The following is a 144,179-nucleotide window of genomic DNA, read 5'->3' on the forward strand; positions in this document are numbered from 1 at the left end:
CTTGTTGGTAATCACAACTGGCCATTTTTAGAATAGTACATTAGGAAGAGCAATCTTTTTTTCTTTTGAGATGCTCCTTGCTGGATGATCCACATCTATTCTATAATGACATTAACAACATACATGATGAACATGTTTAATGAGCAAGACTCAGATTATCAGTGGACAAGAGCCTTGACTTCCTCTAAACATTTTTTCTTGGCTGCAGCAGATGACCAAAATAATTTGATTACATTTTTTTTCAGAGCTTAGAAAGGCTAACCCCAGTCATGCCACAGCTCAACAAACCAGCATTAATAATCACCAAAAAAGGCACTTTAAAATACATTTGACAAGGAGTGACACTAATGCAATGAGGACTGGTCTAAGCCCTGCACTAAACTTTGCTATAGTTCATATATCAGTGCATTCTCTCTGTCTCCATGTGCATGTATGTGTACATAAATATATATATGTGCATATACCAACATTCACATATATGTATCTATCTATCTCCATAAGTCTCTGGGGAGAGAAAAAACCATTTGCTTCCTTTAATAGTACATAAAAATTCTAGTCACTTTATTTTGAACAAAAGAATGAGAGGTTTGGCAAATTAATGCAAAGAAGTACCCTACTACACCTACTCACAAAAACAGCAATAAAATAAATACTCAAGAGTTTTTCCAGGTCATCAACTATTAAAATAGTAAAATATTTTTTAAAAGTTTATTCCATTGAAAGGAAAAGGATGGACATTTTTGGTACTGTAAATCTCACACACATTCATATTGCTTAGGTTGAAGAGAACGTAATGAAGAGAGGAAATTTCTTGCACAAACTCCTTCTTTATAGTACCCAAGTTTCACTGATGGTGTGTTATTCCACTTAGCTTAACCTATAAACAAAATTTTGTATAAATATATTTCTTTTATCTCTAAATTCTCAAGAAATTTGCACAGAGTACTGAAAGTACTTAAAGGATTTTTGTGAAATAAACAGAATTGGCCATATACCAGACCACTGCTTACCCCAGGTTTAGGTATTTTGGCTCAAGGTTTTGACAGTCCAAACCTAGCTATGTCAGAGGTGGACAAAAGGCTTACTTGTCCTTCCTGGGAACAGGTGTATAAACACGTTCTTATTCTTAGGATATGAAAACACAATTAGTAATGGCATTTAAGGTTTACTTACTAACTGTATAATGTCTGAGAACAAAAATCAAAGCAATTTTTAAAAGGTTAAGAGTCAGATTCTGGGCATTTCCGTTTTTTAGCTGCTGGCTCTTCAGTCTTGTGAGATTCTAAAGTGCTGGTGCTAGATTTGAGACTGGGGTCTGCTTTAAGGTTGTCCATGGCAACAGTGAAGCCTGAGAGAAGGTACCCTCCACCTCCGCTCATCAGTAGTTTGGGATGACTTCGATCTGGCAAAACCTAATCAAGACAGAAAGACATTCATGTTTCTCTAAGCAGATAAGGCCATGCTAACAATACACATGCCAGAAATCAGAATTTAAATGACATAGATTCTCTTGAAGAGAGAACAATTTAATTAGACCTATGCCTAAGGAGGTCCTTCTTTCACATAATAATGCAGATAAAAGTACAGAAATTGATTTGAGTGATTTTCTTTGAAAAATATAAGTGAAATAATTTCTCTTAAACCTGAAGCAAGTTTCTGGAGGTAAAAGGGCAACTGGTTTGTGTAGTGCTCTGGGCCTGGCTTTCTCCCTCTTGGCTCCAGAAAGCTTCATGGTCAACAGCAGAGCTGGGTCCTTGGAGAAGTAGCTATAGACATATAGCCAGAGCCTTCCTTCTCCAACACCCTGTTAACTCTTGTCAAAAATTCTTTTCTCCTGTTTCTAGAACTAAATAAGATGACTACTATGACGTGCAGGGTTTTCCATGTCTGCAGAGTATCCTGGATTAAGGAAGATGTCCAGGAAGCGAAGCAGAGCCTACGACAGTCATGGAGGTGTCCCCCTCCCTCACCCCAGATCTCTAAGAGGGAACTGGCTGTGAGGTGAAGCAACAGAAAGCTTCTAGCTGCTGCTCCTTTAAGATGTGTGCATTTGAGAGTCACACATATGGAGGCTATGGGTTATTCCAAGTTGATAGTTGAGCACGGGTACTACAACTGTCCAATACTGCACTCCTCTAGTGGGCAATCTCTGCTCTGGGGTTCCTCATCATCCTGAGACTTTCTCAGAGCAGCACGCAAGCCCTTCCTCCCCCTTTGTCCTCCAACTCTGTTATAGGCATCAGACCTGCATGATGGTCTAGCAACGCTCCCTGCCTAATCCTGCTCCCTCTCTCTTTATCTTTCAAAGGTGTTTCTCCAATAATTCTCTTACACTTCTACCTTTCAGAGAACCTGAACTTATAGACTCCACCAGGAAATCCTGAACACTTGCTGCAAAGACATCCCAGCAAAGAGGAAAGGGTCACCTTCTTGTTAGCTGAGGAATTTTGCTATTATCAGTTATTCACTGTACGGTGCCCTTAAAACCTTGGGGAAACATAAGCACAGTTGTCTGCATTTTAAGTGTCTCTGGACTTCAGTTGCTGACCATGACATGATAAAAGAAAAAAGGGTCAGGAAAGATCAGAGCACTTTGAGTTACAGACATAAGACTCTTTCATCTCTGTAGATAGAAATAGGGAGATCCCCAGTTTTCGGCACTACTGTGCAGAGCTGGCAACCCAGAAGAGTAGCTCCCAGGGACTGGCTGTAAGAACATGTACATACCTGATAATTTCTGAGCCAAGTTTCAGACAGCCTGAGGTTGATGACCCCTCCTCTTTCCCGAAGTTTTGTGTAGCACTCCAACAGAGGCTAAAGGCATAAACAGAGTTCTATTAATAATTATTTTGAGGGCTGCAATGTTTAGATGTAAGAATTCCAGTCCATTCCATTTCAGTATTACCTCTTTATACTGACAGTAGACCACGAATGGCCTTGAAGGAGCCACAAAGTCCAGCAAAGACAGCAGCAGTGGAGTGGGATGGAAACGACTAGCTACAATTAACCTGCAAGTAAATGTGAGACAAATTATTTCTCTATGTTCCAAGGTAGAGCACAGGTTTTAAAATGCATCTAAAATATTCAGATATTTATTTGCATGACTCACACAAGGAAGAGTTTTAAATATAATATTCTAGAGATCCCAAACAGTAAAATCATGAACTATTACTTTCTAAGAAACACAAATTGGATTATCAACTCTCATGGTGCTTGGCAACTCAAAGTGGAATTTAATGACATTCTTGATTAAAAATAAAAGAAATCTGGAAACAAATCCAACATTGTAATACTGGCTTTGTAGATACCCAAATCTACCTCTCCCGTCAGGCTTTCCTTAGCCCTTGCCTTTAGCCAGTATCACATCAACTGGAATGCCCCACCAACCTGCAGCTAGTGGGACTACAAAGCCCCATCTGATCATGTGTTATCAATGGAGAAATTTCAATTTCTTTTAAAACTCTGAAATCAGCATAATCAATTTCCCACCCCTGCCAGATGCAGTCTCCTTTCTTTACAAATCCAAGACAGAATCATCATACTTGTTCCCACTACAACCAAGCAGATAAGCAGAGAGTGCTAATCTGCCTGAAGCAGAGCCCTTGAACACCAAGACATCGCCTGTGATCTTTCATCAACGCACCCATCTGCGTTTCTTTCACTCAGCAGAGCAGCAGCCTCTAAATGTCTTTTCTTCTGCTCTTCTTGCCTCCTCTGCTTTTCCTGAATCTTCAAGAAGAAAAACAAGACACCAACATACTGAGTCAGGTTTTTGGAAATACTAGTCTATCCAAACATTTTAACAATAATTATCAACTTGAACTAAAGCAAGAGAGGGAGATCATTTATAGGGAAGTTGAAAATACATAAGAGCCCTGCTGTTATAAAACCACCATGGAGCTACCTATATAATGCTTCTGTATCCTAAAGTTCCATCCCAAAGATGAAATCACACATGGATATACTCACATACACTCTTTCTCTGTTTTGATATTTATTATCTTGGGAGCTGATGCTCTTAAAGTCAAATCAAATCTCAAGGCTTACAAGAAGTTAACTGAAGCCTTGGGGAAAGCATTATGAGGGTAGGGGGAACTCTTAACATTCTTACATAATCCTTTTTACTTCCACTGTCTTTAGGCTCCTTATAGTCTGGATCTTGAGAGACAATTTCCATTCTTTCTTGTTCTGGGTGATTGCTCTCTGGGGCCTCTGCTACGCTATCTTCATTCTCTTGTTCAGAAGTCTGTTTTTCCTCCAGTGTGCCGTTACTTTCTTCAACTGAAGCATTGTCTTTTGGCTCTGAAGACAACATCTCAGCAGAAAATGTTCCATTTAAGAGACTGTCCACTTTGTTGAGGGGGAATTCATAAAGACCACTGAGGAAAGATTTTGGAAAACCAAAACATGCTGTTGCTGCCCGAACAGGTCCACCTCCAGGGTACAGCTGAATAATGGAGCCAAAACCTGAAAAGATAAAAGAAACAGACATCTGTTTAATGGAGGAGACTTGACTATGCAGCCCTCAGGGTATGTCATGCTATGGAGAGTGAAAGTTTCTCTGCTTTATGCTGTTCAGAGGTTGAAGATGATGCAGCTCCTCAGGGAGGTTCATCTGGACTCTATGTATCTTCCCAATGGTGGTAACACAATTCCTAATAGGTACACAGGAAGTCTTAAAGAAGCATACCCCCATTGACACCACAGTAAAACCCTGTGAGCCTACAAATTTGTATGTCACATGATTGGTGACTGGCTCTCAGCTTCCCTCTGGGCCAATCTTTAAACAGGCAGTTAAAAGTTCTTATCTTCAACAGGGTCAGAGAAAGGATAGGCAATTCAGGCTGTGCTGTTTTCTTCTAGGATAGAATACATACCTAGTATTCTTCCCACCCTATCCCCTCCCCTCAATTCAGGGCAATAAAATGAGCACCAGCTACCCAAGAGTTTACTGAAGTCACTGTCCTGAAGTCCTAGCCAGTCACAGCCTTCAGAACCACCCGCACTGACACGGAAGCTGGAAAGGACACTGCCACTGCGGATGCCAACACAGCTCAGGCTGGGAGATGAGGACTGTGGAGGAAGCTCCCAGAGAATGGAGCTGTGCAGGCACACCCAAGTCATTTCATTAACTTCCAGTAACTCAACCTCACTTTCCATGAGTTTGAATTTTTTTAGACCCCTCTACTCAAATCATGGTAGGGTTTTAATGAACATGAAAACATTAAATCTTACCTCCCATTCGTTCCATCATTGCACCCAGCACCAAGCCAGCACACGTCTCCATCACAATCATTTTATTGCCAGCACGGATATTTCCCAATGTCAACATCTGGGCGAGTGTATCATATCTCATGTGGCTAAGGAAAAAAGAATAATGTATTCATTTTTTTCGCTAAGCAAAGTGTTCTATTTTAACCATCATTTTTCAAGTTTTGTTTGTTTCATAAAAATGATGTTGATAAGATTATTGATTGCTTTGGAGGCAATAGTAAAAAAGGACTTACAATTTATGAAGTAGGAGGATACTTTATGCAGATGAGCAAGATTTTCATTTTATTTAAAATCATGACTTTCTTAAAGATATATTTTCCCCCAATTATACTTTTGAAAGGAAACAAAGCGTACTTAATTTTTCCAGGTTCTCTTGCATAATACATAACTGAAAGAATACGGGTGGACGGCTTCACAACAGTAATCATGGCTTCATATCTAGGGGAAGAAAAACAGAACATCAGTTTTAAAAAGCTAGTTAAAAAATATTTTATTTAAATAATACATTTTATAAATCTATAAAAATATTTTTTATTTCCATCCTTTTAAAAGCATAATTACTTACTTCTTTTTCTTCTTTTTTATATATTTATCTTGAGCAAATTCTGTCTTGTCTCGGAATGTTGTACTATTTTCAATTAATTGCTGAACTATTTCCTATAAGAAAAGGAGCAAGCAGATTTCCTGAAACTTTATTTTCACAGCACAGATAACTTCAAAGGTTTCTTACCACAGAATGTATCCAAAAGTCTGATTCTCCAGGCCCTTTTCCACAGAAGTCCAAATGGATGAACTTAGTATTTTTATACACTATCCAGAATTTGTATTAAAATATTAGTACCTTATAATTCCATTTAAATCAAAGTAAAAGAACAGACATATACAATTTAGGGAGAAAAGAGGTAAAGTACACTGTCAGTCCTGAAGACACTGGCTGAAAACATTATTGAAAATGAACAAAGTCAAGCTCTAAGATGCAATAAGTTATCAAATTTCCTTTTGCTAACAATATTAGTAACATCATTCACTTACATTCCTGCCTATAAGAAACAAAATCTTTGATATACTGAATTGCATAAACACTTCAAGCTATTTTTAATAGAAATGTACTGTATTTTTACATCTTACCTTAGGAAAAGTCTGCTTTAAAAGGCAAGCAATTTCCTAAATAACAAATGAAAACAAAACAAAAAATCCTTTGAATTTTACCTCGCCTTTAATGCCTTTATCCTTTAAAGCTTTTATGTCATCTTGAGTAAGTTTCTGAGATTTTCCATCATCAATTATATTTCGATTATCAGTGCCCGCTTCTTTGGTTTCTAAGGAAGAAAATTGCTCTATGACATATATGATCTGAAATTATTTAAAAATCTTTCTTCTGCTAAGTTTATATCTATATCCAGCCCATCAGCCACTTAAACTTGGCCTTTCAGTTCTACTTGTTGTTCAGTTGCTAAGTCATGTCAGACTCTTTGTGACCCCATGGACTGTACTCACCAGGTTCCTCTGTCCTCTACTATCTCCCAGAGTTTGCTCAAATTCATGTCCATTAAGTCAGTGATGCTATCTAACCATCTCATCCTGTGCTGCCCTCTTCTTCTTTAGCCTTAAATCTTTCTCAGCCTCAGGGTCTTTTCCAATGAATTCCACTGGCCCCATCCCAATCCGCTATTCTTTCTTGTCACAACTAGCCCAAGCCTTTCACTCATATTCTTGCTTCCACTTTTGCCCCCTAACAGTCCACCTGGAGAGCAGAGTTCTTTTTAAAATGCAAACTGGCTCATCTATTCCAACACACAAAACCACACAACGACTTCCTGTAGCAATTTAAAGGTGACCTTCAAGGTTATACATGATTTGGTACCCGGCTACCTTTTCAGGTCTCATTTCTCAAGCCCTGTACTCAGTCACTCCACTTCCTCGTGTTCCTCAGACACAGCAGCGTGGTCACCATGCTGGAATTTGGCATTTGCTGCTCCTTCCACCTGGAATGCTCTTGCAATGTTTCCAAGTGGGTGGATCCTCCTTATATTACTCAGAGCTGAGCTCACCATCTTAGCCAAGTCTTACCTCATTCAATCAGCCTTCTGTACACCTCCCTGCTCCATCATCTGCGTAGCACACATCACCACCTGAAATTATGCTGTTTGCTTGTCTATTTTTTTTGGCATTTCCCACTGCTAAGTGGGCATCCCTGGTGGCTCAGATGGTAAGGAATCTGCCCTCAATGTGGGAGACCCAGGTTCAATCCCTGGGTTGGGAAGGTCCTCTGGAGGAAGAAATGGCAACCCACTATAGTATTCTTACCTGGAGAATTCCACAGTCCATAGGGTTGCAAAGAGTCAGACACGACTGAGTGACTAACACTTTCACTGCTAAATAAATTTTATGGGATGGTCTATCTAACAAACTGCTGTAACTGCAGTGCTTAATCATTCCTGGAATGTATTTGATGGTTAATAAAAATATGAATATTTATAAGTAATATTTAAAAAATATTTAATAAAGTGGTTTGAACCAGAATTTCAATAGTATTTTAATTATACGATTTTAATAATAACTTTATTAAGAAAATATTTTAAGTATACTTATTTTAATAAAAATTTAAGCATTCAATTTAATACTACTACTAAACCCATGGGGCTGTTACTTTAACAGGCAAGGCATTGTTAAGAACTTTCTATGTGTCATATGATTGAATACTCACTATAGCTTGGTCATTAAGCATATGTTATGGTCCTATTTTACAGATAAAACTTAGAGAAACCAAATAACTAGCTCAAGGTTACAAGGTAAGTGATGAAGCTGGAACTTAAACCTAGTCAGTTGAATTAAAAACCTGACATCTTATCCTCTTCCCTATATGCTAACTACCTCAAAAGACACCAACAGGGCTCTACATCTGCTCTTACACTGAAGTTGGAAGGATTCATAGGATTAAATATCTGGCCCAAGGTTAGAGGGCTGGTTAATGATGGGCTGGAGTCAGAACCCAGGATATCTCAAAGCCAAAAGCAGACCCTAATTCATTCTACTGAGCTACAGTTCTCAGATTGTGAGTTCAGATTCTTTTGGGAAAAGCCTGGGCTAGCATTTCAGAATTAATTCAGGTTGACAGGTTTCTGACTGGACAGCTCAAGAGCATCTGTTTCACTCATCCTAAGTAGTATAGTGCACCTGAAGTAGGCTCTTCTTTCTTCTTCTTAGGCTGAAGACTTCCTCCATTGGTCACTTCAAATGTGGTTCCATAACTATGGCCAATGACGTTATCCAGATAGAACCACTGTTTTTCAAAAGTTACTTTCCTGGGGGGAAAAATGCAATCAATAAGCTGAATCTCATCTGCACTCAATTTAGGAAAAATATATTTGACCTAGTTTACTTCATAATCACTCTCCCTAAAGGATAATCGGCAGCATTAGCTTTGACCATGAACTGACAAATGAACGAAAGAGAACTGGGCTACGGGCAGACAGATAAAATTAACAAACAAGGCACAAAAACAAAGAATTTGGAATGAGAAACAGGGACAAAAGACATTATTTTTCTGAGGCACTGGTCTGGCTCCAATTTGCACTGTTTGACAGGATGTCCAAATTTGCATATTTCAGATTTCCTGAGTAGCATAAAGTGTTGCCAAGATTGCCGTGACACTAACACACATTCTGTGACACCTCTTGAACACAAGAAAAACCTCAAAACTGAACAATCATGGAGATGACACGGATTTAACAAATTCTCTGGCCTAAATGGCCATTTTCTTTAAAAATTATCCAGTAAAACGAAATTATATTTGCCTGTAAACATTACTGACAATTTACACATTTGTAAGGGATGCCTAACACTGACAATGCTCTACTGAGGCCCAGGCAATTTTAGCTTTTCCCACTACCCAGATTTTGCTTCCCAGGTGGCAGTAGTGGTAAACCCACCCTGCCAATGCAGGAGACTTAAGAGACACTGGTTTGATCCCTAGGTGGGGAAGATCCCCTGGAGAAGGAAATGGCACCCTACTCCAGTATTCCTGCCTGGAGAATCCCATGGACAGAGGAGCCTGGCAGGCTACAGTCCATAGGGTTGCAAAGAGTCGGACATGACTGAAGCCCAGCACAATTTAAAAAGGAAATCCCTCAAAAGCCAAAAAAACATTTCCTTTCAAAAGAAGAGAAATAACACCTGCTGAGTGTTGATCAGAGGTTAGGTAGTATGTGCCAGATGGTTCACACTTTTGGATTTAATTCTCAATTCAGTCCTCCTGGACATAGCTCTTTCCAGATGGGCAATCTTGAAGCTCAGGAAAAGTGTCTTGCCCAAGATGCAGTTACATAGGAGCTGGGATTTAAATCCAAGTCTGCCTGAACCCAAAGCCTGGTTCTTTCCACTGCATGACACAGTCTACCCAACAAAGAACAAATGGATCTCAGGAAGTCTGTTTAGCTTCAGGACCCGGCCCACTGAAGTCTGAAAGACGTGTACTGACTAGTTTTTGTGCCTCATCCCCCAGCTTCTCTTTCTGTGTGCCCTCAGAGGCTGACTACGACAGAATCAGATGGCATCACATCACCCTGGCCAAAGGCTTCATCACTCTAGACCCCTGGAAGCATCACAAGTCTCACTGGTGCTCTAAACCTTTCCATAACTCTCTATGTGTATGTGTCACATCTTCATTAAGTCTCCTCACTAGAATCATCTCAGTGAATTTCTCCAAGATCCTAAGTATTCAGACAAGGCCAATTCATGTTCTTTGCTGGGTCCTCAGTGACTGACACATAACAGACACTCAAAATATTTGTGGACATGAATCCCCTCAGAGAAGCTGAAACTCAGCTCAGACTAGATTGTGCACCATCCCCTCCCTCATCCTTTGAGTAGTCCAGTGCTAGTGAAACACTGGGTTTGAGCTGGGTTGGGTTTACCCTCTGGCAGCCGATCTGATATGCAAAGAAGGGTACATCACTCAAACTGACTGGCCTGACAGGAGGTTGCTGTCAGGAAAGCAGGACCTAGTCAGAAGAACACGGGCAAGAGTGAGATGTGCAGAGTCTGCTCACAGAGCCAGGATTGCTTCTGCCCAACCAGATGAGTGCAGCCCTGTGGAAAGAGTGAAGGGAGAGACTGCCCTGGTATGCAGTTGAACTCAGAATCATTTTCTAAATAAAATGGAAACTAATGCTATGCTTCTGCCAAGAAAACTGATAAAAAGTGTTTCAAAATGTGTCTTAAGAATACTTTTTAGAAATAAAGATGTTGCTGTCTCCTTGGGAATGAAAAGCCTAGTCTAAAAGAGTATGTTTTTAAGACCCACATTCAAACAACCATATCTCATGATAAAGCAACTTAAAAGAACAATACAAGAAAGAAAAACCAAAAGTTCACCTGTATAGTCATTATACAGCTGTGTAACTGTGGAATCATTCATCGAACTTATAACCTAAGGAGTTTGCTGTACTGCTATACTTAAATTTAGAAGTTTAACTAGTATAAGCATTTTACAAAAATTATGTACTTGGAAGCAAGCACACATTTCTAATCAGAAATTCTGGGAGGGGAAAAGGTATTGGTTTCAAGAACACAAAATAGTGATGAGGGGGTTCTGGGAGGCAAGGATGAGATTAGAGGGTGAAGGGTGGGTTCTGTGAGAAGGCAAGAGAGAAGAACCCAACACCTGAGGAAAGAACCCCAGGACGTGGGAAATGGGGCTGAGGGGCGGGGCGGCTTGCTGAAGACGGGCGGGGAACCCGAGCGAGGGCCTAGAATGGGGAAAGGACTCTGGAAAGATTAAGTAAGATACTTAAGATAGAGGACCAGGAATAAGGTCACGGCTCTGCTGGAAGACAGGAGGCGTGAGGGAGATCCCGAGGGCCAAGGATGGGATCCTGGGGGCTAAGTCCTCAGTGAAAAGATCCAAGAGGAGATAACGAGGGAGAAGATTGAGAATCCAGAGAACCAAGAATGGGACCCCGGTGAGAGAGTATGCCTAGAAGGTGGGGCCGGAGAACTCCTAAGGCCAGAGACCTGACTTACTTTCTCCGCTGGACTTGCACTGCTTTAAACACATCTTCCCGTTTCAGCACCACGAAGTCGCCGTCGCGGATGCAGTGATTCCCAGGATACTGTGGCTGTGGGCCTGGTTGCTCCTCAGAGCTCTCCATGATGCTCAGCGGGTCTCAGAGCTCCGCAGCGTCCCTCCAGTTCCTCGCGCTCCGCCCCCGGCGCTAGGCCGTTGCCGCCGGCAGGCTCACCTCCAAAAACCTAAACGGACGCAAAGCCCTCCGACCGGCAACGCCCCCACGTGCTGCGTGCCGCTTCCGCTTTCCGGTCAGAACCTCGGGAGGGCTTCCGGGAGCCTCGCGGCTTCCGTCTGGCTAATCTCCTTGATTGGCTGTCCTCCATGCCGCCTCTCACATCTCTGAGCGGCTTCAGGTGGAAGTTGCGTCACAGAAGCGCCAAAAAAGAACTAGGAAAGCTAGAGTTTGGTTTGCCTCGCTGTTGTGGCTGCCTGCTCTGGATGTTTTCCGGCTAACCTATGCGGCCTAGGTAGAGAAGTTGAGGTCCCCGAGCCGCTCCAACAGACAAGCCTCGGTCCTGCGCCGGAACGTCAGGAGAGCTAAGGGTGAAAAGTCTGCGAGGCTTGGGTAGAGTCGCCTGAGGAGCTCGGACCGCGGAGTCTCTTCTCACCCCGCCTTGCCTTCCCCCTAGAGGAGGGGAGAGTCAGCCGAGCAGTGAACTGTTTTGGGACCTCTGTCTTTGCAAGTAAGAGCTTAGTCTTGAGGAGACGTAAATGAAGTGGCGTATATAACCAAGCATAGCAGTCCGACGGTGGGTTTTACTCATTCTCCAGTCCTACCTCTTGGATTTGTGTTGGAATTTTTACTAGTTATTCTCACCATATTACCTCATTTGTAAAAGACGCTGCAGGTAGCGTTTGGAAGCAGCGCTTCAGCTTAAAAATTGCAGAGACGAAGTTCCAGCCCAGTACTGTCACCTAATTTGATCTTAATCAGTTCTCTTATTTCCTCTGGTCTTCAGTTTCTTAACATATGACGTGGTCTGTATATTATCAATGCCCTATTAGTTCCTTAACATCATGAATTTATTAACTTATTTATTAATTAAACGCTTCAAATAAAGATGCTGATAGGCTGTCTTGGGATGCAGTCTGCTGCTGCTGCCAAGTCGCTTCAGGCATGTCCGACTCTGTGCGACCCCATAGACGGCAGCCCACCAGGCTCCCCCGTCCCTGGGACTCTGGAGGCAAGAACACTGGAGTGGGTTGCCATTTCCCCTTCAATGCATGAAAGTGAAAAGTGAAAATGAAGTCGTTCAGTCGTGTCGGACTCTTCGAGACCACATGGACTGCAGCCTACCAGGCTCCTCCGCCCATGGGATTTTCCAGGCAAGAGCACTGGAGTGAGGTGCCATTGCCTTCTCCGGCCCTACAGTCTATGTTACAATAAATTCTTATTTTTATTCTTAGGATAGGAACTTTTTAAAATTGAAGTGTAGTTGATTTTAATGTTATGTTAGATTCACGTGTACAATATAATGTTTAAATTTTTATAGATCAGACTTCACTTAAAGTTATACTTCAGGGAATACCTTGGTCTAAGTGCTTCCACCACAGCACCGGTGCCCTGGCTTCTCAATGAAGTGACTTCTCTTGTTACAAAGCACAGGCTCTAGGGCTCCTGCACCTCAGTATTTGCCTGGCTGGAGCTCAGTAATTTGTGGCACATGGGCTTAGTTGCCCCAAAGGCATGTGGAGGCAAAATTCCTAACCACTGAATCACCAGGGAAGACTTTGTTTTATTTTTTAGACTCCACTTATAAGTGAAAATATACAGTACCTGTCTCTGACTTCACTAAGCATAAAACTGTCCAGGTCTATCTATTTTGTTGCACATGGCAGAGTTTAATTGTTTTTCATAGTTGAGTAATGTTTCATTGTGTGTGTACATACCACATCTTTATCCATTCAGTTTAGGTTGTTCCATATCTTAGCTGTTGTAAATAATGTGTCTGTGAATGTTGGGGTGTATTTTCCTTTTTAAATTAGTGTTTTTGTTTTCTTCCTGTACTCTGGAGTGAAATTGTTGAATCATATGGTAGTTCTATTTTTAATTTCTTGAGGAAGCTCCACACTATTTTCCATAGTTGCTACCACCAATTTACATGCCTACCAACAGTGTACTAAGATCCCCTTTTCTCCACATCCTGCCCAACATAAATTTGCTGTGTTTTTGACAATAGCCATTCTGACAGGTGTTAAGTGATAGCTCACTGTAGTTTTTGATTTGTGGTGTGGCAAAGCTGTGACAAACTTAGATGGCATATTATAAAGCAGAGACATTACTTTGCTGAAAAAGGTCCGTAGTCAAAGCTATGATTTTTTCCAGTGGATGGATGTGAGAGTTGGACCATAAAGAAGGCTTAGCAGTCGAAGAGTTGATGCTTTTGAACTGTGGTGATGGAGAAGACTCTTGAAAGTCCCTTGAACAGCAGGAAGATCAAATCAGTTAATCCTAAAGGAAACCAGTCCTGAATATTCATTGGAAGGACTGATGCTAAAGCTGAAGCTCTAATACTTTGGCTACCTGATGCGAAGAACTGAATCACTGAAAAAGACCCTGATGCTGGGAAAGATTGAGATGGTTGGATGGCATCACCAACTCAATGAGCATGAATTTGAGCAAGCTCCGGGAGATGGTGAAGGGTGGGGAAGCCTGGTGTGCTACAGTTCATGGGGTCGCAAAGAGTCGGACACACTGAGTGACTGAACAACAACAAATGACCAAAATAAAAATTAATTAAAGAATATCCATGTGTCTCTTATAAAAGTAGATAGAACACTGCTGGACTGACTGTAAGGAGCTATGATGATGTATTCCTAAAGTCACAGTTCAAGATAATGTTCAGCCAGTGCTGTCCTGTAATAAGTCTCACAACACTACAAAGTTATCTTACAGTTAATTACCTCTTATTTTCACTTCTATTGTAGGAATCCCTTGAAAACAAGTATGGTAATCCCATGATAAAAATAAAAGGTTTAAGCATTCAGTATACTTGTTTAAACATCTGTGGTATACCTCAAAAAGAGGTGAGGATTAGAAGAGTAACTGCAGAGTGTTTTAGAGTTTGTACCGTTCTGTGCAACATCGCAAGCCTGTTTGCTGGTCTCAAACTAGAATATATATTAATTTTTGCTTATTTACTGTGTTAATAAATTTTTAGGAGCACAGTTTCCCCTACAGTTTTGATGAGGACTTTCCTATTCTCTATCTTTTAAAAGACATGAATGGAAAGTACAGAGGCAGAGGATTTGGACAAGGAAGATTTCAAAGCTGGAAAAGTGGAAGAGGTGGTGGGGGCTTCTCAGGAAAATGGAGAGGAAGAGAGCACAGACCTGACCTGAATAAAGCCACAGGAAAACATCCTGGTAAGAGAGGCCAACAGTTCAATTTTTTTTTCTCCTCCATGAAGGAATCTGTTCATGCCTGTTGTGAAAAGCAGTTTAATTCAAATTTGTCTGTCTTTTATTTGATGTTACCCTTAAAGGTAACATTTGGAAGTTAATATACAAAATTACTGAAACCTGTAATTTAGGTATTTGTTAATAACATGTCAGTGTCTTATTAAAAGGGGAAGCAAATTAGAAAAAAATCTTTCTATTAACCCAGTATTTTGTTTTTGTGGATTTTTTTTGCTTTTTCAGAACAAACCCCACAGTCTTTGCAACTGCAGTCAACATTGGATCAGTTCATACCACATAAAGGGTGGAAGCTCTATTTCTCTGAAGGTAGAGTTTAAAGTGCTAAAGTACTATAAGTCTTATTTTCTCAACTTTCTTTAGATGCTACATCTCAGATTACTATAATTTATTCTGCTTACATATATATGTGTGTGTATGTGTGTGTGTATATATATATTTATATATATATATACTTTTCTTTAATCTTGATTTACCCAAACAAATTATGTTTCAGGAGCATTATTTTTCATTTTTGTATCAGAAAAACAAACCCACACTAGTTATTTCAAGAAGAGGATTTAATGCAGGGAATTGGGTATACAGACAGAGGATTAAAAGAACAAAAAGGGAACATTAAGGTAAACTCCTGGATAGTATTAACTCTGGAAAACAGCAACCAACCTTTTGACTGAGGAAACAAAAGATAAATAGTGCTGGGGTTGGACTTCCTGGTTGGCTTAGTGGTAAAGAATCCACCTGCTGATGGATGAGACGTGGGTTTGATCCCTGAGTGGGAAGATCCCCTGGAGAAGGAAATGGCAACCCACTCCAGTATTCTTGACAGGATAATCCCATGGACAGAGGAATCTTACGGGCTGCAGTCCACGGGGTTGCAAAAAGTTGGACGCAACTGAGCATGCGTGCATACTGAGGTTCCAGAACCTAAGAATTCAAAGGAGGAGCCACAGAATAGCTGTGGTTTCAGCCTTAGAGGGACACCCTACAAAGCTGTATTTGGACCTCTGCGAAATATCTTTCAGAGCTGTGCTTAGACTCTGAGGTGAATTAAGCTGGTTGCTGCTGGTAATTCTAGCAGGAGAATGGTTGGTGCTTGGAGCTGGGGGCTAGAACTGTAGCTATCCCCTACATCTGGAGAAACGCTGAACAGAATTGGAAACAATAAATTCCTTTCATCCTATCCTTCCTCCTGCCAATATCTAAAGTTGCCTTTAATTGGCAGAACTTTACAGAAATCTGGGAAATGTATTGTGCAGATCTTGATAATAGAATCACAGCGGAAAATAGAAAGATAGGCTTGGAACCAAGAGACAACAACCAACAAAGTCAACCTACCTACCCTGATCTCAGGAAGGGATTTGACAAGTGGCTATTTGGACTAGTAGGATTTTCTTTGCAAAGAAATAAGAGTTTTTAGTCTGTGTGCTAAACATAGTTAAGGAATCTCCTTTATCAGTTAATTTCATATATCTGTGTGTATGGATTTGGAGAACTGTCTTTTCTATGGTCTTATAGTATTGTGGGCTTCTTAGATCTCCCACTAGACTGCACTGCTTGCTTCATACCACGTACCCAGTATTCATTTTGTGAATGAAGAAACTAATTTACAAATGTTTTCCGTATTAAGAGTCAGGTGTTCTTTTTTTTTGTCATATGAGAAATGTTATGTTTCATAGTTGATGTGTCTTTTGTTGCATTAGCCACCAATACCTGCAATATTTCCATAGCAGTTAGCTCAGAACAAGGAGCCTTTGGCCAGTTGTACTTTCAAACTCCAGTCTCCTTCATAGTACTGATCATCTGTGGGAGACCGACTCAAAAATGTTACAGAACTTTACCATGTGGAAGGTAACTTTACAGTTTTGGGACTGGAGTCAAGTTGTAACCTACCTACCCTGATCTCAGGAAGGGATTTGACAAGTGGCTATTTGGACAAGTAGGATTTTCTTTGCAAATAAATAAGAGTTTAGTCTGTGTGCTAAACTTTGGTTCTATCAGCTAAACTATTTGTACTAGTAGGTCTTACTAGGTGTCACATTTCATTGTAAAGATTTTCAGATATTGGTGGTTTTAGAGCTACTTCCTGTCTGCATTTCAGATTATGCAGACCTGAACTTGTTTTAGAATCTTAAGTTTACATTTTATACCAGTTCTAATCTAAATGTAATCAGAATGCACAGTGATTATAAGCCATCTACCATGTATATAAATAGAATTTCTTCTGTTTCATGAAAAATATGCTTGTACATTTGTGATTACTATTAATCTGATGTCATATTTGTTGGATTAGTTTACAGTGACAGCATTCCTTTTATTGAGAAGATTGAAGCATTTGAAAGTTTTTTCACTGAGCGTATTGAGTTATATGATAAGGTAAGGTTCTTGTACAACAGAGCTACTAGTCCACCTTTATGTGTCATCTTATTGAGCAGTGTATTTGAGGTGCTAGTAATATAGACAGTGGACTGCCTTGGCCCAGCTACCAGCTTCCCACTTATCAGCAGTGTGGACATTGGTGAATTACTTTCTTTGTGCCTTAGTTTTCTCATCTATTATTAGAGTATAATAGTATTAATACCTACCTCAAAGGGTTGTTAAGTGGCATAAGTAAGTTAATAAATTTTAAATACTAGAACTGTGCTTGGCACAAAACATAGAATACTTATTATCACCATATTAACATCATATGCTTTCTCATAGTGTGTGATTGAATGCTCATGATAATTCACTTTGAAAAAGCAATCATTATTTTCATATCTTAATATTTTATAGGATGAAATAGAAAGAAAGGGAAGTATTTTGGTGGATTTTAAAGAACTGACAAATGATGATGAAATAACTAAACTGATACCAAATATAGCAAATGAATTAAGGGATACACCTGAAAAAATCCTGGCTTGCATGGGTCTGGCAATACATCAGGTAAATGTTTATTTTGTGACTTTTGTTAAACTTTCAAAGGAAGATTTCACAGTAACAGTACCTTCTCATATACTATTAATTTTTACCAACAGACTTTTGCTAGAACTGAAAGGTTGCCGTCTGGTTAGAGGCAGACTTCATATGTGTGGGGGTGCTTTATAATGGGTCTTAAAGTGTTATTGAGGACTGGGCGTAGAGCAGAGGAGGTCAGGGTATCTGAATGAGGGTTCATTACGAAGGTTCATCACAAAATGTGTACACTGATAGTGACCTAAGACTGGGAACCTTGACTGTCTCAGACTCCTCTTGTTCATTAGTTCATATCTAAATTACCACATCCTTTCACTTTTATTTCTAAAGTGTCTCTTAAATCCACCTCTTTTCCATCTTTACAGTCTCTTTCATCTTTCCTTAACGGTTGCCATACATGGTAAAACATGGTTTGTCCTTGGAAACCATGGTGACTGTTTCCTGCCAAATGACACCCAAACCCTTTATGTGGCATTGAAAGCCTTCCATAACGTAGTTCAACTTCTCTTCCCACTCTCCATTTACTACCATCCAGCTAAACTGAGCTCCCCCTAGGATTCTCCGAGTCCTTCACCTCTTACACGTGCTGTCCATTTGGCATAGAATGCCCCTTGCCTCACATATACAAATGTCTTGGGTCTAACTTAGTTATAACTCTGTGAAACCTTTTCATGACTCCTTTTCAAAACTCATATAGTTTTTTGGTCTGTATACCTTTATGGTAACAATTACAGCTGCGTATTCACATCTCATTTTTTTCAGAGATGAGCCATTTTTTTTCAGAGATGAGCCATTTTTTTCATGGCAGCATGCTGCTTTGTACACAAGTAGGTGGTAAATTTTTATTTTACTTAATGTCAAATGCCAAGAAAGTAAGTATTGGTTATTTCAGAAGTCATCTTTATTTCTTTATCTTAACATTGAATTTGAAGAAGTAGAAAATATTTTTTCACCAGAATACATCTAGAATGTATAGCTTTGGGGGCTACTGTAAGGACTTTTAATAGTAGGTTTAGTTGAGACAGAAAGTAGCAGACTTTCTGTCAGTCCAGGGACAACAAAACCCCAGGTAAAACATAATCCACTATAAAATAATTGATCTTAATTAAATATCATAATTTTAAAGGGCAGTTAGAGTTCTGTTAATCTCTCTGAACTGTTTATATTCTAAACTTCATATTCTCTGTAAAAGAGTTCTGCTTCAAGAGGATATCTTGTTAAGTAACTCTTAAGTAAATGTCTATCTTGTTCAGGTATTAACTAAGGACCTCGAAAGGCATGCAGCTGAGTTACAAGCCCAAGAAGGATTGTCTCGAAACGGGGAAACAGTGGTTAATGTGCCACACATTCACGCAAGGTGAAGAATTTGCTGGTATTAAAGTATTATAACAATCAGGCACTGAAGCCTATTTAAGAATGAGAACCTCATTTTATAAAGTCAAAGAAATTAGTAAAAAGGATATATGACTTTATTGCTAACTCAGTGGTTATCATACCCGAGTGAACATGCTGAATTTAAAGAGACCATGATAGAAATAAACCTTTTCTGCCCAAATAAGTTGATATGTGAGCCTGCAAATTTTTGTGTTAACTTTGGATATGTGCCTATCAAGACTCTGCTGTTTACATTTAATAATCCCTATAATACACTAAGTGGTGTAATTAAATTTTGTTCGTTATTAGATTTCTATTAAACACAGAACAAATGGACTTTTTTCTTGAATTTATCTGTATTGTATTACAAGATTTTAAATTCACATTAGAAGAGGTGAATAAGGTGATCATCAGGTATTTTTGTTTTGTTTTTCCCCAGAATTTAAAAAAGACATTTCCTAATACTGCTTGAAAAAGAAGTTAGAAACTCAAAAATTGCTGAATCTGAGACTTCCCCTTTGGCATTATGTTTTCCTTTTCCCATAGAGAACAACCAGTGGGACAAGAGTAAAAGGGAAGATTTAACTTCTTTTATTTTTAAGAATGATTTAATACTTGTAAAATTCCTGATATATGGGGTGATATGGTTTGGGAATTTCATAATTGCTTCTAAAAGGAACTTGTGAAAATACAGACAATCTCAACTTTCTGCTCACTGTAAGTTCATAGTAAATACGTTCCTATTTTTGTTTTTAGGGTGTATAATTATGAGCCGCTGACACAGCTGAAGAATGTCCGAGCAAATTACTATGGAAAATACATTGCTCTGAGAGGAACAGTGGTTCGAGTCAGTAATACAAAGCCTCTTTGTACCAAGATGGCTTTTCTTTGCGCTGCATGTGGAGAAATTCAGGGTTTTTCTCTTCCAGATGGAAAATATAATCTTCCCACAAAGGTGATATCATGTTCTTTAACTACTTCATTATTTTTAAAAATATTATTTATTCATTTATTTGGCTGTATCAGTTAGCTGCAGCAGTTGCGGCATGCGAGATCTTTATTGCATCATGAATTGCATGGCAGTGTGTCATGAAGTGCAGGCTCCAGATCACGGCAGGCTCAGTAGTTGCGGAGCATGGGCTTATTAGTTGCCCTGCGGCACGTGGGATCTTAGTTCCCTGACTAGGAATCGAACCCACATCCTGTGCATTGCAAGGCGAATTCTTAACCATTGACCACCAGGGGAGTCCCGACTACTTCTTTCTTTATCTTGATAAAGAAGACAAATCAGTTTATGGAAACCATTTCCCAGTGTTTCTAAATACAGAGCTTACTTTTGTTATTTTTGGTTTTTAAATTATAAAATACTGCAGGGTACAGAAAATAAAGAAATGGAACATCTCTACCCATCACTTTTTACATTTTGCCAGCACCAGATATACCTTGAAAGATACATAAAGCATTACTGGTGTAACTTTAGTCTGTTTTTCACCCCTTGCTTGTCCCATTCCCACAGACAGCGACTATCTTGAAGTTAACATGTATTCTTTCTGTTCATTTTTTTATATTTTGACTTAATAGGTACACGTATTGTTTTCTTCCCTTTATTTTGCTGTTTGAAAGCGATGTGTTCTTTTTGTTAAACTATAGATTTTTAAAACTACAGAAAAATGTATAGAACAATGTAACTAATATCTGTATAGCACCATTATGAGCTGGCAAATATTTAGCTAATTTTTTTAACAAAAAATGTTAAGTATCATAAAGTCTCTTTGTTTCTCTCTGCAGTTCCATTAAACTTGTTCTACCCCTGGAGCCACTATTCTGAAATCAGCATGTATTCTTCAAATCTACATTTTCATATTTGATTATATATGTATATGTATAGGATTTGTTTTGTTTACATAAGTGATATTTTGAAGGTAGCAAATTGCTACCTTTTTTTCACTTGGTTATTTTGGAGTTCTACCTGTTTTTTTTTTATTATTATTATTGGAGTACAATTGCTCTATAGGGTTGTGTTTCTGCTGTACAACATCATGCATCAGCTATTTGTATACATAGATCCCTCCCACTCCTCATACCTGTCTTGATACATATCTAATTCTTTTCATTTACAGAGTGGAGTAAATGAATAGTCACTGTTTATCCATTCTCCTGGCAGACATGGTGCTGTTTCCAGTTTTTCACAGTTACAAATGATGCTGCTGAGAACATTCTTATACATGTCTCCTTAGCAGAGGAATTCCTCAGTTATATGATATGCTTAATTTTAACTTTTTAGGCTGTAGCCAAAGTACTTTCTTTCCAGAATGTTGGTCCCAACTTAAACCCCTTCTAGTAGTATTCAGTTCAGTTCAGTTTAGTCGCTCAGTCGTGTCTGACTCTTTGCGACCCCATGAATCGCAGCACGCCAGGCCTCCCTGTCCGTCACCAACTCCTGGAGTTCACTCAGACTCATGTCCATCGAGTCATTGATGCCATCCAGCCAGCTCATCCTCTGTCATCCCCTTCTCTTCCTGCCCCCAATCCCTCCTAGCATCAGGGTCTTTTCCAATGAGTCAACTCTTCGCATGAGGTAGCCAAAGTACTGGAGTTTCAGCTTTAGCATCATTCCTTCCAAAGAACACCCAGGACTGATCTCCTTCAGAATGGACTGGTTGGATCTCCTTGCAGTCCAAGGGACTCTCAAGAGTCTTCTCCAACACCACAGTTCAAAAGCATCAATTCTTCAGTGCTCAGCTCTCTTCACAGTCCAACTCTCACATCCATACATGACCACAGGAAAAACCATAGCCTTGACTAGACGGACCTTAGTCAGCAAAGTAATTGTCTCTGCTTTTCAATATGCTATCTAGGTTGGTCACAACTTTTCTTCCAAGGAGTAAGTGTCTTTTAATTTGATGGCTGCAGTCACCATCTGCAGTGATTTTGGAGCACCAAAAAATAAAGTCTGACACTGTTTCCACTGTTTCCCCATCTACTTCCCATGAAGTGATGGGACCAGATGCCATGATCTTCATTTTCTGAATGTTGAGCTTTAAGCCAACTTTTTCACTCTCCACTTTCACTTTCATCAAGAGGCTTTTTAGTTCCTCTTCACTTTCTGCCATAAGGGGGGTGTCATAGGCTGTTATAATTTCCCCATATTTTCATTAACACTTAGTATTGTTGTTTATTTTAAATTTTGCCAGACTGATGGGTATAAAACGGTATTTCATTTTTAATGTGAATGTCTATGATTTCTGTTACATTTGAGCATCTTTTCACATGTTTATTGATCATTTGGTTACTTTATTGAATTTTGTTTTAATTTCTGTTCATTTTTCAGTTTATGTTATTGATAAAAGTTTTTATGAATTTTACATATTGAACAGGGTCCCCTCATAGTTCAGTTGGTAGAGAATCTGTCTGCAATGCAGGAGATCCTGGTTTGATTGCTGGGTCAGGAAGATCCACTGGAGAAAGGATAGGCTACCCATTCCAGTATTTTTGGGCTTCCTTGTGACTCAGCTGGTAAAGAATCACCTGCAGTGTGGGAGACCTGGGTTCGCTCCCTGGGTTGGGAAGATGCCCTTTGATTTCTACATTATAGATATTTTCTACCAGTCTTTAGTTTATCTTTAACTTTGTGGTACATTTTTTGTTTTAGAGTTTTACATTTTGACATGGTTAAATTGATCAGTCTTTTTCCTTTGTTACATTTTATGCATGGTTTAAGAAGGGCCCCTCACTCAAGCATTATAAGCATTGTTCTTACATTTTCTTCCAATACATTTAAAATTTAATTTTATTCTTTTTTTTAACACCAAAAACATTTTGTATTGGCATATAGCCAATTCACAATGTTGTGATAGTTTCAGGTGAACAGCAAAGGGACTCATCCATACACACACATCTCCATTCTCCCCCAAACCCTCCTTCCATCCAGGCTGCCACATAACATTGAGCAGAGTTCCCTGTGCTATATAATAGGTCTTTCTTGGTTATTCATTTTAAATACAGCAGTGCGTACATGACCTTCCCAAAGTCCCTAACTGTCCCTTCCACCTGGCAACCATAAGTTTGTTTTCTAAGTCTGTGAGTCTCTTTCTGTTTTGTAAGTAAATTCATTTGTTTCATTTCTTTTTAGATTCCATGTGTAAGGAGTATCATGTGATATTTTTCCTTTTTTGTCTGACTTACTTCACTCAGTATGACACTCTTTAGGGCTGTTTATGTTGCTACAAATGGCCTTATTTCATTCTTTTTAATGGCTGAGTACTACTCCATTGTATGTATGTACCACATTTGCATCCATTCCTCTGTCAATGGACGTTTAGGTTGCTTCCATGTTTTAGCTATTGTAAACAGTGCTGCAATGAACCTTGACATGCATGTATCTTTTCAGGCCATGTTTTTCTTCTTCCAGTACTTCTAAGTCTTGTATTTTCTATTTAGATCTTCCATCCATCTGAAATTTAACTTTGTGAATGGCATTAAGCTAAGGATCTAATTTTATTCTTTTAGGTGAAAACCCAATTGTCACCATTTCTACATTAATCCTTCTGTTTCTACTGATGTGTAATATGTCATCTGTAGTACACTGTACTCCTGTAGACACATGAATCTGTTTTGTATTTCGTTCCTATACCAGATCTACATGGTCCTATTTACATGACCTTATCAAAACTTTTAATAAGGTAGGGAGACTTGCCATACCTATTTTTCTTTTCCAGAGTTGCCTGTACCATCCTTAGACTTTAATAAGTTTAGCATTAATTACATTTTTACTCAAGTTGAAATTCCTAAGGCTTCCTTCTCTTGTAGGAAGAACAGAATGTGTTCAGCTGTTGGTTCTGAATAATCAATAGTGTTGATAAATGTGTGGCATCTACTATTTGGGCTTAAGATTCAGGACTGCCTTTAGGTCAGAGAGGTCAGGTTTTTCTTAAACTTTCTTTTTGGGGCCATGCCATGCAGCTTGTAGAATCTTAATTTCCCGAACAGGGATTGGACCCAAGACCTTGGAGTGAAAGTACAGAGTCTTAACTGCTAGATCACCAGAGAATTCTGTGGCAAGGCCATAATTTAAATCCTAATTTAAATCAGATATTTTCTGTAAATATTATTTGACCAAGGTATTTCCATGCCCTATAATATAGTAGGTAGAAATGCTAACTTGTTATTCATGTGTCTGAACTTAAGTGAATCAAAGTGATCCGAAAGATGGTTGTTCCAGGTGGTCTCTGTTGTAGTCACTATTGCTGCATAACTAATCACCATAGTGACTCAAAATAACAATCATTTTATTATTTCACATGGTTTCTGTAGGTTGAGTTTGGAAGAACTGGTTATCTTGATATTTCTAAGTCCTGATCTCTTATGAAGCTGGATGGAACAGCAAGGGACTGGAGTGGCTGGGTGCTGGCCAGCATCTCTTCTCTATATCATCTTTCTGTGTGGGCTGGTTTTGGCTTCTCACACACAGTATAGTTGCGCAGGACACTCATTCTGCTCACATGACTACTGATAGCTTCAAGAGGCAGAGTTCCAGCTAACTGCAGGAATGGCTTTGCCTCTTTTGAGGCAGCCTCAGAAGTCAAGCAGCATCACTTCTGTCACATTCAGTTGGTTTCAAAGTGAGTCACAAGCCTGTCCACATTCCAGGAGAGGGAAATTAGACTCCAACTCTTAATAGGGGAGTGGCAAGATTCTGGAAAGGTTTGAGGGGAGATATTACAACCATATTTGGAAAACACAGTTTGCCACAGTCTCTGTATTTATAAATGCATCTTGAGGTACTTAAGTGATTTATGAAAATAAATGATTCATGGAAACTTGAACGCTGACTTACATGTTGAGGACTGCCTGTGTGGTACAATAAAAATATTATATTTAATACTATACAAATAGTGCAGAAAAAGATTAGATAGGAGAACTGGGGATTAAAGAAGACCAAGAAAGGCTTTTGAAAAAGAGAAGATTGGGGCTGGGTATGTGGGACTGGATATAAGGGAATGTTCAAGGATTGGGACACTACTTGAATACAAAGGAAGGAATAAGTGCTTGGTGTGAGAGGCATGTAAGAAGCCTTGCATACCCACAGCAGAAAAAATAAGAGCAGTAATCAAGAGAGACTAGGTGAAAAAGTGCCTCAAAAACAGAATCAGTAATAGAAGGAAATAGATCATTGCAGCTTTTAGCTCATCTTACTTTAATACTGTTCTGGAATCAACTTTTAAACATACTAAATGAAGCATTTTAACTTGAATTTTCCTGAGATATGATTATAATTTAGCAAAATTTAAGTGTGAATTAATCTTGTTGCAGTGTCCTGTGCCAGCATGTCGAGGGAAGTCATTTACGGCTCTTCCTAGCTCTCCTCTCACAGTTACGATGGACTGGCAGTCAATCAAGTAAGCAATCAGACTGTTAAATAAAAGGCAGGTTTTAGAGCTCTCATACTGCCAAGTAAATTTACAGTATTCCTGTATTATACTTTGATTCTTATGTGTAGATAGTAATAAAGTATAAAAGGTTTATTTGGTGAAGAGTTATGTGTTGAAGTGATAATTATCTTTATTTGAGATTTGTTTTCTATCAGATTCCAAAAAGGATTTGATGTGCAAATATTTTGTCATTTTGCTACTGAGAAATTATTTTATGTCTCATTTATGTGACTCATTGAACTGGATTTACATACAAGCAAAGCTGTATGACAGACTGCAGTCTGTGGGGTCACAAAAGTCAGACATGACTTGGCAAGTAAACAACAGTGTTTCATTCCATAATGAAGATATTCTAGAAATAATATTGTTTTCAAGTTTTAAAATAGAGACTCCCTTAGAAATAAATATTTCATTTTATGTTCACACCATTCATGAGACATTTTACTGTATAGGTATTTTAAAAAACTTGTTTTTTTTTTTTTGAAAGTCAGATTTTTGTCTATGTGTGTATATTTTTAGTCTAACAGTTTATCCCATTTTTTGGCTATAGTCCCGTAACTCATCCCTAAATACAATGTAATGGATAGCTTTGAAGTCAGAGTGCTATCCAGGAAACTTCTAAGAACATGGGGGAAAAGTGAAATAAATTGCTACTAAGCCCTGTCCTAGCTTGACCTCCTTCTGCCCTGTAAAAACCAAGACCAAGATATATAGTAATCAGTTGTGCACTATGCTGAGATCTTTACAAACACAGCATTTTATAGAAGACGAAATGTTTAAAACTCTTTAGTGTGACCATGTACCTTGTGAATGGGGAAGCCTAGTTTCCAGCCTGTGTCTATAGTACTTTCACCACTGAAGAGGGTAGTGAGGGCCTCAAAGGTGCTATGAGGTCCACATAGATCCATGGAAGATCCAGTGATTTAATTATATTATTATGGCTTTTAAGTGATTTTAAAGTCTCTTTGTTTTCAGGTAAAAATAACAGACTAAAAATAGGCTTAAGTATTTTAACTGAATTTGAATGATCATCTCCTAATATTAGGGGGTAGACGATTAAGAAAAAGAGGACATTTAAATCCTTTTTGTGGGTTTTTAAAAGGTATTACTCAAGTTCATTTTAAATGAGTCAGTTATAGTAAAACTTTGTTAATGGAATATTAGCTTACATGATAGTTGTTTTAGTCTATTGATAAAATGATTTTTTGCCCTAGAAGAAAGCCTGCCTTCCTGCCATATATAGTAAATTCGGTTTCATTTTTTTCTGAGCCTTAGTTTGGATGTCCATAAGGAATTAAATTATAGTTTTTTAGCTGGCATTGAAACGTTTGGATGCATCAGGGTGACAGTTTTATAGTGTATATCAGAATCAGAAGCAGTCCCAGTTCTAGGAGTTCATCTGATGAAGACAGTCACAACACTTGCAGAAATTACTTGCTGAAGGTACATTTTCACAGTGTTGATGACCAAAAATGGAGAATAGCCTAAACATCTCAAGAAAATATTATAAGAAGGATGGTACAGTGAATTATTGTATAGCCACTAACTATGATGATGTAGGAGAGTGTTTCAAAATGACATCCAGAAATGTTTACACTAGATTTAGTAATAAAGCAGGTCACAGAATGTTTTCTACTATTAACATATAATACTGACTTTATTTATCTTTAAACAACACTGGTAAATAAAACATGTTGAGAGTATACTGTTCGGGAAGTGAGACCAGGGTGATTGTTATTTTCTTCTTTTGTTTATCTGTGTTTTTAAGTTTTTCCAAAGGTGACATAGAAATAAGTGTTTTTTTAATAAGAAAAGTCTAAAATACTTTTTTTAAAGCAAGGTGACCTTAGCATGTTTGTGTCATTCTGATACTTCTCATTGCAGTTCACCAGGATTTTTTTTAAATTAATTAATTTAGTTTTGGCTGTGCTCGGGCTTTCTCTAGTTGTGACTAGTGAAGGCTACTCTCTAGTTGTACTGTACGGGCTTTTCATTTCGGTGGCTTCTCGTATTGCAGAGCATGGACTCTAGGCATGCAGGCTTCAGTAGTTGTGGCACGTGGGCTTAGTAGTTGTGGCTCATGGGCTCTAGAGCATAGGCTCCGTAGTTGTGGTCCACAGGCTGAGTTGCCCTGTGGCATGAGGGATCTTCCTGGACCGGGGATTAAACCCGTGTACCCTGCATTGGCAGGTGAATTCTTAACCACTGGACCACCAGGGGAGTCCCAGTTTGGCAGTTTTTAAATGTGCTTTGAGAGTGAAGGTAGTGGGTAACTGTGCAGTAGGGTTTGTGCTTACATTCATCATGTAAGTGATTAAAAGGTTTTAAAATAATGCATATTAAATGTTTTAAAAAACTTAATCAACATAAAAGGTCACAGTTCCTACAACTTCTTGTTGCCTTATACATAATTCTAGATAGCATTATCATATCTCTCTTTTCACGTTACTCATCCACTCTGTGGGCCGAGGACATTAGAGACATGGTGAGAGGGTAACAGGCAGGAAGGCCAGGGGTCTCCAAATGGAGGAAGTAGGCTGCAAGGGTCCGACATTTTTATCTCTCTTAAGTGGCAGGAGGAAACAAACTAGCAATATTTTTTTCCTTCTCTATACAAATTTAAAAGGAGGTTTCTCTTATAATACTGTGTTGCCATAATGACACCTGGTTTCACCTGAAGTTAACTATACTCAAACCTTGAGTTAACCAATGCATTTTTCTTATGGAAATGTTTGTCTTAAGCTATGTTAATGTACTATGCATTTATCCCAAACTCTGTCTTCAAGTTCTGCCTAATAGCTCAGAACCTACTTGACAAACCAGTATGTTATACTCAGACATTGTTCCCCTAATCTATGTAAATGAAACTATTTGTATGGTAATCTGCCCTTCTACAAGATTCAAGTCAATCATTTTATGGCCCTGGATGAATCGTCTGGTGCCAAGATTATCCCAAAATACATTTTATGAATGAGGGGCCTGGTGCCATTCTGAGTTTTAAGACATTCCTTTCTTTCATTAACAAGACTGCTAGTGACTATATAACATCCAGCTGAAGACTAGCAGGGGGGTACTCTTTCTGCCTCCTTCTGATGCCTATGTCAGAAGCTTTCTCTGTCTTCTTTATACTGTAATAAAACTTTATTACACAAAAGCTCTGAGCGATCAAGCCTCGTCTCTGGCCCCTAATTGAATTCTTCTCCTCCGGAGGCCAAGAATCCCGGCATCTTTTCGTGGGTCAACAACAACCTTTCGATGCTGCTTTCCTTTCTTCCCCTTCTACCTTTGGACTTTTTTCAGCTAAAATGTTACTTTTAAATTGTTCAGGTTTGCTTCTGTTTGCTAATCAGAATTATCTGTCGTGTTTTATTTATAGGTCATATCTGTACAGCACTTATATTTTTAATGATAATGTAAATATTGTTCAAGAATCGACTCAGGTGATCAGATGCCAAGAGAAGGAAATGTAATTTGTGTGATTGGGTTGAGTTGTTTTGTTGGTTTTTTTCCCCCCTTAAAGGAACATGACCCAAGCATCAAAATCAAAATGGATTATCTTTGGGACTTCCCTGCTGGTCCAGTGGTTAAGAATCTGCCTTCCAATGCAGGGAGTGTGGGTTTGATCCCTAGTCAGAGAACTAAGATCCCACATGCTATGGGACAGCTAAGCCCGTGGGCCACCACTACTGAGCCCATGTGCCACAACTAAGATACAGCCAAACAAATTTTTTTTTTTTAAAGAGAGAATGTTTTTTAAAAATGGATTATCTTTTCTCGTGCTTCACTGAATTATCCCATATTTTAACATGCTTCATATTTGGACTTTAACCTTGTTGCTTAGCACTTTTCCAACTCTTTGTAATCTTTTTATCTATAGTGTTCTGGAAAAGTTTGAGTCTATCTGATCACATCTTCATCCTGCTTGACACTCTCTTCCACTCTAGAATATCTCCTTTCTGTTTTCTCTCTTTGTTCTTCCTGTCAGGTTCATCCATTCAGTTGCTTGTCCTTCACCCTTGCTTTTTTTTTTTAAATATTTATTTATTTAACTGCACTGGGTCTTATTTGTGGCACATAGGATCTTTGTTGTGGTGCCCAGGGTTCTCGAGGCACCAGGGCTTCTCTCTAGTTGTGGCACTTGGGCTGTAGAACACAGAGGCTCAGCAGTTGCAGTAGGCAAGTTCTCTAGTTTTGCATGTGGGCTTAGTTGCTCTGAGGCCTGGGATCAAACCCACGTCCCCTGAATTGCAAGACGGATTCTTAACCACTGGACCACCTGGGAATCCCCCCACCCTTTGTTTTCTTTATGCTCTTCTCTAGATTTCTTTGTTTTTTTGCTTGTATCCCTTCTGTAAATGTTTGCTTTTTATATACGTCTTTAACTTTCCTGATTTCACAGTTGTGTTTTCCAATAGTTTCTTTTTTATAGCAGCTTATTCTTGTTTTATGAAGTTAATGTTTTCTCAGAAACTATTAGCTTATTTTTTTTAATGCTCTCCTCCTTTTTGTGCCATTTTATCCTCAAATATCTGATGAGGAATGAGAAATTTGAAGTAGGCAGGGTAGGTTCCCTTTGCTATTTCTTAGGTAGGAGTTTTTCTTCAAAAAGCCTCATCACTGGTTTTGACTATCAGATTTTGCTTTATGAATGTGTTTTTTAGTTTGATTTGGGCTCCTCAGGTGCCAGAATGAGAAGCCTTATGTTGGAGCTCTGACTCCCCTCTGGACACTTTAGCTACCTTCACAGAGTAGATGGTCTGTTTCCTTGGAACAGTGCTCTGGTTTTGTTGGGTGGGGAAGCCTGATGGCTTTGGTTGGGTGCCCTCATTCTTCTACCTTCCTGTCTACCCACCTTCCAAATAATTTCTGAATAGCTATTCAGTGGCTTGCTTTCAGTTGATTATCCTGTTTTGTTTCGACCATCCACTCCCAGTTTTCATTCCTGCCAGCTCCAACTTAGAAGGCTCTCTGGGGCTGAGAACATTGGCTCCTACTTCTCTTATACCTGTGTAAATTTTTCCTGTGTGTGTTCTGGAATTCATCATATCTTATCCATAAATACTTTCCCATTTTCTGTTTTCTAAAATTTCATATCTCTTACTTGTTGATGGCACCTCTGCACAACCCCAAATTTCCCTTCACTCTTTTAGTGACTGTCATCTTAGTGCACATTTTGATGGGAAGGTAGGCTAATGCATGTGCCTATTCTGCTTTCTTTAATTGGAAATTGCCCAAGTAGTTTTAGATATACTGTTGAACCTTTTTAAACTAAAGAAATGCCCTTTATCTAGCTTGGCACCATGTGGACCCTGAATAATTAATATGTTGAAGAAGTAACCTAGAGTCAGTATAAGTACTGACTGAAAACTGTTTAACTTTTTAGAATACAGGAGTTGATGTCTGATGATCAGCGAGAAGCAGGTCGGATTCCACGAACAATAGAGTGTGAGCTTGTTCATGATCTCGTGGATAGCTGTGTCCCAGGAGACACAGTGACTATCACTGGAGTTGTCAAAGTCTCCAATGCTGAGGAAGGTGTGGTATAATTTTCCTCAATTTGACTGTCTCTCAGTAGTTTGTCAGCATTCATCTTTTCCCTTTTGAAGATATTTCTGAATTTCCAGTAAAGAACTCCTTGATTCTTATACAGGTGAAACTTTTCCTCTAAAATTAAGGTTTATTTAGTAATACAACTTACCATGCCTTTCTTTTACATTCTACTTGAATCTCTGTAGGGAAAATGAAAATACCAATTACTGTATTTTTGTACTTTGAAATTTATAGGTTCTCGAAATAAGAATGACAAATGCATGTTCCTTTTGTACATTGAAGCAAATTCTGTTAGCAATAACAAAGGACAGAAAACAAAGGCTTCTGAGGATGGATGTAAGCATGGAGCACTGATGGAGTTCTCACTTAAAGACCTTTATGCCATCCAGGAGATTCAGTCTGAGGAAAACCTGTTTAAACTCATTGTCAAGTATGTATGAGATTATCTCAAGTTCTATTTTATCATTTACATGTTGGGGGTGCTTTTGACTACCAGTAATTGAAAACCAGTCAAAATGGTTGCAAATTACAATTCATTAGATATCTTTAGTGGAGAAGGCAATGGCACCCCACTCCAGTACTCTTGCCTGGAGTATCCCATGGACGGAGGAGCCTGGTAGGCTGCAGTCCATGAGGTCGCTAAGAGTTGGACACGACTGAGCGACTTCACTTTGACTTTTCACTTTCATGCATTGGAGAAGGAAATGGCAACCCACTCCAGTATTATTGCCTGGAGAATCCCAGGGACGGGGGAGCCTGGTGGGCTGCCATCTATGGAGTCGCACAGAGTCGGACACAACTGAAGCAACTTAGCAACAGCAGCAGCAGACATCTTTAGACCTGTGCAGCCAAGTCACTGAAAGAAGGAGACTAAAGGGTGAACTGTGTACATAATATTTAAAGAAGGGACAAAATTTCATATTCATATTTGAACTGAAATTTCATATTCAGTTCAAAGAATTAGAATACATAAGGCCATATATGAATATATGAAGTATTAGGTTGAATATAAAGAAGTATTTTCCATTCATCAATTGTATAATCCTATTCAAACAAAAAGGGCAAGGTGGAAGAGATAGAATTCAGCTATTTACTCATTTTTGTATAGCCTGTGAGCTAAGATTGGTTTTTATGTTTTTTCATAACTGAAGAAAATCAAAAGAATATTTCATGACACAAAATTACACGAAAGTCAGATTTTGCTGTCCACAAATTAACTTTTATTGGAACATAGCCACACTCATTCATTTACATAGTATCTGACTGCTTTTGAGCTACAGTGACAGAGTTGAGTAGATGTGATAGAGACAGGTCACAGATATTTTCTGTTTGTACCTTTACAAATAAGATTGCTGATCTCTAGTTGAAACAATAAGGAAAATTTACTATCTCACATTAACTGGTTACTCAACAGAAGAGTCATGAATTCCAAAGTAATTTCAATTAATGTATGTAGAGGGTTGTTTGTTTACTTTTAGAAAGCAAGAAAGAGAGTCACATAGAAGTCACTTACTACTGAGAAGTATTTCAGAATAGTTTTTATTTCTGTTATTGTCCTACAATAGAGAAGAAACAATGTAGAGGTACTTTTGCTTTAGTGGTTACAGACTTTTTTAGGGAGATATAAACCGAAGTTAGAGTCTTGCTTCAGCCACTTCCGGTTGTAATCTGGAGCATTTAATTTCTGCTTCATTTTTATCTTCTAAAGTAGAAATAATAATACCTGCCTCAGAATGTTGTTCTAAAGGTTAAATGAGATTTCATTATATACTTAACATGATTAACACAGTGTGCTGTTATTTTGGCAGTTTTTTGGATAATTTTGAAGAAATAGAAAATGAGAGACTGAATAGTAGATGTACCAAACAGAGGTAAAGACCTGAGATTTTGAAGTGCATTGTATTAGAAAAATTGATCTTGTCATTTAGCCTTTGGACTCTAGGAGAATTTGACACTTTTTTCTGCCTTTAATATGTTAATTAGCAAGCTGGGAAAAGTATAGTTTCCTTGAGGGTTGTTTGTTCTTAAACCCTCAAAGATATCCTTTGAATAGATAGCTATCCAAACCCATCCTGGTAGATAGGGTTCCCTGAGCTAGGGAGACTGATGATCTGGTGGTAAGTGGTGGAGTGATGAGTGGTCTGTAGCAGGTGGCCACGGAACTCCCTGGTTGAGGACCAAAACACCTCTTTGGCATCTGTTACCGATTAAAATAACAGTGAACATGTGCAGTGGTCCTTTTTCTGCCATACTTAATGAAGTACTTATGTTAGTATAAAAAACTTGGATTTCTTCCTACAGTTTGCTTTTACCTTTTAGTTCTAAATTTAGAATTTTTCATGGCTCTCCATTTGTTCATCTTGCAGGGATTGGCAAACTAGGAAAGCTGCCTATTTTGGTAAATAAAGTTTTATTAGAACACAGCCCTACCCATTAATTTGCAAATTATTGATTGTTGCTTTGATGAAAGTTGGGTATTATGACCCAGATAGTAAAAGTGAAACTATTTATTTTCTGGCCCTTTATGAAAAATGTTGTCAACCCTTCAGTTCAGTTCAGTTCAGTCCAGTCGCTCAGACGTGTCTGACTCTTTGTGACCCCATGAACCATAGCATGCCAGGCCTCCCTGTGCATCACCAAACCCGGAGTCCACCCAAACCCATGTCCATTGAGTTGGTGATACCATCCAACCATCTCATCCTCTGTCGTCCCCTTCTCCTCCTGCCCTCAATCTTTCCCAGCATCAAAGTCTTTTCCAGTGAGTCAGCTGTTCGCATCAGGTGGCCAAAGTATTGGAGTTTCAGCTTCAACATCAGTCCTTTCAATGAACACTCAGGACTGATCTCCTTTAGGATGGACTGGTTGGATCCCCTTGTCAACCCTTGCTAGATTAACAAATGGAAGCCTTTGAGAAGAGAATGGAGAAGACAAATAGAAGGCTGTTTTAGTTTAGGTTCCTTCAGAAACAATGATTTGCATAAGTGTGGTTTATCTGGGAGATTACCCCCAGAAATACTGAAAGGGGAATGAGAAAGGGAGAGAGAGAAGGGAGGCAATCAGTGTCTGGTGCCTTAATGAAGGCTTAATCTTTTCTGAGGCCTCTGGGACACTTGGTTTAAGACCTAGCCTCAGTAATTTTCCATTTAAGGGTCTAGATTTGGAGCTGCTCCTGAGAATATTAGACATGCCAGGACTTCTGTCCTGCCCAGCCTGCCTGCTGCTAATCCTTCTGCAGCCATAGAAAGCCTTTTGGCACACAGATGCAGTTAGTTGCTTGTTAGGAGGTGAGCAGTGATCTGCAGGAGGATGCTGAACAATGATTGCCAAGGGGGAATGGGAGGATACCAACTTTGTGTTTACATATATTAACAGAGATAAAATGTTTCAGAATTTATTCCTGATTGATTTATCCCTGTCCTTTTTGTTCCTGTTTATACAACTGACAGATGTGAGATACTTCTTTATATTAAATATAATACTTCATATGTTCATATATGACCTTATTTATTCTGATTCTTTGAACTGAAAAAATGAAATTTTATTCTTTAAATATTGTGTACTCAGTTCACCCTTTAGTCTCCTTTCAATGACTTGGCTACACAAGTCTATAGAGATGTCTGTTCATATAAAAGATAATTCTTTACCCTAAAGTATTAGTGTGCAGAATAACCCATACTCATGATTATGATTTTTTTTTTTTTTTTTGGCCGTGCCACATGGCATGCAGAATCTTAGTTCCCCAACCAGGGATCAGACCCCTGATGTGGTATCTTAACCACTAAACTGCCAGGGAAGTCCCTATGATGCATTTTATAGGCTAGTAATGGAAATGCTTTATAAGTATCCTGTCTCCCTTTCACAGACACAATTTCTAAAGTATTCTTCTCTTTATAGATTGATCAAGAATTTTGATAAATTTATTGTTAGAATAAAGTTTCTTGAGCTGTTTGGTACTAAGTAAAGTAACTTAAGTAGATTGTAAAGTAGATCTTCATCACCTGAAAATGTGAGTTAGAATTTATAAATCGTATTCTGTTTTTCAGCTCGCTTTGCCCTGTCATTTTTGGTCATGAAGTAAGTATTTTACTTCATTTTACTCAAAAATACATAAATTTAGCAAAAACAGAATATAAAGATTTTGCAAAAATAGTAATTTCTGTTGGCCCGTTATTCATAGTTTAATATGAATCATTATTCTCCATAAATAAATGATGTGAGAGAGAAACCGCAGTCCCTTGTAAGACAGAGCTTCCTACCAATTAGAGTTAATAGGAATGGACTTCTTTTAAAGTGACTCTGGACACAGTAGACGGTAAAGCAGGAGCTAACAAATACTTCTCGGGTTTGTGGAATAGATTCAATGCCTGGCAAGGTAGGGCTTCACTCGGTGACTTTTACGATACCTTATTTTATATGCTTTCTAATCATTTACATTAAAGAAGTGTATTTTTAGAGTTTTCGTAGGAAAATAGAAAAGCAAAATGCAGTCATTTTTTTTTTTTTTTAATCCCCACACGAATGTTGTAAATACAGGAGGAGCACCCCTTTTGCTAGTCATCTTTGTTTTTCTTTCTTGTTTTCCCTCTCTCTTCTTTCACATTTGAGCTTGTTAAAGCAGGTTTGGCATTAGCACTCTTTGGAGGAAGCCAGAAATATGCAGATGACAAAAACAGAATTCCAATTCGAGGAGACCCCCATGTCCTTGTTGTTGGAGACCCAGGCTTGGGAAAAAGTCAGATGCTACAGGTAGGAAATCAGATATTTAGGATCTGACCTTTTGCTTACAAAATAGTCTCCTGTCACACAGGCTGTACAAGCATACTGCTCTGTTAAGATGTCAGCTATTGTAAAATATTAACCATTTCCCTAACCCCTATTTTTCTTTAATTAAAAAAAAGATGATTTCTTTCTTTTCTTTTTTAAAATATTTATTTATTTAATTTATTTGGCTGCACTGGGTCTTAGTTATGACATTGGGTATGTGGGATCTTTAGATGCAGCATGCAGGATCCAGTTCCTTGACCAAGTATTTAACTCGGGCCCCCCCCCCTCCGCTGCATTGGGAGGATGAAGTCTTAGCCACTGGACCACCAGAGAAGTCCCTCTAACCTTTTTTTGTATCCAGCATTGCTTTACCAGTCTTTATTGTTGTGACCTCACCTATGAATAGAATAGTTCAAGAAAGTAAAGCAGGCTCACCCAATATCTCTTTATACAACCATATAAACACTGAATTAGGCTTTAAGAATAGTCTGATAAATATGATAGGTCAATCCTGTCCATCTCCACTGCTTCTCTCTGAGTCTAAAATAAGGAAATTCCCATGACCAATATGTTGTTCGTCCCCACGATTTTAGCTGTGCCTATCAGAGCCTAGTAGTTCTCCCCGTGCTGCCCTAGAAGGTGCAGCCTTTGGAATGCTTGTGCTTGGAGTGACACCTGCCAAGCCAATGTAAGAATGGTTAGGAACCCTATCACTATCAGCTTTGGAGCTTTTTGAAAATACTGTGGCCTTCCCCGGTATTAAGAATTAAGAATCTCTTGAATGAGGGTCTTAGCATCTACATGTTTATAACCACAGGTGATTCTGAAGTGCAGCCAGAATTGAAAACTCTGGTCTTCTCATTGTATTATAAACCTACTGTCCATCAGAATCATTATTCCCTATGGCTGGGTGTTATTTATTTTTGTTCTATTCATTTAAAGTTTCATATAAATCACAACTAGTTTATTGTGTTACAAGCTACCTGGGTGGTACCTGGAAAGGGACTTTGGGAACACTAGTTATGTTGTTTCTTGATACGGATGTCAGTTGCATGGAAATTTGTTGAACTGTACAGTTATATGTACTATAATTATGTACATTATATTTAAATAAGTATACTTCAAAAAATCACTCAGTTATCATTTTAATTTCTAATCAGATATTTTTAAAATCCTGTGTTTTCATATTTTGTTTGTTTTGGCCAATTGGGCCAACTTGTTTTTATTCTGTTCTGAACCCTTTGGCAGGCCTGATAACTGAGACACAGAGTATCCAGTTATAGGTGAAACAGAGTAGATGGTAACAATGAAAACAGTATACTTAGGTAAGGTATGCAGGTAAAAGTGTGTGTGGGAATCTGAATTTCATGTAAGTCTGCAGCCCCACTAAGCCAAGGGTTTTAAAAATTAGGCTAATACTAACAGTTACGATGGAGAAGACTCTTGAGAGCCCCTTGGACTGTAAGGAGATCCAGCCAGTCCATCCTAAAGTAGATCAATCATGGGTGTTCATTGGAAGGACTGATGTTGAAGCTGAGACTCCAATACTTGGCCACCTGATACAAAGAGCTGACTTATTGGAAAAGACCCTGATGCTGGGAAAGATTGAAGGCAGGAGGAGAAGGGGACGACAGAGGATGAGATGGTTGGATGGCATCACCAACTCAATGGACATGAGTTTGGGTGAACTCTGGGAGTTGGTGATGGACAGGGAGGCCTGGCATGCTGTGGTTCATAGGGTCGCAAAAGAGTCGGACATGACTGAGTGACTGAACTGAGCAGTTATGAGTTGTTTATATTTTTAAACTATTTTCCTCTGACCATTTAGTAAGCCAGCATATTCTCAAACTAACAACTAAGGAATTACAAGTAAGAAAAATAATGATAGCTACCATTTATTTAGCTAGGCACCAAAGCTTCACTTAGGTTGTGTGCTATATCAGTCCAGAGCACATTGTTGACATAGTAGGGTAAGCACTGCCTGCTAGGGCTATGAGATGCACAGAGGTGTACAGTGGCCTTGCACGAGGCACATATTATATGCCATGTACCAGGTTAAGTGCCTTGCATATATGATCTCATTTAACTCTCAAGACAGTATGTAATAAAACATAAGGAAGCTGAGGTTTCAAGAGAGGTTCAAGAGCAGCACCACCAGTAGGTACATGATAGAGCCAAGATCTGTTTAAACAGGTCTGCCTGACTCCAGAGGTCCATGCTTTTAGCTGTTGCACTACTTAACTACTTTTCTGTGTACTGTTACCTTGTTTGAAGGTGAACACTATTAAGCCATTTTATTACCTGGTGTTTAAAGAAGCACTGGGGTTTCTGAAACTAAAATTAGTACTTACATATTTGCTATTATAACTTGAAATGAAGCATAAGTTACAATTGTGTATTCATATGAACATAGACTTTAGAATCAGGCTGCTTGGGTTTGATTTAATCCTAACCTCACACCTTCATAGCTGTGTGAGTTACTCTCTTCAAACCTTAGTTCTACATCAGTAGCAGGTGTATAATACTGAATAATACTCTTACTGTGGTGGTGAAGATTGTATGGGAAAGCCTTTAGAAGAATGACTGGCATATAGCCAATGCTTGTGAGCCACTACTGTATTATTTCCCTTTTACTTTGATTCTTTTAAACTCTCCATTTCTTTAGGCAGTATGCAGTGTTGCCCCACGTGGTGTGTATGTTTGTGGTAATACCACAACCACTTCTGGTTTGACTGTAACTCTTTCAAAAGATAGTTCCTCTGGAGATTTTGCTTTGGAAGCTGGTGCCCTGGTACTTGGTGATCAAGGTAAGAGGCCAAAGCAGATACTAATAATAATTCTGGGGTTTTTTTAAAGTCTTTTCTTTTTCAATTACTTTCTTTACATTCTGTTCCAAGAGTCATTTGGACAGCACTTTCCCAACCAGTGAGTTGAGAATGAGTGCCAAAAAAACTAGAAATACCCATCTCATTGTGTTTTCAGGATATGACAAATAGTTTTTATAAGAAATCTAGTTGGAAGGCTCAGCAGGAAGAGATTGATAGTTGGGCTTTGCTGCCTGTTTCTCTTTGTGATGTTTTAACCCTGTTGGGAAAACATATACCTATGTATGTGTCAGGCAGTGTGTACCCAGATTCTAGTCCAGCTGAGATCATTCCTTCCAGTTTGCCAGCAATGTCACATTTCTAAATCCAGTGACTGTCAGCCATGTTTGGCACAGCTGATCGCTGCATCAATGGAGTACTTTATCTCCTTGGTTTCTAGGACACTGCACTCTGCTGATTTTCTTCTTACTTTACTCACTGTTCAGTCTGTCTTTACTTGTTCTTCATCTTCCCAACCTCTTAACTGGCTGGCTCCTCAGAGTACTTAGTTTTTGTAGTATTTCCTTGTCAGCCTGTACTCTTCTTCTTGGTTATTTTATCTAGTTTCATGGCTCTTCACCTACCTATATGCTGAAGTTTTCCTGATTTATGTTTCTTCTCCCTTGAACTCCAGGCATATATATCCCTTTGCCTATGCAGTGTCTTTGCAACTTTCTCAAACCTAGCATGTCCAAAGCCAAAATCTTGATCTTTCCCTCTCAGTAAATGACAGTTCCATCCTTCTATTTGGTTATATCAGGAAACATGAAGACATTCTTGATTTTTTTCTCATACCTCACATCCAGGCTGTCAGCAGACTTCGTTTGCTCTACCTTCTAGATACCACGTAACCACTGCTGCTGCACCATCATCTCTCGCATGGCTTATTACTGTGATCTCCTGATTGGCATGCCTGTGACCACCCTTACTCTTTCTATTGTTTGTAACAAGGCAGAGCAATCCCATTAAAACTTAGATCACATTGTTCTTCCATTCAAAACCCTCCAGTGCCTTCCCATCTCACTTGGTGAAAGCCAGGTTTGATAGTGACACAGATGCCCTTTAATCACCATTTCATATTCTGGCCTTAAATCACCTCTTTTGCCTCATTATCTACCCTTTTCTTCACTCTTATTACGTCTTCTCCAGCTACATAGGCCTCCTTGCTAAACCTTGAAGTATAGCACCAGCACTCCAGGCATGTCATGTTCCCACATCACAGTCTTTGTACTTTGGAACCTTCTTACTTCAGATAGTCTGCAGGGCTCTTTCAATTTTTTGCTAGAAAGACCCCAGTGTGACCTTCTTAACAACACATTTTACACAGTAATCCCCACCCTCACTGACCCTGTTCTCTTTATCCTACTCTACGTCTCTTGCGAGAGCACTTTTTACCTGCTCATATACCATATGGTTTACTTTTTTTTATTATCTGCCTCCAACACTGAACAGAATGTAACCTTCACAGCAAGGACAGAGAATTTTGTCTTTGCAGTGTTATATCCACATGCCTAGAATATAGTGTTGTTTAGTCGATAAGTCATGTCCAATTATTTTCTACCCCGTGGACTGCAGCACGCCAGGCTCTTCTGTCTTCCACTGTCTCCAGGAGTTTGCTTAAATTCATGTCCACTGAATTGGTGATGCTATCTAACCACCTTGTCCTCTGCCGCCCACTTCTCCTGCCTTCAATCCCAGCATCAGCTCTTTGCATTAGATGGCCAGAGTATTGGAGCTTCAGCAACAGTCCTTCCAATGAATATTCAGGACTGATTTCCTTTAGGATTGGCTGGTTTGATCTCCTTGCAGTCCAAGGGACTCTCAAGAATCTTCTCTAGCACCACAGTTTGAAAGTATCAGTTCTTTGGCATTCAGCTTTCTCTATGTTCCAGCTCTCATATCTGTACATGACTACTGGAAAAACAATAGCTTTGACTATACAAACCTTTGTTGGCAAAGTGATGTCTTTGCTTTTTAATACACTGTCTAGGTTTGTCATAGCTTTCCTTCTAAGGAGCAAGCATCTTTTAATTTCATGGCTGCAGTTACAGTCTGACTTTGGAGCCCAAGAAAATAAAATCTGTCACTGTGTGCATGTGCGTGTGCATGTGAGTGTGTGTGTGTGTTAGTTGCTCATTTGGGTCTGACTATTAGGGACCCCATGGACTGTAGCCTGCCAGGCTCCTCTGTCCATGGGATTCTCCATGCAAGAGTACTAGAGTGGGTTGCCATTTCCTCCTCCAGGGATCTTCCAGACCCAGAGATTGAACCCATGTCTCTTAGGTCTCCTGCATTGGCAAGCAGGTTCTTTATTATCTGAGCCACCAGGGAAGCCCTAAAATCTGTCACTGCTTCTAATTTTTCTCCATTTGCCGTGAAGTGATGGGACCAGATGCCATGATCTTAGTTTTTTGAATCTTGAGTTTTAAGCTGGCTTTTTCACTCTCCTTTTTCACCCTCATCAGGAAGCTCTTTAGTTCCTTTCCACTTTCTGTCACTGGAGTGGTATCATCCACTATCTTGAGGTTGTTGATATTTCTCCCAGTAATCTTGATTCCAGCTTGTGAATCATCCAGCCTGGCATTTCACATTCTTTACTCTGCATATAAGCTAAATAAGCAGGGTGATAGTGTACTGTCTTGTTGTACTCCTTTCCCAGTTTTGAACCAGTTTTTTGTTCTGTGTTTGGTTCTAACTGTTGCTTCTTGACGTGCATACCGGTTTTTTAGGAGACAGGTAATTTGGTCTGATATTCCCATCTCTTTAAGAATTTTCCACATTTTGTTGTAATCCACACAATCAAAGGATTTAGCTAAGTCAATTAAGCAGAAATAAATGTTTTTCTGGAACTCTCTTGCTTTTTCCATGGTCCAAGAATATTGACAATTTGATCTCTGGTTCCTCTGCCTTTTCTAAATCCATCTTGTACATCTGGAAGTTCTCAGTTTATGTACTGCTGAAGGCTAGTTTGAAGGATTTTGAGCATAACCTTACTAGCAAGTGAAATGAAGGCAATTGTACAATAGTTTGAACATTCTTTGGCATTGACCTTCTTTGGAGTTGGAATGAAAACTGACCTTTTCCAGCCCTGTGGCCACTGATGAGATTTCCAAATTTGCTGACATATTGAGTGTAGCACTTTAACAGCATCATCTTTTAGGCTTTGAAACAGCTCAACTGGAATTCCATCAACTCCACTAGCTTTGTTTTTAGTAATTCTTTCTCAGGGCTGCTTGACTTCACACTCCAGGATGTCTGGCTCTAGGTGAGTGATAATACCATCATGGTTATCCAGGTTATTAAGACCTTTTTTGTATAATTCTTTTGTGTATTCTTGCCACCTCTTCTTATAAAAAGCATTTAGTAAATATTTGATGAATTCATAAATTCTAAAACATTTCCTTGGTTATTGTATAGCTCATTAGAAGTGACAGTATTTTTACTAAGTTAGCAGGTGAAGAAAATAAGAAACAGGAAGAGGCTACTCAGATGGTAAAGAATGTATCTGCAATGCAGGATACCTAGGTTTGATCCCTGGATCAGGAAGACCTCCTGGAGAAGGAAATAGCAACCCACTCCGATATTTTTCCTGGAAATTCCATGGACAGAAGAGCATGGTGGGCTACAGTCTACAGGGTTGCAAAGAGTCAGACAACTGAGCAACTGACACTTTCACACTTTGTTAAACTGTCAGATCTTCCTATTAAAAAGAAGTTGAAGGTGGTACAGTGTTTAGCTGTGCAGATCGCTAATGGCATTTAAGATGCAGTGTTAAAATTCCGTGGCCATCTCTTTCAAATCTATGTAGATAAGCCAAGCATTATGATGGTAAAAATATCACGGTTAACTGTATATATATATATATATATATATAACTGTTAAAATACAAAAGAATATTAGTCAACAGAGACCAGATTCTAGAAACAAATATAATCCTACCAAATAATAAATAGGACCCTATTAAATCTTTACTGAAGACTTTCAGGGGAAAAAATGAGAAATAGAGCTGTTTTATATTTCCCTTCTTCAATATCTGATGAAATGACCAAAAAATTGTTTGAAAACAAGCAACAAGATATATTAACTGTAGACAAACTAGCAACAGCTTAAAACGTTCATAATTTAAACTTTATGCTTTAAAACCAGGGACTGGCAAACTTAAGTCCACAGATCAACCCACCCTTCAGCCTGTTTTAGTGTAGTCCACAAGCTATTTTATTTTTTTTAATCTTTTTTTACTTTTTGTTTTTTTTTTTTTGTTTGACTGCATTGGGTCTTCATTGCCTCCTGAGGGCTTTCTCTAGTTGCCGCAAGCAGGGGCTACATTTTAGTTGTGGTGTGAGGGCTTCTCATTGCGGTGGCTTCTCTTATTGCAGAGCACAGGGTATGTGGGTTTCAGTAGTTGTGGTGTGTCGGCACAAGCTATTTTAAAGGACTGTAAAGAACAAACAAAAAACCCAAGAATATGTGACAAGACTGTATGTGGCCCACAAAAACATCAAAATTTCATCTGCCTGTTCATAGGAAAAGTTTGCCAACTCCTGCTTTAAACTTTGAAAAGTGGCAAAGAGGTAGTTTGACTTTTTCCTACCCTGTCCCCACCTCTGAGGAACTATACTAGTAATCTCGAGAATTTCCAGTAATACCATCAGTTCCAGAGAGGTCTGCACTGACTCATCATAGAGTAGGTATACAGAGGTTTAACCATAGCAAAGCCCTTGGGGCATGACCACCAATTTATCATGGTATGAAGAGGAGGAGAGGAAAAATATTACAAGATAATGTTAGAGGGCCTCCAATAACCTGGGGATTAGATGTAAAATACATCTGGCACATAAAATGGCTTCATTCAGTGGTGGGTCTTCATATTTAAAGAGTTTGAGCGTACAATTAACTGTATGGTTTTATAGTCAACACCTGGTATTGCTGAGACCTGCACTCTAGTCTTCTGACTTTAGACCCATGTGTTCCTTCCCAAATCATGCTGCCCACTGTTCCCAAAAGACCCAGCTCATATAGCACCTTTTTCTTGAAACCTTTCCAGATTCCCCTTCCTCTTTTAATCCCACCTCACCCCCAGAAAATTCATATGATGATGCATATCTATTATAGTTGTTAAAATACACTATCTTGAATGTGTATATACTTAACCTCATCTGTTCAGATTTAACTCTTGAAGCTTTTTGAGGGTTATTCTCATATCTTCATTTTTGTAACCCTCACATGTAGTGCTTTGCCTGTGGAAAATGCTAATTAAATAACAGTTAAATAAGACTGATATTTTATTTGCTGTAAATCAAGTACAAATTTTGTACTGTTTGACACTTCATAATTTTACCTGTTGGAAACTTTTGGAAATATGCTTTATTGTGGAATAATTTCTTTCCTGTTAGGTTTGAAACTTGACCAAAGGAAAAATTTTTGTCGAATTATTTTACTGTGGTTGCAGGTATCTGTGGAATAGATGAATTTGATAAAATGGGGAATCAACATCAAGCCTTGTTAGAAGCCATGGAACAGCAAAGTATTAGTCTTGCTAAGGCTGGCATGGTTTGTAGCCTCCCTGCAAGAACTTCCATCATTGCTGCTGCAAATCCAGTTGGAGGACACTACAATAAAGCCAAAACAGTTTCTGAGAATTTAAAGTAAGTCTCTTCAAATATTTATACTTTAATATATTGAATCCCTATAGATATGAAAAAGATAAAGATAACTGTGGACATATATATGGATATTTTACAGAAGTTGCAACTTTCCAATAAATGTACACAAATGTGTTAGAACACTCCATTAAAGCAATGAAGTGCTATTGACATCTACCAGTTTGACAAACATTTTAAATATTAATCATTATTGTCAATGGTGTGGGGAAATGGGGTCTCACATACACAGTTGAGATTTTGAAGGACAGCTTGGCATGTTTATCACTGTTTTAAATGTACTTTGTTCCAGCCATTTGTTTTAGGAGTTATATTCACAGAAACAGGCACAAGAATACACACAGATATGTTGACAGGGTGGATTTTACAGCATTGTTTATCACCATCAAAAACTGGAAATGAAATGCTCATTGATAGGGAAGTGGTTTAACTATATAGTAAGACTATACTGTGGAAAGCAGCAATTAGAAGAATGAAAGTAGCTTTGCATATACTCTGATAAGGAATATGTCTGTGCTTTACTGTTAAGTGACAAGAGCATGTTACCTGCTTATTTGTATATGTGATGTGATCCTACTTTTTTCCAAAACCAGTGTTTATATCTTTATGTGAGTATGCTTTCTCTTCTAATTTGTTCTGTACAGGTTGGACAAAATGTTTGGGAAGGGGAAAATAGACTCAAGTGATGCATGAGTGAAAAAAGACAAAAAAGATGCCTCAGATGAAAATTTAGAACTTTAAAAATTATAGTGGGAAACAAAATGCTAATTTCCTAATATTTATTAATAGCTACTTTTTTTTCTTTTTAAAAAATCTTTTGGCTACATGTTGGATCTTTCTAGGTCCCTGACCAGAGATCGAACCCTTACCCCTGCATTGGCAGGGTGGAGTCTTAACCACTGGACTGCCTGGGAATTGTAGAAATGGTACATAGTAAAATACACAATTTTACTTTGAGATTTTGGGTATTTCTGTGCTACCAGCACCAAAAAAGCCATCTTACTAGTGTTTCTTAGTAAAACGACAAAGTCCTAGATTGGAAAGATCAGAAAGATCCTACTGAACAAGGATCCAGGAGACTTAGATTCTGGTTTTAGTGGTACCACTAGAATGGTAGTCAGAGTCTTTAATCATTCTGGATTTCAGTTTGTTGGTCTCAAATATAGGAGTTATGTGATTGGTAGATTCAAAAATGATTAAGTAGAACACAGCACTTTTACTATAATGACTAATAGGCATATTTAATAAAAAGTGGTATTTTTGCTTCTAAATGGGCATAGGTGCTTTGAGAGACTCAGTGTTTTGGTGAGACAAAAGATGTAAAAGATTAAGAATTTCTCAACCAGATAATCTTCAGTGTATCACAAAGCATTCTAGCTTGTAATTTCATTGATCCTAAATCATCAGAAGTCATATAGAACATAGAGAAGAATTTAGTGGTTTTGATGGTGTGAGAAAAGGCATCCTCAACATGTGGGTGCATATAAGCCTGTGTTCATGTGACCCGGTATGTCTCTGGAGTTGGTGGGCACGTTGAATGCAGAAGCTATTGCTTGTTTCCTTAACCTAAAGCTTCATTTTTTAAGTTCTACATGGAACTTGATTAATAAAGAAGTGAATAAACAGCTTTCTAGGTTTTCTGTTTAATTCCAATCACTGTTTCTTCTTTCTTTCATACCTTTAGAATGGGGAGTGCCCTACTATCCAGATTTGATTTGGTCTTTATCCTGTTAGACACTCCAAATGAAGATCATGATCATTTACTCTCTGAACATGTGATTGCAATAAGGGCTGGAAAACAGAGAGCTGTTAGCAGTGCCACAGTAGCTCGTATGAATAGTCAGGATTCAAATACTTCTATACTTGAAGTAGTTTCTGATAAGCCACTATCAGAAAGACTAAAGGTAAGTTTCTTCTCTTTAATAATTTGGTTCAGTTTTGTTTGAAAGTCAGAGTTCAGTGTGTTGCTTGTTGTAGAGCAGTAGTATGTAAACTTTCTTAGCAAACACCTTTTATATTATAATACTAGAGTTTGTATGAAGTTCAGTTGAGATAATCTAAGTCAGCTAGACCAAGAGCTAGAAATGCAGAGTTTGGTTTATTTGGAAAATATAATATTTATCTAAGTATTAGAATGTTTTAGAATATTATATTTATTTAAACAGTTATTTTAGCAGAAAGATTTTATTTGCTACATATCCTTGTAATCTTGGGCCTTTTTAAAAAATCATGTTTTAGGTGGTTCCTGGAGAAACAATAGATCCAATTCCCCACCAGTTATTGAGAAAGTACATTGGCTACTCTCGGCAGTATGTCTATCCAAGGCTATCCACAGAAGCTGCTCAAATTCTTCAGGATTTTTACCTTGAGCTCCGGAAACAGAGCCAGCGGTTAAGTAGCTCACCAATCACTACTAGGCAGCTGGAATCTTTGATTCGTCTAACAGAGGTTCATTTATTTTAAGTTCTTGCTCTTTTGGCTTAAAAAGGGGGTAGAGGGTTATAAGATTTCTCTTAAATTTTCTGTGTAATTATTTGCTTTTCTTCCTACTGGGTAACATTAGAAATGGGTAGATAAAAATTTTAAAGGTCATGGAACTCAAAACCTATGGGATGCAGCAAAGGCAATTCTAAGAGGGAAGTTTATAGCAATACAATCCTCCCCCAAGAAACAAGAAAAATAGACAACCTAACTTCACACCTAAAACAATTGGAAAAAGAAGAACAAAAAAGCCCTCAAAATTAGTAGAAGAAATCATAAAGATCAGAGCAGAAATAAATGAAAAAGAAATGAAAGAAACAATAGTAAAGATTAATAAAACTAAAAGCTAGTTCTTTGTGAAGATACACAAAACTGACAAGCCTTTAGTGAGCCGCATCAAGAAAAAACAAAGAATCAAATCAACAAAATTAGAAATGAAAAAGGAGAGGTTAGAACAGACAATGCAGAAAGACAAAGGATTATAAGAGACTATTATGAACAACTGTATGGCAATAAAATGGATAACCTGGAAGAAATGGACAGATTCTTAGAAAAGTTCAGTCTTCCAAGACTGAACAAGGAGGAAATAGAAATTATGAATAACCCAATTACAAGCACTGAAAATTGAAGCTGTGATCAAACATCTCCCAAAAAACAAAAGCCAAGGACGAGACGGCTTCACAGGAGAATTCCATCAAACACTTAGAGAAGAGCTAATGCCTATTCTTCTAAAATTCTTTCAAAAAAATTGCAGAGGAAGGAACACTTCCAAACTCATTCCGTAAGGCCGCCATCATTCTGATACCAAAACCAGACAAAGACAACACAAAAAAAGAAACATACAGGCCACTATCACTAATGAAAACAGATGTAAAAATCCTCAACAAAATTTTAGCAAACAGAATTCAGCAACACATCAAAACTTGTACACTACGATCAAGTTGGGTTTATTGCAGGGATGCAAGGATTCTTTAATCTATGCAAATCAATAAATGCGATAAACCATATGATCATCTCAATAGATGCAGAAAAAGCCTTTGACAAAATTCAGCACCCATTTATGATTAAAACTCTTCAAAAAATGGGCATAGAAGGAACCTACCTCAACACAGTAAAGGCCATATATGATAAGCCTACAGCAAACATTATTCTCAGTAGTGAAAAACTGAAAGCATTACCCCTAAGATCAGGAACAAGAAAAGGGTGTCCACTTTCACCACTGTTATTCAGCATAGTTCTGGAAGTCCTAGCTACAGCAATCAGAGAAGAAAAATAAAAGGAATCCAGATCAGAAAAGAAGAAGTAAAGCTCTCACTGTTTGCAGATGACATGACACTGTACTTAGAAAACCCTAAAAATAGTATCAGAAAATTACTAGAGCTAATCAATGAATTTAGCAAAGTTGCAGGATACTAAATCAGTACACAGAAATCACTTGCATTTCTATATACTAACAATGAAAAATCAGAGCAATTAAGGAATCAATCCCATTCACCATTGCAACAAAAAGAATTAAATATCTAGGAATAAACTTACTAAGGAGACAACTGTACACAGAAAGTTATAAGACACTAATGAAAGAAATCAAAGATGACATAAACAGATGTAGAGGTATTCCATGTTCCTGGGTAGGAAGAACCAATATTGTGAAAATGACTATACTACCAAACACAATCTATAGATTCAGTGCCATCCCTATCAAATTACCAATGGCATTTTTCACAGAACTTGAACAAAAAATTTCCCAATTCATATGGAAACACAAAAGACCCCAAATAGCCAGGGCAGTCTTGAGAAAGAAGAATGGAACAAGAGGAATCAACCTTCCTGACTTCAGATTATACCACAAACCTACAGTCATCAAGAGAGGATTGTACTGGCACAAAAACAGAAATATAGACCAACGGAACAAGATAGAAAGCCCAGAAATAAACCCATGCACCTATGGGTACCTTATTTTTAACAATGGAGGCAAGAATATACAATGGGGCAAAGACAGCCTCTTCAGTAAATAATGCTGGGAAAACTGGACAGCTACATGTAAAAGAATGGAATGAAAACACTTCCTAACACCATACACAAAGATAAACTCAAAATGGATTAAAGACCTAAATGTAAGGCCAGAAACTATAAAACTCTTAGAGGAAAACATAGAACACTTGATGACATAAAGCAAGATCGTCCATGACCCACCTCTGAGAGTACTCAAAATAAAAACAAAGGTAACAAAGTAGGACCCAATTAAACTTAAAAGCTTTTGCATAGCAAAGGAAACTATAAACAGGGTGAAAAGACAGGCCTCAGAATGGGAGAAAAATCACGGCAAATGAAACAACTAACAAAGGATTAATTTCCAAAATATACAAGCAGCTCATACAACTCAATACCAGAAAAACAAACAGCCCAATCAAAAAGTGGGAAAAAGACCTAAACAGACATTTCTGTAAAGAAGACATACAGATGGCTAACAAACACATGAAAAGATGCCCAACATTGCTCATTATTAGAAAAAAATGCAAATCAAAACTACAATGTGATATCACCTCACACTGGTCAGAATGGCCATCATCAAAAAGTCTAAAAACAATAAATGCTGGAGAAGGTGTGGAGAAAAAGGAACGTTCTTGCACTGTTGTTAGGAATATAAATTGATAATAGCCACTATGGAAGATGGTATGGAGATTCCTTAAAGAACTATGGATAAAACCACCATATGACCCAGCAATCCCACGCCTAGGCATATACCCTGCTGCTGCTACTGCTGCTAAAAGTTGCTTCAGTCGTGTCCGACCCCATGCAACCCCATAGATGGCAGCCCACCAGGCTCCCTAGTCCCTGGGATTCTCCAGGCAACAACACTGGAGTGGGTTGCCATTTCCTTCTCCAATGCATGAAAGTGAAAAGTGAAAGTGAAGTCGCTTAGTCACGTCCAACTCTTTGAGACCCCATGGACTGCAGCTTTCTAGGCTCCTCCGTCCATGGGATTTTCCAGGCAAGAGTACTGGAGTGGGGTGCCATTGCCCTCTCTCGTATACTCTGAGGAAACCAAAATTGAAAAATACACATGTATCCCAGTACTCATTGCAGCACTATTTACAATAGCTAGATCATGGAAGCAACCTAGATGTCCATCAACAGATTAATGGATTAAGAAGTTTTGGTACATATACACAATGGAATATTACCCATAAAAAGGAACACATCTGAATCAGTTCTAATGAGGTGGATGAACTTAGAACCTATTATACAGAGTGAAGTAAGTCAGAAAGAGAAGGATAAATATTGTATTTTAAACTGGAAAATTCTGAAAGAGATGGGAATACCAGACCACCTGACCTGCCTCTGTGAAATCTGTATGCTGGTCAGGAAGCAATAGTTAGAACTGGACATGGAACAGACTGGTTCCAAATAGGAAAAGGAGTGTTTCAAGGCTGTATATTGTCATCCTGCTTGTTTAACTTATATGCAGAGTACATCATGAGAAATGCTGGGCTGGATGAAGCACAAGCTGGATTCAAGATTGCTGGGAGAAATATCAATAACCTCAGATATGCAGATGACACCACCCTTGTGGCAGAAAGTGAAGAAGAACTAAAGAGCCTCTTGATGAAAGTGAACAAGGAAAGTGAAAAAGTTGTCTTAAAGCTCAACATTCAGAAAACTAAGGTCATGGCATCTGGTCCCATCACTTCATGGCAAATAGATGGATAAACAGTGGCTGACTTTATTTTGGGGGCTCCAAAATCACTGTAGATGGTGACTACAACCGTGAAATTAAAAGACGTTTACTCCTTGGAAAGTTCCGAGACCGCATATTAAAAAGCAGAGACGTTACTTTGCCAACAAAGGTCTGTCTAATCAAGGTTATAGTCTTTCCATTAATCATATGGATGTGACAGTTGGACAAAAAGAAAGCTAGGCGCTGAAGAATTGATGCTTTTGAACTGTGGTGTTGGAGAAGACTCTTGAGAGTCCCTTGGACTGCAAGGAGATCCAGCCAGTCCATTCTAAAAGAGATCAATCCCGAGTGTTCATTGGAAGGAGTGATGTTGAAGCTGAAACTCCAATACTTTGGCCACCTGATGCGAAGAGCTGAGTCAATTGAAAAGACCCCCAAAGTCAATTGAAAAGATTGAAGGCAGGAGAAGGGGATGACAGAAGATGAGATGTTTGATGGCATCTCTGACTCAATGGACATGAGTTTGGGTGAACTGTGGGAGTTGGTGATGGACAGGGTGGCCTGGCGTGCTGTGGTCCATGGGATTGCAAAGAGTTGGACACAACTGAATGACTGAACTGAACGCATATATACGGAATCTAGATAAATGGTACTAAAGAGTTTATTTACAGGGCAGCAGTGGAAAAACAGACATAGAAAATATACTTATGGACATGAGGAGAGGGGAGGAGGGGGTGAGATCAATGGAAAGAGTAACATGGAAACTTACCATATGTAAAATAGATAGCCAACGGGAGTTTGCTGTATGGCTCAGGAAACTCAAACATGGGCTCTGTATCAACCTAGAGGGATAGGATGGGGGGGGAGATGGGAGGGAGTTGCAAAAGGGAGGGAATATATGTATACCTGTGGCTGATTCATGTTGAGGTTTGACAGAAAACAACAAAATTCCAGAAAGCAGTTATCCTTCAGTTCAGTTCAGTTCCGTCGCTCAGTTGTGTCTGTCTCTTTGTGACCCCATGGACTGCAGCACACCAGACCTCCCTGTCCATCACCAACTCCTGGAGTTTACTCAAACTCATGCCCATTGAGTCGGTGATGCCATCCAACCATCTCATCCTCTTCAATCTTTCCCAGCATGAGGGTCTTTTCAGATGACTCAGCTCTTTGCATCAGGTGGCCAAAGTATTGGAGTTTCAGCTTCAACATCAGTCCTTCCAATGAATATTCACAACTGATCTCCTTTAGGATGGACTGGTTGGATATCCTTGCAGTCCAAGGGACTCTCAAGAATCTTCTCCAATACCACAGTTCAAAAGCATGAATTCTTTGGTGCTCATCTTTCTTTATAGTCAAACTCTTACATCTATACATGACTACTGGAAAAACCATAGCCTTGATTAGACGGACCTTTGTTGGCAAAGTAATGTCTCTGCTTTTTTGAATTATCCTTCAATAAAATATAAATAAAAACAATAAAAGGTTGTCATGGGACTTCCCTGGCAGTCCAGTGGTTAAAGCTCCCTGCTCCCTATGCAGGGGGTACTGGTTTGATCCCTGGTTGGGGAACTAAGATCCTGCATGCCCCAAGGCAAGGTCTAAAAAGAAGGTTGTGGTACATTTAACATATCAAGCAATGTTTAGCCATTTTTTAAAAGCAGGACCAGTTACATACCATGTAGTGTTTTTTTGTTTGTTTGTTTTGGTTTTTTCTTTAATGACACTTAGGGAACTCTTGAAGTTTGAAGATTCCTTAGGTTAAATAAGAATCTGGGTATTCAAAAATGAGCATATGGTAAGATGGAATGTGTCAAATATCTTAGCAGTGTTTGATTTGATACATGACAGGTCTGTAAGTGCCTATTTTTCTAACAGCATTATATCTCTTCACAAGTATGGAATGCTAAGAGAACTCTGGCAGTTAAAGTTAGCTGGGCCACAGTTTGAGCTTTTTGCTTCTAGAATCTGATTAACTCGTCTTTGTTGTTTTAACAAATTAATAGTTAGGCATGATTTCCTGAAAGTAAAAGGCATAATCAAATCTTCTGGAATGAACATTCAGAAAGATGTGTTAGTAGATAAAAATGGATTTAAAAATGAGTGATAATTGTCATATTCAAGCTGTTGATAATATTTTAAAATTCTGACTTTTTATATTGTCTCTCCCTACAGAAGTTTTTGTGTAAAACTAATAAATGAAATAAGCTTAAATATACTCGAGCTGCTCAACGTTAAATATATTTATCTTTTGTTATCTGAAGATGGTTGTTTTCTTTTAAAGGCACGAGCAAGGTTGGAATTGAGAGAGGAAGCAACTAAAGAAGATGCTGAGGACATAGTTGAAATTATGAAATACAGGTAAGAATACATTTTTAAATGGTATTATAAATGAAATAAAACATTCATGAAATGAAATAAAATGGTCATCATTCTGTCTTAATTTATATATTTAATTAGGCCAAGCAAAATTATTTTTAGTTAATGCATTTGATCACTTATTTTCCTAGGAACAAATTATACTTTCCTGGATTGAAATATTCCTATGTAAATAATCTTTACATGTTAAAAAAATTGTTTTTTGAATGAGTAATTTTAAAATTGGGTCATTTTTTAATATTTATTTGGCTGCCTTGGGTCTTAGTTGTAGCATGTGGGATCTTTGTTGCAGCCTGCAGACTCTCTATAGGCTTGGTTACCCTGAGGCATGTGGGATCTCAGTTCCCAGACCAGGTACTGAACCTGGATCCCCTGCATTGCATAGCGGATTCTTAAGCACTGGACTACCAGGGAAGTCCCTGAATGATCACTGATACATTCACATAGTTCTAAAATCAATTTTAAAAAAAATGTACTTTGAGAAGGCTTGCCTCATCCTATTTACTCTCCACCCTTCCTCTTTACCAGGACACCCATTCAGTTCAGTTCAGTTCATTTCAGTCGCTCAGTCATGTCCAACTCTTGGCAACCCCATGAATCGCAGCACGCCAGGCCTCCCTGTCCATCACCAACTCCCGGAGTTCACTCAGACTTGCGTCCATCAAGTCTGTGATGCCATCCAGCCATCTCATCCTCGGTCGTCCCCTTCTCCTCCTGCCCCCAATCCCTCCCAGCATCAGAGTCTTTTCCAATGAGTCAACTCTTCCCATGAGGTGGCCAAAGTACTGGAGTTTCAGCTTCAGCATTATTCCTTCCAAAGAAATCCCAGGGCTGATCTTCAGAATGGACTGGTTGGATCTCCCTGCAGTCCAAGGGACTCTCAAGAGTCTTCTCCAACACCACAGTTCAAAAGCATCAATTCTTCGGTGCTCAGCTTTCTTCACAGTCCAACACTCACATCCATACATGACCAGTGGCAAAACCATAGCCTTGACTAGACGGACCTTAGTCGGCAAAGTAACGTCTCTGCTTTTGAATATGCTGTCTAGGTTGGTCATAACTTTTCTTCCAAGGACTAAGCGTCTTTTAATTTCATGACTGCAGTCACCATCTGCAGTGAGTTTGGAGCCCAAAAAAATAAAGTCTGACACTGTTTCCACTGTTTCTCCATCTATTTCCCATGGAGTGATGGGACCGGATGCCATGATCTTTGTTTTCTGAATGTTGAGCTTTAAGCCAACTTTTTCACTCTCCTCTTTTACTTTCATCAAGAGGCTTTTGAGTTCCTCTTCACTTTCTGCCATAAGGGTGATGTCACCTGCATACCTGAGGTTATTGATATTTCTCCTGGCAATCTTGATTCCAGCTTGTGTTTCTTGCAGTCCAGCGTTTCTCATGATGTACTCTGCATAGAAGTTAAATAAGCAGGGTGACAATATACAGCCTTGACATACTCCTTTCCCTATTTGGAACCAGTCTGTTGTTCCATGGCCAATTCTAACTGTTGCTTCCTGGCCTGCATACAGATTTCTCAAGAGGCAGGTCAAGTGGTCTGGTATTCCCATCTCTTTCATAATTTTCCACAGTTTCTTGTGATCCACACAGTCAAAGGCTTTGGCATAGTCAATAGAGCAGAAGTAGATGTTTTTCTGGAACTCTCTTGCTTTTTCGATGATCCAGCGGATGTTGGCAATTTGATCTCTGGTTCCTCTGCCTTTTCTAAAATCAGCTTGAACATCAGGAAGTTCACAGTTCATGTATTGCTGAAGACTGGCTTGGAGAATTTTGAGCATTACTTTACTAGCATGTGAGATGAGTGCAATTGTGCGGTAGTTTGAGCATTCTTTGGCACTGCCTTTCTTTCATTACTTTCTTATAAATAGCATATGACTTACACTGTTGTTCTGTACTTTATATATCAAAATGATTATCACACTGCACGTCCATCACCAACCCCACAGTTACAATTTATTTTCTTGTGATGAGAACTTTAAAGATCTTCTCTCTAGCAACTTTCAAATATACAATACAGTATTACTAACTAGTCACCATGCTTATATTACTTAAATTTATAACTGGAAACTTGTACCTTTTGACCTCCTTCACCCATTTCACCCACCCCACCCCTTATCATCCCCTGCTCTCCCCCGCCCCCCCAGCCTCTAGCAACTGCCAATCCATTTTCTTACATCTTTCTTATAAAGATATAAGTTTTTTTTAATTTGACAGTATATCTAGGGATCTTTCCTTGTTAGGACATAGAAAGTTTTTTTTTACAGCTACATAGTATTCTATTGTTTAGATATACTGTGATATACCATAGTTTATTTAATCAGTCACCCATTGCTAGACACATGAACATTTTCCATTCTTTTGCTATTGCAAACAGTGCTACAATGAGTAATCTCTGTGAGATACTTCATGTGTGGTAAGTGTATTCTAAGAAATGATATTTCTGGGTTCAAGGATCAATAAATGCATTAGGATTTGACAAACATTGCTAGTATGTGACTTTTGCATTTTATATCATTTGGTAGATCATATTTCTTAGAAGACAGAAAAGAAAAAAATTTGTATTTTAACTGATAATATATGACTACCTTAGATATGCGGTTTTTTAAAAAATCCGTTAACCTAGAAGAACACATCAGATGGTAAACTGCTTGTGGTCAAGGACAACAAACAAAGACACAGACAAAGACACATGTTTTTTGCTTTGTTTTTTTTTGTTTTTGTGCTTCTTGGGCTTTTTGGTTTCCTATTATGCATGTTAACTTTTAAGAAGGGGCATATGAGAAAACGTCTTATTCTGATTATTTTAGATAGGCATTTCAGTTACAAATTTTTTAATAGGTTTACACATTCATATACCTCAAAATTCCAAAGTTCAAACAGTATTTAATGGTAAAAGTTTCTTCATATACTGTTAACTAGCTACCTAGTTCTTCCTCTTCCCTAGTGACAACAAATCAATTTTTGTGTGATTTCAGATAAAAAATATACATTACAACTCCATATCTGTATATTCTTTTCCCCCTTTTATAGACAAAAGGTAGCATACACATTGTGTACCTCAGTTTTTTCACTAAGAAAATGATCTTGAAATCATTCCATGTCAATGCCTAAAGAGTGTCCGTTTATTTTTCACAACTGCAGTGTTTCATTGTGTGGCTTTATCATAATTTAGAAATTAGTTCTTTTTAATATGCTCTCACAGTACTTAAAATATAAATCTGTTAGGAATCTGAGGCTGCAAAAATACTAATTTAAAGATGAAATTATTTTGTTAAGTAATTTTTTTTTTTCCCTAAGAGCTACTGTTCTGGGCTTGCTTGGAGTCAGGACCAATTGTTTCTCTTTAGCTCTGAGTGAAAGTGGTACAGCATTGCTGCCAGTTTGGGCTTTAAAATCTGACCTGGAGCTGCCATGGACACGAATGGACAGGGAAGGATGCCATGGATGGACAGAGAAGCCTGGCGGGCCACAGTCCATGGGGTCGCAAAGAGTCAGACATGACTGAGCAACTGAACTGAACTGGAGCTGCCTTGGCAAGTTACACTCTGCTTTTCAGTCTCCTTTTGTGTAGAACTCAACACAAAGGATTATGCTGTGAGATCTTGGACGTGGGGTATCTCTTCATGGCTGCTCCAGCAAAGCGCAGCCGCTGCTCCTTACCTTGGACGAGGGGTATCTCCTCACCGCTGCCCCTCCTGACCTTGAACATGGAAAAGGCCCTCCTGCGCCACACAGCCACCGCTCCTTGGACATGGGGTGGCTCCTCCCAGCCACCGCCCCTGGCCTCGGACGTGGGATAGCTCCTCTCGGCTGCTCTTGCGCTGTGGTAGCCTGGCATTCTGAACTGCCGCCCCGACCTCGGATGTGGGGTAGCTCCTCTCGGCCGTTCCTACGCCGTAGCTGCCTGGAACTGTCGGCCGCTGCCGCTGACATCGGACATGGGGTAACTCCTCTTGGCCGCCACCCCTCGGCCATGGGGTCCTCCCAGCTTCTGCCCCTGACCTCGGAGGTGGGGTAGCTCCTGTCAGCCGCACTGTGTGCCCTGGTCGCAGCTGCCCGCGCTGTGTGTGCTGGTTGCAGATAGCAAAAAAACATATCATTTTCATTATAGGGGACTGGAATGCAAAAGTAGGAAGTCAAGAAACACCTGGGGTAACAGGCAAATTAGGCCTTGCAATACGGAATGAAGCAGGGCAAAGACTAATAGAGTTTTGCCAAGAAAATGCACTGGTCATAGCAAACATTGTCTTCCAACAACACAAGAGAAGACTCTACACATGGACATCACCAGATGGTCAACACCAAAATCAGATTGATTATATTCCTTGCAGCCAAAGATGGAGAAGCTCTATATAGTCAACAAAAACAAGACCAGGAGCTGACTGTGGCTCAGATCATGAGCTCCTTATTGCCAAATTCAGACTTAAATTGAAGAAAGTGGGGAAAACCAATAGACCATTCAAGTATGACCTAAATCAAATCCCTTATGATTACACAGTGGAAATGAGAAATAGATTTAAGGGTCTAGATCTGATAGAGTGCCTGATGAACTATGGACTGAGGTTCGGGACACTGTACAGGAGAAGGATCAAGACCATCCCCATGGAAAAAAAATGCAAAAAAGCAAAATGGCTGTCTGGGGAGGCCTTACAAATAGCTGTGAAAAGAAGAGAAGCAAAAAGCAAAGGAGAAAAGGAAAGATACAAGCATGTGAATGCAGAGTTCCAAAGAATAGCAAGAAGAGATAAGAAAGCCTTCCTCAGTGATCAATACAAAGAAATAGAGGAAAACAACAAAATGGGAAAGACTAGAGATCTCTTCAAGAAAATTAGAGATACCAAAGAACATTTCACACAAAGGTGGGCTTGATAAAGGACAGAAATGGTATGGACCTAACAGAAGCAGAAGATATTAAGAAGAGGTGGCAAGAATACACGGAAGAACTGTACAAAAAAGATCTTCACGACCAAGATAATCACAATGTTGTGATCACTCACCTAGAGCCAAACATCCTGGAATGTGGGGTCTAGTGGTCCTTAGAAAGCATCACTACGAACAGAGCTAGTGGAGGTGATGGAATTCCAGTTGAGCTATTTCAAATCCTGAAAGATGATGGTGCACTCAATATGCCAGCAAATTTGGAAAACTCAGCAGTGGCCACAGGACTGGAAAAGGTCAGCTTTCATTCCAATCCCAAAGAAAGGCAATACCAAAGAATGCTCAAACTACCGCACAATTGCACTCATCTCACATGCTAGTAAAGTAATGCTCAAAATTCTCCAAGCCAGGCTTCAGCAATACATGAACCGTGAACTCCCTGATGTTCAAGCTGGTTTTAGAAAAGGCAGAGGAACCAGAGATCAAATTGCCAGCATCCGCTGGATCATCGAAAAAGCAAGAGAGTTCCAGAAAAACATCTATTTCTGCTTTATTGACTATGCCAAAGCCTTTGACTGTGGATCACAAGAAACTGTGGAAAATTCTGAAAGAGATAGGAATACCAGACCACCTGACCTGCCTCTTGAGAAACCTATATGCAGGTCAGGAAGCAACAGTTAGAACTGGACATGGAACAACAGACTGGTTCCAAATAGGAAAAGGAGTATGTCAAGGCTGTATATTGTCACCCTGCTTATTTAACTTCTATGCAGAGTACACCATGAGAAACCCTGGACTGGAAGAAGCACAAGCTGGAATCAAGATTGCCAGAAATATCAGAAATATTGGGAGAAATATCAATAACCTCAGATATGCAGGTGACACCACCTTTATGGCCAAAAGTGAAGAGGAACTCAAAAGCCTCTTGATGAAAGTGAAAGAGGAGAGTGAAAAAGTTGTCTTAAAGCTCAACATTCAGAAAACTAAGGTCATGGCATCTGGTCCCATCACTTCATGGGAAACAGATGGGGAAACACTGGAAACAGTGTCAGACTTTATTTTTTTGGGCTCCAAACTCACTGCAGATGGTGATTGCAGTCATGAAATTAAAAGACACTTACTCCTTGGAAGGAAATTTATGACCAACCTAGATAGCATGTTGAAAAGCAGAGACATTGCTTTGCCAACAAAGGTCCGTCTAGTCAAGGCTATGGTTTTTCCAGTGGTCATGTATGGATGTGAGTGTTGGACTGTGAAGAAAGCTGAGCGCCAAAGAATTGATGCGTTTGAACTGTGGTGTTGGAGAAGACTCTTGAGAGTCCCTTGGACTGCAAGGAGATCCAACCAGTCCATTCTGAAGGAGATCAACCCTGGTATTTCTTTGGAAGGAATAATGCTGGAGCTGAAACTCCAGTACTTTGGCCACCTCATGCGAAGAGTTGACTCATTGGAAAAGACTCTCATGCTGGGAGGGATTAGGGGCAGGAGGAGAAGGGGACAACAGAGGATGAGATGGCTGGATGGCATCACTGACTCGATGGACGTGAGTCTGAGTGAACTCCAGGAGTTGGTGATGGACAGGGAGGCCTGGCGTGCTGCGATTCATGGGGTTGCAAAGAGTCGGACACGACTGAGTGACTGAACTGAACTGAAGGCTAAATAAAGTGACAAATGTGATTCTGACACGTTAGTGGACACTCAGTAAACACTATCAATATTGCCAGCTTTGGTGATATGATGATGTGATTGTGCAGATAACTTTTACTGTGACTAATTGCACACATTGAAGGTTTCACAAACTGGCAGATCTCATGTCACAGATCAGAAGTTTCCAAAATTGCCCCTTTCAAAGAATTTCTTGATTCTGACCTTTAGAGCTCTCCGTATACATTGTCCAGTAGCTCTGGACAGATCCTTTTCTTCCTGTCTTTACAGAGAGAGATTTACCTAGTTGGTTCTTCACCCCCTAACTTGTCCCCAGAGGACACCCTGTTCCCTCTAGTGCCTCTGGAAGCATGCTGTATGGGTCGAAGGGCACCCATGCTATTGCCCAAAGGTCTAAGCATTAAGTTGCTTGCCCTTTTAGGTAATCTGTGCAAGAAGCAGAACTTTTCTTCTTAAATCAACATGTCAGAGTTTGTCAGCAACAGTGAGATTATGCTTACAGTTTTTGAAGCTTTAAACACTCTTGAATTGATGTCTTAATTTTTTTATTGCTAGCACAAGAGCAGCTGTCTCATAATGAGTAAAATTACTAACAATTAATGACTACCAATTTTTCATCCATGACCCAGGGCAAAAGGAGCAGTGATCCCCACACAAGACTGAGCCAGACCTGCCTCTGAGTGTTTGAGGGTCTCTGTGGAGGCATGGGCCAACAGTGGCCTGCCATGGGGACAGGGGCACTGGCAGCAGTAGTCCTGGGAGGCATGACATGTGTCGTAAGTCCTCTTGGAGGAGGTAGTTGCCATTAGCCCCACCATACAACCTCTGGGTGGGTGATCAACCAACTGGAGAACAATTATACTGAAGAACTCGCACTGTTGTGAAAGTTCTAGGCTCCACAACAGACTTCCCAACCTGAGGATACAGCAAAGGGACTGAGAATCCCCAGGGAATCTGACTTTGAATGTCAGCGGGATTTGATTACAGAACTTCCACAGGACTGGAGAAACAGAGACTCTTGGAGGGCACAAACAAAATCTTGTGCAAACCAGGTTCCAAGAGAAAGGAGCAGGGACCCCACAAGAGACTGAGCCAGAGTTGCCTGTGAGTGTTTGGGAATGTCAGGCAGAGGTGTGGGTTGGCAGTGGCCTGCTGCAGGGTCAGGGACACTGGCAGCAGCAGTTCTGGGTGGTGCAGCGTGCTGGCATAAATCCTTTTGGAGGAGTTCTGCCATTACCCCTACCATAGTTTGGCTTCAGGCCAAACTATAGGGAGGGAGCACAGTCCCACCCATCAGCAGAAAACTGGATTAAAGATTTACTGAGCATGGCCATGCCCACCGGAAGAAGACCCAGTTTTCCCCACAGTCAGGCCCTCTTATCAGGAAGCTTGCACAAGCCTCTTATTCGTTAGAGAGCAGACAGAATGAACACCACAGTCACAGAAAAATTACCAAAATGATCACATGGATCACAGCTTTGTGTAAGTCAATGAAGCTATGAGCCATGCCATGTAGAGACACCCAAGATGGATGGGTCATGGTGGAGACTTCTGATGAAATTTGGTCCACCGGAGAAAGGAATGACAAACCACTTCAGCATTCTTGCCTTGAGAACTCCGTGAACATTATGAAAAGGCAAAAAGATATGATACAGAAAGATGAATCCCCTGGGTAATTCTGTGCATGCAAGTCGCTTCGATCCTGTTAGACTCTTTGCAGCCCTATGTACTGTAGCCCAACAAGCACCTCTATCCATGGGACTCTCCATGCAAGAATACTGGAGTGGGTTGCCATTTCCTGCTGCAGGGGATTTTCCTGATCAATGAATCAAACCCACCTCATGTCTCCTGCACTGGCGGGTGGGTTCTTTGCCAGTAGTGCAACCTGGGAAGCCCAAGTGGTTAGGTATCCAATATGCTACTGGAGAATAGTGGAGAAACAGCTCCAGAAGGAATGAAGAGGCTGAGCCAAAGTGGAAACAATATCCAGTTGTGGATGTGTCTGGTGGTGAAAGTAAAGTCCAGGGCTGTAAAGAACAGTATCGCATAAGAACCTGGAATGTTAGGTCATGATCAAGGTAAATTGAAAGTGGTCAAACAGGAGATGGCAAGAAGGAGTATCAACATCTTAGGAATTGGTGAACTAAAAAGATGGGAATGGGTGAATTTAGATGACCAATATATCTACTACACTGGGCAAGAATCCCTTAGAAGAAAGGGAGTAGCCCTCACAGTCAAAAAAAGAATCTGAAATGCAGTAGTTGGGAGTGCAGTCTCAAAAACAATAGAATGATCTCGGTTCTTTTCCAAGGCAAACCATTCAACATCACAGGAATCCAAGTCTATGCCCCACCCAACAATTAATGCCAAAGAAGTTGAACGGTTCTATGAAGACCTTCTAGAATGAACACCAAAAAAAGGATGTACTTACTTTTCATCATAGGGAGTTAGAATGCAAAAGTGGGAAGTCAATAGATACGTGGATAACAGGCAAGTTTGGCCTTGGAGTACAGAATGAAGCAAGGCAAAGACTAACGAGTTTTGCCAAGAGAATGTGCTGCACTGGGCATAGCAAACACACTCTTGCAACAACACAGGAGACCACTCTACATGTGGATATCACCAGATGGTCAATACTGAAATCCAGTTGATTATATTCTTTGCAGCCAAAGATGGAGAAGCTCGATGCAGTCAGCAAAAACAAGACCCGGAGCTGACTGTGGCTCAGATCATGAACTCCTTATTGCCAAATTCAGACTTAAATTGAAGAAAATAGGGAAAAACACTAGACCATTCAGGTATAACCTAAATCAAATCCCTCATGATTATAAGTGGAAGTGACAAATAGATTCCAGGGATTAGATTTGACAGATAGAGTTCCTGAAGATCTATGGATAGAGGTTCGTAACACTGTACAGGAGGCAGTGATCAAAACGATCCCAAAGAAGACAGATTGCGAAAAGGCAAAATGGTTGTCTGAGGGAGCCTTACAAATAGCTAAGAAAAGAAGAGACGTGAAAGGCAAAGGAGAAAAGGAAAGATATATCCATCTGAATGCAGAATTCCAAAGAATACCAAGGAGAAAAGCAAGCCTTCGTCAGTAATCAGTGCAAAGAAATAAGAGGAAAACAAAACAATGGGAAAGATTAGAGATCTCTTCAAGAAAATTAGAGATACCAAGGGAGCATTTCATGTAAAGATGGGCACAATAAAGGACAGAAATGGTATGGACCTACCAGAGCAGAAGATATTAAGAAGAGGCAGCAAGAATACACAGAAAACTATACAAAAAAAAAAAATCTTAATGGCCCAGATAAACACAATGGTGTGATCACTCAACCAAAGCCAGACATCCCGGAGTGCGAAGTCAAATGGGACTTAGGAAGCATCACTACGAACAAAGCTAGTGGAGATGATCGAATTCCAGCTGAGCTATTTCAAATCCTGAAAGACGATGCTGTGAAAGTGCTGCACTCCATATGCCAGCAAAATTGGAAGACTCAGCAGTGGCCACAGGACTGAGCGGCTAAACAACAAAAAACCCTTTCAACCAGTTGCTAACTTTTACCTTCTGTATCTTAGTATCTTATTGGTTGAGCATCACACTGTGCTTGAACTATCAATTTTCTCTTTTACATGCCTCAGTACTAGGGTTTAATGGGTCTTGTGGAAAAGGTCAGTTTTCATTCCAATCTCAAAGAAAGGCAATGCCAAAGAATGCTCAAACTACCGCACAATTGCACTCATCTCACACGCTAGTAAAGTAATGCTCAAAATTCTCCAAGCCAGGCTTCAGCAATACATGAACCGTGAACTTCCAGATGTTCAAGCTGGTTTTAGAAAAGGCAGAGGAACCAGAGATCAAATTGCCAACATCCACTGGATCATCGAAAAAGCAAGCAAGAGAGTTCCAGAAAAACATCTACTTCTGCTTTATTGACTATGCCAAAGCCTTTGACTGTGTGGATCACAAGAAACTGTGGAAAATTATGAAAGAGATGGGAATACCAGACTAACTGACCTGCCTCTTGAGAAACCTATATGCAGGTCAGGAAGCAACAGTTAGAACTGGACATGGAACAACAGACTGGTTCCAAGTAGGAAAAGGAGTACGTCAAGGCTGTCTATTGTCACCCTGCTTATTTAACTTCTATGCAGAGTACATCATGAGAAACCCTGGACTGGAAGAAGCTCAAGCTGGAATCAAGATTGCCAGGAGAAATATCAATCACCTCAGATATGCAGATGACACCACCCTTATGGCAGAAAGTGAAGAGGAACTCAAAAGCCTCTTGATGAAATTGAAAGAGGAGAGGGAAAAAGTTGGCTTAAAGCTCAACATTCAGAAAACGAAGATCATGGCATCTGGTCCCATCACTTCATGGGAAAATAGATGGGGAAACATTGGAAACAGTGTCAGACTTTATTTTTTTGGACTCCAGAATCACTGCAGATGGTGATTGCAGCCATGAACTTAATAGACACTTACTCATTGGAAGGAAAGTTGTGACCAACCTAGATAACATGTTGAAAAGCAGAGACATTACTTTGCCAACAAAGGTCCGTCGTGGTCAAGGCTATGGTTTTTCCAGTGGTCATGTATGGATGTGACAGTTGGACTGTAAAGAAAGCTAAGTGCTGAAGAATTGATGCTTTTGAAATGTGGTGTTGGAGAAGACTCTTGAGAGTCCCTTGGACTGCAAGATCCAACCAGTCCATTCTAAAGGAGATCAGTCCTGGGTATTCTTTGGAAGGACTGATGATAAAGCTGAAACTCCAATACTTTATCCACCTCATGGGAAGAGTTGACTCATTGGAAAAGACTCTCATGCTGGGAGGGATTGGGGGCAGGAGGAGAAAGGGACGACCGAGGATGAGATGGCTGGATGGCATCACCGACTCGATGGAGGTGAGTTTGAGTGAACTCCAGGAGTTGGTGATGGACAGGGAGGCCTGGCGTTCTGCAATTCATGGGGTCCCAAAGAGTCGGACATGACTGAGTGACTGAACTGAATAGGCTTGCTGGAAGGGCTAAATCGGACACATGGTTCAGTTCAGGTCATTTGCTCAGTCATGTCCGACTGTGTGACCCTATGGACTGCAGCACACCAGGGTTCCCTCTCCTTCACCTTCTCCTGGAGCTTGTTCAGACTCGATGTCCGTTGATTCAGTGATGCCATCCAACCATCTTGCTCTCTGTTGTTGCTTTCTCCTCCTGCCTTCAGTCTTTCCCAGTATCAGGGTCTTTTCCAATGAGTTGGCTCTTCTTATCAGGTGGCCAAAGTATTGGAGCTTTAGCTTCAGCATCAGTCATTCCAATGAATATTCAGGGTTGATTTCCTTTAGGATTGACTGGTTTGATGCAAGGAGAGCAAACCAGTGCTTGGTAAATAAATATAATTAAGGTATACTAGCTATTATAATTGACATAGTCACCTAAAGCATTTGTGATGACTGTTCTATGAGGAATAAGAATATGGTAAATTATATGGTATGGTCTTCCTTGGTGGCTCAGTGGTAAAGAATCCACCTGCCAATGAAAGGAAGATCTCTTGGAGAAGGAAATGCCAACTTCAGTATTTTCTCCTGGGAAATCTCATGTACAGAGGAGCCTGTACACAAGGCTCCCCTGGTGGACTGCAGTCCATGCGGTTGCAAAAGAGTGGGACGCAACTTAGTGATTAAACAACAAATAATATAGGAAAGTAGTTAATTATAAAAAAAATTATGCTGTATTTCTAGGGAATACACATATTCATCTAATTGTTTTATTAGTTACTACAGTCTTATTTGGATGACTCATTCCTGTATGTACAGCTTATTCTCTTTCATGTGGGCTCTTATCTATTCAGGGAACAAAATGAAGCTGTGTTTTTAATAACCCTTTAAATTCATAACTATAAGCTCCTTAAGGGCAGGAATTGCATCTGTTTTGTTCTACCATGGGAAGCCTACTGTCTAGTGACCAATTTATATTTGATTAATTAACTCATTAAATACCATCTTTGCCTCTGAGCCTGGCTGTGAGATTATATATAAGCCGAGAATTAAGGGCAAGCAATCAGCAACAGGGCTGGACTAGAGAGGATGACTAAGCTCTAACTAGTACTTTCAGACTTCTGGCTAAAATTCACTGTGAATTATGTATTTCTTTCCCTGATGATATTGTGAAAATAAGAAGAAAGCAGCAAGAGCTGGAGAAATAGGTGTATCCTTTAATATCTAACCATCATTACTGCAACTCAGCAGAACCTTTCTACTTCATTCCCAGAGTATTTTCTAACACATTTTATTTGCCAGATGCTGCCCTAGGAGCTGAGAAGACATCTTTACCAAGGAAAGCCTAAATTTAGTATGTTTAGTTGTTTTTTTTTTCATGAATCAAAGAGAATGTTCCAAGTATTTATATTGTAGCCTGTCAACTTTGTATTTTTATGCAAAAAATCATTTGTATTTCTCTTTCTAAATATAGGGAGTTTCTTAAAAAGTGGTAGCTATGTCCAAAATATTGTTATCCCCGACCAGTCCATACATAGTTAATTCACAATCACCACTCAGTAAATACATGTTTAAATCTTTGTTACCTGAGCCTTGGGGCTATTTCCACATTTGTCTTTTTCTAACTTGGACAAAAATTTCTATAGCTGAGACACACTGGGTAACTGTTTTTCTTTCCTTTCATAAGCATGTTAGGAACTTACTCTGATGAATTTGGGAACCTAGATTTTGAACGATCCCAGCATGGTTCTGGAATGAGCAACAGGTCAGCAGCAAAAAGATTTATTTCTGCTCTCAACAATATTGCCGAAAGAACTTACAATAATTTATTTCAGTTTCATCAACTTCAACAGATTGCCAAAGAGTTAAACATTCAGGTATGATAAATAATTAGTAAGTCTTTTTATAATAATTTCAGGAGGGCGTTATTAGTATAGAAGAACTTTTAAATGTCAAAAGATTTAGACTAAAGTCATGGAATAGGCTGTTTTGGAGTATTTAAAACACACGCTTGTTTTATTTAAGATATAAAATTGGTTGCCCAGAGCTTTAAAAAAACAGTTTTTATCTAAAATTCAAACTTCTTTTCAAAAGAGTTTTCAACATCTTGATAGGAGAAACATAGCAAGTTTCCATGTTATTCTGACAGTCTCTGTGGGCAAGTCATCTTACACATCATTGAACCTCAGTTTTCTCATTTGTTAAATGGACATGATTCCACTTGATCTAACTAACTACTTAAAAGTCTTAGTGAAAATGGGTATAATAGTACTTTATAGATTTTTTTTTTCTTTCCAGGATTCATAATAGCACTTTAAACATGTAAAACAGTTTATATGGAAAATTGCTCATTCAATTTCAAAAGTTAGTCTAATTTTTATTTTGAAGCTAAGCTAAAACAAATATAAAAGATTCTGTGCATACTGGAGTTATTTTTGATTAGCTAGGTGTTATAGAATCCAAGGTTTGTATGTGGGCAGCTTTCTCTGTAAGTACAAATGATTTTATTTGCCCAAAAAACTTGACAATTGTATATTACTGTTTGAGAGATTAATTTTAAAAATCACATTTTTTGCATATTATTTAACAGGCTTTTTTTTATTATTTTCTACTAGGTTGCTGATTTTGAAAATTTTATTGGATCACTAAATGACCAAGGTTATCTCTTGAAAAAAGGCCCAAAGGTTTACCAACTTCAAACTATGTAATAGGACTACCAAGCCAGGCTGTCCTGGGTTTGTTGTGAAGAATATGCAAAAAAAACTGTTCTCTGAAAATGACATCCCAAATGTAACAGGAAAAGAGAGTTGAACCAATTTAAGAAGTGATAAAATCATGTGTTAATTTTTTACTTCTCCAGAAGACTAAAAATATTTTACATGTTATCTAAATGATGTAATTAGAAGTTATTTATAGTTTTGTTTTTGACCTTTCTTTTATTATAAATACTTCATGGTTGTGCATATCAAATGTTCATCTGTGTAAACAGTCACAAAGTTACATTTAAATATTTAAATAGTTCTGACACACAAAATTGAGCATCTCATAGAAATAAATTGACACCAACTTTCAATTCCTCCAAATTTTAGAAATATTGTATATTGACTTTTTTAAATTTAATTTTTTTCTTTATTCTATTTTATTAGCTGTGCCGTGCAGCTTATAGGATCTTAGTTCACTGACCAGGGATTGAACCTGGACCCTTAGTAGTGAAAGCATGGAGTCCTAATTATTTGGACTGCCAGGGAATTCCCTTAGCTTTATTTACCGACTTTGATTTATAACATGATATAAGCTTCATGTGTAATTAGACTTCTGTATATACTATTTCCTCCTCACCTAAAGTCTAGTGTCCATCCATATATTGACATATTAAGCTTAACATCGTAGCTAATGAAAAAAATTTAAATAGCTGTGCAAGACTATAGCAGCCTCTGTTCTACTCATCCACATGCCCCAATTTTCTGTTCAGTTGCAACTGTTTTCCATTTACCTCCATTTTTCTAAAGGATATGCTACTAATGCTAATTCTTTTTTTTTTTTTCCTTAAAGTATACTTGATACTGTGTTAGTTCCAGGTGTACAGCAAAGTGATTTGGTTATGCATATATATGTGTATATTCTTTTTTCTATTTTCCATTATAGTGTATTATAATATACTGAATATAGTTCCCTGTGCTATACAGTAAATTCTTGTTATCTATCTATAGTAATGCTCATTCTTGAGTTTTCAGTTTCAAAAATTATACTGACATTTTACCTACCTCAGAATATAGTTCTTTTAAACCCTTCTATGTATATACATACATATACACTTCCCCATTTCTTTCCAGTTTAGTTATATATCATAATTTTTAGTTAAATCTAGTGAAAAGGCTGGCTTGAAACTCAACATTCAAAAAACTAAGATCATGGCATCTGGTCCTGTCTCTTCATGGCAAATAGATGGGGAAACAATGGAAACAGTGACAGACTTTATTTTCTTGGGCTCCAAGATCACTACAGATGGTGACTGTAGCCATGAAATTAAAAGACGCTTGCTCCTTGAAAGAAAAGCTGTGACCAACCTAGACAGCATATTAAAAAGCATTGACATTACTTTGCCAACAAAGGTCCATCTAGGGAAGGCTATAGTTTTTCCAGTAGTCATGTATGGATGTGAGAGTTGGACTATAAAGAAAGCTGAGTGCTGAAGAATTGATGCTTTTGAACTGTGGTGTTGGAGGAGACTCTTGAGAGTCCCTTGGACTCCAAGGAGATCCAACCAGTCCATCTGAAAGGAAATCAGTCCTGAATATTCATTGGAAGGACTGATGCTGAAGCTGAAACTCCAATATTTTGGCCACCTGATGCGAATAACTGATTCATTGGAAAAGACCTTGATGCTGGGAAAGATTGAAAGCAGGAGAAGACGGGGACAACAGAGGATGAGATGGTTAGATGGCATCACCAAATTGATGGACATGAGTTTGAGCAAGCTCCAGGAGCTGGTGATGGACAGGGAAGCCTGGCGTGCTGCAGTCCATGGGGTTGTAAAGAGTTGGACACAACTGAACATAGTCTTAATGTCACTGTGTCTATTGAATATTATTCATCTCCTTCCTTGTATACATTTTCCCCCTTAAAATTAATTTGTTTTTCAACTACTTAGCTTTCTATGTACCAATCACTAATTTGAACCCAAGGCTCCACTACAAGTCTAAGTCTCCTCCCAGAATATGCAGATAAACCAAAAAACCTATTTTAACTGAAGACCTCTCCTGGAATTCTCTGGCTCTTTCCAATCTGAACTATACATCTGTCTGGGACTTGTCATTTTCTCTCCCATTTCCTGGCCCCTCTTTGTCATTTTACTCCCTCATTTTGGTGGAATCCATTTTCTAATAGCTTCCTGAGGAAGAGTTTATGAGATATAGTCTACCCTTATTCCTGGACTGAGAGTTTGGGCATAGAATTTTAGTTTGGAAATCATCTTCACTCAGAATTTTAGATATTGCTCTATTGCTTTTACTTTTCAGTGTTGCTGTTTGGAAATCCAAAGCCATTTTTATTTTTGGCATGTGACCTTTATTTCCTCTTGACAAGCTATTTGTATCTTCCCTTTTGCCATGGTGTTCTGAAATTTTTATAGTGTTTAGTAACTATCCTGCTGGTTTCTTATGCCAAAAATGTTGGGGTTATCTTAATTTTCTCTTATCCCCTAATCAGTCCATCAACAAATCCTCTTAGTACTATCTTTAGAACATTTGAAACCTGATTACTTTTCATTACTTCCAGTTCCATATTCTGGCTCAATTAATCATCTTTTCTCCAGCTTCACAAGGACAAAGACTGCTTTATTCACCACTATGGCCCTAGTATGTGAAACAGATTTTGACTACATACCCCTGTGAGGTGAACACACATAAAGTGGGTTCAGTTCCGTTCAGTTCAGTTCAGTCGCTCAGTTGTGTCTGACTCTGCAACCCCATGGACTGCATCACGCCAGGTTTCCCTGTCCATCACCGACTCCCAGAGCTTGCTCAAACTCATGTCCATTGAGTCAGTGATACCATCCAACCATCTCATCTTCTGTTGTCCCCTTCTCCTCCTGCCTTCAATCTTTCCCAGTATCAAGGTCTTTTCCAGTGAGTCAGTTCTTTGCATCAGGTGGCCAGAGTATTGGAGATTGAGCTTCAGCCTCAGTCCTTCCAATGAATATAAAGTGGGTGATTATACCATTTATAATGGGTTCAATGCCTGATCTGGGAAGATCTCACATGCTGCAGAACAGCTAAGTCCAAGTGTCACAATTATTGAAACTGCTGTAGAGCCGGGGTGCCACAGCTACTGAAGCCTGTAGGCCCTAGAGCCCATGCTCTGCAACAAGAGAAGCCACCTCAATTAGAAGCCCACGCACCACAACTAGAAAGTAGCCTCTGCTTGCAGCAACCCACGCAACAGTGAAGACCCAGCACAGCCAAAAATATTTTTAAAAAGAATATAGAAAAAGAACAACAAGAGAATAAAATGTGTTTCTAGTAACAAGAAGGAGGCATTCTGCTTCATTTCTCCCTGGGAAGTTGCTCAAAAGCAATGAGGAAACTGAAGAACAAAAGTATATAGTCCATCTTCTGTGAACTAGGAAACAACTGAGACCCCCAAACCCCAACACTAGGAAGATCCGCCAAAAGCTTCCAGGCAGCCTTGCATGAGGGAGGCAGAGAGAATGCCTATGACTGAAGATTTCTGAAGGAAGCAATAAAGTATCTCTCAAAGTATACTTTGCACTCCTATTGGGGCAAAAAGTAAAACTACCATTGCAATAGTGTGAATAGAGTGTGCAGATGGCAGCAGCAGCTTCTCTGGACCTAGCTGAAGTATAAGAAGTGAAAGGAGAGGTTAAATGAGAAGCCGTTTAGATAAGCCACTTTGAAGGAGAAAACAAATCTGGCTGTGCTCAAATTTCTCCAAAGCAACACTCATCACTGAAGTATATAGAGTAATACCTAGAAATCTTTTTAACAAGAATTTTATACCCAGATATTTTGGTCAAGTTTCTTAGTTGGAAATCTGGAGTCAATTTTTTTTTCTGTAAAAGACCAGATAGGAAAAATTTTAGGCTTTCTGGGCCATATACACCCTGTCACAACTATTCAACTCTGCCATTGTAACACTCAAATGAGTGTAGCTGTGTGCCAAAAAAGCTTTACTAATAGACACTGAAATTTGAATTTCATAAAACTTTCATGTGTCTAGAATGCTAAATACTCTAATTTTTTTCATCCATTAAACAGTAACAGGTAGTGGGTCAGATTTGGCCCATGAACTGTGGTTTGCACACTATCGAATAGAAAAAGAAACTGACACTTGCTTAAGCAGAAAAAGGAGGGTTTTGAAAGAATTTTGGTTAGCTGTCAGAACTGTTGAAAGGCTGAAGGATAAGCTTCAAAGAGCAATTTCTAAAATTGTTCTGAAGAGGAAGCTGCTACCACCCCACTGCCACACAAGGCACGAGAGGAATGTGCTGTTGCTTCATGTCTCATGGATGCCACTTCTGTACCAGGAACACAAGGAACCCACTGCCTCTGCAGAAAGTTGGAAGAATGTCCCCACTCACACCAAAACAGCAAGAAAGGATTCTTCATGGGGCCTCCTTAAATTGCCAAACCCCAAAAAACAAATCTCATCTAGAAATACCTGACTAAAGAAGCCTAGGTTATATGCCCCCTTACCTAGAATGCTGAGGAGTTTTCTGGGTTCTAGGTGAGAAGGCAGCCTTTTCCCTATATGTTGAGAGTTCAGATGGTACTGGGTTGCCAGACAATTAGCATTCATGTATAAATGCTAGTGATAATCCACCTGACAGTGCAGGAGACACAAGACACTTGGGTTCGATCCCTGGATTGGGAAGATCCCGTGGAGTAGGAAATGGCACCCCACTCCAGTATTCTTGCCTGGAAAATTCCATAGGCAGAGGAGCCTGGTGGGCTACAGTCTATGGGGCCACAAAGTCAGCCACCGCTGGTGTTATTTGCCCCTCAAAAAACTTCCAACTAAAGCCAACAAATACTTCCTAAGAATTTAAAGTGTGAACCATTGTTGGAGAATCTTTTAAAATACAACTTACAATAGATTAAATGATTGGAAATTTAAAACAAACAGAAAAATGCAATTATTAAGTTCTGACTTTAAGAAAGGAAGGTAGATAGTGATGTAAATATGTATGTGTAGGATAGAGGGTTAACAGGTATTAGTATAAAAGCACATTTTACAAAAGTTAGCACAGATAACATCAAATGAAATAAAGTGACAGATATGAGAGGGAAGAGGAAATATATTACATACATAATACACACATACAGTATGCTGCTGCTGCTAAGTCACGTCAGTCATGTTCGACTCTGTGTGACCCCATAGACGGCAGCCCACCAGGCTCCCTCGTCCCCGGGATTCTCCAGGCAAGAACACTGGAGTGGGTTGCCATTTCCTTCTCCAGTGCATGAAAGTGAAAAGTGAAAGTGAAGCTGCTCAGTCAGGTCAGACTCTTAGCAACCCCATGGACTGCAGCCTACCAGGCTCCTCTGTCCATGGGGTTTTCCAGGCAAGATTGGAAAGCAGAGATTCCAGGAAAGAGTTCTCTTCAGATTGTATAAATCTTACATACACTGTATGTTTCTATAATATATACTTGGATGAAGCACAAGCTGGAATCAAGATTGCTGGGAGAAATATCAACTTCAGCTCTGCAAATGACACCACCCTTACGGAAGAAAGTGAAGAATTAAAGAGCCTCTTGATGAAAAGTCAAAGATGAGAGTGAAAAAGTTGGCTTAAAGCTCAACATTCAAAAAACTAAGATCATGGCATCTGGTCCCATCACTTCATGGCAAATAGATGGGGAAACAGTGAAAATAGTGTCAGACTTTAGTTTGGGGGGCTCCAAAATCACTGCAGATGATGACTGCAACCATGAAATTAAAAGACACTTACTTCTTGGAAGGAAAGTTATGACCAACCTAGACAGCATATTAAAAAGTATTGACATTACTTTGCCAACAAAGTTCCATCTAGTGAAGGCTATGGTTTTTCCAGTGGTCATGTATGGGTGTGAGAGTTGGACTATAAAGAAAGCTGAATGCTGAAGAATTGATGCTTTTGAACTATGGTGTTAGAGAAGACTCTTGAGAGTCCCTTGGACTGCAAGGAGATCAATCCTGAGTGTTCATTGGAAGGACTGATGTTGAAGCTGAAACTCCAATACTTTGGCCACTGGATGCAAAGAGCTGACTCATTTGAAGAGACTCTGATGCTGGGAAAGATTGAAGGCAGGAGGAGAAGGGTACAACAGAGGATGAGATGGTTGGATGGTATCACTGACTCAATGGACATGAGTTTTGGTAAACTCCAGGAGTTGGTGATGGACAGGGAGGCCTGGTGTGCTGCGGCCCATGGAGTTGCAAAGAGTCGGACACAACAGCAACTGAACTGGACTGATCTAGTGTAAATATACCATGTTAATATTACATTGTTCAAAGGGGAAAACAATAGATGCTGTTTTAAAAGTCAAATGATAAAATTATTTTAGATGATTTTTCATCTGATTTTTCATAATTAGATGAAATTATAGAAAAAAGATGATATAAATCTAAATTATCAGAAAAAACTCTTCTGTGTTTCTTAGATCCTCTGTTGTCTATTTGGCATCCATTAATCACAAGGCCAAACTAATGTCCAAAGCTGTTTACATCTCTCCTGGGATCTGGCTTTCTCTGATTATGAATCCTCCAACCACAAATACCAATAACTGTGTTTCACTTCCTGCTCAATATGGGATGTCCTCACCTAACCACTTCCCACCACCACAGCAATAAACACCTAGGATTTCCCTTTGTTCCCACCCCCTGACCAGCCTTGGTGATTCACTCTGTGGCCCTTTGTGGTATGGTATTGCCCTTTTCTCTTGGGAAATATAAGTAATAAATTCTCTCAAAGCCAGTTGTCTCATGCCTGTCAACTTATTCCTGTTTAAAATAAATCCCAGGCACAAATTTTAGAACAGAAACATACAAAGCAAAACAAGAAAACATTATATTGTGGATTTTAGGACTAAGAAAAAAGCCTATCATATTCATGACAGAAGTAAACCTAAACCCAAATATGTCAAATCAATAAATGCAAATGGGCTAAACTCACCTATTGAAACAAAAGTCTTTCAGATGGGATAACAAGCTCTTGGATGCAAGTTATACCTAAAACAAAGTCAATTACACAAAGTCGAAAATAAAAGTATGGACAAAGATACACCAGAAAAATACAAAAAGAAAGCAAGGGTGTCATCTTATTATAAAAAGAGATGAAAAGGCAAAGCTTTATTAAAGGAAAATATAAGTCTAGGCAGAGCAATTAATAATAATAATTATTATGGATATGTGCCAAATAGCAATAGGAAGCAGAAACTATAAGAGATACTAGGAAATGAAGAAACTCATTAGTAAGAGATTCTGGTTTGCTTCTCTCAGTTCATAGCAGTCAAGCAGACAAAAATTAAGAATAAGCAGACAAACTCTAATAATATCACATACAAAAATAAACTCAAAAGGGATTAAAGATGTAAAGATAAGACCAGAAACTTCCTAGAAGGAAACACAGGCAGTTCATTTTGACATAAATCATAGCAGTATTATTTTCCTGACATGTTTCCTAAAGCAAAGGAGATAAAAACCCAAATGATTGGGTTGGCCAAAAAATTCCTTTGGTTTTTTAAAAGAATTAAAGACACATTTTTCATTTTCACCAAGAACTTTATTGAACAAAATATTCACTTTTTTAAACTTAAATTTCTTTTTTTCTTGTTGCTATTTTAAACTTCTTATTTTTATTGGGGTATAGGCAATTAACAAAATGTTGTGATAGTTTCAGGTGACAGTGAACGAACTTAGCCATACTTCATTTTTTCAACTTAAATTTTTACTTTTCTGTGTATTCACAATTTTGTTCCACTACCTTCTGCCATTTTTCATAGAAGACTCCTTTCCAATAGCACTGTATATATATCACTTTCTTTGGATGAAGACCAACCTTTGGTGTGGTTGGTGGTGGTTCATTTCACTTGCCCCATGATCTCTTCCATTCCACATTATTGTACAGAAACACTTTTCATCACCTGTCACAATTTGTTTTAAAAATGGAATATTTTCGTTATGTTCAAGTAGACAATCACATGCAGAAATACAGTCAAGAAAGGTTTTTTTGGGGGTTTTTTGCTTCAGTGGAATCCAAATATCAAAGTAATTTAATAACAAAGGTGGCTCAAATGATTTTCCTTGCTTGATCTGGTTATCTTGAGTATGTCATCCATCTCTCACATGGTGCGACGCTGACTGTTCTCAACAATGTTAATGTCTCCATTTGATTGCTATCAACTTCAACTAGTCTACCCAGCTGTGGCACACATCCAGCAAATCTCCAGCATGAAATTTTGCAAACCACTTTTGACATGTTCAGTCAATCACAACACTTTCTCCATACACTGCAAAGATCTTTTTTGTATTTCAGTTGCATTTTTATCTTTCTTGAAATAATAAAACATAATATGCTGAAAATGTTGCTTTTTTCTTCCCTCTTCAACATTAAAATGTCTACACAAAAATGCACCATTTTTTAAAAAAGCCCTGCACACTGATATGACAGCTGTCACAATAGTCTAACAAAATTATTTTGAATGAAGTTAAAGAGAACTAAGCACTACTAGAGCCATCTTACAGGGAAAAAAATGAATAAACCTTTTGGCCAACCCAATATTAAAGGGGACCTAATTAAACTTAAAAGCTTTTGTATAGCAAAGGAAACCATCGACAAAACAGAAAGACAGTGTACTGAATGGAAGAAAATATTTGCAAATGATATGACTGATAGGGATTAGTGTCCAACATATAGAAACAACACATACAACCCAACAGCACAAATACAATCTGATTAAAAAATGGGAATAAGACACGACAGTTTTCCAAAGACACACAGATGGCCAACAGGGACACGAAAGAATGTTCAACATTGCTAATGACTAGAGAAATGCAAGTTGTAGAATCACAGTGATATATCACCTCACACCTGTCAGAAATGCTACCATCAAAAAACACAACAAATGTTGGCAAGGATGTGGAGAAAAGAGAACCCTCATACTCTGTTGTGGGGGAATGTAAGTTGGTGCAGCCACTATGGAAACAGTATGGAAAACTACCACATAACCCAGCAATTTCAATCCTGGGTGTGAGACTAATTCAAATATCTCAATACATACACACACTGGAATACTACTTCGCCATAAAAAGAATGAAATTTCGCCATTGGTAACAACATGGATGGATTTCAAAAATATTAAGTAAATCAGAGAAAGTGAAATACTGTATGTCACATATATGTGGTATATAAAAAATGAAATGTGGCCACAACAAAAAAGGAAGATATTAAAAAAACTAATGGTTACCAGTGAGGAGGGGGAAGATAGAGTTAGGGAATTAAGAGGTACAAACTCTTATGCATAAAATATATAAGCCCCAAGGATGTATGTACAACATAGGGAATATAACCAAAATTTTGTAGTACCTGTAAATAGAATATAACCTTTAAAAATTGTAAATCACTATGTTGTACACCTGTAATTCATGTAATATTGTATGTCAAGTATACTTCATTTTTTTAATGAAAAAGAATAAGGAAGAAATGAGTAACATAATTATTGAGGTGAATCCAACTGATAAATATCAAAATCTGCACCCTGGAGATAGAGTATACTTTCTTTTCAAATATGCATAGAAGTTGCAAATAAACCTTAAATTCTAAAAAGTAAAAATATTAGCCGATAATCTCATCACAAAGCAATAAAGCCATAAATTTTAAATTAATATGTAAATAGCTCTTATGTCTAGAATCAAAACAAAAACTTTGATATATTACTGATGAGCTAACACTAGTCCTGGGAAATTCAGAACATCATTGTAGATTACAGTTGGATGGAGGGTGGGGTGGAGCTATGGGAATCAGGTAACAAATGAAGTTAGGCCTAAATCCATCTTACAGTGGTGTTGCCAAAATCTTGCCTCTCTGTGCACCAATGCCAAAAAGAAATATGGAGACAGTTATAGAGGAGAAAGAGCAGCTTTATTACTTTGCCAGGCAAAGGGGGAACAGTAGGCTGGCACCTCAGGAACTGTGCCCCCCTTCCCTGGTGAGTAGAGAGAGGTGATATAGTCAGGCAGGGGTATAGGCTTCCCAGGTGGTTCAGTGGTAAAGAATCCACCTGCCAATGCAGGAGACACAGGAGACATGAGTTTGATCCCTGGGTAGGGAAGATCCTGGAGGAGGAAATGGCATCTCACTCCAGTGTTCTTGCTGGAAAATCCCATGGACAGAGGAACCTGGCGAGCTACAGTCCATGGGGTTGCAAAGAGTCAGATCTGACTTAGCAACTAAAGAACAACAACGATGAAGTCTCCACTAAAGACCAAAAGGAGAGGGTTCGGGAGCTTCTGGGCTGGTGAACATATGGAGATTTTTGGGCAAGGGTATGGAAGCTCCACATCCTTCCACCATAACTTGCCCTATGCATCTCATCCACCTGGCTGTCCCTGAGTTACATCCTTTTACAATAAGTAACTATTGTAGTGAGTAAATGGGTTTCTGAAGTTCTGTGAGGTCCTCTAGCAAATTACTGAAATCCACCGAGGGGATTTGTGGGAATCTGATGTACAGCCAATTAGAAGCAGAGATAACCTGGGTTTGGGATCTGCATTTGAAGTGGAGGGCAGTCTTACAGGACTGAGCCCTTCACATGTAGAATCTGATACTATCTTCAAGTTGACAGTGTCAGAACTGAGTCAAATTGTAGGACATCCAGCTCGTGTCCAGAGATTTGCTTGGTGGTTTGGGAAAATTCCACCCCACACACTGGAATTGGGTCCAGGACCCAAATAGGCTCAGAGCAAGAGAATGCTCTCTAGTTGGTCCAGGCTGCAGTGCAAACATCTTTGTGATGTTGCTGCCCTAAGTTTCTGTGTCATATTACAGAGGCTGGTCCAGGCAGGTCCTCATAGGCCAATCATGACACAGGCTTCCTGGATTGGCATAAGGCCAGGTACTCTTCAGCAAATAACTATACCTCCTTTTCAGAAACAGCTCCAGGCTTTCTACTGAGCCCTCATCTACTGGCCACAGGACACTAAGAGGTATTCTCTGATCCACAAGTCATAACATTGAGTGGGTGTGGCGGCACCCATCATAAAGTGAAAGTTGTATATGGAAGAACAGGCCCAAGTTGGTCCCAAAGGCTCAGTATATTTTCAGAAATGTGACTTGCACTCCCAGTGTGTCTGATCCTGTCATACTGCCCTCTCCTTCCGTATCTGGGGCCTTATGTAGGAGTTAGCTGACTGAGAGGGAAACAATTTGAGCCTGGCTTACAGATGGCTCTGCATTAAGTCTGGCACTAGCCAAAAGTGATCTGCTGGCATATTAGGGAATCTAAGGAGAATGCAGTGCTCTGAAGAACACTGAGAAAAGGATTTTTCCCCAGTGGGTACAACTGCAAGCATACATCATATGGATTAGCCAGTCAGGACAGATAACAAACAAGCTGGTCGTACCTGCACTTAACTCATACTCTAATTTCAACTACTGTTCTCACCTCCCTCACGCTCTCTGCTTCAGTCACACTGGTCTTCTTGCTGGTCCTTGTACAAACCAGCCACATTCTTACCCAAGAGCCTTTGCATATGCTGTTTCTTCAATCTGATATGCTTTTCAACCAGAGGGCCACATGGGTCATCCCCTCAATTCCTTTGGGTCATTATTCAAATATTACCTTCTTAGTGACATCTTCCCTGGACATTCTGTTTAGAATTGCACTCCTCAACCCTTTCTTTCTTCTGTGTTGACAATCTAATATACTACATAGTTTATTCATCTTGTTTATGTCTGTTTCTTTATCCCACGAGAATGTAAGTCCCAAGGGGACAGGGACTTTAAACTATTATCTTCACTTTAAAGCTCTCTGTTCCTATAACAGTATCTTGCATTCACAGGCACTCAATAAATACTCGCTGAATGCATGAAAGTCAGTTTGGGGAAGAGGCTTGTGAAAAAGCTTCTCAGAATGTACTCCTGAGTTTGAGAACACCTGTATCCTCCTGAATGTGCACCAACAGAGCTTCACAGCTAAACGGATGTCAGCTAGTCTCTTCCTCTAGCCATATGTGACCAGGGGTTGCAGTTAGGCATCTGCTCAACAACATGAGTATCCCTTTAACAAAACTGACCTAGACTTCACCATTGCTGAGGGTCTAACTTGACAACAGAGCTGCTCATCTGAGACAACACAGCACCAAACTTCAGGGAGATAAGCTTACCACTCGGTGACAGATCAGTTACACTGGACCCCAAAAGGGTAGCAATTTGTTCTCTCTGGAAGTAGGATGAGCTTATTTTGGATAGGTCTCTTCTTGCTGCCTTACTTCTTTCAGCAATGCCATATGTGACGTTACTGAACTTATTTACCACCAGGATATCCCACATATTATTTCTCACTAAGGAAGTCATTTTACAACTGAAAAAGTAAGGCAATGGGTTGAAGTTCATAGGTACTGTTTTTACCATGTACCCCACCATCTAAGAGCGCCTGGTCTTAGCAAACACTGGAATGAAAAATGGAACATCTGCTATGCTGCCAGCTAGTTGATCATATCTAGCAAGTCTGGGTATGGTCCTACAGGATGAATTATCTTCTCCAGACCAGTGGCTTCTTTATGGTGCAGTTTCTCCCACATCTAGAATGCATGCATTTAGGAACCAAGGTTAATCTAGAAAGATGAACCCCCCAGGTAGGTAGATGTCCAATATGCTACTGGAGAAGAGTGGAGAAACAGCTCCAGAAAGAGAGGTGGGCTGAAGCAGAAACAATATTCAGTTGTGGACATGTCTGGTGGTGAAAATAAAGTCCAGTGATATAACGATTACTGTGTAGGAATCTGGAATGTTAGGTCCATAAGTCAAGGTAAATTGGAGGTGGTCAAGCGGGAGATGGCAAGAGTGAACATTGACATCTTAAGAATCAGTGAACTAAAATGGACAAGAATGAGCGAACTTAATTCAGACGACCATTATATCTACTACTGTGGGCAAGAATCCCTTAGAAGAAATGGAGTAGCCCTCATGTCAACAAAAGAATCTGAAATGCAGTCATGGGGTATAATCTCAAAAACTAAGAATGATCTCAGTTTGTTTCCAAGGCAAATCATTCAGTATCAATGTAATTCAAGTCTCTGCCCCAACCACTAATGCCAAAGAACCTGAATGATTCTATGAAGACGTACAAGACCTTGTGGAACTAACACCAAAAAAGGATGTCCTTTTCATCATAGGGGAATGGAATGCAAAAGTGGGAAGTCAAGAGATGCCTGGAGTAACAGGCAAGTTTAGCCTTGGAGTACAAAATGAAGCAGGGCAAAGGCTAACAGAGTTTTGCGCCAAGAGAACATACTGGTCACAGCAAACACCCTCTTGCAACAACAAAAGAGATGACTCTACACATGGACATCACCAGATGGTCAACACTGAAATCAGATTGGTTATATTCTTTGCAGCCAAAGATGGAGAAGCTCTATACAGTCAGCAAAAACATGATTTGAGCTGACTGTGGCTCAAAGCATGAACTCCTTCTTGCAAAATTCAGACTTAAATTGAAGAAGGTAAGGAAACCCACTAGGCCATTCAGGTCTGACCTAAATCAAATCGCTTATGATTCTACAGTGGAGGTGACAAATTCAAGGGATTAGATCTGGTAGACAGAGTGCCTGAAGAACTATGCACAGAGGTTCATAACATTGTGCAGCAGGTGGTGACCAGAACTATCCAAAGAAAAAGAAATGCAAAAAGGCAAAGTGGTAGTCTTACAAAGAGGCCTTACAAATAGCTGACAAAAGAAGAGAGGCCAAAGGCAAAGGAGAAAGGCAAAAATATATCCAACTGAATACAGAGTTCCAGAGACTAGCAAGGAGACATAAGAAGGCCTTCTTAAATGAACAATGAAAAGAAATAGAGAAAAACAACAGAATGGGAAAGACTGGAGATCTTTCCAAGAAAATTGGAGATACCAAGGGAATATTTCATGTAAAGATGTGCACAGTAAAGGACAGACATGGTAAGGATCTAACAAAAGCAGAAGAGATTAATAACACATGGGAAGAATACACAGAAGAACTATATAAAAAAGGTCTTACTGACATGGATAACTACGATGGTTTGGTCACTTAACTAGAGTCAGAGATCCTGGAGTGTGAAGGCAAATGGGCCTTGTGGTCAGTCACTTCAGTCATGTCCGACTCTCTGTGACCCCATGGACTATGGCCCACCAGGCTCCTCTGTCCATGGGATTCTCCAGGCAAGAATACTGGAGTGGGCTGCCATTTCCTTCTCCAGTGATAAAGTATGAAGTGAGTGAAGTTGCTCAGTCGTGTCCAACTCTTTGCAACCTCATGGACTGTAGCCTACAAGGCTCCTCCGTCCATGGGATTTTCCAGGCAAGAGTACTGAAGTGGGTTGCCATTTCCTTCTCCAAAGTGGGCCTTAGGAAGCATTACTATGAACAAAGCTAGTGGAGGTGATGAAATTCTAGCTATTTCAAATCCTAAATGATGATGCTGGTAAAGTATAGCACTCAATATGTCAGCAAATTTGGAAAACTCAGCAGTGGCCACATGACTGGAAAAGGTCAGTTTTCATTCCAATCCCAAAGAAGGGCAATACTGAAGAATGTTCACACTAGTGTACATCTGTAGTCATTTCACATGTTAGCAAGGTGATGCTCAAGATCCCTCAAGCTAGGCTTCAGCAGTATGTGGACCAAGAACTTACAGGCATACAAGCTGGGTTTCAAAGAGGCAGAGGAACCAGAGATCAATTTGCCAACATTCATAGGATCATGGAAAAAGCAAGGGAATTCCAGAAAAATACCTACTTTTCATTCATTGTGCTAAAGCCTTTGACTGTGTGGATCACAACAAACTGTTGAACATTCTTAAAGAGATGGAATACCAGACCACCTTACCTGTCTCCTGAGAAACCTGTATGCAGGTCCAGAAGCAACAGTTACAACCAGTCATGGAACAATAAACTGGTTCAAAATTGGGAAAGGAGTATGTTAAGGTTGTACTTGCAGAATACATCATGTGAAATGCTGGGCTGGATGAAGCTCAAGCTGGAATCAAGATTGCTGGGAGAAATATCAACAACCTCAGATATGCCCAGATGATACTGCTCTAATGGCAGAAAGTGAAGAGGAACTAAAAAGCCTCTCAATGAGGGTGAAATAGCAGAGTGAAAAAGCTGGCTTAAAATTCAACATTCAGACAACTAAGATCATGGCATCTGGTCCCATCACTTCATGGAAAATAGAAGGGGAAAAAGTAGAAGCAGAGATAGATTTTATTTCCTTGGGCTCCAAAATCACTGCAGATGGTGACTGCAGCCATGAAATTCAAAGATGCTTGCTTCTTGGAAGGAAAGCTATGACCAATCTAGACAGCATATAAAAAAGCAGAGATACCACTTTACCTACAAAGGTCCATATACCCTAAGCTATGGTTTTTCCACTAGTCATGTATGGATGTGAGATTTGGACCATAAAGAAGGCTGAGCACCCAAGAACTGACACTTTTGAATTGTGAATTGTGGTGCTAGAAAAGATTCTTGAGAGTCTGTTGGACTGCAAAGAGATCAAACCAGTCAATCCTAAAGGAAATCAACCCTGAATATTCATTGGAAGGACTGATGCTGAATCTGCAATACTTGGCCACTGATGGGAAGAGCCAACTCATTGGAAAAGACCCTGATTCTGGGAAAGATTGAGGGCAGAAGGAGAAGGGGGCAACAGAGGATGAAATGGATGGATAGCATCACACAATGGACATGATTCTAAGCAAACTCCAAGAAATAATGAAGGACAAGGGAAGCCTGGCATAATGGAGTCCATGGGGTTGCAGAGAGTCAGACACGGCTTAGTGACTGCACAGGAACAACAATTTTACAAATGGGCCTCCCCAATGGCTCAGTAGTAAAGAATCCACCTGTCAATGCATGAGACTCGGATTCCATCCCTGGGTCAGGAAGATCCCCTGGAAAGGGAAACCCACTCCAGTATTGTTGCCTGGAAAATCCCATGGATAGAGGAGCCTGACAGGCTATAGTCCATGGGGTCAAAAAAGAGTTGGACATAACTTAACAAGTAAACAACAACAAATCTTACAATATTTCCTGGAATGGCTAGCCTCGGGGAGGGTATGTATTAATTTCTTCTCTCCTGTAGCCATTCACATGTGAACAAGGTCCTGAATAAGGCATTTTGCTTTAACATTCAAGCAGAGGGCAGGGTTCCCCAAGTTAACCATTATGTGTGGACAGTATCCTTTTAGTAAACAAAAGCAATGAGGAGGAAAGGTTAAAGTAAAAAAACAGATCCAACATAGAGTCAGTTCTTCTCTGTAACCATTTCCCACTGTCAACGACCATTTCACAATCTTGTGGAAAAAGAAGCAATGACCGTTCTAATTGTTTCCTGTTGTGTCTTGTCATATGGATCTCTCTGGGCATGTCTGCCATCAGTGCCAATGTTCCAAATATTGCTTCTTGGACTACCCTGGTGGTGCAGTGGAGAGTAATCTGTCTGCCAGTACAGGGGGCATGGGTTCAATCCCTAGTCCAGGAAGACTCCATATGCTGTGAGGCAGTAAGCCTGTGTGCCACAACTACTGAGCCTTTGTGCCACAAGAGAAACCTCCATGATGAGAAGCTCTTGCACTGCAATGAAGACCCAGTGCAGCCGAAAAAAAAAATGTTGCTTGCTTTATTTGTATATCGGAAGTGTCTCATTTACACCTGCAGAATTAAAAAATATTTACAACTTTAAAGTTAAGAGTTATAATTTATTTGGCAGGAATTTTGAGGACTTCAAACTTGGGAGGCAGCACATCAATTTAAGCAATTTAGCACTTTTCTGTGTATGGGAAGATGCAAGAATCTGGGCTCACAGAAATCATTTCCTCAATATGTACCCCAGCTTTGTGGGAGCCTGCATCCCATATCTCAAGTGTCCTCAGGGCTCACCACAGGATGTGGCTGCAGTCTGATGGCTGCTAGATGTCAGGTATTTTTCTCCTGGAGTTTCCTCAGGACTCACCAGCTTACACTGGAGGGCTATAAACACTGATTACATTTTTAAGGTCCTCCACGCTTGGTAAGGAATTTGACTAATATTTGGGAGACATTTCATGATCAAAGCTTTTCCCAAAGAGCTGGAAGGTTCATCCCAGATTCTTGATATGTCACTCTAGGTCCTAAATTTTGGACTGGACCCCATTAATAGAGATTCTCTGGATTTTGTCATGTCCCACTCATTGCGACCCCAAGGACTGGATCCAGGAGACACCTAGAATCACACTATTATGATGACTTTATATTATAAATGTGATCTATTTTCTAAAGATGTTTAGCCATGTAAGTTTTATTGCAGGCCTGGTTACACACTGAGTACTGTAAAAGATAACACTCTTATAAATTAGACAGGATATAAGTAATACAGCCAGTTACACTGACCATGTCTCAGTGCAGCAAGGAGACACAAAGCACAAACAATTTGAAAACAAAAAACAAATTAAAAGAACGATTAGTATAATGAGTTCTATTAACTATTATTATAATCTAGTTTCAAAAACAGCGACAAAGGAGCCATCACTGATTTGTTGAGCTATCTGCAGTTTCACCCTATCAGTTGTACATCTCAAAGGTCTTTGAGACAAGCATATGCTACTGGCAGGATCAACCAGGTAGAGACAAAAAGTTAAATGTTTCAATTCTGCTTTCCCAAATTACTGTAAGTCATAATTGGTTTAAGGAGAAGGTTTTCTTTACACCTGCAAAACACAGATTTAAATCAGTAATTTTTTTTAGATAGAAACCATAAAAATTATAACCATATTTACCAGTTCACTTGAGTTCAGTTCAGTTCATTTGCTCAGTCGTGTCCGACTCTTTGCGACCCCATGAATCACAGCACACCAGGCTTCCCTGTCCATCTCCAACTGCCAGAGTTCACTCAGACTCACGTCCATCGAGTCAGTGATGCCATCCAGCCATCTCATCCTCTGTCGTCCCCTTCTCCTCCTGCCCCCCAATCCCTCCCAGCATTAGAGTCTTTTCCAATGAGTCAACTCTTCGCATGAGGTGGCCAAAGTACTGGAGTTTCAGCTTCAGCATCATTCCCTCCAAAGAAATCCCAGGGCTGATCTCCTTCAGAATGGACTGTTGGATCTCCTTGCAGTCCAAGGGACTCTCAAGAGTCTTCTCCAACACCACAGTTCAAAAGCATCAATTCTTCAGTGCTTAGCTTTCTTCACAGTCCAACTGTCACATCCATACATGACCACAGGAAAAACCATAGCCTTGACTAGACAGACATCTATTTCTGCTTTATTGACTATGCCAAAGCCTTTAACTGTGTGGATCACAATAAACTGTGGAAAATTCTTCAAGAGATGGGAATACCAGAGTACCTGACCTGCCTCTTGAGAAACCTATATGCAGGTCAGGAAGCAACAGTTAGAACTGGACATGGAACAACAGACTGGTTCCAAATAGGAAAAGGAGTACGTCAAGACTGTATATTGTCACCCTGCTTATTTAACTTCTATGCAGAGTACATCATGAGAAACGCTGGGCTGGAAGAAGCACAAGCTGGAATCAAGATTGCCAGGAGAAATATCAATAACCTCAGATATGCAGATGACACCACTCTTATGGCAGAAAGTGAAGGGGAACTCAAAAGCCTCTTGATGAAAGTGAAAGTGGAGAGTGAAAAAGTTGTCTTAAAGCTCAACATACAGAAAACGAAGATCATGGCATCTGGTCCCATCACTTCATGGGAAATAGATGGGGAAACAGTGGAAACAGTGTCAGACTTTATTTTTTTGGGCTTCAAAATCACTGCAGATGGTGACTGCAGCCATGAAATTAAAAGATGCTTACTCCTTGGAAGAAAAGTTATGACCAACCTAGACAGCATATTGAAAAGCAGAGACATTACTCTGCCAACCAGTTCACTTAGTGCCATGTAAAACTAATTCTTTCTGTTAACAGTTTTATGAAGCCTTCAGGTTTCCCATTAAAATTCTTCAATTTCTTACCCAGTACAGCATCATAGTTGGAAAGTCAGAAACTTGCATTTATCCAACAGTCCTTTTTACAAATCTTCTTGAAGAGGAGGCATTTTTGCAAAAGCATGGGAGTGAAACCATAACTGTCTGATAAAAGACTTAACGCCGTTTAAATCTGATTAAAATGCAGCTAACAAAGTAGCTTTGTTACTGCTATGACGTACAACAAATTCAAGCTATTTTTGAAGCCACACTTCTGGTCCTGTAAAGACTAGAACAGTAAAACAAGTACAGTTTTTTCTTTTTTCAAAAATTGGGTGGCTATCTCAATGATACTGAGGGACTGAGATATCCATTTACCTATGTTGGAAAGTTTTACTCATTTAGCTTAGAGGAGAAGGCCTCTTCCAAAATTTTTATCAGGCTCTGAATGTTGCAGTGAAGAAGCAATTCTGACTCCAGCAAGTCTTTTTAACTTGCTCTTTTTGCTGGCTTTGTTATTATAATCATACATTGTGGCCTGCCTCAGAGGACCCTGCCCCTCTGCCAGACCCTTAAACTAAAGTGCCTTTGTTCTGTTGAGAGACAGTCTGACCCTGCCCACCTGTGAATGACTGCAAGCAAGAAGAGATTAACACATCCTTTTCCTGATTCTGGCCATTCCCAGACACGCTTTGTAAGACTGAAGGCCCTTTTTACTTTACTTTTTCATTGCCTCTCTCTAATATTCCCTGATTGGCTGGCTAGCCAGGAGCACCAAGGCTCCTGGCTGGCTGAGCCAAATGTATTACTGAGTCCAAGCTTTCTTTGCTCACCACACGACAGGCCAATTAACCAAGAGATGAGACGCTGAGGCAAGGAATACGACTTTATTTGGAAAGCCAGCAGATACAGAAGATATTAGGCTAACATCTCAAAGTGAGTGAGTATAGTTGCTCAGTCTGTTCAACTCTTTGCAATCCCATGGACTATAGCTTGCCAGGCTCTTTTATGGAACGGGGTGGAAGTGGGGAGGAAAAGAAAAAGAGGCCATTAATCTCACAAATATCTCTGGGAATGGGTAGCTTTGGGGAGGGAATGTCTTAATTTCTTCCCTCCTGTAGCCATACATAGGTGACAGAGTCCTGAACAAAGGCATTTTGGTTTACCATTCAAGCAGAAGGGCAGCATTCCCAGGGGAAGACCATCATGTATGGATAGTATCCTTTTAGTAAACAAAAGCAACGGGGAAGGAAAGGTTAAAGTAAAAGAATCAGATCCAGTTAAAAGTTAAAGAAACAACATAGAGTCAGTTCTTCCCTCTAACAGAGACATGGTTTCTAAAAATATGAGGACTAACAAACCATTAAGTTTTTAAGGAAATGAAGTACGTATGTTGTTTAGTTTCTAAGTCATGTCTGACTCTTCTGTGACCCCACAGAATGTAGTATGCCAGGCTCCTCTGTCCACGGGATTTCTCAGGCAAGAATACTGGAATGACTTGCCATTTCCTTCTTCAGGGAATCTTCCTGACCCAGGGATCGAACTCATCTCCTGCACTGTAGACAGATTCTTTATCACTGAGACACCTGGGAAGCCCCATGAGGTATAAAATTAGATGCTAAAGAATATTTACCACCTTCAAAACACTTTAAAAAACAAAATTCTCATACTGTATTCAATTTGAAGGTATTATACAACCCTTTTAATATTAACTGAAGTGCTGAGTATTCATTGTGGAGGAAAAATTATCTTGTGCTCACATTTGAAGATTTCTCTCAGAAGTAAACCACTGAAGGAGCCTATGATATTGGTTTAAATTTTTTCCACTGGAGAAGGGAGTGTGAAGAAGGTGTTTACCACCTTTCAAAGTTCAGTCATGGGCTTCCCTGGTGTGTGTGCTCAGTTGCTTAGTCATGTCCCACTCATTGTGACCCCAGGGACTGTGGCCCACCAGCCTCCTCTGTCCATGCAAGAACACTGGAAAGGGTGTTCCCTTCTCCAGGAGATCTTCCTGACTTAGGGATAGAACCGAGGTCCCCTGAATTGCAGGCAGATTCTCTACTGTCCAGAGGGGCTCTGGTGACTCAGTCGTGAAGAATCTGCCTGCTAACGCAGGAGACCTAGGTTTGATCCCTGGTCTAGCAAGATCTCACATACTGTGGAGCAGCGAAGCCTGTGTTCACAACTATTGAGCCTATGCTTTAGAGCCTGGAACCTGCAACTACTAAGCACGTGTGCCACAACTACTGAAGCTAGCACACCATGGAGCCCATGCTCCATAGCAAGACAAGCTACCGCAATGAGAAGCCCGTGCACCACAAGTAGAGAGTAGCCCCAGGTTACCACAACTAAAGAAAAGAGCACATAGCAACAAAGACCCAGCACAGCCAAACATAAATAAGTAAATAAAATTATTAAAAAAAAATTCAGTCATTTGTCCTGAAATGGACTGAATAGATGATAACATTAAAACAGATCTTTCTATTCTATAGAAAAGAAAAACAAGATTCTTAAATATTTGACAAGGGGAAATGGAACAACAACAACAACAAAAAGCAAGTCATACGTTAATGTTAAAAAATCTCGCTATTACTTTAAAGGTGTTTTACTACTGGGAGTTCCCAGGCAGTCCAGTGGTTAGGATTAGTGCATGTATGTAGTGAGAATACTTAAGATCTACTCTCCAAGCAACTCTGAAGTATATAATACAGTATTGCTTACTACAGTCACATGTTGCACTTAAGAGTCCCAGAATTTACTCATCTTATAATTGGAAACTCGCCAGGTTGGTAGGTACATAGCCCCTGGAGAAGAGTGGAGAAATAACTCCAAGAAGAATGAAGAGGCTGAACCAAAGCGAAAACAATGCCCAGCTATGGATGTGACTGGTGATGGAAGTAAAATCAGATGCTGTAAAGAACAATATTGCATAGGAACCTGAAATGAATTGAGGTAAATTGGAAGTGATCAAACAGGAGATGGAGAGAATGAACAAACATTTTAGGAATCAGTGAAATAAAACGGACCAGAATGGGTGAATTTAATTCAGACACTGTAGGCAAGAATCCCTTAGAAGAAATGGAGTAGCCCTCATAGTCAACAAAAGAATCTGAAATGCAGTACTTGCATGCAATTTCAAAAATGACAGAATGATCTCTGTTCGTTTCCAAGGCAAATTATTCAACATCACAGTAATCCAAGTCTAATGCCCCAACCACTAAGGCTGAAGAAGCTGCAGTTGAGTGGTTCTATGAGGACCTACAAGACCTTCTAGAACGAACACCAAAAAAAAAAAAAAGATGTCCTTTGCATTAAAGGCGACTGGAATGCAAAAGTGGGAAGTCAACAGATATCCAGAGTAACAGGCACGTTTGGCCTTGGAGTACAAAATGAAGCAGGGCAAAGGCTAACAGAATTTTCTCAAGAGAACACATTGGTCATAGCAAACACCCTCCTGCCACAACACAAGAGACGACTCTACACACGGACATCACCAGATGGTCAATAGTGAAATCAGATGGATTATCTTCTTTGCAGCTGAAGATGGAGAAGCTCTAGACAGTCAGCAAAAACAAGACCGGGAGCTCATCATGGCTCAGATCATGAACTCCTTCTTGCAAAATTCAGACTTAAATTGAAGAAAGTAGGGAAAATCACTAGACCATTCAGATATGACCTAAATCAAATCCCTTATGATTCTACAGTAGAAATGGCAAACAGATTCAAGGGGTTAGATCTGATATAGTACCTGAAGAACTATGGACAGAGTTTCATAACACTGTACAGGAGGCAGTGATCAAAACCATCCCCAAGAAGGAAAAATGCAAAAAGGCAATATGGTTGTCTGAGGAGGCCTTACAGATAGCTGAGAAAAGAAGAGATGTGAAAGGCAAAGGAGAAAAGGAAAGATATATCCATCTGAATGCAGAGTTCCAAAGAATACCAGGGAGAGATAAGAAAGCCTGCCTCAGTGATCAATGCAAAGAAATAGAGGAAAACAACAGAATGGGAAAGACTAGAGATCTCTTCAAGAAAATTAGAGATACCAAAGGAATATTTCATGCAAAGATGGGTAAAATAAAGGACAGAAATGGTATGGACCTAACAGAAGCAGAAGATATTAAGAAGAGGTGGCAAGAATACACAGAAGAACTGTACAAAAAAAATCTTAATGACTAGATAACCACGATGGTGTCATCACTCACCTACAGCCAGACATCCTGGAGTGCGAAGTCAAGTGGGCCTTAGGAATCATCACTATGAACAAAACTAGTGGAGTTGATGGAATTCCAGGTGAGCTATTTCAAATCCTAAAAGATGATGCTAGTAAAGTGTAGCACTCAATATGTCAGTAAATTTGGAAAACTCAGCAGTAGCCACAGGACTGGAAAAAGGTCAGTTTTCATTCCAATCCCAAAGAAACGCAATGCCAAAGAATGTTCAAACTACTGCACAATTGCACTCATCTCACATGCTAGCAAAGTAATGCTCAAAATTCTCCAAGCTGGGCTTCAACAGTATGTGAACTGAAAACTTCTAGATGTTCAAGCTGGATTTAGAAAAGGCAGATCAAATTGTCAACATTCGTTGGATCGTAGGAAAAGCAAGTGAATTCCAGAAAAACATCTACTTCTGCTTCATTGACTACGCTAAAGCCTTTGACTGTATGGTTCACAACAAACTGTGGAAAATTCTTAGAGGTGGGACTACCATACCACCTCACCTACATCTTGAGAAATCTGTATGCAGGTGAAGAAGCAACAGTTAGAACTGGACATGGAAAACGGACTGGTTCCAAACTGGGAAAGGAGTACGTCAAGGCTATATATTATCATCTTGCTTATTTAACTTATATGCAGAGTACATCATGTGAAATGCCGGACTAGATGAACCATAAGCTGGAATCGCAATTGCTGGGAGAAATATCAATAACCTCAGATATGCAGATAACACCACCCTTATGGCAGAAAGCAAAGAGGAACTAAAGAGCCTCTTGATGAATGTGAAAGAGTAGAGTGAAAAAGCTGGCTTAAAACTCAACATTCAAAAACTAAGATCATGGCATCCAGTTCCATCACTTCATGGCAAATAGATGGGGAAACAATGGAAACAGTGAGACACTTATTTTCTTGGGCTCCAAAGTCACTGCAGATGGTGACTGCAGCCATGTTATTAAAAGATGCTTGCTCCTTGGAAGAAAAGCTATGACCAACCTAGACAGCATATTAAAAAGCAGAGATATTACTTTACCGACAAATATCCATATAGTCAAAGCCATGGATTTCCAGTAGTCATGTATGGATGTGAGATTTGGACCATAAAGAAAGCTGAGCACTGAAAAATTGATACTTTTGAATTGTGGTGATGGAGAAGACTCTTGAGAGTCCCTTGGATAGCAAGGAGATCAAATCAGTTAATCCTAAAGGAAATAAATTCTGAATATTAATTGGAAGAACTGATGCTGAAGCTCCAATACTTTGGCCACCTGATGGGAAGAACTGACTCACTGAAAAAGACCCCAGTACTGGGAAAGATAGAAGGCAGGAGAAGAGGATGACAAAGGATGAGATGGTTGGATGACATCACCAACCTGATGGACATGAGTTTGAGCAACCTCCGGGAGTTGGTTGAAGCCTGGCGTGCTGCAGTCCACGTAGTTGCAAAGAGTCGGATACGGCCGAGCAACTGAAGTGAACTGAACTCTACCCTTTGACTGACACTTCCCCATTTCCTAGTCCATTATATTTAATGTGTTAGTTTTATTTTATTTGGAGTTTTATTTCATTTGTTAACTTTTTCTCTAATTTTATACTGTAGTGAAAAACAGAAGAACAATGAAATTATAGGGTTTCTGGTTGCTCACAACTTAGTGGCTAAACAACAGATGAAATCACTACACAGACAGTAGACAAAAGTTCTATTTTAAAAACTTACAATTCAGTATAAAGTGATTCCATACATGGAACTACACAAGAACACATATAAAGAAATTGTATTTTAACAGAATATAATAAAAAAGAAAATACAAAACACAAGAAATGGGATTTTAAAGAAAACCATGAATTATTTCACGGTTCAATTTTTGTGACTATTTTTGCCTATTAAGCAAAAGGCTATATTTCCAAACAATAAGGCAACTAAATGAAGAGCTCAGGTGTTATTCTTAATGGTATCATTCTTGATGGCCTGGGATAAAACCAGATAGCATAAATTGATAGTATTGTACTAAAGTGGAATAAATAAAATTAAACTAGAATTTAGAAAAATGAAGAAAAGATTAGAGAAATAATGAAGATCAGAAAGATGTTTAAGGTTAGATGGGGCTTCTCTAGTGGCTCAGACAGTAAAGAATCTGCCTGCAATGCAGGAGATGCAAGAGACCTAGGTTCAATCCCTGGTTTGGGAAGATCCCCCGGAAGAGGCAATGCAACCCACTCCAGTATTCTTGCCTGGAGAACTCCATGGACAGAGGAGCCAGGTGAGCTACAGTTCATGGGGTAGCAAAGAGTGGGACATGAGTGAGCAACTAACACTTTCACTTTAAGATTAGATATGGAAAAGGAAATGGCAACCCACTCCAGTATTCTTGCCTGGGAAATCCCATGGATAGAGGAGCCTAGTGGGGTTGCAAAGAGTTGGACATGACTCAGGGACTAACTGGAAAAGGAAATGGCAACCCACTCCAGTATTCTTGCCTGGAGAATCCCATGGGCGGAGGAGCCTGGTAGGCTACAGTTCACGGGGTCGCAGAGTCAGACCACGACTAAGCGACTTCACTTCACTTCACTTCACTTCAGGGACTAAACAACAACAAACAAGATTAGATAAGAAAAGGATTAGATAAGATCAGATAGACTGATAGCACTGTACAGAGGTTACCTGGTGGCTCAGAGGTTAAAGTGTCTGCCTGGAATGTGGGAGACCAGGGTTCGATCCCTGGGTCGGGAAGATCTCCTGGAGAAGGAAATGGCAACCCACTCCAGTACTCTTGCCTGGAGAATCCCGTGGAGGGAGGAGCCTGGTAGGCTACAGTCCATGGGGTCACAAAGAGTTGGACATGACTGAGCGACTTCACTTCACTGTATAGAGGTTGAATAGTGAAGTTTTTCGATCCCATGGACTGTAGCCAGGCAAGAGTACTGGAGTGGGTTGCCATTTCCTTCTCCAAGAGGTTGAATAATTAAACATTAAACTAGAATTCAGAAAAGTGAGATGAGATAAACACCAAAAGGAGTAGAAATAAACCCTATCTGAGCAAGAAAGGGAAAAAAATATATATAGAGAGAAGCAAGTAAAATCATGTTTGGGACTTCCTTGATGGTCTGGTTAAGAATCCACCTTGCAAAGCAGGGGGTATGAATGGGTTAGAACCCTGGTAGGGGAACCACGATCCCACATACCACAGAGCAACTAACTCCGAGCCTTCTGGAGTCTGTCACAGGACACAACTGGAGTCACTGGGTGGCAAAGATCCCACAAAACCAAAGAAGATCCCACGTGCCATAATTAAGACTCAACACACAGACACACACACAAAAAGATCATGTTCTCATGGCAACTACTAGAGGTAGAAACTGTGGGACTGAACTTCACGGAGCACAGAGAAGAAAAAAATCTCCAGACAACTAGAAAGTCTCCTAAACAAGGACAAGATGTAAAAAGTAAAGGCAATTCACCCAGTGGAAAGGATAGGAGACTGAAATACTGCCCACTCCCCCTTGAGAGGATTATCCAGAAAAACTATATATGGTATTTGATTCTAATTCCATTGTTTTTTAATGATCCTTTTTACATTTCTAGTAGGTACATTTTCATTTTTTCTCTCCATATCAGTATTTCAATACCTGTGTAAGAAGCTTAAGATTTCTTTTGATAAATACTCAGATCTACAATGATGTTCAAATTCCTAGAAGTGTTAATTGCTCAGTCGTGCCCAACTCTTTTCGACCCCGTGGACTGCATGCAGCCACCAGGCTCCTCTGTCCATAGGATTTTCCAGGCAAGGATACTGTAGTGGGTTGCCATTTCCTTCTCCAGCGGATCTTCCCCACCCAGGGATCGAACCCAAGTCTCCTGCACTGCAGGCAGATTCTGTACCGACTGAGCTATGAGTGAAGCCCCTCAAATTCCTAAGCCACTCTGAACTAAGTTTAAGATGAACTTCAATGTGGGTCTGTCATCACAGAGCAGAAGGGAATGGTTCAGAGGCCACAACAACCATTCAAATTCACTTTGACATAGAACTCAACAAGAAGACAGTCCTGTAACACTGCAAAATTAATAAATACCAATAATGTAATAATATATCAATAATCAGTATGCACTGGTCATAGCAAACACCCTCTTCCAACAACATAAGAGAAGACTCTACACGTGGACATCACCAGATGGTCAACACCAAAATCAGACTGATTATATTCTTTGCAGCCAAAGATGGAGAAGCTCTATACAGTCAACAAAAACAAGACCAGGAGATGACTGTGGCTCAGATCATGAACTCCTTATTACCAAATTCAGACTCAAATTGAAGAAAATAGGGAAAACCACTAGACCATTCAGGTATGACCTAAATCAAATCTCTTATAATTATACAGTGGAAGTGAGAAATAGATTTAAGGGCCTAGATCTGACAGAGTGCCTGATGAACTATGGAATGAGGTTCGTGACATTGTACAGGAGACAGGGATCAAGACCATCCTCATGGAAAAGAAATGCAAAAAAGCAAAATGGCTGTCTGGGGAGGCCTTACAAATAGCTGTGAAAAGAAGAGAGGCAAAAAGCAAAGGAGAAAAGGAAAGATATAAGCATCTGAATGCAGAGTTCCAAAGAATAGCAAGAAGAGATAAGAAAGCCTTCTTTAGCAATCAATGCAAAGAAATAGAGGAAAACAACAGAATGGGAAAGACTAGAGATCTCTTCAAGAAATTTAGAGATACCAAGGGAACATTTCATGCAAAGATGGGCTCGATAAAGGACAGAAATGGTATGGACCTAACAGAAGCAGAAGATATTAAGACGAGGTGGCAAGAATACATGGAAGAACTGTACAAAAAAGATCTTCACGATCCAGGTAATCATGATGATGTGATCACTAATCTAGAGCCAGACATCTTGGAATGTGAAGTCAAGTGGGCCTTAGAAAGCATCACTACGAACAAAGCTAGTAGAGGTGATGGAATTTCAGTTGAGCTGTTTCAAATCCTGAAAGATGATGGTGTGAAAGTGCTGCACTCAATATGCCAGCAAATTTGGAAAACTCAGCAGTGGCCACAGGACTGGAAAAGGTCAGTTTTCATCCTAATTTCAAAGAAAGGCAATGCAAAAGAATGCTCAAACTACCGCACAATTGCACTCATCTCACATGCTAGTAAAGTAATGCTCAAAATTCTCCAAGCCAGACTTCAGCAATACGTGAACCATGAACTCCCTGATGTTCAAGCTGGTTTTAGAAAAGGCAGAGGAACCAGAGATCAAATTGCCAACATCCGCTGGATCATCGAAAAAGCAAGAGAGCTCCAGAAAAACATCTACTTCTGCTTTATTGACTATGCCAAAGCCTTTGACTGTGTGGATCACAAGAAACTGTGGAAAATTCTGAAAGAGATGGGAATACCAGACCACCTGACCTCACTCTTGAGAAATCTGTATGCAGGTCAGGAAGCAACAGTTAGAACTGGACATGGAACAACAGACTGGTTCCAAATAGGAAAAGGAGTACGTCAAGGCTGTATATTGTCACCTGCTTATTTAACTTATATGCAGAGTACATCATGAGAAACACTGGACTGGAAGAAACACAAGCTGGAATCAAGATTGCTGGGAGAAATATCAGTCACCTCAGATATGCAGATGACACCACCTTTATGGCAGAAAGTGAAGAGGAGCTAAAAAGCCTCTTGATGAAAGTGAAAGAGGAGAGCGAAAAAGTTGGCTTAAAGCTCAACATTCAGAAAATGAAGATCATGGCATCTGGTCCCATCACTCCATGGGAAATAGATGGGGAAACAGTGGAAACAGTGGCAGACTTTATTTTTGGGGGCTCCAAAATGACTGCAGATGGTGACTGCAGCCATGAAATTAAAAGACACTTACTCCTTGGAAGAAAAGTTATGACCAACCTAGATAGTATATTCAAAAGCAGAGACATTACTTTGCCAACTAAGGTCCATCTAGTCAAGGCTATGGTTTTTCCAGTGGTCATGTATGGATGTGAGAGTTGGACTGTGAAGAAGGCTGAGCGCCGAAGAATTGATGCTTTTAAACTGTGGTGTTGGAGAAGACTCTTGAGAGTCCCTTGGACTGCAAGGAGATCCAACCAGTCCATTCTGAAGGAGATCAACCCTGGGATTTCTTGTTAAGGAATGATGCTAAAGCTGAAGCTCCAGTACTTTGGCCAACTCATGTGAAGAGTTGACTCATTGGAAAAAACTCTGATGCTGGGAGGGATTGGGGGCAGGAGGAGAAGGGGACGACCGAGGATGAGATGGCTGGATGGCATCACGGACTAGATGGCCGTGAGTCTGAGTGAACTCCGGGAGATGGTGATGGACAGGGAGGCCTGGCGTGCTGCGATTCATGGGGTCGCAAAGAGTCGGACACGACTGAGCGACTGAACTGAACTGAACTGAATCAGTTTAATGTATAATTTCTATATTAACTAGTAATTAGTGCCATCTTAAAGTTGTTGAATTAAACAGGATGATGCACTCTAGCTTGGCTACTTTTTTTCAGGAAACGATTAATAATTGCTATTATTTACAGTTTCTAATACCCGTATCTTTGGCATATGGACAGCTCAAAAGAGAGAAAAGAACAGACAGCTAGTATTAATCCCTCCGTACTAGGTATTTCAGTAATATTTATACCTCTCACGAAGCACCCCACCCCCCAACGCCTCCTTCCAGAGCCGCGCACACCTTTGGTTTCGGGGCAGGACCGGAGACGACTTCTGCCCTATACCAGCCACAACTGCCGCGCCGTCGTCGGGTTTGCGCGCTTCTCCCCTCGCCTTACCACCGACCCCGAAGCCGGTGGGCGGGCTGACAGTGGCTGCACGAAAAACCTCCTTCTCAGCCCGGGAGGCCTAACGGCGTGCGAGTGCCGCCGCCGCCGGGGGCGCTCGTAAGCCCAGCGGCGACGGTGTCGCAAAAGCGTCGCGAAGGCTTCCGTCCTTGGCGATCCGAGGCCACCTGTATAAGATAGCGTGTTGGGGTTTGAGAACCAGGATGGAGGCCGTCGATCTTCTCCGATATTGCGGGGAGTTGATGAGGAAGCGGTTCGCCAGTGCCCTAGATTGCTGAGCTCTCGCCGACTGCATCCCCGCTCGAGCGCCAGCAGGGTCATGCTGGCTTCGCGGATGGCGCGCGCCTCTTGGGGGGCCCTGCGCGTGGCCGCGTGGGCACCGGGAGCGCGGCCGGGAAAGGGGCGCGCCCGCGGGGCTCTGCTGCCGCCCGCGTCCGGCTGCCTGGGCTTCCTGGCTGAGCGCTGGTGGCTGCGCCCGGCTGCGCTCGGCTTGCGGCTGCCTGGGGCTAGCCCGCGAGCCCACTGCTCGGGCACGGAGAAGGCAGCCTCCGGGCCCGCGACTGGAGAGGACGCTGCTGTTGAGGCCCGACGTGGCCAGTGGGGCCCGACGAGCGCCTCCAACCTGGTACGTACCAAGGAGGAGACGGAGAGGCGACGGCTCCGGCGGGTTCGGTCCCGGACACGAATAACGTGCCCTGGCTGGTCAGGTCCGATGCTTCCATTTCAGAACTTTTAAACCGTCCCCTGAAGAGAAGTTACGGGTAGGTCATTTGGTCGGGACGAATATCAGCGGTACCAGCCTGATCCTCTTTGCGTCTCAGTGGTCAAGTTAGAATCCTCTCCTCCCCCTCTATCCTCACCTGTAGCTGGACGCTCCTCTGGATATTGCATTGGTAAAAATAGCCTTCACTTATCTTTTTAAAAGCCCATTTTAAATTTTATGAAGCGAATCCCCACTGTTTAAGGCAAGTCTGTGAGCGTCTTCAGAAATATATACAGGCCTTTGTTTGCTTGTGCAGGTTTGGTTAACTACCATTTGACCTTTGGTAACTTTAAACATTGTATAGAATGAAGGATAACTAATTTATATCGTTATTAAAAGATCTTTTAACCTCTAATTATAGAAAAAGATTAAGACTTTCTGAGGTAAAGGAGGAAAATATTTGTCTGCTCACCTGTTGAAATACTGACCAAACAGAAGACATTAGAGCATGAGTGTGGGAGAGCTTTTGATGTCATGTAGCAAGACTCATGCAATTATTACATCTTCAATTGTTATGTCTTCAGTGGGCCCCTGTGCTGCTTTCATCAGTTGTACAGCATGGGTTGGGTTGGCCACATCCTGGCAGGGGTCTCAGCTCCATTAATAGCTAAAGCATGTTGGGGTTTGAATGCTGGATGCTTTGAGGTTGCCATATCCTGGCTGAAGTCCTTCCCAGAACGGCAGTAGTTGGTCGAGTATGCCACAGGTTATCTGGTTGGGTAATCTGAGATTAGCTCTCTTAATTTTAGTTTAGAAACGTTTGCAAATTTAATAATTAGAAATTAATGAGGTATTTTAACTGAAATATTTTGTGTGGAGCTAAAAAGAATCCTTTTCATAGTTCCAGGAACATTCAGTCTGGTTTATTAATTCACCAAATGAAATGATGTGGTTGTTTGCAGCTGTGTCTTTAATTTTGTCCCATGGGCATCTCTGTTATGAATTTTGGCCCTCTGTATTCTGACCTTTTGCTTTGTGTTTCCCTTTTCTCAATCATGAACTGTACCCTCCCCTTCCCTCCTCAGTGAGTTGCTGTTATACTGGATCAGTGTTTGATTTATCTGTACTGCAGTATTGTCAACAGACTTATCTTTTTTTTCTGGACTCTGAACACTTGGACCTTTGAACTTGAGTTTGGAATGTTTCAAGAATGAGTCCATTTAATTAATATTGTTTACCTTCAATAAAAGGTCCTCCAGGAGAGGTTTGTAGTGCTGATTGTTTCCCAGAAAATTTGAATTTTTCTGTAGCTTTAGTGACAGTATTCTGCTCCCTGACCCCCAAAACCCCATTATCCTTCCAGGCTGAGGTGAACATATCTTGCCAGGTTCTGTTTATAAACACAAGCTTAGTATCTTTCGAGAATTGCCTTTTCTTACAGAATGGTTCAAGGTATTTTAAAACAGGTCTTTAGAAGTGGATGCTGTTATTTTCTAAAAGATTAAGATTCAGACAAATTGGTTACTGATTGAGAAAGAGGTTAAATAGGGTTATCTTGTGAGGAGATAGTCCCATGAGATAAAACTGGCAGTCTTGACTCAGTGGAGAAACTAACCTTTAGGAAATGACATTTTCTCTGTATTATTTCTGTACCCAGTTTTGTGCAATGTGTCTTAGTTCTTTAAAGTTGAAGTACCCTTTCGTGAAACAGATTTTGTTTTGGCAAGGAAGTAATGTTCTTCAGAGCAGCTGCCATGGTGCCCTTTTGTTGGTGCCAACTTCAGACACCTTGCCTCCCAATGAAGTTTCAAGGAATCATAAAGCTCCCATAGGGAAGCTGTGAAAGCCCTCAGCTTCTGGTTGGAGATCTTAACATTGCTGTGGCTATTTTGAATAGATTTCCCAAGGATTTCAATCACTATTCCTTGTTCCATTTTCTTCCAGCAACTCTCCAGTTTAGTGATGATGTTATGGAGTTAGGTGTTTTTAACCCCTCTTCATTCATATCTTCAAACACTGTGTATGGCATTTAGCAGTCTTTTGATGGGTATGTATAGAAGAATGAGGAGAGGTTATTTGCAATAAATGTTTTTTAGCCAGAATGCCCATGGTCGATAATTTGGCTTTTTTCTGACACTTTCTAGACTGTTTGTCTACTTGAAGTATAAGATTTTCCTGAAGTTTCACTTCTAAAATTTTTTTATTTTGTATAAAGGGAAAGTAAGTCTTTTAAAAAAATTTTATTGGATATAGTTGATTTGCAGTGTTGAAGTTTCATTTTTAAAAGCAGTATGTTTTTAGTGTTGAATTCTAATTATGAAGTCGTGTATTACAATCTTGACTTATATGATATTTTTATACCTTCTCTCTAGTAAGAAAATCTATATATAGTCAGTACTTCAGTCTGTGTTTGGGTACATGACATACCTATAAGTTGCTGGTGTGTATTTTCCAGTGTATATAGTTATTTAAAGTATGAATTTATAGTATTTAATTTAAATTTTGTTGTCTTTATGTTTCAGTATGAAAACCCATGGACAATCCCAAATATGTTGTCAATGACGAGGATTGGCTTGGCCCCAGTTTTGGGCTATTTGATTATTGAAGAAGATTTTAATGTTGCATTAGGAGTTTTTGCTTTAGCTGGGCTAACTGACTTGGTAAGTTGTAAAGGCTCTCCCCTTGTTCTGCTCCCCTTCTAAATCCCAGTCTCCACTACACTGAAATAATGCAGCTTCAGTTTGCTTTTCCTTGGAAGCAAATCCTCAAAGATGCATTTCACCTAGTACTTTTATAAAGGCTTGTCATTAGCATCTATGTGGGACTCTGTTATTCTTTGTATTATCAAAGGAAGGAAGTAAAGGTTGTAGGGAGGCATTGGAGAACTTCTTCATGAAAGAAAAAAGCCTTAGAAATTCTCAAAGGGCCAACTACTTGCTTTAGGGATATAAATAAAGGAGAGAAGCTGAGACTGTTTTTTTCTGCTTATGTAGCAGAAGAGAAATATCTGATCTGCAACAATAGTTGGTTTTACTGATGGAGAGGGAAGTAGTGGGCCATTGTTGTGACCAGAGCTTGTAGAGGCCAGATCTCTGCTCAGGTTTATGCTGGCAGGAGGCCATAGGCAAGGTTTGGTCCTTGATTCCTGCTCCATACCCCTCTGACTGTCTTCCAGAAGACCCTGCCCTAGGTGGACATTAGGCATGCTTTCTTCCTTCCACTCTCCCGGTAGATGGACAGAGGAGAAGAGAATACTTTGACACCACTGTGTCAGCTTAGAGGGAGGGAAAGATTAGTTCAGGTTATTTCAAGTTAGAACTTGGAAAATAATTTTAATAACAGAAAGCTGCACTATGTGTTATATAGGCTTTTGTGGACCAGCCAGTCATTGTCATGTATGACGTTATTTGTGTTTATCACCCACCTGTTGCATAAAAAATTGAAATAGCTTATAAAACATGTCCTGCAAAAACAAAATTGAAGGAAGTGGGGAAATGGTAGAGGAAAAATTTTAAATCAAGACAAAAGCATGTAGAAACAGATGTTGTGTATATATATTATATATTCTTGTACAAGGCTGGTCTGAGATCCAAGTAAGCACCCAGACAAGCAATAGTAATTTGGTGCCTCTTTAAACTGATGTATGTTTGAAAAGTCATGCTCAGTATTTAGTGAGAATAAAGAGAAACTTATTTTCTGCTAATGCAGTTTGTATAACATCTTCCTTTGTAACATCAGCTATTCCCTTTGAGATTCATGGAAACAAAAGTCCACCTGCCCAGTACCATTGTTGAGCGGTATAGAATTAGCTGAAGGTTTTGCAGGATAAACAAAGGAGGGTGTTTGCATTGTTATATGACATTTCCAAATGTGCATCAAATACAGTCTCTCAAAGTGGCTACCTCCTCTCTTTTTCGAGAATTTAGCTGCTGTTTGTCACAATTTCTCCCCATTCACACAACCTCTTCGTTTGTCCCTACTTTTATCTCTGAAGTGTGAAGGCCTCTACTTATTAAAATGGTCTCCAGGTCTGTCAAAGACCATTATACTGACATTGGAATTTTTTTTCCTTTTTTTTTGGTAGTAGACAAGGTCTTTTTTGGTTACTAAGTTTGCTTTTTGTTTTTTTTTTTGGTTTATACGTTTTCTTTAGTTGCCACATGAGATTGAAATGTTCATTAAGTGGAAGAGGCCTCATTTACACTTTTCTAAATATAGAAGACAACTGGCATGGTTTTACACTTATACTCCATGGAGGTTTTGATGCCTCTAGAATGGCCACTGGGCAGATGGTTAGACTCATGGAGAGTTTAAGCAGGGGAATGACAAAGCCTGATTTCTGTTGTGTATGGGAAGGGAATTATAGGAATGCAAGAGTAGAACAGAGAAGCTGGTTAGAGGGCATACAATAGTCTAGGGTAGTGGGTTGAGAGTATGTTTTGAAGACAGAATTGATAGGTTAATGGATTGGATATGTGGGATGAAAGAAAGGAATTAAATATGAGTGCTAGGCAGTTTCTTTTTTCTTTTCAACAAGCAGATGCATGGAGGTTTACATTTTCTATGATGGTTAACACTCAGAGTAGGACAGAGTTTGTGGGAAAAGAGTTGTTATGCCTGTTCAGATGGAGGTAACAATTGGGTATTTGAATACAATAGTTTGAAGTTGGAGGAAGTCATGGTTAGAGACAGATTTAAGAGTTATTATGTAGATGGTCAAGTCTGGATGAAATCATCTAAGCTGTGGTAAAAGAAGAGAATGGGTCAGAGAAGAGCAGTAAGTGGAGAAATGGAGAAGGAGCTGGTAAAGGACACTGAAAAGGAAAAACTGGTTAGAAAGGAAGAAAATTGAGCAGTAAGTTGTCTTGGATATTAAGAAGGTGCTTCAGTTGCGTTGAGGATAGGTTGGTGACCTTTATGAGTACCATCTCTAGAGGATGGGGCAGTCAGAGTGAGTTGGTGAGCATATGTGAGGTAGTGATAGCAATAGATGTCACTGAGGAAGCTTTGCTTCACAGGGGAATAAAGTCAAGGAAGCGTAGTTTATAAAGAAATATATACTGGGGAAATTTTTGTTATTAATTAACTAATTAATTAAATGACTGACTAAGAAGAGAGAGATTATGATGCTCAGGAGGTGGGGGAAACTCACAGGTAAGAGGACCTGGAGTCAGGGATCAGGATAATAGAGCTAAATGTGCCTAGATACTGGTGGGTGGTGGGATTCAGAGGTGGGAATATAAGGGAGTGCTGACAATCTGCTTTTACTTTTTGAGGAAATATGGACATGATCATGAGCTAGAGAGAGGCCTTGGGAGGGATGGAGTCAGTTTGTGGCAAGGGCAGGCTGAAAGGAGAAGGTCAACATAGTAAGCAGGTGTAGGTTTACCAGGCAGTATTGAGTGCCCACAGGAGATTTGTGGTCATGTAAAAGTGAGACTGATCAGCTCATTTAGGTGTTTTTGGGTGTTCAGCTGTTTGGGTATCAGCTTAGAGTACATGATAGATGTATTTAAGTAGTATTGAGAGAGAGTGGAATAGGGAGTTACAGAGATTTACGAAGAGAAAGTGGTGTTGATGACCTTGGAATCCAGTGTGGGTAGAGGAGCAATGAGAGTGAGAAGATGATGGTGAAAAAATGGGAGATTGAGATCAGAAACTGAACTGGCACCTGAATCTTCCGAGGCCCTAACTCCCAGGCCTAGGCTCTTTCTGTTAGTGTTACCTCTAGTATACTTAGGAAAATAGATTTTTTTCAGTTGAGGTAGTAATAGTTGATAACTGATGTTTTTGAGGATTTACTGAGTCCTGAGTGCTAAACAGATTTTAATCATGTTATGTACTGAGACATCCTACCTTTTGAGGTAGGTAGCATTATCTCTCTTTTACAGGAAGGAAAGGAAAGGAAAGGCCTAAGCCTCAGTTTCGGCTTAGGCCAAATGTTGTGCCCAGAGTTACACAGTTAAGTGAGTAGGAGAGCAAGTGCTTACATTCTGCTGTGAAGACTAAGTTCTTAACCGTTATCCTGTATGACAACTGTCTCTAAGTTATTGGAATACTTGAGATATGGAGGACTTATCCTTTAAAATGTACCATGTTAAATTGTGTCTAAAGTAATTTGATCTTTTTCCTTGGAAATAGGACTAGAAAATTCAAACATTTGTTGAAGCTTGAAGTTAAATAAAATGAATAAAAGCCAGGTAGGGACTTGGAAAATCAGAAAATACGTTGTGTTTAATGAAAATAGGCAGTACTTGGTTTCAGGCAATTTTCTTCCCATTCCTCAAGTGAGCTTGGAGATGTGGATTTTTTGAGGTAAGACTTTGAATATTTAAATATTGGCAACTAATTTATATTTTGAAAACCTCTGGGCAGTTCAAACAAAACCAGCCTGCAGGCCCCTTGGCTCCCAGGAAACCAAGTATGACCTCTGCTGTAAAATATAATTTGTTTCCAAGAGTAGTGAAAATCAAATTTTAAGTAGGCCAAATACAAAGGATTGAATATTTTATTCAGGTACAAGTCATGCAAATCTAGTCAGCCATGGAATTAACAGTGGCACTAGACAAAAAATATTGATGATAACATTAAAAAATAATAACAGCTAAAACTTAGAGAATTGGATACTGTTATAGAGAAGTAGGTAGGAGTGGGAGTTAGGAGATTTTGCCGTTAAAGAGTAGCCCTTGCAAGTAAAAGCAGCTATTTTGGGTGTAGTGAAATAGCTGAGGATTTGAGAGTAGGGGGTGCCTAGTCTATGCTTTGTCAGTCATGCTTTCTTTGAGTTTTATTTGGGTTCTTTACATCTCTAAATTTGTGTCTGGGTTCATCCCTCAAAGGGGCATTGTGGAAACATTGAGAAATAGCTGAAGGCCTTGAAAAAGAAAAGTACTGTAGGAAAGTAAAATTATTTTCTAACCAATTGGTAATGTAAAAGTTAAATGTATACCAGTAAAACAGGAGATTTGGGAGTAAGAAACAGGAGAGGTTTTATCTACATTTTATGAAAGTATAGTTATTCTGGTACCTTTTAATCTTCAAGATACCTACTCTGTACCCATTATGACATTTATTAAAAAAAAAAACACTTCTATTTTCAGTTGGATGGATTTATTGCTCGAAACTGGGCCAGTCAGAAATCAGCTTTGGGAAGTGCTCTTGATCCACTTGCTGATAAAATACTTATCAGTATCTTATATATTAGCTTGACCTATGCAGATCTTATTCCAGGTAAGAGCGCCGTCATGTGTGCTTTTAAATAGTACAGGGAAGAGTGACATTAGTCAGCTTAGGATTTCTCTTGATTGACAGACAAATAATTTTTGTTCCAAAAATATGTTTTTCAACTTTAAAGTGTTTCCCTAATTTTATTTTTTTGTTTCCCTAATTTTAAACCATTGAACTGTTTTGCTTGCCATGCTGTTTGTTTTACTTTCAAATTTATGACTTTGTATATGCTAGTAGAATCTATTTTCTTAGTAAAATTGTTTAAAATTAAAATTGAGCACATATTTCACAGTGCCAATTTACATTATCCTAGAATCTTTTGAAACTGTTATATTTTCTCAGTGGGTAGCTTTTTAAAAGCAATTTAAAGTTTTCCTGAGTCGTCTTATTTACTACGTACAGTTTAATAAATGAGAGTTCTGAAGGCCTAGAGATGTCTATAAAATTTCACTTTGTTATTATTATTACTAGACACTATTATGCAGTTTCAGTTATCATGTAGTTTGTACACTGTCTGAATACTCTTTGTAACAAAATTTTATGATCTTTTGTATTTTGTACTGCTTTTTGGGTTGTTCATTTTCTACTTCAGCTGTGTTTCTCAGTTTTTATCCTTTGGTGCAGATTAAACTGTTTATTTCTGAGTTAGAAATAGGATTGAAAACAAAGAAACTGCCACTTGCTCCTTCAGTACCATGCTGTTACTGACATTTGATAGGAAGAGGTATAGTGGTGTTTTAGTCTAGTACATTCTTCTCAATCTAGAGATTCTTTTTCTCCTCCATCATTAGGCTTTTAAATCTGCATGACCAAATTTAAAAATGAATTAAACTACTGTTTGTGTGCTTCTTTGAAAGTCACGATTATGGTGTGTATATGGTTGGGAGTATTGAATGGGCAGGAGTATGCTATACATAATATAGATAATTTGTAGGAAAAAAGATCCTAAGGAGCATTCTGTTAACATTCATAATTAAGATTATTGTGTGGTGTGTGTATTTTCATGCTTCCCATGAAGCTTTTTCAGAGTTACTTTGTATTTTGTTGTATTGTTTTACACAAAGTTTAGCCAGGTATTTTCCTGTTGAAAGTAGAAACTGTTTCTAGGTTTTGGCATTATGGATAATGTTGGTGTAATTGGTGTAGGTTGCTTTTCAAGCCTTTGCTGTCACTGATTATCATTCTGGGTGCTTCCATTCTCTGTCTCCTGTGTCGGGTCTGTGTTTCCCATGGCTCCCGTGGCTCCCGTGTGGAGTGCAGTCTCCAGCTGTTTCTTGTGCTCGGATGCAGCATGGCAGCCAGCTTTTAGAGGCATACAGTGGCTTTATTCTGCAGATGTCTAAAATGTCTTTATTCTACCCTCCATACTTGATTGAAATTCAAAAGGGGTATAATTTTCAGTTGCAGGTTGTTTTCGCTCAGAATTTTGAAGACCTTGTTCTATAGGTTTCCAGATTTCATCTTGCTGTTGAGAAGTCTCATGCCATTCTGATACCTTTTCCTTTATATGTGATTATGTTTTGAATTAGAAACTTTTAAGATTTTTTTTTTTAACATTATTCTTAGTTGATGGTTTAAAAAAATTCTCTCAGATTAATTTTCTAACTGCTTCTTTGGACACTCGATTATCCATCTCAGCACTTTTTATTAAAAAACCATTTACATAAATACATGAATCCTTTTCTGGATTGTCTAGTTTATTCCCCATTGATTTGTCTTATCTTTGTTTCAGGACTGTCCCTAATTACTACTGCTTTGCTAAAAGCCTTCATATATGATAGAACAAGTTTTTCTATCTTGATATTCTTACCTCTTGGCATTTTGATTTAGAATCAGCTTTCAAGTTTCCCAGAAAAAACTTGTTGGGATTTTATTGGAATACATTGAATTTACAGATTTATTTAGAAGAATTGACATTTTTATAATACTGTCTTCCAGTCCACAAACATGTTGTATATACTCTATTTAGGTTTGTTAATATGTCAAAATGTTAGTTATTTCTTGAGAAGTAATCAGTAATTATTAGATTTATTCCTAGGTCACTGATAATTCTTGATTCTTTTGTAAATGTAGCTCTGTTAATATTTCATTTTGTCATAGCTGCTTATTTATAAGATCCATTTCTAATGTTAATTTTTGTGTCTAGCAAAAGCTGAACTCTTATTCTAATAATATAAATGTATATTCTCTTGGAGTTTCTGCATCCTCAATTATGTATTGTCTATAATTGATGACAGTGTGTTTCTTCATCAGCACTTTTATTTTTTTAAAATTTTGCCTCACTATAGTACACAGTGCAGTGTTGACTCAGAGTGGTATCTATGTCTTATTTTCAGTCTCAGAAGGAAAGATTTCAATATTTCAGTATTAAATATGACATTTCCTGTAGAGTTTTGTAGAACCCCTTTGTAAGGGTAAAGTTCACTTCTACAGGGAGTTTGCTCAGAAGTTTTTTTTATGTTGGATATTGAATTTTATGAAATTTCTTTTTCTTCATGTATTATGGTAGTTCTATTTTTTCCCTTTTAGCTTAATGTATGGTGAATTACATTATTGATTTTTCTAAATTAAATCAACCTGATGACATTCCTGTTATAAATCCAACTTGATCATGATATGTTTTGAAGATATTTCTGTATTTGGTTTACTACTAATATTTTGTCAGTTCATATCTAGATTCACAAAATTGGCTTAAAATTCTTTCCTAAAAATGCCCTTGTTAGGTTTTAATATCAAGTTTTATACTAATCTCATAAAATGAATTTTAGGGAGTGTACTTCCTCCCCGACCCCCATTCTTGAGAAATGTTTGTGTGAGATTTCAATTATTCCTTTGAATGTTGGTAGAACTTGTTGAAGCCATTGATTCCTGGAGTTTTCTTTGGGAAAATGTTTTAAAATAATTGATTCACTTTAAAAAATATATATATGTTCAGTTTTTTCTGGTTCATCTTTTGTTTGTTTTGTGAGTTACGATGTTTTTCTAGGAACTTGATTCATTTAAGCAACATTTAAAAAAATTACCATAAGCTATTTATAAGTTAAAGTTATCCACATTAACTTTTTGATGTCTGTAGGGTATGTAGTGTCCCCCCTTTCATTCTAATTATTAGTTATTTGCCCTATTTTTCTTTGACTTGTCTTGCCAGAGGTTTGTCAGTTTTGTGAATCTTTACAAAGAACCAACTTTGAGCTTTGTCAAATTTCTCTGATTTATTTCTGTGTCATCCTTTGGCTTTTCTCCGATGTTCTTTTCTAAATCCTTTAGATCAGTCCTATCTCGTAGAGATATAATGGGAACCATAGATTTAATGAAAATTTTTTTAGTAGTTATATTCATAGTGAAGGGAAACAGGTGAAATGTGTGTGTGTGTGTGTGAGATTGTTCTCCTGCTGCAGTGGAGACAGCATGTTCTGAGCATGCATTGCTGCCTATGCTTCCCCCTCCCCTTAATAACATTTTATTCAATCCACTAGATCAAAAATAGTCATTTCTTTGTATAAATGATAAAAATCATTCATGAGATTTTTTTTTTTGATACCCTGTCTTCAAAAGCCAGCGTGCAGTTTGTACTTACAGCATCTCAGTTCAGACTAGCCACATTTCAAGTGCTTTATATATGTAGCTGGTGGCTATTGTATTGAACAGTGCAGCTGTAGATGAATGTTTAACTGATTCCTTTTTTTGACCATGCTGTATGGCTGGTGCGATCTTTGTTCCGTGCTTAGGAATCGAAACTGTGCCCCCTAAGTGGAATCGTGGAGTGCTAACCACTGGACTACCAGGGAATTCTCTCAGCTTTACTTTTTTAATGTTTGCATTTAAGGCATTTTGCATTTTCCTTTTCACTGTTTCTCATATGTTGACATTTGTGTTCTTATCATTATCTGAATTCAGAGTAATCTGTTTCTATTATGATTTTTCTTTGGCCTGTGGAGTTAATAAAAATTTATTTCTCAACTTGTGGGATTTTCTAACAATTTTTTTGTTACTGATTTTGGGCATAATTACCTGTATTCAAAAAACATGCTCTGTGATTTTCAGCCCCTCAGTCCAGTATACAGTCAAATTTTATAAACAAAATTTTTAGGCATTTTTTGAGTGAATGTATATTCTGTGATCATTGGGTGTGATGGTCTATGTGTGTCCATTTCATCAAATTTTTAGTCCTAATAAATTACTTTTATTTCTTTTTTTAACTTTTATTTCTTTTTTTTTACTTTTATTTCTTTTTCTTTATTTTACTTTTATTTCTTTACTGACTTATTTTTTACATTTAGTCTGCTTTTCTGTCAGTTACTGAGAGAATGAAGTTTCCTGCTGTGTCTAGTTTTCCATTAGTTTTTCTTTTGAGCTCTGATTTTTGCTTTGTGTCTCTTGAAGTTATGCTGTTAAGTACATATAAAGTAAAATTGTTATGTCTTCTTGGTGAATTGAATATTTTATTTTGAAGTGACCTTCTGTATCTTTAGAAATGATTTTTGCTTTTGTCTGTTTTTTTTGAATATTACCTTAGCTACACTAGCTTATCTCTGGCCAGTGTTTGCATGATAAATAAATCTTTCACTTTCAACTTGTCTACGTCTATTTTAGGTATTGGTTGTAAATAACATATAATAGGTTTTTAATATAGCCAGTCTAAAAATATTTTCTCTCTCAACTGGAACATTTAATCCATTTACTGTGATTACTGCTATTTGTGTAGCAGTCTTCCATTTTACTCTGTTTTATTTGACCCATATGTTCGGTCCTACTTTTGTCTATGTACAGTTTGAATATTTGTTTGGCTGTGTCACGTTAGTTGCGTCATGCAGGATCTTAGGTTGCGGCACGTGGACTCTCTAGTTCTGGCGTATGGGCTTAGTTGCTCCATGGCGTGTGGGATCTTACTTTCCCCACAAGAATACCGTGCAATTGTCTATTCATTTCTGTTGTTGGTAATAAGAAATCAACTGTTAACTCATTTCATTTTCCAAGGTATTTTTTTACTCTGGCTGCTTTTAAGATTTCTTCTTTCTCTTTGGTTTTTCATAGTTTCAAAGTATTTGGTGTGATTTTTCTTTTTTATTTATCCTGCTTGTGATTTGTTGGGCTTTTTAATGTATAGATTGATATCTTTAATCAGTTATAAAAAATTCTGAGACCCAGTCTTCAGGTATTGTTGCCTGTTTTTCTCCTTTTGGGACTGCAGTGTATCTGTGTTAGATCTCACTGTATTCTTTAAGTGTCTGAGCCTCTTTTCTGCATGTCACCTACTCATTTTATTTTTCTAAACTCCATTCTAGGTGATGACTAATGAAGCTGAAGCACACTCTTTCATTGCACTGCTTCTCTTGTCAGCTGAGCCAAATTCATTTAACTCTTCTATTGTATTTTTTTGTTATAGACTTTGTGTTTTATTCTTCAAACTTAGCAAATCATCTTTTATAGTTTCCAGTTTCCTGCTGAAATTTTCATGTATATCCCTTTAATTTTTATATATAGCCCTCTGAACATAGTAAGCGTTAGTTTTATAATATCTTTTGAGGGTCTCTTTCATGTGTCTGTTTCTGTTGATTTTTACTCATGGTATCTTACGTCTTTTGGTATTTTTAAACTGTTAGACACTGTATTAATATTTTAAAATAATTTGGAGAAATATTTTGATGTATAGGATGATGGCATCACTCTCTGGAAGAGATTTTTTGTTCAGTTCTGCCAGGTGTCTAGGAATGCTGATAGTCTGGGACTACCTAGATGGCCAGATAAAACATTCTTTTAAGGTTTAGTTTACTTAGGGCCAACCCCTCTCTCAACCCTGTGGGAATATTTGTTCAGATCCTAGCTTAAAGCTGGGAAGTGGTTTGTCACTGCCCAACCTGAGGACTCTGGGCTTTGACTACGGTTCCGCCATCACATAAAGCTGCCAAAACCCCTTTGTTTTATTTGGTTTTGTTGCTTACTTCTCTAGGGTCACAGACAGTGGCTCCGAGTGCCTAGGCTTATTTTCTCAAGTTCTCATTGTGATACTTTCTTAGCATCCTATAAGCTTTTCACTTTCAAGTTTTTTTTTAAAATGGTCTTTAATTGTGTTAGCAGGAGAATTACTACCTACTCAGATATTAACAGAAGCTGAACCTTTTTTTTTAACCTTGTTGGCCTGAGAGTTTACAATAGTCTATGTTCTAGAGTCTGTCTTCCATTGTGCTGGGTAATGAGAAGGCCCCTTCAGTCTGAAAGCTTATCCTTAAGTTCTAAACATTTCTCTCTAGAGTCTCTTCTTATTGGATACTCTCTTTTGTTCTCTTTCTGGGAGATTTCTTCAACTTTGTCATTTATCCCTTTATTGACATTTTTATTGATGTCATTTTTAATTTCCAAGAGCTCTTGTTCTATGTGTTCTTTTTTTTTAAAAAAAAAGTCCTTTTCTTACATCATAGGTGAATATCATCATTTCAGGATATCTTCTGTTTATGTGTGTGTGTATATGTGTGTACTCTTTCTTATTTCCTGTTTGTTTTGATCTCTGTTTTATGATGGAGGCTTTGTTAAAATGCCTAGTGATCCTTGGCTACTCACTTTGTAAAATGTTAACTGGGTGCTCTCTGAGCATTGGTGGAATTCATGGAGTGGTATCATTCCCTCCAGGGTGAACAGACATGGAGGGACCAGACATGGCCCTGAATTTTCAGTACTCGTAAGTCTGTTCTGTAGATAGGAGCTCTGTATCTGCTCCTTAGAGATTGTGGAGGTCCTGATTTAGAGGTGAGCATGTGGAGCAAATGTTGGCAGACTTTTTCAATCAAGGCCAGATAGTGAATAAATACTTCCAATTTTGTGGGTCATGTGGTCTTTGTTGCAACTACTCAAGTCTGCTATTGTAGTGTGAAAACAGCATAGAAAATACATAAACAAATGAGTGTGGCTGTGTGTTAAATTTTCAGTGCAACAGTATATGCTATTGATAATGATCACTTTGTGTGTAAAAGTGACTTGATTTTATTATTTCCCCGTTAACACTAATAAATTTGCCCATGATGTACTTCCTTGTTGCAGAAACTTTATTTCAGACAGAATTAGCAAATAGAGAAGAAAACCTTGGCGCATTCCCTGACACATTTTACACCTCCACTAACACGCTGTCGTACTCTTAATAGACAAAAGGAAAGCTGCTTTAGCCCTGGAAGAAAACGGAAGGGAAGACTGAGAAAGAAGGCAGGAACAGTTAGGAGATTCAAAAACCAGGGAACTGGACAAAGTTGCCCTTCGAATGAAAGATAAGAGCCTGTATGTACAGTATACAGGCTGTCAGTTGGCAGAGGCCTTGCAGCCCCGGTCTCAGTCTGGCTGTATTGAGAACCCCCAGGGAGCTTTCATCTATGCTTTTACAAAACTTTTATGAGGTGATTCTGTGATGAGTAGTTAGTTTGGGAAACACTTGATTTTTTAAACAGTCCTTTCCTCTATCAAACAGATTGACAGATGGTGAACTGAGTCCAGAGATGCATTTTGCAGTACCACTGACTAACTGGTGACCTTGGCCAGGATATATAATCTGCCTGAGGCTTGTTTTCCTATTGGTAAAATGGAGATAATGTTGGTTCACATTTCATGGAGATGATATGTAGATTAAATGACATAAAATGTATATAATGCTTAAACTGTACCAGATGCTCAATAAATGGTAATTTGGGTAGTTAAGAAAACTGGAACCCACTGCTTTGTAGTATATTGAATCACCTCATCTGTTCTTCTGTAGAAACCTCTTATTTATATTCTTTTCCACTTGTGGTGATGAACTGCAATAACATATGTTTATTTTCCTGTAATGTTGTGTTTACTATATATAATTTGCATGAGTTTGCTGCATTTTAAACTCTGATTGTTATTTGATTTTGCAGCTGATTATTGCTATATAGAAAAGTTGGGTTTACAGGCACAAAAACCCTGCTAAAAATCATGACTGGATTGTTTTGTTATTTGGTTCGTACAGTGGAGTCTTTTTTATGCTTTTAATGCCGTGATTTGAGTGGATAAGCATTTTCTCTTTGGAATCATCTTGTCATGAAGTACTACACCATAGATCAACATTTATATGTATATAACAGCCACAACCAGCAGAGATTTAAGTTTTAAATTTGTAATTAATTAGTGAGATTGTTTTTAAGTTGCTGAACCAATAGAATGTCAAAATTGGAGCAGACCATAAGGATAGCCTTAAAGGTAATTCAAGAAGAGCTGTTTGAAGGTATTATGGAAGGGCTATGCATGATCCTTTTATTTTAGTAACTGAAACAATTTGAACTGAGTGTTAGCCTCAAGATTTTTTCCTTTAAAAAATATTTCTTTTTAATAAAATGTGATTTATAGTCATGGTTAAAACTTCCTTTGATGTGGAAGGATGTTAAGTGAAACAAGACCTCTGCCCTCCCATTCTCACTGAACAAGGGAGCAGGAGTTCCTTGGGTGTCCATTTAAAATGTCCTTCTTCTGGCTCTGGGGCTATCCTGTAGGATCTTAGGAATAATGAGAAAACTATCAACAAGTTGAGTTCATGTTTAGTTAGAATTCATTGACTGAATGAGCAGAAGGAAAAATGGAAATTGCTTGGATAGGAACTGGCCAGGCAAAATTGAAGATACTGTTTCTCCACAAGTGGTACATATAGCAAAATTTGCTGTTCATAAAATAATCTAGACTACAGAAGCAAACAGTCAGTTCTTGAAAGTCAGAATGGCTTGAGTCCTGACATCTTTTCCAACCTATTTACAGTCTCATTCCATGTAATTATAGTGAGGTTATCTTTTTCCAAACTTATAAAGCCGAGAAGTAACAAGGAAATGGTGGTGGCCGAGTAGAGCTGACACTGATAATTACAACTTAAAAACATAATCTGTCTTTCACCTTGTTCTGAAGGCAGGTAAAAGAATATAAAAATTACTGGTTCATGGTAAGGACCCTAGACAGGCATCAATAAATGTTTATTATAAAATTTTTACTTAGGTGAAACACCAGTTTATGGTAAGGCTTTATGTTATGTGTAATGTCTAAATAATTTTCAGAATTCCAATCAAAATTATCTTATATTTGATTTTCAGTTCCACTTACTTATATGATAATTTCAAGAGATGTAATGTTGATTGCTGCTGTGTTTTATGTCAGGTATCGAACTCTTCCAACACCGGTGAGTTTGTTTCAAAAAACTGTTTTTTAGTAGTATTTGTATCTTAAGGCAAAAGGAAAAAAAACACTATTGTGTACTGATTTTCATGAGAATTTTATGGGAATAATTTATGACAATTATGTATTTAATCCATTTACTAGGAATTTAAAGAAAACAGACTATCATCTTGCTTTTGAATCACTGTTATAGTAGCTGTTCAGTGAACATGTGACTAATACATTTTTTTAAAGCATGTTTTTTATTTTAAGTCAAAATCGTTTTAGTTGATAGCCCATAAAACTCAGGCCAACTAGTCCTGTCCCTAGCAGCAAACTCTGTTAGGAATGTTTTTTTGTTTTTTGTTTTTTAATATTTATTTGGTTGTGCTGCCTCTTAGTTGTGGTATGCAGGGTCTTCAGTCTTCATTGCAGCTTGTAGGCTCTGTTAGTTGTGGCATGTGGGATCTAGTTCCCTGACCAGGGATTGAACCCCGACCCCTGGTGTTGGGAACTCAGAGTCTCAGCCACTGGACCACCAGGGAAGTCCCTTCTTAAGAGTGTTTTGTGTGACTAAGCACCCTTTCCTGTGTAACTTAGCTTCTACTATGGATTCTGTAGAACTGGTTTTTAAAAATTACAGTTTTATAAGCATAGGATAATTTGTTCGCACTTTTGTTCATTGGCTTTACAAATATTTGAGCAGATAAGCATAACTTAGCTAATAATCACTACATGAGCATAACAGCCTCATCTTTTGATTCCCAGTCCAGTGAAAATGTCAACATTTTATTCATTTTGAGTTTTTAGCGTATAAAGGAAAAACAGTGATGAGGGAGACTTGTTTAGTAAAAAGATGTCGTCAGCCAGACCTTATGATAGATCTAGCATATAGCCAGGCATGTGGTATACACTCAGTAACTGTTATATATTAATAATAGCAAAATATTTATTTTAAACTTAATAAATTGAATAAAGTTTATCCTTTTTTTTTTGTCCTCTGCCAGCGAACACTTTCTAAATATTTCAATCCTTGTTATGCCACTGCTAGGTTAAAACCAACCTTCATCAGTAAGGTAAGAGACACACAACATCCTTTTAAGTTATTATTATAATGAGTATAAACCTCAGTCTGGAGCAGCTGAAAATAAGATAGATTTTAATGCATTGACGATAGTGGATAGAGTGGAGTCATCAACCCAGTTCTTTTGTCCTCCAGGCTCTCTGGAGCTCTAGTATACATGTATGTTTAGTGATAGTAGTCTGGTGGTCTAAGAATTCAAGTCTCTGAATGAAGTATTAGGGCCATCACATAGGGGAGGTGGAGAAAGTAGAAGTATAATTGCATATTGATTGAGACACGAAGAAAGTATGAAGATTTCTTTCTGCTTTCATTATCCACCCCTCCCTGTAGTGGAAACACCATATAATAAGGTCTCTTTCAGGTGCAATATCCATGCAATTACATGGAAAGAGATAGGAGAAAGTTTTATTCACTAATAAACAACTCCTGCCCTTAGTTATCTACCTGTTGTCCTGAGCCCTTTTCAGGACAATAACTGCATGCTAGTCTTTGCACACAGAGAGGACACTGTTAATGCCTATTGAGGCACTTAAGTTTACTGTAATTATTTTGCTCCATCCTTGTGATAGAGGTTTAACAGGTTAGGAATGCCAGTCATCTTTGGGACAAAAAGGATGATTACTCTTAAACCAGAGACTGCCTGGGGTTAATTTTTACCTACAAATATGGATTGGTTGGTTGGTTATTTGTTTATTTACCTATTTATTTATTTCTGTGACTTTTATATGTATCAAGTATAGCAATTGAAGTATAGCACCAAATGGAAAGTGGCTTAAAGAGGTGCTAGGAACAAATGCCTCAACTCCTTGGTCTTACAAGAAGTTCTTCAGACAATTTTTATTACTTCTTTTTAAAAATGGAGTGGAATCCTTGTAATCTGGCTGCAGAATGGATGAGAGAACATTGGTGCTTCCTTCAACATATCACCTACTTTCCCAGAATGTTTATCTATAGATGAGTAGAGAAAATCTCCAGTGGTTTTGTCGTCTTCCTTTTCTCCACCATACTGTCTTTTAGGGTAGGGAAACCTACTCATTTCCTCCTGAGAGCCTCTCTCATGGAGATGAATGCATTTCAACTTTCTAACTTGCATATCTAACCTAATGCTAGTGAAAGGAGCATTAAATGAAGTGCCAGGAAATCTGGGTTCTCAGTTTGGATCTGTAACCTGCTAGACTGTAGGCAAGTCACTTAACTCATGACCTTTTCACCTGTGAAAAGTAGCCTCACTATTTCCATATTCTCAGGTCTGTTTTAATGGGTAAATGAGAAAAAGGCAAAGAACTTTACAATGTTACTGAACTGCTATGAAAATTCAAGATAATGGTGTTTTCTGATAGTTGCCCTTTCCCACCTTTTGCAAAGGGCAGCTGTGCAGACAGATGAGCCAGTTAGTGAAGTTCACCCTTTTGTGTGAATGCCAGCTTTTTTGGCAGAGATGTTACAACATCAGGCATGCTGAGAGTCTGTTGTGTTATACTGTGATGGGTTATGCCTTTCTCTCGTGAGCTTGAAACATGACTGGGTTGGCACTGTTCATTTGTGACTTCTTTTTTTAAAGGTAAACACAGCAGTCCAGTTAATCTTGGTGGCAGCTTCTTTGGCAGCTCCAGTTTTCAATTATGCTGACAGCATTTACCTTCAGATCCTGTGGTAAGCTTAACTTAGAATTACTCTCTGAGGACATCAACAAAATGGCTTATTGTGACAATCCTAGAATTACTTAGTCCTTAATCATGTTTATTAAACACTGGGTAAAGCTGTAGTGGCTATATTTTTTGATTGATACCATTTTTAAGAAGCTTACTATCAATTATAGGATGTAGAAGTTATAGGGGCTTTCCTGCAAGTTATGAGGGATGAGAGATATTATGTTGGGGTTTTGGAGGAGAGAAAAATGTTCCAAGTAGGAGGAGGAGGAAAAGCTGCAGGGAAGAGTGGCATTTGAGCCATGAAGTCCAGTTGGAGAGAGACTGAGGGGAAGCCTTTCTGGTGAAGGACAGACCCTGGCAAACTCAGATGTATAGGAGAGTGGGTAAAAGGAAGTGCACCCAGCCTGATGAAGGGGCAGAGTGGGGAAGAAACCTGGAGAAAGGAGTTTGAATTTTATTTTGTTAAGATTATGTGTAGCCTTGAAAATGTGTTAGATTCATACTTTGAGTCCACGTACATCACACCGATACTAAAGCTCTATATTTTAACTATATTTCTAACTTGATAATTAAAGCATTGCTTGATGCAGTCTGAGCCAGAAAATGGTTAACTAAAGTCAGCTAAGCTAAGAAGCTTTAAAAATGATACACATGCTGAACATTTTATTTGCTAAAATATAAATTGTACACTCCTTCGTCCTATATCTTCTGGTATAAGCTCAACTCATCTTCTTTGATTGTAGGCTCATGAGTAGGATATTTTTTCTTTCTTGCAAAAAACTGCATCCATAATACAAACTCTGATTTTCATTTTCTTTTCTTTTAAAATGATATAAGAATGTAAGACATTTATGAAGCAGAGTATAGAAACTTTGTAGATTTTTATTATTTTCTCCAGTATTTTAGCAGTTATATTGTCTACTTGTTGTTTAGACACTAAGTTGCATTGAACTCCTTTGCTACCCTGTGGACTATAGTAGTCTGCTAGGTTCCTTCTGTTCATGGGATTTCCCAGGCAAGAGTACTAGAGTGGGTTGCCATTTCCTTTGCCAGGGGATCTTCCCAACCCAGGGTCAAACCTGTGTCTCCTGCATTGGTAGGCAGATTCTTTACACTGAGCCAGCAGGGAAGCCCATATTGTCTACTTACTTCAACAGTAGTGTTTAGCAGATTGCCTTGCCTTTCCAAGGCTTCTAGCTTAACTCTCAGAAATAGCAATTCATCCTACATGTATATTTCATTAAATTTATGTGTGAATTTAGGATACTAAACTGACATAAACAGGTTTGGGGTCAAACAAAAATGGTCTTGATGAACCTGCACCTCACCTGACAGAAGCAGAAGCTCATGTGTGCATAAAAACAAACCTATTAGCTGCATACAGTCAGCGAGCCCTGAGCGTCACACATGTCATTTCAAAGAGAATCTGATTAATTTCTGTTAATTTTAAGTAAAGAAAGCTGAATTGTATTTAAAATGACTCAGATTATTAGAATTCCCCAAATCTGCAAGAAATAGCTTCTAATACTAATACTCTAAGCAGCATGGAACAGTGGGAGGAGCACAAGGGCTCTAGAGTTGGAACCAGGCCAGACTCATAGTTCTGTGGCCCTGAGCAAGCTCTCTGGGGCAGTGTTTCCTCTGGAAGGTGAGGCTGTGAAAATAAAACTACCTATCATACAAAAATGTCTGGGTAAAAATGACAATTGCTGTTATTATTTTTTTCAGATTTGTTAACTAGATTAATTCTGTTTGACATTATTGATTCAAATGAAGTCTTAAGGAAAAGCGATATATTTAGATTCTTGTTAAAAAAATTATACTAATAGCCTTTTTTACTTTTAAACAACTCTTTAAAATGTATTCTTTAGTATATATTATGTGTATTCTTTGTGTATATTTATAGTTACCATTTAAACTAAATTTTCTTTTCTTCCATAAAAGGTGTTTTACAGCTTTTACCACAGCTGCATCAGCTTACAGTTATTATCATTATGGCCGGAAAACTGTCCAGGTGATAAAAGGCAGATGAAAAGTCATCCGTTATCGTTACCAAGGAAGCAGTACACATCAACAATGGCAGGGCCAGTGGAAGTCTACAGGAGTTCCCTCATTTTCGTGTTCAGCTTGAAGGAGGACTTGTCAGAACAAACCATGTCATCAAAATTTTAAGTAATGTGCATTGACAATAAGCTTGATCATGGGCATATACAGAATTTCCAACATATTTTTAAATACAAATAAAACTATAATTTAGGATTTTTTTATCTTAGGTTTCTTGATTAATTTATAAGTAGCAATTCTAATTATTTTCAGTCTTTTTTTTTTTAAGCCATTTAAAAAAATACATTGAAAAAGCCAGCTGAGAACATGGAAACTGAAGAGTTGTCACTTTAATAAATTTAGATTGCTCACAAAGCACTAGGGAGTGTCCTGGGGTTAAATATAAAATCCTGTATAACTTAGCTGCACAGTTGTATGTTTGACTTTTAGATCTGTGTGTATTAACAGTACATGTCATTAATATTTGATTATCTAGGATAATGACTATAAAGGTAGCTTAGTTTTGGATAAAGTAAACTTGTAAAGAGATTTAAATGTAGTCAATTTTGAAATCAATAAGATCAAAATGGAAGCTATTGAAGTTCACATTCAGAAGTCTTCCAACCTCTCAGGTGCCTTGCATCAGGATAATAAGTGACAAAGGTAGTTGGAAAATGCAAACCTGTCCGTTACCCTAGCCATTCAGGAGGCAGTGAGTTATATCGTACGTTCCCACTATATCTCTAACATATGTTTGTATGATACTGGGACCTGTACTTGTATGTTATGTAAATAATACGAAACTGTATATTTTTCAAAGTTTTTTTCTTTTTTTAAACTTGAGGAATGTTCTTTTGTTAAGATGTTAAAGGAATAAAAGCCTGGAAAAAAATGACCCTCAACTTGGGTTGTTTGTATAGCATCCTTTGGTCATCCGCTGTTGTGGAAGTTTTATGATTCATAAAGTCCATTTAGCTGTGTCACTTGCACTTACATTGTAAAAATAATTGATTTAGGATCATCTGATTTAAAAGTCCTTTTCTTACTACACTGTCATGTTTAAGAGAATGGAAGGTACAAGGAGAGGAAGACATGTGGCTAGTGCTGGCTGCTTCCTCTTCAGAGTGGAGGCCTGTTGTTGCTCATTGTCCCAGGTACTAACCCAAGTGTAATAGCCTCATACTGTGAGGTTATCTAAATGTAGCCTGTTAAGCTGTGTTAAAAATTATAAGGAGTTATAAGCCAAATCCATGCCTCTCAGTTGTGGCAACCTTGGATCAGCATGTCCTTTGTTGCCTGCTGGACCTGGCTTCCTTGTTCCCAGATTAGCTGCTGAGTCACCCTGGCTTGAAAAGTACGGAAGCCTGCAGCCAGGGACACTGCTATGGACTCCAGTGGAAGTGGGTGAGAGAAGGGCTGTGTGAGGCTAGTCATTCTCCCCTTCTGGAACCTCCTTTAATGTCTCATAATGGCCTGGGTGGCAGTGAGAAGTGGAAGTCAGATTGCTGGACTACCCAAGAGGCACATTGAACATGTCTCAGTACTAGCAAAATATAAGCACGTGAAAATGTCTTTAAAAGGGAGAACTTGAAATAAAGTAGGGGGGAAATTAAAATTTTGTTTTTTGTTATGCTCACTTGTGGTCTAGCATTGGTACTATTTGGAGTGACTTATAGTTGGATCCGTAGTCTCTTTAGTAGTCAAGTTTTAATCTCATTCTTGTTAATATACTCCCCCACCCCCCACAGCCTGTAGGTTTTTGGGTACTGAATTGCTATAAAACAAATTCTGCTGGTTTATAAAACATTGGAATTGTATTAGGTATGTTTGAGTCATGCATACAGACTCCAAGCATGACATTCATTTTGGTGCCTCTGCCTAACATATTCAATCTTGATATTAAACTTGAAAAGGCACTGGGATAATTTAATTACATGCCTGAGGGCTTTTATATTAGTCACATTTTGGGCTTTTGCCTTGCAGCTTTAAATTTGGAGCTGGTAGATCTTTTAAATCAATCCATTTTTCTTGGTTACATATGTGATAAAACTAGGGACCCACCTTAGAATTTTGGGAAGCTTTTTTAAAACTTCAAATATCTAGAAATATGTAGTACAATTCCATTATCCAGATCAAACTTGGATATGCTTAGTTTCTGCAGCATGGTTTCTGTTCTGCAGCATGGTTTCTGTGCTGCAGCATGTTATAGAAACAAAAGATACCATGAGAATCAAATTTAACTTTTTTTTCTTAGAAGTAAATTCTGTTTGGGGTTGAACTGTGCCTCAGAAAGATATTTTTCAGATTCTAACCCCCGGTACCTATGAAAGTGACTTTATTTGGGTATAGGGATAGGGTCTTTGCATATGTAATCAAAATTAGGATGGTCATACTGGATTTGGCTGGGCCTTAAGCCAATACCTGGTGTTCTTACAAGAAGAGGGAAATTTGACTTCTGGGTACATATCTAAAGGAAATAAGATCATTATCTCAAGATATCTTCACTCCCCATGTTCATTGTAGTGTTATTTACAGTAATCAAGACATGGAAATAACCTAAATGTCAATGGATGAGTGGATAAAGAAAAAATATATATGATAGAATATTATTCAACCATAAAAAGAGGGAAGTGCTGCAATTTGGAACAAAATGGATGGATCCTGAGGGCATTATACTAACTGAAATAAGACAAAGACAAATTCATCATGATCACATATGTGAAATCTAACAAAACCAATTCAAGAGTTAGATTGTTGGTTCCTAGAGGTGGGAGGTGGGATGGGGAATGGGTGAAGGTGGTCAAATGGTACAAGAAAGTTCATGATGACTACAGTTAATAATACTGTGTATTGGAAAGTAGCTAAGATCTTAAAAGTTCTTATCTCACATGTACACAAAGATAACTGTATGACATGGCAGATGTATTCACTAACCTCATTGTAATTATCTCTCAATACATAGGAGTCTCAAATTGTTGCATGGTACACCTTAAACAATGTTATACCTCAGTTATATCTCAAGACTGGAGAAAAGGTAATGGAAAAAAGGGGGGGCACGATTTAGAGACTGTCAGAAGACAAGGAGGCATGGATAAGGAACCTGCAAGCCCAGAAACCCAAGTATTGCTGGTTCCCTGCCATCCCTCCCCGCCCCCCACCCCCACCCCAGTGGAGAGGGGAGGAATGGAACAGTTTTCCCTTAGTCTCCAGAAGGAACCAACCTTGTTGATGCCTTGACTGTGGACTTCTGGCCTAACCTGTAAGAGAATAAACTTAAGTTGTTTGACGCAACCAAGTTTGTGGTAGTCTGTTACGGCTGCTACAGGAAACTTACATAAATGATAATGTAGAAGACTGAAATCTAGAACTATGACCCAAATTTAATTTAACAAAATCACTTTCCTTCCTAAGTTTGTATAGAAGTAAAATAAGAGAAAGTTTGATGCAATTTGAGCAGAGAAGTGCTCTGGCATTTAGCTAGAGCCTTGAGGGTTTCCTTTTGTTCATTTTTTCTCTCAGAAAAGTTCTTGAACATGCTTCCTTCAAAAAGCAGTTCATGGTTCCTCTACCCAGCTGGTCTTAAGTGAAATGCATTAACCGAGTTTGAAAGGACAGCCTTCCCCCTGCCTGTGTTTCACAGATGTTCTGAGAAGACTGCAGTTTAAAGCTAGAAGTACACATGCTGCCATACCCTGAAATGAACAGAAGGCTTCAGGGAGCATAACTGGTTCTCAGGTTAAGAATCCACTGGCAGGGGTCCAGGGGGAGGGGGAGTATTGGGAGGGGGGCGGTCAGGGTGTGTGGAACAGGGAGCCCGGGAGAGAATCCGCTGGAGTCGATCTCTAGCCGGAGAGCCTTAGCCAGAGTTTGACCTTGAGGGAACTTTACGGAAATGACTTGAAGATGTCGCTTCCAACAGGACAGTAGTGGCTGGATGCTGAGGGACACAGAGTGCCCAGCAAGGTGACCCATAACTTTTGTGGGAACAGAGAGAAGCAAGAAGGGAAGGCAGAGGTTCCGGGGCTGAGGATCCCAGCTCGACCAGTGCCACGGATGTGCCCAAGGAGCGCAAGCCTTGAGGAAGCAATAGGCAGACGGGTCTTTCCAGACCCCAGGACCGCCTACTCCACGCTGGTGGTGGATGCTCAGTGAACACCTGCCTGTCAGAGCGGGGCTGCGGGCACAGGGGCGAAGGCGGGGTTGCGGTAGGCCAGCAGCTGCGTGTGGCAGGGCGGGGTGCGTGGCGTCCGGCCCCGGCGGCAGAGACCGGTGGCCAGCAGCGCTGTACTGACTAGCAGCAGGCCGCCAGCGGAGCCCAGCCCCGCTGTGACAAGCACCGGGCTATGCCCGGTGGTGAAGGCGATGCACGCCCCGCGCCGGCTCAGCCCCGCGCCATTGGCCGCCAGGACGCACACCCGGTAGGCGGTGGCTGGTAACAGCCCGTGCAGGGCGTGCTGGCGCGCGGTGGCACATACGTCCCCCACCACCGACTGGTTCCCTGGCCAGCCCTCCGGTGCGTAGCGGATTTGGTAGGCGCGCACCACTGAGTTGGGGGCGCACCAGCGCACGAGTGCCGACGTGTCGGTGGTCTCCGCCACCGCCTGCAGCTTGGGAGGGTCTGGCAGGGTGTCTTCTCCGCTGAGGCCGGGGCACCGGCACCGCCAGCGTCGCTGAAGCTCTGCGCACGGTGTCTGGAGGTGCCTGCAGGGGTGGTAATCGCAGGGTACATCCCAGGCTGGCGCCCCTACCTCCTCCTTTCCACTCTCCTCTTCCTCTTCTTCCCTGGAGTCATCCTGCAGCAGGACAGGAATCCCGCGCTCAGAAGGAGGCGGGTGGGGAGCCTGCGGGGCGGCTCGTGTCTCCCAGGCGGGCTGGGGCAGGCGTACTGAGTCCCGGGAGGCAGTGGAGAGACCAGGGTGTCTGCTGGCCCATGGGATGGAGGCCGCTGAGATATTAGGCTCCAGGATAAGCCCGGTAGCATATTCTTGGTGCTCTGTCCAGGCCGTGCTCACAGCCTTAGGTGGGTCGCCAGAGTTGCTCGAACCTGTTGGAGAGACAGTAGTGGAGGGAGTGGCGCCATCCTTGGTAATGCTGTGCCGCAGCCCGGCGGCGGCTCCTGTCGGGGAATCCACAGGGAGGGAGGGAAACTTGGTGACGCTCTGTTGGCCTCCCGCATGTGTGGATGGTGTTGTGCTCTGCAAGGTGGAGGAACCCTGAGCAGATGGCGTGTGGGTGGAGATGACGGAGGAGGGTGGGTTGGAATCAAGGAGAGTGGTGTTTTGATCTGAATGGCACACACTTGGCAGCTGGGACAGCAAAAGAGGCGCTGAGAAGGTGCCACTGGATCCTGCAGCTGGTTTGCACACAATGTCTGCTGCCCTAGAGGAGAGGTCAGTCAGTTAGAGGGGCTGCTTCTGTGCTGGGCTTTGAGTCTTTAGGGCAGATAATCCCTCTCCCAAGCCTTGTTTAACACATCTGCCAGATACCACACGGTACACACTCAACATGGGTCACCTCAGTGACCTTCAAGGAGGCTCCCCTTGTAAGTCCCATTGGACAGAGAAGGAAATGGGAATTCAGAAAGAGGAACTAACTGCCCAAGATAGCATGGCTAGCAAATGCAGAGCCTAAACCCAGGGTGAGCATGGTGAAGGGCAGTCCAGATGCTCTAAGTGTGGTCTGTCATTTTATTCTCACCTCTCTGCTTCCTGGTGGTGAGTATTAGTAACAACACTCATACTAGCTAAAAATTTTTTTGAGTACTTTGTTACATGCTAGGGACAATTGCTAACACTTTTATGGAGAACCCAATTTAATCTCCACTACCTCATGAAATGGCTATGGTTTTTCCAGTGGTTATGTATAGATGTGAGAGTTGGACAGGGAAGAAGGCTGAGTGCCAAAGAATTGATGCCTTTGAACTGTGGTGTTGGAGAGGACTCTTGAGAGTCCCTTGGACTGCAAGGAGATCCAACCAGTCTGTTCTGAAGGAGATCAGCCCTGGGATGTCTTTGGAAGGAATGATGCTAAAGCTGAAACTCCAGTACTTTGGCCACCTCATGCGAAGAGTTGACTCATTGGAAAAGACTCTGATGCTGGGAGGGATTAGGGGCAGGAGGAGAAGGGGACGACAGAGGATGAGATGGCTGGATGGCATCACTGACTCGATGGACGTGAGTCTGAGTGAACTCCGGGAGTTGATGATGGACAGGGAGGCCTGGTGTGCTATGGGGTCGCAAAGAGTTGGACACGACTGAGCAACTGAACTGACTGACTGACTGACCTCATGAGATAGGCACTATTATACCCATTTTACAGATGAGAAGGTAGAGGCACAAAGAGATTAAGTAACAACCAAAATCAATAGTAGTAAGTGGTGTGAAGAGCTTGAACTCTCAACCTTTTCATTCACTGCAAAGAGACTGGTGCTATAGGCAAGATGAAGGGGTGAGGGGTGGCAGACTGAGCCCCACTTGATATTCAGGCTTCTGTCCCATGAGAGCTCTATAAGCCCACTGACACTGGACTGAATGCTACAGAAAGCCAGGCTCTGTGCTGGGAACTCAGTGGAACACAGTTTTGTGTCTTTTTTTTTTTTTTTTTGCCACACATGGGATATTAGTTTCCCAACAAGGGATGGAACCGGGGTCCCCTGCATTGGAAGCAGCAGAGTCTTAATGATCAGACAGCTGGGGAAGTCCCAAGAGCAGAATTTTGGAAGACAGTAGATCCTGCCTCCTCCACCCAGTGGCTGCATGAATCTAAGCAAGTACCTCCCTCTTTTTGCCCCAGTTCGCTTGTGTGTAAAATGAGCAATGATAACTCCACTTTAGGAGAAAGAGTTAGCTGTTTACATAGCCCATTTTGTTTTCCTAGTGGGCACACAGCTACACTACATTTCCCAGCCACCAATGCAGTAGGCATGACCTGCTAAGTTAATCTGACCAATGGGATGTGGATGAAAGTGATGGCCTGGCCCTTTAAAGCCTCCTGAGTGGGCTCCTCCAGCCCTTTGCTCCTCAGGCTTGCTGGGATAGAGGCAGAGCCTTCATCTCCTGGGTCCCTGACTGTGACTACAGGGGGAACAGTTGCCCCACCTAGCACTGCCAACCTGCCCAGCATTGTTACATGAGCAGGATACAAACTGAGAACTTCAGGCCCAGAGATTTGATCCTCACCCCTCAGTCATCTGCTTTTTAAACGTGTTACCTGCTTAGGACAATTCTCTTTGCATCCATGAGGAGCCAGGACAACTCACAACTGCAAGTGAGAGGGTTGCCGAAGAGGTTGATGGACAGAACCTGGGAGGAATGCAAGTTCCAAGGATGGAAGGTACTCAAGTTGCAGCTGAAATACACAAAAATTAATTAACGCAGGCTTGTACAATTAGGTCAACACTAAACCCAGAGAGCCACAATAGCATCATGGGAAAACCATTCTGTTAGGGGCTAGTTTGCTTTGAGAAAACTATTAACAGATTAACTTTGGATTTTTTTTTTTAATCTGTGGTGATACCAACATAACCTAGTCAGTATCACCTCTCATAACAAATGGAGACAATTCTCCCTGCTGGCTATATAAAAAAGAGTCTGTGATTATAAAAGTACTTATAAATGTAGATCTCTACATAAAAGTATGATATTGTTTTATAGACCAGTGAAGAAAGTGCAGAAATTTTTTAAAATTTATTTTTTAATTGAAGGATAATTGCTTTACAGTATTTTGTTGTTTTCTGTCAAACATCAACATGAGTCAGCCGTAGGTATCCATATGTTCTTAATGAGAACACTCTGTATACTACTGCAGTTGGACTATAGCTGATGGCATTCCACACCAGTCCTTTGGAAGATGCCTCACTGAAGTGTATCAGTTAGCTCTTACTAGCTTAACTTAAAACAATACATGTTTATTCTTTTTCATGATTCTATGGGTTGACTCAGTGGTTCTCATGGCCTGGGCCGGCTCACCTGGGCTGGAAAGATCTAGGATTGCCTCACCTATATGGAGTCTCCACTGGTTTGCCAGGGCTTCTCTGCCAGTGTCTTTCATCACCCAGAGGCTTGTGCACATGTTGGTGTGCCAGTCTTACCATCAAGAGAGGGTGAGCTTAACTACTTTCAAGTCTCTGTCCCTTTGGCCTAAACATGTCACAGGGCTATGCCCAGCTTTAAGAGGTGGAGAGAGACTCTACTTCATAGTGGGAACAGCTGCAAAGTCACATCTGCAAAGGGCTATGTATACAGGGATGAGGGGAGGAATTACTGGGGCCATATTTGCCAACAATATACCACACCTAGCAATGGCAGGCTCCCTCCTGGTTTTCTGCTCTTTCTGCCGAAAGCGTTTGGCCTCAACCGTCTCAACTCCTAGAGCCTCCCAGCCTCTTGTACACATTCTAGTTACAATCTGAGAATCGTGAGCAACAGGAACTGCACTGTATCCACAGGCCTCTTCTAACCGAAGACTAGCTTTTGTCCATCTACCTGGGAACCTTCTTCTATTGCTCTGGGGGAGATGCAGATGTTCTGGGCAAGGAAGGACCCACCACCCAGATCTGCTCTAACACTCCTGGCTGGTGGGCACCTGACAGTTGTCCCCTGTGGAGCACTGAACATATGTGTGTGCCATTATATTGAAACTTAAGTGGAACCCACATATATGTGTATGCATGTTGCTGCTGCTGCTGCTAAGTCGCATCAGTCGTGTCCTGCTCTGTGCGACTGCATAGACGGCAGCCTACCAGGCTCCCCCATCCCTGGGATTCTCCAGGCAAGAACACTGAAGTGGGTTGCCATTTCCTTCTCCAATGCATGAAAGTGAAAAGTGAAAGTGAAGTTGTTCAGTCATGTCCGACCAGTGACCCCATGGACTGCAGCCTACCAGGCTCCTCCATCCATGGGATTTTCCAGGCAAGAGTACCGGAGTGGGTTGCCATTGCCGCCTTCTGTGTATGCATGAGTGCATGCTAAGTCACTTCAGTTGTGTCTGACTCTTTGCAAACCTATAGACTCCCCACCAGTCTCCTCTGTCCATGGGATTCTCTAGGCAAGAACACTGGAGTGGATTGCCAGGCCCTTCTCCAGGGTATCTTCTGGACTCAGGGATTAAACTCACATCTTTTACATCCCTTGCATTGACAAGTGGGTTCTTTACTTCTAGCACCACCTGGGAAGCCCCATATATGTGTGTGTATGAATGTATGTATGTGTATATATATATACACATATATATACACACACACATATATATGCAAATGCTTGCTTTTAGCAGGTTTCACAGAGCTAGAGTGGAAATCTTAGAAGGGAGTTTACTTAACACTTAATTTTGCAAAGGAATTTTTTTTTTTTTTTTTGCCTGAAGTGGGAGAAGAAAAGATCACCATATTTTGGGGTAAGTGGCTCAGAGGTTAAAGCATCTGCCTGCAGTGCAGGAGACCTGGGTTTGATCCCTGGGTCAGGAAGATCCCCTGGAGAAGGAAATGGCAACCCACTCCAGTATTCTTGCCTGGAGAATCCCATGGATGGTGGAGCCTGGTGGGCTACAGCCCACGGGGTCGCAAAGAGTCGGACACGACTAAGCGACTTAACTAACTAACATTACTTAGGAGAAGGAAATGTTAACCTATTTCAATATTCTTTCCTGGAAAATCCCATGGACAGAGAAGCCTGGTTGAATTACAGTCCAGAGGATTGCAAAGAATTGGACACAACTGAGTGACTGAACACACACAACACTGCTTAGTATTTCAGATAATAACATTATCTCATTGATATCATTATGTCAGATCATGAGGTAGGTAATATTTCACTCACTTATTTTTTATTTATTTATTGTTTTTGGCCAAACCGGCAGCTTATGGGATTTTAGTTTCCTGACTCAACCTGGGCCCCTGGGAGTGAAACTGCCGAGTAACTACTAGAATTTCCAATATTTCATTCATTTTTATAGATAAGGAAAAGGAGTCTTTTCCTTCTCTGGTGGCCCTTTCTGCCACACATTGCAACTTGCACATGATAAAGACATGTTGCATTCCCATCACATGCCAAGGATGGGAGAGCCTGCTTCATGTCCTGAGGCATGTCCGTGTCTGGGTATTCTCTGCATCTGAACTGACAGAACCTTAACATGGAAGAAGTTTCTACTTATCTTCTAAATAACCCCTGTTTTCTTTTTTTGCTGAAATATTACCAAAGGCCTCTCCCTCCCACATGCAGCATTGTCAGAGGGGACGGTGAAAGACATTGGGTGTGCCAGTTTGGCAGAGAAGCCAGGAGGGTGCTACCCCCTCTCCAGAGAGTGCTGGCTGTGCCAAGGAACCAACATGTTGCCAGCATCTATCACAGATAATGTCCCAGGGGAGGCTTTGGGTGAGGTAAGGAGAGTCAAGAGCAAGGCGGGCTTGAGAAAAAGGTAAGAGGGTGCCACAGGGGAGATGACAGGGGAGATGAGCTTCAGAGGCTTGAGAACTCCCAGAAAGGAAGTGGCTCCTTCCCCAGATGGAGCACGGGGTTGGGGGCGGGGTTGGTCGTGCAGTGGAGTCCAGGGATGAGCCAGCCAAAGAGGTAAACCTCCTCCTCCAACCATGGAAGAGTTTTCATTTGTCTTAAAACTCAATCAGATTATAATTTAGACAGATCTCCTGGCTGAATACGGTGACTCGATTACAGGGGTTCTCAACCAGAGGTCCTTGGAGACAGGGTATATGAACTTGGATAGAGCTCTCTTTCACAAATCTCGAACTGAAATTCACCATTTGTTTCAGTGACGAATGAAGGCAACAAACCACAGGTGAATCACCAACAAAACACATATTTTGAAATCACTGTTCAGTAGTTTTCTGTCATTTATGATCATCAAAGGGCTTCCCTGATATCTCAGTTAGTAAAGAATCTGCCTGCAATGCAGGAGTTCCTGGTTAGATCCCTGGGTTGGGAAGATTTCCCCAGAGAAGGGAAAGGCTACCTACTCCAGTATTCTGGCTTGGAGAATTCCATGAACTGTATAGTTCATGGGGTCACAAACAGTAGGACACAACTAAGTGACTTTCACTTTAATCACTTAATGCATGAACTCCTTATTGCCAAATTCAGACTTAAATTGAAGAAAATATGGAAAAACACTAGACCATTCAGTTATGACCTAAAGCAAATCCCTTACAATTATACAGTGGAAGTGATAAACAGATTCACGGGATTAGATTTGATAGAGTGCCTGAAGAACTATGGACAGAGGTTCATGACATTGTACAGGAGGCAGTGATCGAGACCACTCCCAAGAAAAAGAAATGCGAAAAGGCAGAAAGGTTGTCTTGAGGAGGCCTTACAAATAGCTGAGAAGAGAAGTTAAAGGTAAAGGAGAAAAGAAAAGATATACTCATTTGAATGCAGAGTTCCAAAGAATAGCAAAGAGATATAAGAAAGCCTTCCTCAGTGATCAATGCAAAGAAATAGAGGAAACCAATAGAATGGGAAAGACTAGAGATCTCTTCAAGACAATTAGAGATACCAAGGGAATATTTCATGCAAAGATGGGCACAATAAAGGACAGAAATGGTATGGACCTAAAAGAAGCAGAAGATATTAAGAAGAGGTGGCAACAACACACAGAAGAACTATACAAAAAAGCTCTTCATGACCCAGATAACCACAATAGTGTGATTACTCACCTAGAGCCAGACCTCCAGGAATGTGAAGTCCAGTGGGCCTTAGAAAGCATCACTACAAACAAAGCTAGTGGAGACGATGGAACGCCAGTTGAGCTATTTAAAATCCTAAAAGATGATGCCGGTAAAGTATAGTACTCAATATGTCAGCAAATTTGGAAAACTCAGCAGTGGCCACAGCACTGGAAAAGGTCAGTTTTTATTCCAATCTCAAAGAAAGGCAAACCCAAAGAATGTTCAAACTACCTCACAATTGCCCTCATCTCACACACTAGCAAAGTAATGCTGAAAATTCTCCAAGCCAGGCTTCAACAGTACGTGAACCATGAACTTCCAGATATTCAAGCTAGATTCAGAAAAGGAAGAGGAACCAGAGATCAAATTGCCAACATCCATTGGATCACAGAAAAAGCAAGAAGGTTGCAGAAAAACATCTACTTCTGCTATATTGACTATGCCAAAGTTATTGCATGGATCACAACAAACTATGGAAAATTCTTAAAGAGATGAGAATACCAGACCACCTGACCTGCTTCTTGAGAAATCTGTATGCTGGTCAACAAGCAACAGTTAGAACTGAACATTGGAACAACAGACTGGTTCAAATAGGGAGAGGAATACGTCAAGGCTGTATATTGTCACCCTGCTTATTTAACTTACATACAGATTACATCATGCAAAATGCTGGGCTGGATGAAGCACAAGCTGGAATCAAGATTGCCAGGAGAAATATCAATAACCTCAGATATGCAGATGACACCGCCCTTATGGCAGAAAGTGAAGAAGAACTGAAGAGCCTCTTGATGAAAGTGAAAGAGGAGGATGAAAAAGTTGGCTTAAAACTCAACATTCAGAAAACTAAGATCATGGGATCTGGTCTCATCATTTCATGGCAAATAGATGGGGAAACAGTGGCAGACTTTATTTTCGGGGGCTCCAAAATCACTGCAGATGGTGAATGCAGCCATGGAATTAAAAGAAGCTTGCTCCTTGGAAGAAAAGCTATGACCAACCTAGACAGCATATTAAAAAGCAGAGACATCACTTTACCAACAAAGGTCCATCTAGTCAAAGCTATGGTTTTCCCAATAGTCACGTATGGATGTAAGAGTTGGACTATAAAGGAAGCTGAGTGCCGAAGATGTGATGATTTTGAACTGTGGTGTTGGGGGAGACTCTTGAGAGTCCCTTGGACTGCAAGGAGATCCAACCAGTCCATCCTAAAGGAAATCAGTCCCAAATAATCCAGAAGGACTGATGCTGAAGCTGAAACTCCAATACTTTGGCCACCTGATGCAAAGAACTGACTCATTGGAACAAACCTTGATGCTGGGAAAGATTGAAGGTGGGAGGAGAAGGGGACAACAGAGGATGAGATGGTTGGATAGCATCACCGACTCGATGGATATGACTTTGAGTAAGCCCCAGGAGCTGGTGATGGACAGGGAAGCCTGGCGTACTGCAGTCCATGGGGTCACAAAGAGTCGGTCACGACTGAGTGACTGAGCTGAACCTAATGATCATCAAAATTGTTGAAGTTATTGGACCTCTTGCTGGATTTTTTAAATTTAAGGAGTAGCTGCAGGACTGGAAAAGGTCAGTTTAGATTCCAATCCCAAAGAAGGGCAAAGCCAAAGAATGTGCAAATTACCTCACAATTGCACTCATATTGCATGCTAGCAAGGTTATGCTCAAAATCCTTCAAGCTAGGCTTCAACAGTACATGAACCCAGAACTTCCAGATATACAAGTAGTGTTTAGAAAAGGCAGAGGAATCAGAAAGCAAATTGCCAACATCCGTTGGATCATAGAAAAAGCAAGTGAATTCCAGGAAAAGATGTACTTCTTCTTCATTGACTATACTAAAGCCTGTGACTGTAGATCACAACAAACTGTGGAAAATTCTTAAAGATATGGAAATATCAGACCACCTTACCTGTCTCCTAAGAAATTTGTATGCAGATCAAGAAGCAATAGTTAGAATGGACTGGAACAATTAACTGGTTCAAATTGGGAAAGGAGTATGTCAAGGCTGTATATTGTCACTTTGATTATTTAATTTATATGTAGATTACATCATGAGAAATGCCAGCCTGAATGAAGCTCAAGCCAGAATCAAGATTGCCAGGAGAAATATCAATAACCTCAGATATGCAGATGACACCACCCTTATGGAAGAAAGCGTAGAGGAACTGAAGGGTCTCTTGATAAAGGTGAAAGAGGAGAGTGAAAAAGTTGGCTTAAAACTCAACATTCAAAAAATGAAGATCATAGCATCTGGTCCTATCACTTCAAACAGATGGCAAATAGATGGGGAAAGTGTGGAAACAGGGAGAGACTCTATTTTACTGGGCTCCAAAATCACTGCAGATGGTGACTCCAGCCATGAAGTTAAAAGATACTTGCTCCTTGGAAGAAAAGCTATGACAAACCTAGACAGTGTATTAAAAAATAGAGACATCACTTTGCTGACAAAGGTCAGCATAGTCACAGCTATGGTTTTCTCAGTAGTCACGTATGGATGTGAGAGTTGGACCAAAAAGAAGGTTGAGCACCCAAAAATTGATGTTTTCGAACTGTGGTGCTGCAGAAGACTCTTGAGAGCCCCTTGGACAGCAAGAAGATAAAACCAGTCAATCCTAAAGGAAAGAAATCAACCCTGAATTGCTGAAACTTGAGCTCCAATCCTTTGGCCACCTGATGCAAAGAGCCAACTCACTGGAAAAGACCCTGATGCTTGGAAAGATTGAAGGCAGGAGAAAGGGGCCACAGAGGATGAGATGGCTGGATAGCATCTCTGACTCAATGGACATAAGTTTGAGCAAACTCTGGGAAATAGTAAAGGACAGGGAAACCATGGGGTCTGTAAGAGTTGGACATGACTGAGCGACTGAACAACAACAACAACAACAACAACAACAAAATAGAGACACACACCACACATACATAGTCCTGAAACACATACTTAAAAATATTTTGATAACTATAATTGGTTTCTTTGTTGCTCACTCACTCGTATCCAACTCTTTTTGACCCCATGGACTGAAGCACACCAGGCTTCCCTGTCCTTCACCATCTCTTGGAGCTTGCTCAAACTCATGTTCATGGAGTCAGTGAAAAGTGTTAGTCAGTCAAGTCCAACTCTTTGCGACCCCATGGACTATTGCCCATCAGGCTCCTCTGTCTATGGGATTCTCCAGGCAACAATACTGGAGTGGATTGTCATTCCCTTCTCCAGGGGATCTTCCCAATCCGGGGATCAAACTCAAGTCTCCTTCACTGTAGGCAGATTGTTTATCACCTGAGCCAGGGAATCTCTCTGAATCAGTGATGCCATACAACCATCTCATCCTCTGTTGTCCCCTTCTCCTCCTGTACTCCATCTTTCCCACCAGTAGGGTCTTTTCTAATAAGTTGGCTCTTTGCATCAGGTGGCCAAAGCATTGAAGCATCAGCTTCAGCATCAGCTCTTTAAATGAATATTCAGGATTGATTTCCTCTAGGATTGACTGGTTTGATCTCCCTGCTGTCCAAGGGACTCTCAAAAGTCTTCTCCAACACCACAGTTGAAAAGCATCAATTCTTTGGCATGCAGCCTTCTTTATGGTCCAACTCTCACTTCCATACATGACTACTGGAAAAACAGTAATTTTGACTATGCAGACCTTTCCAGCAAAGTAAATGCCCCTGCTTTTTAATACACTGTCTAGGTTTGTCACAGCTTTTCTTCCAAGGAACATCTTTTAATTTCATGACTGCACTCACCATCTGCAGTGATTTTTGAGCCTCAAAAAGTAAAATCTATCACTGTTTCCACATTTTCCCCAACTATTTGCCATGAAGTGATGGGACTGGATATTAGGTATATGAGAACGTACTTCTGAGAAAGGCCCACAGGCTTCAGCTACTGCCACAGAAGTCCATGGCACAAGAGTGTTTAAGACTCCCTGCACTAACCTGTGTACTCCTGAAGGTCATGGGTTAGAAGGCTTTTGGTTAGCTGGGTAGGGAATGATGAGAACTTGACCTCAAACTACCCTGCAGGGCAGGTGGGAAGGGCTGATCACAGAGCCATTGGGAATGCAGACCAGGCTGGACCTGGTGACCAGGGAGCCAACCTTCAGAGCTGTCTGCACCTACACTGACTCTTCATCCCACTTCATTCTGGCTCCATTGAGAATGAACATCACCAACACCCCACATTTTGTCAAATCCTATGGCATTGAAAAAGTGGGTGGAAGCAGTGCTAGAGGAAGCATGTAGGATGAGTAATGACATGCAGAAAAGTTTTAAGAAGAGGCAATAGTCAAGGGCCTTAAGAAGGCCTATCCAGAAAAGCTGGAGAAGCACCAGAGCAGTATCCTAAGGATGAGAAGCGAGAGTGTCAAGAGGGAGGAAGGACTCAAGAAGGGGCTTAGGGGATAGAGAAGTGTCCACTGGACATAGCAGCTGAAATGCCACTGGTTCAATTCAACCATGAAGCTGAAGTGGGTGGTCAGACTGCAGCAAACTGAGAAATGTAGGGATAAGAGGAAGCAGCCCCCACTTCTGATCCAGGGATGCCTGCTTTTCTAGGAGTCTCGGTTGCCTTTCTCCACCTGGGGAGTTTAGACTCACCTTTGAAGATATGGAGCAATTATGTTTTTCTTCCAGCCTGCTGAAGCTGATCACTGACCCTACTTGCCTTATGACATCACTGATCCTACTTGCCTTATGACATGGTACGTGGCATGTGCCTCTGTTACTGATCCCAATATATCATGACAATTGACAGATGTCTTCTCCCTACAGAACTGTGCGCTCCCTGGAAGCAGAGGCCATGCTCTCATCATCACCATCACCATCTCATGGCCGTCAACACCATCACTGCTACTGGTGTCTTCCCTGCTATCCCCATCAGCATCATCACTGCCATCACTTCATGCTTTCTCAACTACCTCTGTGCTGAGGATGCTCATTTAGGAATCTCCAGCCCAGAGTTCCCATGAGCTCTAGGCTCATGTATCTAGGTATGTCCTAGATGCTGAAAGACCTGTGAGACCTACCAGGCACTGTTCTAGATACATATCAAAGCAGTTCCTCTCACAACAATGCAGCAGGGGAGGATCAGATCATTATTCCCATTTTACAGATGAGGAAACTGAGCCACAAAAGCATAGGTTAACTTGCCCTAACTCACATAGCTAGGAAGTGGTGAGTGGAGTCAGGATTGAGTCCAAGCAGTTTGGTTCCTCATCTGATAAACAATGCTTCATCAGTCTGAAACTCAAGAGAGGAGTCTAAGCCAGAGATGATATCTCTCCCATCCATATCATCACCACCATCATCATCATGACCATGACCATCCTGTCACCATTCATAACCACCACCACCACCACCATCATCATGAGACACCATTATCACCATCACTGTCAACATAATCTCACCATCACCACAACCACCATGATCTTCACTAATGTTGCAGAGCACACAATGCGCCAGGCACTGAGCTAAGTGCTCTGTGTGTTCTATCTCCTTTCCCCTCATGATAAGCCCCAAGGTGAGTACTCTGGAGCTAGTCAAGAAAAAAGAGAAGGCAACATTAAGAGTGATGGCAGGGCAATGGTGCTTGCCTCCCAGGGCCTAGCTGTGGGCTCCCAGGAAAGGGGGTGGATTGAGATCATCTTCAAAGGTATGCTGCCCTTCCTGCTAGAAGTCAGGATAGTAGTTGCTCTTGGGAAGGAGGGTGGATATGGTGAGACTCGGGATAACCCCTGGCCCAGAGGGAACCACCCCTGGGTCCCAGTGCAAGTAGGAGCTGCTCAAGCCCTGGAAGGGGCTGCTGATTTGCATAAACACATGGGGAAGCAGGTGGATGGAGAAATAGAGACCCTGATGCCCTCTTCCCACTGCAAATTTCTCATCCTGGACTTGAAGGAAACTTGACATGTGTGAGAGTCTGAAGTTTTAACATTACTGTGGACAGCACTGAGCTGGTTGGTTTTTAGGCCAGAAGGACTCTCTGGGATGCGCTTACCATATCCTCCAAAGCATAAGGAGGAACAAGACCCCAACGCGGACTTGAAAGAGCAATGGGCAGAAAAGGAAAGTCTAGTTTATTCTATGAAATAGTTCTGACTATTCAATTTAGTGTAATGGACAAAACCCAGTCATGTGTTTTAGAAACACTTACTTCTGGAAATGAAGGACCCGTAGGTGAGGCGTGTCTTGAAAGATATATGTATGGACAGAAGTAAGTGCTGGTGAATCTTGACAATCCAGATGCTGCAGGTCAGGGGTCATCTTGAAAATGTCCCCCTCTAGACTCCTCAGCCTTGGCATCTTCCTCAGGTAGAGGGATGTGAGCTGCGGCAGGTTTCTGATCCATCCCAACCGAACTGAAATACAGATGGGACACTGCCCACTATACTGGAAGGCATGAACCCATAAGGCTGGCACAGCATTAAGGAAACAATGAGAGTGATAGGTGAGTGGTAAAGATCATTGCTGAGCATGGGGACAGTGGGCAGCTTCAGGAATCTCAGGAGCATGGGCCACTTCAGCTGGAAGGGCCTTCAGAGAAGACCAGTCCTTCCCTTTCCTGAGGTCCCAGAGGATGATGACTGGCTAAAGGCCACACAACAAGGAAGGAACAAGGCTGAGCTTGACTCTAGGACACTGTCTCCAAGTACGCTGTTGTCCCACCCTCTTGTTAAACCCCACACAGAAGCCCCAGGCTTCAGTGTGATGGCTACCAGGAGCAGGGGATATCTTTGAGGAATGTAAGGAAGGAGGCTCAGAGGAGGAGTGGGGGCAGGAGGAGGCTGGGAAATCTCATTTCATCGCTCTCCTAGTAAATGGAGAACGTGCCCCTTCTCTGCTTCCCTTCTTGCTTTTTGTTCTCTTGGTGGTGGTGAACAGGTGATTATCAACATGTGAAGCGTTTTTAAACAATAAAACCAACCTTGTAAATCAGAGTCAGAATACCCAAGTACAGGAGAATAGATATTCCCACCTCTCTTCTGTGTCTTGTTTGAAGGATTTAACATTCACAGAAAGAATTTTAGCCAACTAAGTATTAATAGAAATCAATGAAAGCATCCTCTGAACATCAGGTGCTTCATGTTAAAATGTTTGATACCAGGTTTGCCCATTCATCAGCCCGAAAGCACTGCGTCCACTCTCCATTTTCCATTCGGCTGGGGAGCAGAACAGAGGTTAAACCTGTGGACTCTGGACCCAGAACGCCACAGTTCAGACGTGGAGGCACCGCTTAGGACCTGGGAGTCTGCAGGCCAGCCATTCTCCTTTCTGTGCCCTGGTTTCCTCACAGGCAGAGCAGAGGTGATAGCCCCCAGCTCTTGGGACTCAAGGAGTGCAGACCAGTGAGGCGCTTCGAACAGGGTGCCCTAGGCTCAGGGAATCTCTGGGGTCTCTTTGAGCCTTCCTGCAAGAAGCCGCCCGGGGGACAGCGCCCCTCGAGGAAGTTCACAGCCCTCCCTCCCGGGATCGTCCACCCCGCAGGCTTAGACACTCGGTGCCGGCACTCACCTCGGGGGAGGAATGTGCCACTGAGATCCAGCACCTGGAGGGCGGCCAGGGGCGCGCCGCCCACCCCCGCGAAGGTAGCGTCGGCGATGTCCTCGTGGTCACCGCGGCCCAGCTCGGTGTAGGACAGGTTGAGCAGGCGCAGCTCGGGAAAACAGGCGAAGGCCCCGGGCTGCAGAGCCCGCAGCGGGTTCCCGGCCAGCGCCAGCGCGCGGAGACCGGGCAGCGCGGGCCCGGTGCACGGCGGCAGGGTGGCCAGCAGGTTGTAGCTGAGGTCGAGGGAGTGCAGCCCCGCGGGCGCTCCGGGGCCCCAGCGCAGCGCAGCGATGCGGTTGTGGCGCAGTGTCAGCACCTGTAACTGTGGCAGGTGGCCCAACTCCGGAGCGCTCAAGGCGCGCAGCAGGTTGTGGCTGCCGTCGAGGCTGCGCAGCGCGCGGGGCAGGCAGCCGGGCAGGCGCTCTAGGCCACGGTTCACGAAAGTCAGGGTCGTGACCCCCGCGACTGGGAGCCACTCGCAGGGCGAGACCGTGGAGTTACCGGCCCCGCTCCCCCAGGGGCCCTGTTGAGTGAGCCGGAAAACAAGGGTGTTCTGGAGCGGCCCCGCCCGGCTGGGTCGCGGCGCTATCGTGAAAGGCAGCAGCAGCAGCAGCAGGGCCCGCCACATGGCGGGTGTCTGGAGAGAACAGCGGGACAGCTCATTAAATGCAGCGGAAACCCCGAAAGAAGGGGCAAATGTCCCCACCTCGCTGCCCCTTTCCCAGGAGAACCTAGCCCTGGATGGTCCCTGAAGGGCGGGGGTTGATCCCTGCGTCGGGGATGTGTAGTGACTTGGCCCCTGCCTGCTTCCCCCATCATTTCCTGCATGTACGGGGCACCTCCTGCCCTTCCTTCCCCAATCTTTGCCCTTCCCTCTAATTAACTCAAGGGTTACCACCCATAGGGAATCTTTTGCTGAAGGCCTCCCTCGTCTGTCTCTGAACCCAGAAAGCTCCCTTTGCTTGTCTTCATCCCATGAGCTTCTGGAGAGAAGGGAACGTGGCCTTTTTGTAAACTCTTCCCCTAGCGCGCAGACGTTGCTGCATAAACATATATTAATAACACTTTAATGGGAGGCTTCCATAGCGAGGAAGCTCCACTGGGGTAAAAACATGGGACTTGAGGGAGATTTTGTTAGTTTCAACGACATTGGTTGTCCCACTTTTTATCCTTAGAACTGCCCTAGCACAGGTGAGTCTGGTATGCCTCTGATCTTTTTTGAGGGTCACACTTCAAGTTCTGGGATCTTTTTCTTGGGAAGGCTCAGGGTTGCCTTCAGGGAAGAAAGGAGCCTCCAGACAGTTGTAGGGCTTGGGAACCTGGAGAAAAGCATTCTCTCATCCCACGTTGGTCCCAACAAAAACTCCTGAAGTCAGCCCTGCCAGCAAGAGATGGCCGAGAGCTGCTCAGTGTGGAGTTTCTGGAGTACCCAGGATCACACAGGCAGCTGGGAGATCAAATTGGGGTAGATAAGGCAGCAGTGGGCTGGTGTGGGAGTGGCAAAGCTATTTCCAACTAGGTCCTGGCCTTGAGGTCACTGCTTGACATCCCCTCATTTCTGCAGGTGTGTGTTTCTGCTCTGCTGTCTCTGTTGACTGCTAAGTCCCTAAGCAACCACCCTGGATCCAGGGAAAGGGCCTCCTCTTGCTACTTGCGGGTCAAGGTAATGAGAAAAATCCTGGAAACTGAGTCTAGGAGTCCATGTGTCCAGCAGTATGTCATACTCACTCAGAAGCTGTCCTTTTGGAGTGTGGCAGCCCTGGGTGCCCCTGTCTGCAGTCTTCAGTTTTGTCTTGTAGATTCCAGGAGCCAGTGGCTAGCAGCTCAACTTTCAATTTCAGGAGGTCTGTTTCCCAGATGCCCCTGGCCGTGGCCCCACCCACCAGGGAGCCTCGGATACCCCAGCTCCCACACCCCCTCTTCCCTACTGAGACACTGTGGTCTTCAGCCAACACCCTCACTGCCTGCCTCCTCCTCCTACTCTGGACCTAGGCCGGCCCCTGCCCCTTTCCAGGCATGGCACCTCCTTTCAGCCCTCCCCCATCTTCACCTGGCCCCATGCCAGCCAGTTAGCCACCAAGCCAACCACCTTTCTGGGGCCTGAGATGCAGGGAGTCAGCTCTTCTGAGCCAACGTGAGTGCTGAGGGCTGACAGCTGCAGAGGGGCAGAGGCAGCCCCGTCACCTCCCAGGAATGTAATCCTCCTGCCAGGTGGTTCCTATTTCCTGAAGGCTGCATGGTGAGCTGGTATGAGGAGGAAGCCCCCTTCCCAGAAGAGGAAGGCACCCCAGTCCACAGGAAAGAAAAAGTGGCAGGAGGGGCATCCTCAGAGGAGTGTGAGAGCAGGGGCAGGCATGGGGCAAATCGAGAAGGACTGGTTTTGTTTCCTTTCTAAAAAAAATAATTTTACTTATTTATTTTTGGATGTGCTGGGGCTTTGTTGTTGGGCTTTTCTCTAGTTGTGGAAAGTGGGGGCTACTGTTAGTCGAGGTACGTGGGCTTCTCACTGCGGTGGCTTCTCTTGTTACTGAGCACAGGCTCTGGGGCACGCAGGCTTCCGTAGTTGTGACTCCCGAGCTCTACAGCACAGGCTCAATAGTTGTGGCTCAGGGGCTTAGTTGCTGCTCAGCATGTGGGATCAAACCCGTGTCTCCTGCATTGGCAGGCAGATTCTTTACCACTGAGCCACCAGGGAAGCCCCATGGCTTGGGTTCTCCGGGACCCACTTTGGTGAAAGTATGAATGTTTGTCTCTCATAAGGGGTGGGAATCAATAAAGAGGGCAGAAGTGCAGAAAGATCATTCCCACCCCATGGCTGGGGTGATCAGTCCTGGTTACCACAAGCCCAGGTCTTCCCGAAGCTGTGGGGATGTTAAGTGTGCGTTCCTTTGAGCATATTTGTTTAGAGCAGTCAGTGCCTTTCTTCTCCAGAATTCCAAGACTGTTTGTTCATCTAGGGTCTTTGATCTGCACACCCCCCCCCCTCACCCCCAGCCAGGGGTTAATCATTCCCAGCGTTGTGTACACAGACTTCTGAGACCAGAACTTCATCCCTCCTCCTGTCAGTCCTTATCTGAACAGCCCTGAGGAACTCCAGGACCTCTGGGGATTGGCATGTTTAATTGGATAATTGCAAATTCCTGGGCATCTCTTTTGAGGCCTTCTTTACCTAAACCCTCAAAAATATCCTTTCAGCTAAGTGCTAGCCTGGAGCCTTGCTGCTCAGAAGTATACCTCCATCAGCGACACGAGAGGGCAGGGAGATGCCTGTTCTGTGCAGCACTGTTTAGGGCATTGCATTCACTACCCAAGAAGCCTGAGGCTCAGGCCCCAGAGGTAGAAATGCTGTGTCATAAATGACATGAGGTCAAGACGAAGCAGGGATCAGGGAAAGATGGGAAGAGTGAAAGGACCGGCGTGGGGGTCAGTGGGCAGCCTGAGGTGAGGCCCTTACCTCTGCCTTTGCTTGGTTCTCATGCCAGAGAGCACCCAGCAGGTCAACCACAACTCAGCTTCTGTCAGAGAATAACCAGCTGGGTCTGCTCTTAAGGTGACCAGCAACCTGAGGGCAGCAGAGGTTTGGGGTGTTCAGGCTGGGGTGCCCAGATGAGAGGGAGCTGAATCTACTGAAACATGCCCATTTGAATGGAGACCCTGAGGAGGAAGTGGCTGTCCATGGAGACCTGTAAAGAGGACACCAGAGAGTGATGTTGGCCTGCTCTTCTGGACACCAGTGGGGCAAGAGGCCTGGACAGGCCCTATTCGAGGAGCCCCCTGAGGTCATCGTCTGACACTTGCTGGAGCCCCAGGCCCTCTGAGCCACCTTCTCACTCCTGCTCTTGCTGGGTAGCCCACCAGTGGCAGCAAGGGCCTGGCCAGGTGAGGTGGACCTGATATCTGAGCTCAGCCCTCTGACTGCTCTGTTGCTTTGGTCATACCCAACCCAAGCAGACCAGAGAAGGCAATGGCAACCCATTCCAGTACTCTTGCCTGGAAAATCCCATGGATGGAGGAGCCTGGTAGGCTGTAGTCCATGGGATCGCTAAGAGTTGGACACAACTGAAGTGACTTAGCAGCAGCAGCAGCAACTCAAGCAGAGATGCTTTTGGTGGGCTGCCCAGTTGGGCCTTTAAGCCAGGGAGTCTGGAGGTAGATCCTTCATGGCAGCATTTGTTCAGGGGTCTCACCTAGGTGGTATGTTGGCCTTGCCTCAGTGGGTGCACTCTGCTTGTTACCAGCATCCTGGCCCCCTCCCTCCACCTTTTAAAACTGAGCACTTACTATACTCAGAGCCCAATGCCATATGCATTATCTTTTTGAATCCTCACTGGGTAAGATTTTTCCCATGCTACAGGTAAGGAAACTGAGGCTCTCAGAGGCTTTCTAGGCTTTGGAGCACACTACTAGTTTCTGCCTGGCTTACCCACTGCTTTATATTGCCTTCCACAGGCTTCAGGATTTCACACTGTAATATACTTTGTAAGCACAAGAGAAACTTCCAAATACTTGGACCCAAATCACTCTAAAAGCCAGGACAGATGGGGTATTTCCTTTCATAGTTGAGCAGCTCATTCTCCAAAGAATGACTTTCTGGGCCCTTGTGGTCCCAGGACTGAGGCAGATGGGTGGGCAGGGTCACTGGGCACCTCTCAGGAAGCCCCTGGTCATCTTTTCCTGCCCCTTCTCCTCCCCCAGCACCACCTCTGGAAAAGATGACTCAAGTGTTTGCCCTGTTTGGACAAGGGTGCTAAGGTCCAATGACAAAGTCCTGGAGCCAACAAGTGTGCCAGGCTGCATGCCACCCCCAGGGGCTCTTCCCAAGTGGGCTTTCTGTCTGGGTGCCCTCCTCAGGACCACCTTACTCTCCAATCCAGCTCACTCTTCTAGACCTCCCGTGGCTTCCCTCAGAAGTTGGCCTTTAGGTAAGCACTTGCATGCAGGTAATTTACTCCAGAGATCATGCTGAGAGGCATGGAGAGGGAGTAAGGAAGTGAGACCCAGAAGGGCAGGTACTGCAACTGTGTTAACTACAAGCAGGTCACTCAGCCCTCCTGGGAGCCTGTGTCCAGCTGCCTTGGGATTATTTCATCCCGTGGCGAGGAGGTGGGGTGTTTACCCCCTCAGCCTCTGCTGCTTGTTGGCTCAAGGGTTCTTCCTATGGTTCTAACTGCCCAGCACGTCTGCTTTGCCCTGTAAACTCTAAGGAGGGCTATGGGGATGGGTGGGCACTGACAGCATCTGCCTAGCACCTTCAAGGTTTTGCCCAGGCAGGCTTTCACTTGGTGTTCTCGCCCAGGTGGACCTGGGGTTAACTGCTGTCCCATGGACTGATGTGGTGCCTCCCTAATTTAAGAGTCAACTCCCTGAGTATGGGACACATCATTCTTGTTTTGAGCACAGGTGCCCAGGATATAGGCTGGCACACAGGATGAGAAATGAGTTAGAATTCCCCCCAAGGGGCCCAGGAGTGGATGGGGCAGGACTCAAAACAGCGAATGTTAAATGAAAGTGCTTGGGACTTCCCTAGTGGTCTAGTGGCTAAGACTGCACTCACAATGCAGGGGCCCAGGGTTCAATCCCTGGTCATGGGACTGTATCTAAAATGCTGAAATTAAGAGTTCACATGCTACAAATAAAAGATCCCACATGCTGCAACTAAGACCCAGCATAGCCAAATAAAGAATATTTTAAAAAATGCAAGTGCCTAAGACTTACATCCCTGGTCTGCCAGCATCCCAGCCTTGAGAAGAGCTCAGGTGAAGGTTGAAGTGGGCATGGTGGGTATAGGTGGAGGTGGTGGAGGTAGGAATAGAAGGAGAGAACTGAGTCCCAAAGAAGTTTCCAATCCTTTTCCCCAGTACAGCTAGGGGTATTGGGGGAAAGTTCTCTTGGAAGAAAATCACAAGGTTAGATGTTAGTAAACCCAGAGCCTTCAGAAGAAAAACAGTAAATCAGTAATTACACACCTGGCTACA

The 144,179-nt window shown here is 40.6% G+C and overlaps 4 protein-coding genes across 7 annotated transcripts; 2 read left to right on the forward strand and 2 right to left on the reverse strand.

Moving 5' to 3' along the window:
* Positions 1-522: 522 nt before the first annotated feature.
* Positions 523-11,525, reverse strand: TRMT6 (tRNA methyltransferase 6 non-catalytic subunit). The gene is made up of 11 exons (XM_068987456.1): positions 11,299-11,525; positions 8,452-8,579; positions 6,484-6,593; positions 5,840-5,931; positions 5,629-5,712; positions 5,236-5,360; positions 4,112-4,467; positions 3,644-3,729; positions 2,906-3,008; positions 2,728-2,814; positions 523-1,412 (listed from the first exon to the last, which is right to left on the reverse strand). Exons 1-11 carry the CDS (start codon positions 11,424-11,426, stop codon positions 1,221-1,223), a joined length of 1,491 nt encoding a protein of 496 aa, XP_068843557.1. The 5' UTR covers positions 11,427-11,525; the 3' UTR covers positions 523-1,220.
* Positions 11,526-14,565: 3,040 nt separating this feature from the next.
* Positions 14,566-67,156, forward strand: MCM8 (minichromosome maintenance 8 homologous recombination repair factor). 3 transcript variants are annotated; one of them, XM_068987293.1, is made up of 18 exons: positions 14,566-14,727; positions 14,974-15,070; positions 17,052-17,134; positions 17,534-17,683; positions 18,967-19,070; positions 19,844-20,042; positions 25,400-25,485; positions 30,902-31,053; positions 31,303-31,498; positions 35,112-35,142; positions 35,674-35,814; positions 38,498-38,639; positions 44,146-44,341; positions 46,041-46,260; positions 46,595-46,804; positions 52,798-52,874; positions 66,136-66,325; positions 67,064-67,156. In XM_068987293.1, the coding sequence occupies exons 1-18, from the start codon at positions 14,566-14,568 to the stop codon at positions 67,154-67,156; spliced, it is 2,529 nt and encodes an 842-aa protein (XP_068843394.1). The 3 variants fall into 3 exon arrangements, with proteins under 3 accessions (XP_068843394.1, XP_068843395.1, XP_068843396.1); XM_068987294.1 differs by having other exon boundaries at positions 31,351-31,498; XM_068987295.1 differs by lacking the exon at positions 35,674-35,814.
* Positions 67,157-97,451: 30,295 nt separating this feature from the next.
* On the forward strand, positions 97,452-119,857 carry CRLS1 (cardiolipin synthase 1). Of its 2 annotated transcripts, none has more exons than XM_068986983.1 (7): positions 97,452-97,757; positions 100,358-100,495; positions 104,936-105,065; positions 114,140-114,225; positions 115,208-115,276; positions 116,846-116,937; positions 118,881-119,857. In XM_068986983.1, exons 1-7 carry the CDS (start codon positions 97,452-97,454, stop codon positions 118,966-118,968), a joined length of 909 nt encoding a protein of 302 aa, XP_068843084.1. In that variant the 3' UTR covers positions 118,969-119,857. The 2 variants fall into 2 exon arrangements, with proteins under 2 accessions (XP_068843084.1, XP_068843085.1); XM_068986984.1 differs by lacking the exon at positions 97,452-97,757 and adding an exon at positions 97,788-97,893.
* A 3,285-nt stretch (positions 119,858-123,142) lies between these two features.
* On the reverse strand, positions 123,143-140,018 carry LRRN4 (leucine rich repeat neuronal 4). Its single transcript, XM_068986768.1, has 5 exons — positions 139,933-140,018; positions 138,172-138,841; positions 136,814-137,018; positions 126,189-126,326; positions 123,143-124,358 (listed from the first exon to the last, which is right to left on the reverse strand). Exons 2-5 carry the CDS (start codon positions 138,830-138,832, stop codon positions 123,143-123,145), a joined length of 2,220 nt encoding a protein of 739 aa, XP_068842869.1. The 5' UTR covers positions 138,833-138,841; positions 139,933-140,018.
* Positions 140,019-144,179: the final 4,161 nt, after the last annotated feature.

The sequence above is a fragment of the Capricornis sumatraensis genome, chromosome 15 (genome assembly GCF_032405125.1).
Source record: "Capricornis sumatraensis isolate serow.1 chromosome 15, serow.2, whole genome shotgun sequence".
Taxonomy (NCBI): Eukaryota; Metazoa; Chordata; class Mammalia; order Artiodactyla; family Bovidae; genus Capricornis; species Capricornis sumatraensis.

Excerpts from the sequence above, each read along its gene's own strand:
- TRMT6 (XM_068987456.1), bottom strand. The coding sequence starts at position 11,426 with ATGGAGAGCTCTGAGGAGCAACCAGGCCCACAGCCACAGTATCCTGGG. Across the intron at positions 3,009-3,643 it reads AGTGAAAGAAACGCAGATGG|GTTAATTGTAGCTAGTCGTT; the intron begins GTGCGTTGATGA and ends ATTTACTTGCAG. Across the intron at positions 1,413-2,727 it reads CTTGGCTCAGAAATTATCAG|GTTTTGCCAGATCGAAGTCA; the intron begins GTATGTACATGT and ends TGTCTTGATTAG.
- MCM8 (XM_068987293.1), top strand. The coding sequence starts at position 14,566 with ATGAATGGAAAGTACAGAGGCAGAGGATTTGGACAAGGAAGATTTCAA. Across the intron at positions 17,135-17,533 it reads GTATTGAGTTATATGATAAG|GATGAAATAGAAAGAAAGGG; the intron begins GTAAGGTTCTTG and ends AATATTTTATAG. Across the intron at positions 31,054-31,302 it reads AGTCTCCAATGCTGAGGAAG|GTTCTCGAAATAAGAATGAC; the intron begins GTGTGGTATAAT and ends TGAAATTTATAG.
- CRLS1 (XM_068986983.1), top strand. The coding sequence starts at position 97,452 with ATGCTGGCTTCGCGGATGGCGCGCGCCTCTTGGGGGGCCCTGCGCGTG. Across the intron at positions 100,496-104,935 it reads TAGCTGGGCTAACTGACTTG|TTGGATGGATTTATTGCTCG; the intron begins GTAAGTTGTAAA and ends TTCTATTTTCAG. Across the intron at positions 115,277-116,845 it reads AACCAACCTTCATCAGTAAG|GTAAACACAGCAGTCCAGTT; the intron begins GTAAGAGACACA and ends CTTTTTTTAAAG.
- LRRN4 (XM_068986768.1), bottom strand. The coding sequence starts at position 138,832 with ATGTGGCGGGCCCTGCTGCTGCTGCTGCTGCCTTTCACGATAGCGCCG. Across the intron at positions 137,019-138,171 it reads TGGCACATTCCTCCCCCGAG|TTCGGTTGGGATGGATCAGA; the intron begins GTGAGTGCCGGC and ends TCTGTATTTCAG. Across the intron at positions 124,359-126,188 it reads AAGAGAATTGTCCTAAGCAG|GGCAGCAGACATTGTGTGCA; the intron begins GTAACACGTTTA and ends CCTCTCCTCTAG.